The following is a 121,896-nucleotide window of genomic DNA, read 5'->3' as shown; positions in this document are numbered from 1 at the left end:
AATAACTTCCGGATTCCAGGCTGCTCCAAAACCAAAAGAACTCCCAGGCTAACCTGAGATATCTTTTGGGGAGCAACAGAAGGTCATGACAATAGTTTTTATATGGAAATATATCACCAGAAGCAACAGCATCTACCGCCAGACGATCAGCCTTCTCATTTCCGGGAATTCCACAATGACTTGGCACCCATACAAAGTTTACAGTAAGCCCTTTCTTTTCGCATTTTAACAAGACGTCTCGGATATCATATAACAAAGGGTAACTGTTAGTCATTTTGAAAGGAGATTTTAATAGAATTTGAAGGCAACTTTTAGAATCGGAAAAAATTACACATTTATTTAAATTGAACATGCAAACATATTCAACAGCTTTATAAATACCAAATAGTTCTCCGGTAAATACCGAAGATTCTGGAGGGAGTTTAATTTTTTGTACAACATTATACTGGTGATGAAATACACCAACCCCAACACAACTATTTGTAGCAAGTTTTGATGCATCTGTGTATATGTAATGCCAACCAGACCAATATTCGCCCACTAAGTTGTTAAATACAGGTTGAGCAGTTATTATATCCTTAGAAATATTGGAGTCTAGAAAAACTTGTGGAGAAATAATCAAAGAGTCAAAGTCTTTCTCGTATATAGGAAGGTTAATATGTCTGACAGTAGGAGAAGATAGAGCCAAAAATTTAAGGTAACTATTAATTATACAAGGAGGAGTTCTATTACGCCAATATGGAGATGACTGCATATGATCATAAAGAGTCGATAATTTTGTGATAAGAGGATGAACCGAAAATTGCATAGTCCTAAAAATGAATCTGTCGGATAAAAATTGACGTCTCAAATGCGCAGGTGGGTCAACACACTCCACTTGCATGGCATTAGCCGGACTGGTTCGCATAGCACCAAGGATTGTCCTTAGTGACTTATTCTGTATGACATTGAATACTTTAATGGCATCTTCTGTACCCGGAGTTAAAAGAAAAGAACCGTAATCAACAACGCTTCTTATTACTGCATTATAAATAAGCTTCAAATAGAAAGGATGGCTGCCCCACCATACACCAGCCAAGCATCTCAATATGTTTAATGAGCGTTCACATCTACCTTTAACATAATTACAATGACCCTTGGCTGACAAATTGTAGTCCAAAACCATTCCTAAATACTTGACTTCTTGACGAAAGGAGATTGTAGTTCCACCATAGGATAAACTTTCATTAACAGTTTTTTTCCTGGGAGAAAATATAATTGCTGAGGTTTTCGGGACTGAAAGGTCTAACCCATTATTATTTAAATATACATTTAGTTCATTCAAACTAGCATTTATGAGTTCACAGGCCTTTTGTACGGATTTATTTCTTGAGTAGAACACTATGTCATCGGCATATTGTAAAATTGATATATAATCTGGCAAATTGGAACTAAGGTCGTATGTATATACATTAAAAAGTAAAGGGCTAAGAACAGAACCCTGTGGTAGTCCTTTCCAAACTGTCCTGTGAAATACTTTATCATCTAAATCTAACCTAATCGTCCGTTCATAAAACATAGCAGCAATAATATTACACAAGCGTTCAGGAACTCCCAAGAGGAACAACTTATTTACAAGAATTGATATATTTACATTATCATAGGCCGAATTGATGTCTATAAAACAAGCTACGACATATTCCCGTTTCGAGAAGGCTAAAAGGATATCAGAAACTAACAAACCCACACAGTCTAAAGTGCTTCTGCTTTTGCGAAAACCATATTGAATATCGGGTAATAATTTTTTACTCTCAATAAACCACTCTAACCTATTTTTAACTAAATGTTCTAAAATCTTAATTAAAACAGAAGATAACGCAATTGGACGATACGAATTTGGATCATTACGGGGTTTATTCGGTTTGAGAAAGGGTAACACCAACTGTATTTTCCAATTTGGTGGAATGTCACCTGTCATAAAAATCCCGTTGATAATATTAAGAAAGTAACCTATAACGTTGTCACTAGAATGTTTCAAAAATGAATATGGAATACCATCGCATCCTGGTGCAGAATCAATAACATATGATAAGACATTCTTTAGCTCTAAAAACGAAAATGGACTGTTAAAAGGCTGCACGTTATCATTATCAATATTGGGCGAGGAAGCCAGTTCAGGACACACAGGGAATGGGACAAATGAAGGAGCTAATTTATCTAAAAATTTCTCGGCTACTGGAGGATCAAGATTGATGGCGTTATTTTCTACAAAAGCTCCTCTAAACATTCTAACCTTCCTCCAAACTTCTGACGGGTGAGTGCTAGGACTTAAAGATGCACAAAAGGATCTCCAACTGTCAACTTTCTTTTTCTTCAAAAACTGTTTTGTTTCTTTTAAAGTAACTAATAAGGAATTAAAGTTCTCTTCGCTCATATTATTATTATACATTAACTCACACTGTTTTCTCTTTTTAACAGCTTCTGAACATTCAGAATCCCACCATGGAGGGCTGGGAATATTGAATTTAGAGGACTTCTTACGAGGAAATACTTCATCAGCTATATTAATTATAAACTTAGCAAAAGCATCAGAAGTTTTAAACAAATTTTCACGAGATACATCGGGTAATTCTCCCAACCTCTCATCCATATGTTTGCGAAACTTATCCCAATCTGCATTTTGAAGTTTATATGCTAAAAGTGGAGATCTTTTATGTAATGGTCTGTTTTTAATAGGAAAAGAAATGAGAATTGGAAAATGATCACTGCCATAGGAAAGTGGAAGTACCTCCCACAGTAAGGAGTGTGATATGGAAGAGCTACAAATTGATAAATCTAATGCACTAGGATTCTCATTGGGAGCAGACCGACGCGTAGGAACACCAGAATTCAATATACATAAATTATAATAATCAACTATGTCTATTATTTCCTCGCCTAAAGTACTTGAATTGAAACACCCCCAAGCTGGGTGATGGCAATTAAAATCTCCTAATATTAAACATGGAGTAGGAAGAGATGATATAATGTTTCTTACTTCACTAAGTATGGTAAGCGAGGGATGAGGTATGTACACTGAAACTATACAAATGCTATCTACAAGAGCTGAGATTATGGAAAATTCATTATTATGAGGTGCTAATGGAACATGAGAGAAATGATATGATTTTTTTACCAGGATGGCTACACCACCATGCCCATCCGACCTGTCTTCGCGGAGGCATGCATAGCCAGGAATTTTGAAACATGACTCAGACCTGAGCCATGTTTCAGATAGGGTAATAACAAAAGGGTCATACTTCTTAATTAAATGGATTAAATCGCTTTTTTTATTGTTAATGCTGCGACAATTCCATTGAAGAATTTTGGAATTGTTGGCCATTATTGGAGGAAACATGAGGACTAGTAATATGTGCAGCGTTGGACGGTTCTGAATGGTTTTTGTGTAAATTAATACTTAACAGTTGAATAAGTTCTAATATGAGGTCATTGGTAGTTTTATTGTTAAATTGTTGCACAATGGCACAACCATTCCCAGAGGGGGATGGCATGTTATAGTCTTTAGATAAATTGTAATGTGAGGCAGTGTCAAAACCTTTCTGGGATTTTGGCAAGCTGCGAGGTTTCAGAAAGACTGTTTTTTTATATGAGTGAGTAGTTGTACCTAAGTTATTATTATTTCTATTATGCTGAGACGGGAGAGATGTTGGAGTGGACATGACCACATCTGCATATGGTTTTGTTACAGGAGGGTGCAGTTTAGAGGCCTCTGTATAAGATATAGCACTTTGTGCCATAGATAGCTTAATATTTTTCTGGCGCTCATACTCTGGACAGCGAGACTTATTAGTGGCAAAATGAACACCGGAACATAAGCAACAAGATGCACAATCTTCTTCAATAGTGCATGTGGAGCCAGTATGACCCTCTCCACACTTGTAACACCTCGGTTTAGATCTACATTGTCCCTGCGTGTGACCAAAGCGAGAACAAGAGTAACATTGGATCGTTGGATAGATGTATAAGTCTACTGGTAGAGCGTTATAAAACATAAATATGCGTTTTGGAAGAACTTGGCCATCAAACGTTATAACAACTGTTTGTGATGGCTTCCAGACCGGAGAACCATCCACAATCACTTTATAATTAATTCTCCTTACTTTTAAAACTTCACCACAACCTACTGGGACACTGATGTTTTCTTTGACCTCCTCTAAAGACATTTCAGTTGGTATGCCTTTAACAACACCCATTCTGATAACGTTAAAACTTGGAATAAACGCCTTATATTTGTTGTCAGTCAGTCGAGTGTCTTTTAGAAAATGGTTGGCATCCTCATACTTTGAGAATGATAGAGCGACTCTATTGCGGCCTATACGTTTGACACTACCATTAACAATGTTCCTAAAATTGTGCCGTTTCAAAAAGTTGCCAAAAGCAATTGAATGAATAGAAGTGCCATCATTGGGAGATTCTTGTTGTTTCTGGACATGTACTACATACGGCGAAGAATCAGTTTGTATATATTGCTTCCTGGACATGTCTGTGAGCTGAGAGGTGGTATTCACTGAGCCAGCTGGGGCTGCAGCTGGGGCCGCAGCTGGGGCTGCAGCTGGGGCCGCAGCTGGAGCCGGAGCAGGAGCTAGAGCCGGAGTAAAAGCTGAGGCTGAGAGTGGTGCTTGAAATTGTGACTTTGTATCGGAGTTGTTTGAGCAAGTTTGACAATTGCAATCATCTGTAATGGATTCTTTATCCCTATTTTTGTCCTTGTTATGTCGCTTTTTTTTATTACAGTGACGACATATCCTCCTGGATGCGGTCTTTCGTTTTCTCACCTCAGAAGATACAGAACTATCTGTATCCACGCTGTGATACTCTTTCATATCAATTTCATTATCAGAATTTTCATTATTATCGATTGTAACAGTGTGGGAAACCGGAGGACCACCTCCTGGGTCGTGAGGCTCGTCGTCATCACCGCCCATGGCGGTGAAAAATGTATTAAACACTTACCTAGATAATGAATAAATATATACAAAATATAATAAACTAACTACCAATGATATTTACAAACTATTTACACTGCGGTGACCACTATTACTACTAAAAATATTTAAAATTGTATAAAGGAGAAAAAAATACGCGCGCACAGGTCGAAGTTTCCCGCCCTTTTCGATTTCAAACTTGTTTTTATAAAGACTTGAAATCCGCTGCCTGGTGTTGCCAGTAGGTAAAAAGTTGACGTTTTATGGGAAATAATAATAGGGATGACCGCCTCCGGCACGAAAAACGAGCGCTGCTCTCATTATAATGTAAGGTTTTGAATAACGGTACAGGATTTAATATAAATAATAGCAGTAAAAAAATACTAAACTGGCATGAAGTTATATTTATTAACTCTAAATCCGTGTAAACTGGTCGCACATATTTTATGATAAGTATTTTATTTTATTACAATTTACTTGTTTTAATTGGCTGATACGTTACAAATTTTCATTTTTATAATTATGTTAAACAAATGGAGTTCAAAGCGTTTACGAAGTAACAACTAGTAAGTAGTAACAAGCTTTAAAAACGCCATCCGGCATTTTGTCGGTTATGTTTTTTCATTCGAATTTTGGAAATTTTGTCACTTGTGTAATTTACAAAAAAGACTTTCTATCTTACTGTATTTACTAGCTTTCGTGAATTAACTGATATATTTCAACAAATTAGTGTAATAAGATAAGTGCATAAAGTATTTAAAATGCCGAGAACAAAGCGACCAGCTCGCGCACAAGAGAAAACTGGAGTTAAAGACGATGAGTTGAAGAAACTTGACAAAATCGGTAAATAAATAGCAAATTAACTAAGCTTTCTCTATTCTAACATTGTTTATTGCAAAAGAAATGTAGAAAATGCATTTCTACTATGGACCTTAGCCATACAACAAACATGATGTCCGATATTTTGATATAATTTCTGTCTTTTGATTATTTCAGTGGCTGAACAGAAAGCGAATATAGACTCGCGGGTGCACATGGAGTGCAGAAATGTGGACCTCGCATTCAAAATGCTGCTTGGAACCATTAGCAACACTGTTTTGAACAAAACCATTGGACAGCTAGTAAGTTTTCATCTTGTTTTTTATCATATAATATTATTTTCAGTGGTCTGGTTAATTGTTTAGGTGATTTACTAGCCCCTTTGTTAGACTGTTAGTTGCCTTGGCTTGTAAAGTAAATAAAATACTTACAAATATTTATGATTTCAGAAAAATGAACTTCACTTGAAAGAAGTTGGCAACAGCACCAGAAAAACTAGAAACTCGAGCAGAGCAACCTCCCACGATGATGGTATGAATTATAATGTCCTTCACATTTATAGACGGGTCTGTCGCGAATTTATTTTACTACCTTAACACCACCAGCGGAACCTGTGTCGAAGTAAATAAAGGTAATAAAATAAATTCGCGATAGACCTGTCAATAAATGTGAGTTAATATGTGTTCAAAACGCGAAAGACCTTTACATTCTTGGGAAATTTCAATTTATTCACAGTTTGATCATTCTCTACTATTTCTTGTATTAACCCTTTTCCAGGCGGGCTATCTACCCAAAAAATATAATCTATTATCGTTTGTAGTTGATACATTTTAGTCTTGAAAAGGCCAAAGGGTTAAATTATGGTTTGATAAAGGCTCTTGCTGTCAAGGCTGCCATTCTGGCTTGTGATTCTTAATAATCTGGGCTTGACCAAACATTAACTTATGTATTATCTCTACTCTCTGTCTTTTTCTCTGTTGTTAATTAATTTGGGAAGCCTTTTACATTAGAATAATAACATTAATAACTCTAATTAAAGTCAATTTTTTTATTCGGTAGACTAAAATGACATTTCATAGTATGGAATGACAGATGATGTTCATACTTTGAAATGTCATTTTAGTCTACCAAATAAAAAATAGACTTTAGATATAGCACAAAAAGAACTTTGGTACAATTAAGTCCCATATAGTGTTTTAATTATATCTTAAAGTGTGACCCAGGAGAGACGTAACCATCTCATCCAGGTAACCATGCTGACATGCCTAAAGCCCCGTCTCCATATCGCGCGGCAAACCATCGAACATTGGCTCGCGCGGCATCCGCACGCAATGGATACCGGGCGCATCGAGTTGGCTCGCGCGGCAGCCCGGTATCCATTGCGCGCGGCTGCCGCGCGAGCCAATGTTCGATGGTTTGCCGCGCGATATGGAGACGGGGCTTAACAAAAACATAAATAAAATTATGTACATTTCTGGGTTGATAAGTAAGGACTGTACAGTCAGCAGCAGAAGTTAAGCGGGCGAGGTGTTCAAAATTACCTTGACGCGCTCTTATTCTCTTAACAATAAAGTCGCGTCAAGATAATTTTGAACACCTTAGCTTACCCGCTTAGCAACTTCTGCTGCAGACTGTATCTAGCGTCAATGCATATTATATGTACAGTCATTGCATTTATTATAATGTAAAATGACATGTAAAATACTAAATTTTATCAATAAATATCTGAATCTGAGTCACCATCAGATATATCGGAGCGGCTAAGGCGCTCACAAATGTCTGAACACGCCTCTATTGTCAAGGTGCTAAAGTGCGTGTTCAGATATTTTGAGCACTTTGGCCGCTCCGATATATCTGATGGCCCAAAAGTACATAGGGCTAGGTTAAAACATTTTATTTATTTAGACAAGGAATTCCAACAGCTATGAATGATACATTAGACTTTTTAGATAGCATTACAGAGCCAATTATAGGAACTCGCAAATAGAAACTGATTATATGATACGTTACACAGTACACTCTATAATAACAAAGCACAGTATGTGATACAAGATATTAAAGTATGGAATATATCAAGGTTACAATATATATATAAACAAAAAAAAATGCAATGAGCAGCAAATACCGAAAGTGAAACATCTTATTCACATTCTTATTATTATTTCTTATTATCAATTACTTTCATTCACTCTTAGAATTACATATTATCACCAGCTTGGGTGAACCGGTATCTTGTTCACAACTAACCCGACCATGCCATGTCGTTTCCACTAACCGGGTGCTTTTGGGGCAGGCTACCTCACCGAGACCTCGCAGGGCTCCGCCGAGCGCGGCAAGAAGATGGGTAAGTATGGCCTTTATCTTCGCCTTATATACTTGTTCATACGATTTGTTACTATAATATGATACGGAGTTATTCTATTATCTATTAAGCCCTTTTGTTCTGAGTTAGAGTATGTCTCTAAGCTCAGTGTGCCGCTTGGCAAAGGCCTCTAGGTCTTTCCATTGGGGCATAGAGAAATAAGTAAGACAAGAGTGCTCACTCCATACATCAGTTCAGACTATTAATTTCAGTGTCTACATCTAGCATCGAGTAGCGGAACTATCAGTACTGCTACTTGACAATAGATTTCGCACCGACCGGAAAGTCTTATCTCAACAGCATAAGACTTTCCGGTCGGTGCTACATCTATTGTCAAGTAGCAGTACTGATAGTGCCGCTACTCGATGCTAGATGCTAATAGTCTTTTTGGTACTAAAACTGATGTATGGAGTGAGCACTCTATGTATTTTTTTCTCTATGATTGTGGTCTGTCGTGGGCCACTCTTCTCCATTTCGGGCCCGCTGTGAGATTGAGTTCATCCTCCCATCTTGTTCGAGGTTTCTTCTGTCTCCGTGTGTAACCTCTTGGGTATCAGTGATCTCTGGGTACCAATCCGTTACGATCTTACTTCATTTTTCCTGCTTGTCTCTCAACATGTCTATAATACGATACGGAGTTATTATTAATACGATTTATTGGTTTATTCACCAATTCTTGCATATAATATATTTCGGGGATCTCTGTAGTAAGAAATGCTTGGAGTAATTTATTTTCAATATATTTTTGTGGTTATAATAAATAATTTTTAATAGTTATTGTAATATTATCATATATTAAAATATTACATTTCCTTTTCATTCATAATAACTTTAAATCGTATGAATGTCACCTATTTAAGTCGTTAAATCGTGTATTTTATTTAAAAAAAATATTATGTTGTTTGAAAATGTATTTTATTGCGTACTAAGAACTAGTTACACAATTGAATGAGTCTTTTATATACCTATGGGCAATATAGTGAACATAGGCACAGTGGGTATGCTCTTTTCAGAGGCTAACATCATGTTTTTAGATTACTGACAAAATGAGCTGTAAATCCCACAAGGCTTCACAAACTCCACAGGGCTTCCAACAACCAACCGCGCCTCCCGGTCCCGCTCCGCCGACGCGACCGCGCGCAAGATGGCGGCGCCGCGCACCGAGGCTAAGCCCAGACGACGATCGCGGTCCGTGCTGTACAAGACCCCCGCCTACAACAAGACAGCCACCAAACACTACCCCGACATCACTCCCAAGGTAACGTGACATATACAAGACTAGCGACCCGCCCCTAGGCCACACCCAGGCGACGATCGCGGTCCGTGCTGTACAAGACCCCAGCCTACAACAAGACAGCCACCAAACACTACCCCGACATCACTCCCAAGGTAACGTCACATATACAAGACTAGCGACCCGCCCCGGCTTCGGGCGGGTTACATAAACTGTTCACGTTTTATATATAAGTAGTTTAACTTTCGCGCCATCAATATATTCTCGATGCTTTCCGATTGGATAGCGTAGATCGTTGGTCTACGTCTGTGGCCGCTTAGAAAGAGATGCAAGATCTACGCGCAACCTGTGCGCAAGCGAGACAACTCACGCCGAAGTTTTAATCTTCTCTTTGACTCCATTTTGAAATCTCAACGTGTTCGCATCGAAATTGCATATCTCTCACCGTAAATTCTAATGGATAGTCCAAATTGAACTATTCAGTGTTACATAGTGTTTATTCTCGTCGGCCGGCATACGAACTCTCAAAAACCGTGTAAGGAACGTGATAGAAGACGCTGCAGTTCACCTAGATCACGTGGACTCCGAAGATTCCAGCTCCTCATCAGCTCTCAGGTTAGTGGCTGCAGTGTATATCCTTTTCGGTTTAAGCATCGTATCTCTAACGTGTATGTCGCGCTGTTCATTTTTTTGTACATTTTCTCATTACCCAATTTGTAGCAAATCAACCATTAAAACTCGAAAAGGCTACATATTTTATGGTGCCGAAACCAGGGACCTTTAGATACCATCATTAGTAAAGTAACTTTAACAAATTCAAGTATTCCCCACCTATTTACAATATTTTGAGTAAAATTGCAACATTCCAAGGCGTAAAATACCTACCCGCCGGTATTATTACTAGCAGCGCAATTACTGAGTTTTTGTTGAAATTCTATAAATCAAGTGTTAAAACAGGCGTATATGTGTATGAACAACTTATTACTTATAAGATTATATAACAACATTGGCAATTGTTAGCGAAATACTGCAATAACTTGCAAATCATTCTGGTATAAACCGACCAATTTGAGAAGTCCGTGTACTTACACTACATTTTCGAGAAGTTCATATTGCATTATCGTCTTCTGTATTTAGTCGCGTTGCATACCATCGTAAATCGTAATATTCATTTTCTTCGAATAGGTAGGTATAAGGTGTAATACTTGTTTGAATTCTTTGAGTTATTTGTGCATCTCAATACGTATAACCCTATATTCACTTATTCTATCGTATATTCAAGAGAATTCATTTAAGTAGATTTTATTTGTACTTACGTCTACTTTATGCTTACATATTTCGCTGCAAGTGAAATTGAAACCACATTCGTGCATAGGTATTTGTAAGATATATTATAAAAATTATATCGTTACGGATTTGTTTACTTTAGGTATTGTGTACCTACTCTAGGGCGTATTACTAGTATTTCACGTATAACTTTACGATACAATACAATACTTAACTACAAATACTTATTACGTACCTACCTATAGGTACTAACCGGTACAGTCGGAACTATGGCATTATATAAAAAGAAATCAATTAAAGGAACTAAATCGAAGTCGATAGAAATGGAAGGTTTAACAGTCAACGATCTACCGGCGTTACGTCGCATTCGTACACTTGCGTTTAACCGCGTAAAGAAAGCATTAGAGATTGCGCGTCAGGCGAAAAATGACGTAACTTACATGGACCCGTTTCTTGTACATTACTCAGAAGTTAAAAAGCATGCAAGTAAATTTGAAGAGGCTCATGCCGACATTTTGAGCGTTATCGATAGCGACTTGGAGGTTAGGGAGGATGAAATTAGAAGTCAATTTGACGAATGTTACTTTGAAATACTCTCGTTGCATCGGCAACTCGTGGTACCTTCCGATGAACCAAGTCAACCGCCGTATCCTCCAACGAGTAACGTTACACAAGCCCGGCTCCCGAAGATCAATCTTCCGAACTTTAGCGGAAATGTTAAACTGTGGTCCGAATTCTACGATATGTTTAATTCACTTATTCATGAAAACAAGGCGTTATCAGATACGGAACGAATGCATTACTTAGTATCTTGTCTGTCGGGCGACGCGTTGGCACTCATCCGCACTTTTCCCGTGGCGGCCGAGTATTACCGCGCTGCTTACGAAACTTTAATCGGGCGTTACCGTGGTAAGCGTGATTTAGCGTTTACTTGTTGGAAAGAAATGTTAGATGTTACGTTCAAATCGAATTCACCTCAGGAGTTTCGTAGAACCCTCGATACTTTTCAAGAAAATTTAACCATGCTAACGCGCCTCGATTTACCTACTGACAAATGGGACTTTGTTCTAACGTACCTTCTTCTTTCTAAATTGGATTCGAAGACTAGATGTTTGTTTGAGAAACAGCCGACTACTGCCGAGTTACCCACGTATGAGTCGCTTAAGACCTTTCTATATTCACAATGCGAAGCGCTCGTTCGTGATACGCACTTTTCGTCAAATGATAAAACTCGTGATGTTGACAAGTCTCGGGTAGCCGACAAATCTCGTTCTTTCAATTATTCTGGCAAACCTTTTGATAAGCGTTCGGACAAACTAAACAATGTGAAAAAACTAGCGACAACGACTTTGTTAGCAGCAGATGATCAAAACGAAGGTGAAACAACGCTTCATTCCACGTCATCGGTACAGCAAACGGCGACACCTACCCCTATTACCAAGTGCTCGTTTTGTGGAGAAGACCATTCAATACTCCACTGTAAGACGTTTTCCTCTAAACCACCACAAGAACGATTCGATCACGCTAAACAACACCGTTGGTGTTTTAATTGTTTGAAACCTTCCCATGGCCTTAAAGATTGTAAATCCATTTTCAAATGTCAAAAGTGTTACAAACGCCATCATACGCTACTTCATCTTGAAACTACGGAAGCTAACGAAGCGGAAAACGTTTGCAACGTAGTCGAATCTTCAAATACTTGTACCCAAGCGAGCCTAGTTACAAATTCACACATGAATTCGTTTGTATTGCTAGCTACTGCCCAGATTAACGTTCGCGATTCTGCTGGGAGATTTCAATCATGTCGCGCACTAATCGACCCGGGTAGTCAACCCAATTTTATCACTGAGCGTGCGGCTGCTCGTTTGGGATTCAATCGATCATCAACTCCACGAACTATTAACGGTTTAAGTATGTTGCGGGCTCCCGTGTCGGGTGCAATTCAGCTAGAAATAGGCGTGAATAACGAAACGGTATTCAATATTGAAGCTCTCACTTTGACTACTATATGCGGTCCGATGCCTAACGCCAAACTAAATAAGACTCAATTGACTCATGTGCAAAACTTGAAACTAGCCGACCCTAAATGTGACCTGCCTGGAGAAGTCGATGTCCTGTTAGGCGCGGAGGTCTTCCCCCTACTTCTAACCCCAGGAAGTATTGATGGAGGAGAATTCCAGCCACCTGCTCTTAATACAATATTTGGATGGATTTTGATGGGTCGTACTAAGATTGCCGGAGCAGCTGAAATGAACTCATTCTTTGTCACAGAAGGAGATCAGCAGCTCCGTTCACAAGTAGAACGTTTTTGGGAGCTTGACTCCGTTCCTCAAGCGATTCCAAAGCTTACCACCGAAGAAATCCAATGTGAGCAACATTACACTGAAACGTTATCTCGTGATCCCACCGGGAGATATATCGTCACCTTGCCTTTTAAAGAAAATGCCAAGGATCTCTGCTTTCCCGGCTCGAGGGAATCGGCCCTTAGACGATTCTACTCGCTAGAGCGAAAACTCCTAAATAACTTTGAACTTCATGCACAATATTCCGATTTCATGGCGGACTATTTAAAAAGCGGCCACATGAGTCTAGTTCCTATTAGCGAATTGTCCCAAGGTAGGTATTACGTACCACATCATTGTGTTTTACGCCCTGAAAGCGCCACAACAAAGCTGCGGGTCGTTTTTGACGCGTCGGCAAAGGATGCGCGCGGTATTTCTCTTAACGAAAGTTTACTGATAGGTCCGAAACTGCAAACGAACATTCTTGACATATTATGCCGGTTTCGTATCAATCCAATTGTCTTCACCGCTGATATGCGGCAAATGTATCGTCAGCTACTAATAGCTGAACATGATCGTGACTATCAACGAATATTTTGGCGTTTTCACCAGTCCGAACCCATACAAGAATACCGTTTGAATACTGTCACATACGGTGTTAGCTCAGCGCCCTTCCTTGCATGTCGTACAATAAAACAGTTGGCCCAAGACGAAGGAGATGAGTTTCCGTTAGCTAAGTCAGTCCTACAACATAATGTATACGTCGACGACATTGTCAGCGGTTCTCCATCTTTCGAGGAAGCAAAACAAACCATAAGTCAAGTTATAGGCTTATTGAAGAGAGGCCAATTTGAACTTCGAAAATGGGCCAGCAATCATCCTGAATTATTAGCAGAGGTACCAGCTGAACATTGTTTGACAGATTTTGTCTCTATGGACTATGATCAAAGTCATAGTTTTAAAGTACTAGGTTTAAAATGGAACCCTATCAAAGACGTATTCACTTTTGAAGTGAAACCGTTAAACCGTATTTGTACTAAACGCACTATTCTTAGTGAATTAGCTCGTATATTCGACCCTATGGGGTTCTTATGTCCTTTAACTTTCCTCGCCAAGTGCTTTATTCAACGATTGTGGATTGCATGCGTAGGCTGGGATCAAACCCCTCCTGATGAAATTGTTGAACAATGGGAACGATTTTCTGATCAATTATCATCACTGCAACTCGTAGAGATACCTCGTTGTTTATCTATCGCGAATATGACGAATTGTCAGATACACGGGTTTTCAGATAGCTCGGAGGCTGGATACGGAGCTGTGGTCTATCTAAGCGCCACCGATGTCTATAATAAGGTACACACCTACTTACTTTTAGCCAAAAGTCGTGTCTGTCCCATCAAACGCGTTTCTCTCCCACGTCTGGAGCTATGCGCAGCGGTATTACTCGCAGATCTCCTTAAATACGTAAAAGAAATTTACTCGTCAGTATTACCGAACTTCAAAATTTTTGCTTGGTCTGACTCCACCGTTGCTCTTTCATGGATAAAGGCGCCGTCACACCGTTGGAAGACATTTGTCGCCAATAGAGTTAGTCATATTCAGGAATCGATTCCCGACGCCAGTTGGAACCACGTACCATCGGCAGATAATCCCGCTGATATAGCTTCTCGCGGATTGTTTCCAGCAGAGTTGTTGCACAGTTCCCTATGGTGGGCGGGACCGGAGTGGCTTAGGCAGCCACCTGAAACATGGCCTTCACTCGATGCATCCACGAGTGATATTTCCGAACAGGGCAATTCTGACATTATAGCTGAAGAACGCACACACGCATTCATCGTCCAAAACGACACACACTTCCTTGACGATTTACTAGAGAAATTCTCTTCGATAAGAAAGGTACAGAGGATTATAGCTTATTGTCAGCGATTTATAAGAAACCTACGTAACAAGCAAACGCGTTGTCAGACTACTTACTTTAATCTCAATGAACTTCACAACGCCCTGAGGCCTATCGTTAAACACGTACAATCGCAACACTTTCATAATGAAATTATTCGTTTACAAACTAAGAAGCCTCTTCCCAAATCTATGCGCAAATTAAATCCGTTCATAGATAAATATGGTATCCTTAGGGTGGGCGGACGTTTATCAAGGTCTGGGCTCGAATTTGATCATAAACACCCTGCTTTACTTCCGCGTAACGCCATGTTAACTTACCGCATTATTGAGGCTTTCCACCGCGAAAACTGTCATCCAGGCACGAACACGCTGCATTATCTCTTAACACAGCAGTTTTGGATCTTGTCTCCCCTACGCGCGATTAGGCACTGTCTATCGAACTGTATCAGATGTTATCGACTGAATCCGGTGCCCCTTGAACCGTTCATGAGTGATCTACCGGCAACTCGCGTAAATCAAGCCAAGCCTTTCTCAATAGTTGGCGTCGACTTTGGAGGGCCATTTCGCATTCGTTTAGGTTCATATAGAGGTGCTAAAATAGGGAAGGCATACTTGTGTCTGTTCGTTTGCTTCACGACAAAGGCTGTACACCTTGAAGCCGCATCAGACTTATCTTCTGAAGCTTTTATTGCAGCGCTTCGAAGATTCGTGGGTCGCAGAGGTCGAGTGAGTGTTATTCATTCGGATTGTGGAACCAATTTCATAGGCGCAAATAACGTGCTCAATAGTTATATGAGATCAGCTGCCAGCACAGAACACATAGAGTTTCGATTTAACCCACCGTCGAGTCCTCACTTTGGAGGAGTGTGGGAAATTCAAATCAAAGCGGCAAAATCTCTCTTGTATCGTATTGTCGGAGATCAAACGCTTACTTTCGAAGAACTATCCACGTTATTCGTTCAGATTGAGTCTTCGCTTAATTCTCGGCCGCTATGCCCCGTGAGCTCTGATCCGAACGACCCCAACGCACTGACCCCAGGTCATTTTCTAACGCTTGAACCGCTTACTGCAGTACCCGACGAAGATCACACTTCGACAAAACTGAATCGTCTGGGTCGATGGCAATTAATTCAAAGATTTCAACAAGACTTTTGGAAGCGTTGGAAATCTGAATATTTACAATCGCTGACAAAACGTGCAAAATGGACTTCTCATTGCCAACCTTTAGACGTTAATTCGGTTGTAATCATCAAAACTGAGAATACAATGCCGTTACACTGGCCGTTAGCCCGCGTAGTAGAACTGCATCCTGGGCCGGACGGAATTGTACGCTTAGCAACAATCCGAACTGCTAATGGAAATCTTCTTAAACGACCATTAGCTAAATTATGTCCACTACCTAACCAAATCGACTAATTAGTAACTTAATAATAGGTAGGTTAATGGTAGTTATAAAAACTAAATTAATTCTTAAGATTTAGGTTAAGATTGTTCATACACATTTTCGCGCTTAAGGTTAAGGTTTATTAAAATACAAAACATTGTATTTTGGTGGGCGGTATGTTCACGTTTTATATATAAGTAGTTTAACTTTCGCGCCATCAATATATTCTCGATGCTTTCCGATTGGATAGCGTAGATCGTTGGTCTACGTCTGTGGCCGCTTAGAAAGAGATGCAAGATCTACGCGCAACCTGTGCGCAAGCGAGACAACTCACGCCGAAGTTTTAATCTTCTCTTTGACTCCATTTTGAAATCTCAACGTGTTCGCATCGAAATTGCATATCTCTCACCGTAAATTCTAATGGATAGTCCAAATTGAACTATTCAGTGTTACATAGTGTTTATTCTCGTCGGCCGGCATACGAACTCTCAAAAACCGTGTAAGGAACGTGATAGAAGACGCTGCAGTTCACCTAGATCACGTGGACTCCGAAGATTCCAGCTCCTCATCAGCTCTCAGGTTAGTGGCTGCAGTGTATATCCTTTTCGGTTTAAGCATCGTATCTCTAACGTGTATGTCGCGCTGTTCATTTTTTTGTACATTTTCTCATTACCCAATTTGTAGCAAATCAACCATTAAAACTCGAAAAGGCTACATAAACCTTCCTCAAGAATCACTCTATTGATAGGTAAAAACCGCATGAGAATCCGTTCAGTAGTTTTCGAGTTTATTGCCAACATACAGACAGACGCGGCAGGGGACTTTGTTTTATAATATGTATTGATATACGACTCGCATTTGAATATTTGACTAATTGAATAAGACAAAGTCTGATGTTTTTTTTTTATTCAACGCCATTTGTGTATTACCAAAGAGAATATATTTTATAGAGAGTTACTGCCACGCCACAGTAAATTTACCGCCATCTTTTGACAGAAGATTAAAACTGTTAGAACGTTATTTGACTTTGACCCTTATTCTTTAAAGGTATGGTGCTATCTTTTTGAACGATGGCGCCATAACCTTTGGCGGCTTTGGCCTATGCTCGGCTAGATGGCGTTAATTTTAATTTACAAATTAACACATATCAGTGAAGGAATTTTCTTTGATATTACCCTACTCAAGTTGACAGAAAATCTACACCAATCTAAATTATCACTTAATATCACCAAGGGGGGAATGCAGGGGTCATAAACTTTAGTAACCAATCAGTTTGTACGCAGGTGGCCCCACAGACGCCGCTGACGCTGCTGCGGCACGCGCGGCAGGGCGAGATGCTGGTCTCCATGTCCGGGTCGCCCGTCATGCCCTCTGTCGGGGCGTGAGTACCAACATCATTGTAAAAACATCTAACAAAGGGGCATACATGTGTCCAGTCGCCATCAGATATATATCTGGGGGCACGGTAGTGCCCCCGACAAGTCGAGCAAAACAAAGAGGCACCACGGCCGTACCATCCTTTTCTCGAAGCGATTCAGGGCATTTTCGACGTCCTGTAATTTTGTGCTGGCTGAAGCTAGAACCCTGAATTTTCAGTAATATATAGGGCTTAACATGCTTAAGATATATTCTCAAAACCATTCAATTTGAACTAGTAGTTTAAGAATTATTGTACGTCAAAGTTCCTTAGTTTCGACACTGACACACTCACTCATTCAATCACCGATCATCATACTCAATCTCATACTTCTAGTATACGCACAAGCTTCAAATTTTAAACATAAGTAGTTTTCAGCTTATCAAGCCATAGAAAACCTAAAAATATTTCCATATCAGTCACGTTTTAAAGATCTATGGCCAAGTCATTATACGTATTACAAATTAAAGATATATATTTGATACAGTTTTACCACCCCCTGGCACTGATTAAAATAACCGACTTGGTTTCACATTACATCTCAAAACTTTTTTGTAGTAGAAGCGTTGCGAGTCTTGCACCTTTTTACATGTAATGTTTTTGATGGGATATAGTTATCCATGCCGTAATCGGCAACGGCGACCCTAGCTAAGTACGAGCGTGAGCTCTGATATGGCTGGCAAAGCCGAACTTGCTTTTAAAACTCTATCGCAGGTTCACAATATCTGAACACGCACTCTAACGCCCTGACAATAGAGGCGTGTTCAGATATTTGTGAGCGCCCCGGCCGCTCCGATATATCTGATGGCGACTGTACATCAAATGGGGTTGGCAACTATCAAAAGGTTGCCTAGATGGCGCCATCATAACCTGCCCCTTTCTCTAAGAATTTTACAATATCATCCAAAAGCAGCATTCCAAGCACACTAATAGTCTGACAAAACAGAGTAGAAATTAAAAAACCGGCCAAGTGCGAGTCGGACTCGCGCACGGAGGGTTCCGCACCATCAACAAAAAATAGAGCAAAAAAAAGAAAAAAAAAACAAGCTAAAAAACGGTCACCCATCCAAGTACTGACCCCGCCCGACGTTGCTTAACTTTGGTCAAAAATCACGTTTGTTGTATGGGAGCCCCACTTAAATCTTTATTTTATTCTGTTTTTAGTATTTGTTGTTATAGCGGCAACAGAAATACATCATCTGTGAAAATTTCAACTGTCTAGCTATCACAGTTCGTGAGATACAGCCTGGTGACAGACGGACGGACGGACGGACGGACGGACGGACGGACAGCGGAGTCTTAGTAATAGGGACCCGTTTTTACCCTTTAGGTACGGAACCCTAAAAAGTGTCAACACTGTAGTGTTCCGTTTTTCTTAGATTGATTTGAAAAGGACGACACTACAGTACAGATTTTCTACTCTTTTTTGCCAGACAAGTGTTAAGCTTTGGATTCCTCCGAAAGCGGTGCCGTCATATAGCGGCCGTCTCCATACAAATACTACGACATCCATATTTAGCCGTATTAGTTAGTATGGAGACGGCCGCTATATGACGGCACCGCTATCAGAGGAAACCAAAGCTTTAGTCAATAAATTATAGTCTGTGTAATATTTTAAGGATTGAACTACACCCTTTAATCGCAATCGATTATTTAAGCGAAATTGAACTTTACGTCCCGCGTATGTCCCCATTGCATAGGCGGTCAAAGGGCTTAAGATCGGTTTTCCTAGGATAGCGGTGCCGTCATATAGCGGCCGTCTCCATACTAACTAATACGGCTAAATATGGATGTCGTAGTATTTGTATGGAGAAGGCCGCTATATGACGGCACCGCTATCCTAGGAAACCAGAGCATTAGACAAGTTGACAAATTACACAACTTTGGGAACAAATCAAATTATTAAATAATATATTCCAGTTTATAAGTTAACAAATTAATAATTAAAGTCTATGTTATATTTTAGATTAATAAGTTTATTATAATTCCAGCATAGCGACGGACAGCAAGGCGCACTGCAACTTCATGCTGAAAGACGGCACCATGCTGTCCCTGCAGCCCAACCGGCTGCGTCAGTCGCAGGTAACTAATAAATAATAATAAATAAATAAATATTATAGGACATTATTACACAAATTGACTAAGCCCCACGGTAAGCTCAAGAAAGCTTGTGTTGTGGGTACTCAGACAACTATATATATAATATACAAATACTTAAATACATAGAAAACAACCATGACTCAGGAACAAGTATCTGTGCTCATCACACAAATAAATGCCCTTACTGGGATTCGAACCCAGGACCGCGGCTTCAGAGGCAGGGTCACTACCACTAGGACAGACCGGTCGGTCTTAACATAGTCTCATAACAACCAATAACATAGTCTCTATGGGGGTCACCTGATAAGGGTATGACCGGTCTGGCCTAGTGGGTAGTGACCCTGCCTGTGAAGCCAATGGTCCTGGGTTCGAATCCCGGTAAGGGCAATTATTTGTGTGATGAGCACATATATTTGCTCCTGAGTCATGGGTGTTTAGTTGTTTACCACCCACTATAGTTCGTTTTTTTAGCATTAGAAAGAAGGTAAGCGATCTTGACATGTCTTTTAATTGAAAAACGCTTTTTAAAAAACAGTAACTATTACTTACGAAAGCAGAATAATATAAATGATCGTATTATAGTTCGTTTTTTTAGCATTAGAAAGAACTTGCAAGAAAGTAATCGATCTTGACATGTCTTTTAATTGAAAAACGCTTTTTAAAAATCAAAAACTATTACTTATGAAAGCAGAAGAATATAAAAGATCGTATTAGATTCATAATTGTTACATATTTGCCGTAACTTATTTTTAAAATGTGTTTTTCAATTAAAAGACACATCAAGATTGTTTACCTTTGATTGTTTCTTTTTTTTTCGGTTGGCCAGACCGGTTGTAAATTACATTTTCAGGGCTAATAATGTATAGTTGGTCAAACTAATTTGTCAGTAAATACTAACAAAAAAAACTATACTCATCCTTTTCTTTACTAGTGTAAGACAGTGCTTCTTAACCTGTGGTCCGGGGGTCCGCGAGTATAGTACGGGGTCCGCCGCAGTTCACCTATTATCGACCATTTAACAATCACTACATAGTATAAAACAAAGTCGCTTCCCGCTGTCTGTATGCTTAGATCTTTAAAACTACGCAACGGATTTGATGTGGTTTTTTAGGGTTCCGTACCCAAAGGGTAAAAACGGGACCCTATTACTAAGACTCCGCTGTCCGTCCGTCCGTCCGTCTGTCACCAGGCTGTATCTCACGAACCGTGATAGCTAGACAGTTGAAATTTTCACAGATGATGTATTTCTGTTGCCGCTATAACAACAAATACTAAAAACAGAATAAAATAAAGATTTAAGTGGGGCTCCCATACAACAAACGTGATTTTTGACCGAAGTTAAGCAACGTCGGGCGGGGTCAGTACTTGGATGGGTGACCGTTTTTTTGCTTGTTTTGCTCTATTTTTTGTTGATGGTGCGGAACCCTCCGTGCGCGAGTCCGACTCGCACTTGGCCGGTTTTTTAAGTTCTGTTTTTTTTTTTAAATAGATAGAGTGATTCAAGAGGAAGGTTTATGTATTATTTGTTAACCCGCGCGAAGCCGGGGCGGGTCGCTAGTAATAAATAAATGCCACCAAGTCTCGTAATCGCTTCGCTTACTAAGGGTCCGTGGATGGAAAAAGGTTAACCGCTGGTGTAAGACAAATATAGTATTGTCAGGTGACAAGCAAAAGTCACTAAGTACCACCACAAGTTCAAGTCACTAACACATTGAATTGATCCAAGTTGGTCGCAAATAAATGAATTTATTTATAGCCATAGTGAAAAAAAAAAACTAGTGCCTACGTCAAATCATGGGATTAGTTGTCAAGCGGACCCCAGGCTCCCATGAGCCGTGGCAAAAATGCCGGGATAACGCGAGGAAGAAGATTTATAGCCATAGTGAACCATATTAGTACGAAAAGTAGGTTGATTTTTGTTTAAATATTTTATAGTAATTTGTGACTTTTGCTTGTCACCTGACAGTATTATCTCTATGTTTGAAATAAGATAATCCTTTGACAAACTATACTTAATTTCAGGCCTTCATCCCGTTCTCCCTGATGGACGCCAACGTGCTGAACCAGCTGAAAACCCTTCAGGACAACCTCGCCAAGGTCGTCAAGATGGGAGAAAACGTCGTCCACACCTGACCACACACACACACACACACACACACACACACACACACACACACACACACACACACACACACACACAAAATATTAGTTACAAGCATAAAGAAATATAAGTAAAGAAAGAGTGGTAACTCCATGCATCAGGCCCTGCAGACAACATGCCAATCGCTAACGCTACGTAGCGAACGAAACGCAACTGTCACTGTCACACTAATATGGAAGTGATAGAGAGACACAAAGCGATTCGATGGCGAAGCGCAAGCGATTATCACCTTGGCTAGGCCGCCAGTTCTCTTACCAAAACGCGAGTTATTCCGTAGTCGACATCTAACGTCAAGTAGTGGAACTATCAGTGCCGCTACTTGACACCAGATGTCGCAAGTTTAGCTACTGACGAAAAATGTACTGCTAAAACAATTTACAACTAATATTATAAGCGGAGGGAGTTGATAATAGAGTTCCGGTGCATCCGGTTATAATATTAGCTGAAAATTGTTGAGCATTAGAATTGGTTTGCCGCGACATCTATTGTCAACTAGTAGTACTGATAATGTCCGCTACTTGACGCTAGATGTCGACTACGAAATAACTCGCGTTTTGGTAAGAAAACTGATCTATGGAGTTACCACTCTTTTGTTTACTTATATTTCTCTATGGTTACAAGATAGGGCAAAGTAAGAACCCGATTATTCAGTAAGGTCTCATTTAAGGACGATTAACGTGGCCACACTACGCCTCTGCCTACTTCCCATGCCACTCGTCGAGTGTGGCAGGCGCATTAAACCTTCGTATGACCATAGAGAAATAAGTAAGACAAGAGTGCTCACTCCATACATCAGTTCAGACTATTAATTTCAGTGTCTACATCTAGCATCGAGAAGCGGAACTATCAGTACTGCTACTTGACAATAGATGTAGCACCGACCGGAAAGTCTTATCTCAACAGCATAAGACTTTCCGGTTGGTGCTACATCTATTGTCAAGTAGCAGTACTGATAGTTCCGCTACTCGATGCTAGATGCTAATAGTCTTTTTGGTACTAAAACTGATGTATGGAGTGAGCACTCTATGTATTTTTTTCTCTATGGTATGACTTCGTCAAAAGTTTGCTATTAAATAGGGAATATTACGCGAAACTCTGCGTAGGGGGCGCCACTACCACAATTACAATCTGAGGGTCTACCGCAAACGAGTGTCGAAATTGTGTTATCTAACCTCTATCACTCTTGCGTATTCGAGCGATAAAGAGGCAGATAGCAGAGTTTCGATTTTCGCATTTCCCGGTAGGCCCTTTGTAAACAAACCGTCTTGATGTATCAATGTCATATTTTATTGTGTCCGTGAAAACTTGTCAAAAAACAGTTTAAGGCACAGTTCCTATGTATAGTTACTCTATGGTTTACGATGGGTTGGGATGGGCTAGTGCTGTACTCTGGCGGCAGAAAATTACAGTAATACCCGCTATTATGTACTTTTTGGACGAGAGCGCAAAACACGTTCAAACAGTGAATGGGTTAATTGTGTCTATGAGATAATTATAGTTATAGGGTAATTCGCCAGTAACTGGCCACTTGTGGCCACCCTAAAATAAAAATGAATTCTATTCACCTATAAACAGAATTCAATTTCGTATAAGGTGGCTAATAGTCATTGAAGGCTGGCAAGTTAATGAAACCTTATACTAAAATGAATTCTGTTTATAGGTGAATAGAATCCATTTTTAATTTAGGGTGGCCAGTTGCTGGCGAATTGCCATAATTAATGTAACTTTTCTAAGATCACATATTGTGTTAAATAGGAATTATTGTGAATGCTAGATATTGTGTGTTTGTATTGTATTATGAATTTTTATTGATATGGCTGACAATGCTGCGTGCGATTAATGTAATTATTGATATTATAGTTTTAATTTTATATGCTCTGGTTTTTTAACATACTCAAACTTCAACTTCAACTTCAACATTTATTCAGCAAATAGGCCACAAGGGCACTTTTACACGTCAACATTGAATTTACATACAAGCAAAATAATAATAATTATACATCAACAATTATTAAATACAACTACAACTACCAAATCAAACTAACGTAATACAATTACTTAGAGATGTATAAGGTCTCTTAATGTCGAATTACATAAAAAAAACTATAATAATAATATTAAAATAAAAACAAAACAGATACATGGAAAAAAAATCTAAACTTATTTAGAGGTGTAAATGTCTCTAAGTGTCAGAACTAAAAAATAACATAGTTTATCAAATTATCCTTAGAGATGTATAGGGTCTCCAAGAGTCACAATCCTGTATGATTAGCACATTACGAGAAAAAAAAAATATACGAGAACCGAATGAGGCGTCTCACTGCAATTAAATTAAAAAATAAAGTTACTAAATAAATATATTCGTGTTAGCTTAAACAGACCCGTCTCCACAAACAGCACCCGTTCACGAGTACGACTCGTATCTCAGCCATCGCCTCCCTCAACCTTCATTCGGGAAAGTGGCGACCCGATCAACGACGCCACCGTAAGCAAAGACTTTTAAGCGAGCATGACATGTTCAAGCTACCGGCCTATATTAATATTAAAATAGTGATAACACTTAGCTGTGAGACACAGCATTTTGTGCTCGTATGTTACATAAAAGACGGTATAGCTTCACATAATTACTAGCCTAAATTGACTTAGAGATGTAAAGGTCTCTAAGTGTCCGAATCATTAAAAATATAAGTATGTACAATAAAATAAAAATAATAAAATGAATAAATACTTAGGGATGTAAAGGTCTCCAAGTGTCAGAATCATTAAAAATAAAATAAATAATTACTTAGAGATGTATATGGTCTCCAAGTGTCCAAAACTAAAATTAAATTAAACAATATAATCAAGCGAGAACATGATTGTCTCATGTGTCAATTCGACTGGACACTAGCATATTTAATTTACAATGAAAAAACAATATTTATTGAACTCTTATCATACTATCGAAATCAAGCTACAGGCTTAAAGGCATCTCTATCGTGTATAAAATCATTTACAGTGTAGTACGCCTTACTTAACAAGGAGCGCTTAATGTGTGACTTAAATTTGGTAAGTGGTAAATTCGCTATGTCAGTAGGGACTTTGTTATAAAAACGTGTACAGTTCCCGACGAAAGACGTACTAACCTTACGGAGGCGGTGGGCGGGCACAGCAAGTTTATGTTTGTTTCTAGTGTTATAGTTATGGATGTCACTGTTAAGCTTGAATTCGTGGATGTTTTTCCGAACATACATAATATTCTCAAGTATGTATTGAGATGCAATGGTAAGAATGTTAACCTCTTTGAATTTCTCTCTCAGAGATACTCGAGCGCCCAGTCCATAGATGGAACGTACAGCTCGTTTTTGCAGCACAAATATTGTCTGAATGTCTGCCGCTTTTCCCCACAACAGAATTCCATACGACATAACACTATGGAAATAACTAAAGTATACCAGCCTGGCCGTCTCTACGTTTGTTAGCTGTCTGATTCTCCTCACTGCATAGGCTGCTGAACTGAGTTTGCCGGCTAGAGTGGCTATATGTGCATGCCATTGCAGTTTTGAGTCTAAAGTGACTCCCAGGAAAACAGTTCGATCTTCAAATTCCAGCGTATCACCTTTTATTTTAATCTTGCTGTTAGTTACCTGCTTGACGTTAGGTAGCGTAAACTTGATGCATTTGGTTTTCTTGGCATTCAAAAGCAAATTGTTTGCCGTAAACCAGTTTACTACGGTAGATAGCGCTTCATTAATGCTATCGAAGCTATTTTCCTTTCTGTCCACTTTAAATATAAGGGAAGTGTCATCTGCGAATAACACTATATCATGTCTATCTTGCACAACTTTTGGTAAATCATTAATGTATACCAAAAACAGGAAGGGACCAAGAATTGAACCTTGAGGCACTCCGAGGGCTACCGGGGACCCCGCTGATTGAGCTCCATTAATAACTACTCGCTGAGTTCTATCCGAAAGGTACGATGAGACTAGGTCAAGGGCACTAGCCTTTATCCCATAGCGGCTTAATTTTCTCTTTAAATTTTCGTGATCAACGCAATCAAATGCCTTTGACAGATCACAGAAAATTCCCACAGCATCTTGAGCTTTTTCCCAAGCGTCAAAGATGTGTTTTAGAAGTACCGCACCGGCGTCAGTAGTAGATCGACCTCTGGTAAAACCAAATTGATTGCTATCCAGCAGTTTATTTCTGTTGAAATGTGACAATAGTTGATTCAGAATAAGTTTCTCGAACACTTTGCTTAATGCCGGTAGTATTGAAATTGGTTTAAAGTTCGCTGGATCTGTTTTCGTTCCTGATTTAAACAGCGGGATGATTTTACTATGTTTCATAATATCTGGAAAAATACCAGCATCAATGCATCTGTTGAAAATCAATCAAAGAAACCCCTTGAAAAAAAATACTACTGCATAACAACAAAAACTGGTCAAGTGGATGTTGGTATCAATGGAAAAGACAATTATATCGAGAAATAAGTTTTTGGTACAAGCTTAAACCCTGACTGTACTTTTCTTTCCACAGACAACTAATGCTCATCGACACATTTCTAAAAACCCCAAACACAATTAGGTTGCGTTGTTTTAACACAGATTTTCTATGGCCGCCTCCTGTCTCCATCATCAGATCAGCTGATGGTACCATAATATTGCATTATGTCACCCGACTTGCATATGTATGCAAATTTTTAGCTCCATCGGAAACCGGAAAGAGTGCATGACTGCATGGGTCAAAATTAACCATCAAGGTTTGACCCGAAACATAAATATTTAGATAGGTAATTGAAAGTTAAATAAAAGCTTGTAACTAATAAAGAAGGGGACTGTAACATGAACATAAAATAATATGACTAATGAAACATGTTTATTTTTATAAATATAGTTTAAAAAAACAATAATCAATTATTTATTGTCTGTCTGGATATAGTGGCGACGCCGGCTGATCTGCTGAATCTGTAATGAATAATAAAATACGGAAATTTGGAAACTTTTCGAAAGCACATCAGTAATAAAAGCTTGTATGGATAATGATTTTATGACAAAAACTTATACTATTCATTCAAACCCATAGACGTATAATAATATACATATACTCTAGCAAGCCAGCTTTGTCTGTAGAGAAAGACAGCAAATCTGAAAAATGGATGATAATCATAGCTGGTCAACCAAATCTTGTCAATAAAAAAAGGCGCGAAATTCAAATTTTCTATGGGACGATATCCCTTCGCGCCTACATTTTTCAAATTTGCCGCCTTTTTCTACTGTCAAGATCTGGTTGACCAAGTATATGTCCTATATTTTTTTTGAGTTTTGCGCATTATTCTACTGACATGTGTTAACAATCTAAAGCCATACGGAATATATGATCACGCGCCGTGTTGCGGAATTTCACTGGAACCCTATACATGAGAATAACAGCGCCCTCTTATTATCATATTATATCAATTCAATCATATCAATTATCATATTAATATTACTGGTCAGGCTTTAACTTAGTCTGTCTCCTATAAGATTATCGTCTCTCAACACTAACGGCTAAGCCACGACATTGCGCGACCGGCGACGGCAACCATGGGTTCGACAGCGATCGGACGTTAGTTGCCGCCGTCGCCAGTCGCGCAATGTCGTGGCCGAGCCGTAATGATGCTCATCGAGTCGCATAGACACTATTATAATTATGTATATGTATAGTTTCTTACCTTCCTGAGTTTCATGGTCTTGTCTCCTGTATATTAAGATTCTCATCATGTATCGTTTCATGGCTTTTTAGTTGGTACCGATACATACAAGCAAAACTACATTTTTCACATTTGAAACGGTTGACAGCATGTGTCGCTTCATGTTGTATTAGGTTGCTTTTCCTCAATGTAGTATAATCACATGCCCTACATTTGTAAATCTCCGCACCAGTGTGAGTCGCTTCATGTAACAGCAAAGTCTTCTTTTTTTCGGCAGCAAAACTACATACTCGACACTTAAAAGGTTCGTCACTGGTATGTATTGTTACATGATTTAGTAGATCATCTTTTTTGGCACAAGTAAAGTCACATTGGTAACAATTATAAGGTTTTACATTGATATGTGCAGCCATGTGGCGTAGTAAAAAGGCTTTACGTGTACCGGCATAGCTGCATTGCTCGCACTTGAAGGGTTTTTCACCAGTGTGTTTCCCTTCGTGTTCTTGCCAACTGACTTTTTCCGAGAAAGAATCACTGCAATAGCTGCATTTGTATGCCTTTTCTTTAGTATCAAGCAATTGCAAATTCTTTTGAAGACTGACGGTATGTATTTTTTTATGTATTCGCAAATCATCTTTGTTGGTACAAGCAATAAAACTACATTGGTCACATTTATAAAGTTTGACATCATGTTGTAAATTACTTTTGCTTGTACCATCAGAATGTTTTTTCATGTGACTTACTAATGAGACCAGATTTATAGTTTCATATTCACAGTGAGCACATTTGAACATTTTTGGTATTCCACTTGATTCCTTCTTTATAGAGGGCACTGCAACAGAAAAAAATTGTGTTTAAAAATTAAAAGATAGTTACAAGCACAGTTACATGGGGACTAGCTGGTAGGTTATATTCAGTGGCATAGCGTGAACTAATCTAGAAGTCTTGGAAAAGTCGCATCTGCAAGGCCCTTTTCTTTTAATGTGTATTCCCAAGTTCTTCAATCTTACCTGTACTAACATACGGAAGTGAAACATGGGCTCTAACAAAAGATATATCAAGCAAACTTTCCATATGCCTGCATGCGATGGAAAGAAGTATGATAGGAATCAAGAGAACAGACAAAGTAAGAAATAGCAGCATCAGATATAAAACTAAAGTTCAGGATATAACTAGAAAGATAAGAAGACTAAAAAGGGAAATGGGCAGGTCACATGGTTAGAGGAAATGACAAATGGAGCAAACTCGTCACTCAATGGTACCCAAGAGATGGAAACAGAAAGGATACTAAACCAAAGAAATGGTGGGAGGACGACATAAGACAGGTCGCAGGAATAACGTGGGGTAGTGGCCATAGAAAGGCCAGAATGGAGAAGATTGGAGGAGGCCTTTGCCACCTGGCAAATGGACACACAAAAATGGAAAAAAAGTGAAATATATGAATATAAATAAAAGATAATGTATAGTCCGACTAAAGGCTAAATATATATATTTAATATATATATTTAATATATATATATAATATATATATTCCCAAGTTAATAAAGTTTCGGGGGAGACCCCTTAAGTGTGAGGGCAATATATTTATTTATTTTAAACTTTATTGCACAAAAACAAGTAAAAAGTATGAAAGGAAAGGCGGAATTAATGTTATTTCTGAACTGAGCTTGTGATTCAACAAGACACAACAATCAGCAATCGGGAATTACGAATTTATCAGATATGTTAAGATTTTTATCAGTGCCACAATCCTTGGATTTTTAATATCTACAAGATTTTTATAATATCATACTATTTATTTTTGTATGAGGATTTGGTTGTCAGTATTCTTTATTAGACTTTAGTAGACTCTCCTAACTACAGTTTCTTTTCTTACCTTCCTGTGTTGATAAATGGTCGCTTAAACCGTTTTGAACATGAGTATCCTGGCTATGCTTGTCAAGCTTCTCATCAGCATGTATCTTTTCATGGTTTTTTAGTTCAAACTGAAAATGCCCTGCAAAACTACATTTTTCACATTTGAAACGATTAACAGCGTGTCTCGCTTCATGGAGTATCATGTTGTTCTTCCTTAATGTAGTAAAATCGCATGTGCTACATTTGTAAGTCTTCGCACCAGTGTGAGTCGCTTCATGCAATTGTAAATTCCGTTTTGTGTCAGTAGCAAAACTACATTTGTCACACTTATAAGAGTTATAAGGTTGGTCACTGGTATGTATTGCTTTATGGTTTAGTAGATCATCTTTTTTGGCACAAGTAAAGTCACATTGGCTACATTTATAAGGTTTTACATTGATATGTGCAGCTTTGTGGCGTAGTAAAAAGCACATATGTGTACCGGCATAGCTGCATTGATCGCATTTGTAGGGCTTTTCACCAGTGTGTTTCCGTTCATGTATTTGCAAACTGACTTCTTCTACGAAAGCATAACTGCAATAGCTGCATTTGTATATCCTTTCTTTAGTATCTTTCCTTTCAAGCGCTTGCAAATTCTTTTGCGGGTTGCCTGGTTTATTGTGTACTAGTTTATGTTGTAGCAAGTCATCTTGTTCGGTGCAAGCAAAACTACATTGGTTACATTTATATAGTTTGACATCATGTAGTAAACTAGTTTTGCTTGTGCCAGCATAAATACGTCCTGAGCCAGCATAAATACATTTGAATGTCTCCACAGTCTGATTCCTCTTTTGGACCCCTAAACAACTTTTCTTGCTAAATTTCTTATCGCAATGTTTCTTCATGTGACTTACTAATGAGACCAAATTGATAGTTTCATATTCACAGTGAGCACATTTGAAAATTTTTGGTTTTCCACTTGATTCCTTCTTTGGAGTTTGCCCTGCAACAGATAAACTAGTGTTTACTAAAAGATTGTTACAAAGTACAGTTACATGGGGAATAATAAATAAATAAATAAATATTATAGGACATTTTTACACAAACTGACTAAGCCCCACAGTAAACTCAAGAAGGCTTGTGTTGTGGGTACTCAGACAACGATAGATATAATCAGGCATCGGAGTTTTTATCGCATGGTAAGACTAATAGCAAGCTATGGAGTTGACATTTGCCATAAATGTAAACTCTTATTCATACATTTGAACAACTATCGCCCCATCAGCTTGCTATCACACCTGTATAAACTCTTTACGAAGATCATTACTCTACGCCTCACCAAGAAACTTGACTCATATCAGCCAATGGAGCAAGCTGGATTCAAGAGTGGTAACAGCACGTTGGATCATATATTGTCTATGAGAATAATTATAGAAAAGACGACTGAATATCAAATGCCCTTGTGGTTAGCATTTATTGATTACAAAAAAGCATTTGACAGTGTTGAAACATGGTCGGTCATAGAATCACTGCAAAATGCACGTATAGATCACCGATATACTGCCCTAATCGAAAATATGTACAGGAGAGCCACCTTAAAAGTGAACCTACCCCCGCTGACGGAGCCAGTTCGGATTGAGAAGGGCGTACGACAAGGTGATACGCTTTCACCAAAATTGTTTACTCTGGTGCTAGAGGACATCTTAAAAAGCCTGAACTGGGAAAATCGTGGATTGAACATATGGGGTAGTCGCTTAAATAATTTGCGGTTCGCTGATGATATTGTTTTGTTGGCAAGTAACCCCGCTGAACTTCAAAGTATGATTCAAGAACTCAGCGATGCCTCTGTACGGTGTGGCCTGGAAATGAATCTAGACAAGACAAAAGTTATGACAAATACAGATGTCAAGGCGAATATCACAGTTAACCATACTGCCATCGAAACGGTCGATAAATACGTGTATTTGGGACAAGAGATAGTGACTGGAAAGAATAACCAAACCAATGAAATCAACAGACGCGTACGGCTAGCCTGGGCAGCCTATTCCAATCTCGAGTTTGCCTTCAAAATGAAACTTAAGGCCGAACAAAAAGCACGCATATTTGATCAATGTATCCTGCCTGTTCTCACTTATGGAGCTGAAACCTGGGTTTTCACCAAAGGCATATTACGTAAACTAAGCGTTGTCCAGCGGGCGCTAGAGAGAAAACTGGTGGGGATCACATTGAGAGACCGTAAAACGAATGAGTGGCTGAGACAGCAGAGCAAGGTCACGGATGTTGTAAAACGCGTAGCCAGTTTGAAGTGGGAATGGGCTGGTCATATGGCACGAAAGACCGACTCGTGGAGTAAAAGAATACTCGAGTGGCGACCATGGGGAGAAGAACGTCCTCCAAGTAAACCCAATATGCGTTGGGAAGACGACATCAAAAGGGCTGCGGGGATGAGATGGCTCCAGGTTGCACAGAACCGTGACGAATGGAGAAGAATGAAGGAGGCCTACACCCGAAGGGTAGAAAAGGGCTAAAGAGAGAGAGAGAGAGAGAGAGATAGAAAACAACCATGACTCAAAAACAAATATCTGTGCTCAACACACAAATAAAATCCCTTACTGGGATTCAAACCCAGGACCGCGGCTTCACAGGCAGGCTCACTACCCACTAGGCCAGACAGATCTATATCTGAATCCCTAAAGTATTTTGTCCTATCTTTGCATTCCCTAATATTGTTTGTCATAATGATCAGTTTTTTTTTCCTTATTTTCTTTTTTGCGAGGGTCGCAGTTCTAACTAGGGTTGCCAACTATTTTTTGGTAGAATATAGTATTTTCCAGAATAGGGCATCAAAAATATAGTACATTTCAAAAAAATATGGTACTTTTAGATAAAATACTAAACATAAGTGTAACATACGTTTAATCGGAAATATAGTATTATAGCGTACTATATATTTTTCCAAAAGTATATAGTACAGAGAGCCAAAATATAGTACAATACTATATAATATAGTACGGTTGGCAACCCTAGTTCTAACCCTAACCTAACCTACTTTTGTGGCACCAAGTTCTAAAACCTAACCATTTTTTAGAACCTTACATTATGGAAAATAATCGTTATGACAATTGATCGTTAGGGCATGTGCCCATTAGGACAAACCAGTTAGAGCAAGTGACTTTAGGACAAACGTTGTTAGGGATTCAGAATGACACCCGGCCAGACCGGTCGTCAAATGGAATGGGAATGGGTGAGCGCATGTGTTGGTATAGATTCATGCAAGTCTGTGCTGTGATTCACTGCAAAAATAGGCTATGTCAACCGTCTGTCGCTCAATCATCACTCTCACTAGCCAGTACAACCTTCAGTAGCAGATTAGCAGTTTTGGCCGCTCTAGACTCCACGCCCTGTAGAAACTACTAAGAGTAATAAGTAGCCGCCCCTTTCTCCTAATGCCCCTAATATCTTGCCTGCTTTAGGCCTGGGCCTACTGGGAGTACTGGGCCTTTGAGCAAACCCCAGTGAGCGAACCTTGAACTTCTTAATTAAACATTATATAACAAATTGCGAGAACTGACCTTGGCTAGCAACGCGGCACTCCACCTCTGGCTCGGGGCCGCGCACAGGTTCAAGTACCAGCTCGTCATTCACAAGCCGACCCGCGTACAGTCCCGCCGCCGCGCCATCCGTCTCTGAAGGCTCTTGTTTTACACACATATCATCCAAAGACAGCTCGATTTCCATAGGCTCGTCTTTTACACACGAAGGCTCGTCTTTTACATACGAAGACTCGTCTTTTACCCGCGAAGGCTCGTCTTTTACACACGAAGGCTCGTCTTTTACCCGCGAAGGCTCGTCTTTTACACAAGGCTCTATTTTTATAGACACGTCCTCACATGAGGGCTCGTCTTCTACACACACATCCTCAGGACTCTCAGGAGGCTCAGCCTTCACAAAAACAGCGTCTGTGGCTTGCAATGATGATTCCATGGTCAACTATTAAGCGTCCTAAAATATCGGCACGCAAACAAGAGTACACACTTTTAGAACAGTATTTTTATGATTAATATAATATGCTATATTGCTATAAGACTTTTTTTACAGTTTGGTTTATTTTACACAGTATCAACATGATCCCTATGCGACGCGTCGGCGTCGCCGTCCGCCAGCGCCACCGCCATTCCATAGATATGACAGATATAATTGCTAATTTAGACTCTCGTACGCGGATTAGACTCTCGCGCGAGCCACGAGACGAGCCGCGAGCCGCGCCACGAGACGCGAGTCGCCGAGTCCACCGCTTAAAAGCGATTTAGACTCTCGTGCGAGCCACGAGACGAGCCTCGAGCCGAGCCACGAGACGAGAGTGTAAGCGGTGGGCTCGCGGCTCGTCTCGTGGCTCGCAAGCTCGTCGAGCTAATATAATTTAAACACTAACGGCACGGCATAAGGTTTATAACCGAATGACAAGCCGAACGCGAATGTAAGCGGTGGACTCGCGTCTCGTAGACGCGACGCGACGAGACGCGAGTCCACCGCTTACATTCGCGTTCGGCTTGTCATTCGGTTATAAACCTTATGCCGTGCCGTTAGTGTTTAAATTATATTAACTCGACGAGCTTGCGAGCCACGAGACGAGCCGCGACTGCCGCGAGCCCACCGCTTACACTCGCGTCTCGTGGCGCTGCTCGCGCGAGAGTCTAAACAGCTTTTAAAACGGTAACACCTTGATTTGAAGTCCATCTTGTCAATAGCATGGCTAGCATGGCTTGGCATAGCAAGTATGGTTGTCCTTTTTTGACAAACGGCATTTTTACAAGAGCGAGGAGAGACAAATGATACTAGTTGCTGCGCCGTCAAAGAGAACAGATAACGTTGGGGCTTCGTTGGGGCCTTGATTCATGCCATAGAAGGTAGCATATTCATGCCGCCCGCCGTCGACACTCCAGCAGCTCTAGTGACAGTGACACTGACAGCTGACAGTGACAATTACAACTTGTATTCGTTAAGGGCTCTACAGACCGTGAAACAAAAGGCATGCGTTTTTAGATAAACTGTGCACACACTGCAAAGTGCAAACACACTGTGTCAGTAGAAAAAGACAGCAAATTTAAAAAATGTAGGCACGAGAGTTTGACCTAGACAGCACAGATTACGTTAGTTTAAACAAATTGAACGCACGGAAGTTCACATTTTTGGCAGTGTCAGTGCGCATAATCACCGTCCACCACTAGTATTATGGGCGGCAGACAAAACTCTAGAAATGACGTGAAGCAAGCCGCTCATGGCTCATGCCATGTTGTGGGGGCGTGGCCAACGATAATAGAAGCCAATATATTATATCGTATAGAGAGGCCTTAAATTCGCATGACATTTGTTGCAAGGTCTGTAGAGGCCTTAACAAACACAGCTAGTGATTGTTTGTCTCTGTCACTAGTGTCACTGTCATTTGACTGTCATAGGATTGGAATCGCTGAGCCCAGTTGTAAGCAAGAAATCTAAATAATAATATTTTTTTGATGCTGTAAACAGCACATACTAATCATAAATACCTCTTCCTTAAGTTCCAAAAGCGTCGATTTCTATTCGCGTGACGATTACATAGGACAGTTGATAGTTGACGATGGAGTCAACGTTACAAGACACAGAGCCCACAGAGGAAGTTTTCGTGAAAGCTGAACCCTCTGAGGAGTGTGTACAACTTGTACAAGACGAGCCCTCATGCGATGTGTCTATAAAAATCGAGCCGTATGTAAAGGACGAGCCTTTACAGAAAGTGTCTATAGAAATCGAGTTAGCATTGGAAAATGGCTGTGTAAAACAGGAGGCTTCAAAGACGGCTAGTACGGCGGCGGGGAACGAACACGAGAATAATGAGCTGGTACCTGAACCTGTGCGCGGTTCCGAGCCAGCGGTGGAGCGGCGCGTTGCTACCCAAGGGTCCCAAGGTCAGTTAGTTCTCGCAATTTGTTATAATAGAAATGTAAGACATCTATGGTAACTGTGTTTGTACTGGCTAGTGAGAACGACGATTGAGCGACAGGTGGCTGACATAGCCTATTTTTGCAGTGAATGTAGGTCAGCACACCTCCGACAAAATAGTAGTTTATGACAATTTAACTAACCACCCTTTGCGGTTAGTTCCAATTGCGTCTGATTTTCGAAGGCTTGCACTTTAACTAAGATATAATAAATGAATTAAGAATTATATTTGTTTGTGTTGTTTGTTTAAATTGAGATATAGATTACCTATATATGCTTTCAAATAACATTTCTTTGGATAAGGTGAATCTATGTATGGGGGTTGGTTTGCCTATATTTTGTCCTAATTTACAAAGATCTTGATTCAAATACGTCTTAGAGTGCCTCTTAGCAGCTATGGTGACTAGCATGAATCTATACCAACACATGCGCTCACCCATTCCCCATATAACTGTACTTCGTAATTATTCTTTCGTAAACACAAATTTTTCTGTTGCAGGGCAAACTCCAAAGAAGGAATTAAGTGGAAAACCAAAAATTTTCAAATGTGCTCACTGTGAATATGAAACTGTCAATCTACTCGGGTTAATAAGACACACAAAGAAACATTGCGATAATGATAAGAAATCTAACAAGAAAAGTTGTTTAGGAGTCCAAAAAAGAAATCAGACTGTGGAGACATTCAAATGTGGACGTATTTATGCCGGCACAAGCAAAACTAGTTTACTACATGATGTCAAACTATATAAATGTAATCAATGTAGCTTTGCTTGTACCCAACAAGATGACTTACTGAAACATAAAATAGTACACAACAAACCAGGCAACCCTCAAAAGGATTTGCAAGCGCTTGAAAGAGAAGATACTAAAGAAAAGTCATACAAATGCAGCTATTGCAGTGAAGCTTTCTTAGGAGAAGTTAGTTGGCAAGTACACGAACGGAAACACACTGGGGAAAAACCCTTCAAATGCGATCAATGCAGCTATGCCGGTACACAAATAAACCATCTACTAAGCCACAAAGCTATGCATACCAACGTGATTCCTTATAAATGTAGCCAATGTGACTTTGCTTGTGCCAAAAAAGATGATCTATTAAATCATAAAGTAATACATACCAATGACCAACCGTTTAAGTGTGGGGTATGTAGTTTCGCTACCGACAGAAAATGGCATTTGCGATTGCATAAAGCGACACACACTGGTGCGGAGATTTACAATTGTGGCACGTGCAGTTATAGTACTTTGAGGCAAATAGATCTAGCGAACCATGAAGCAAGGCACGCTGTGAAACGTTACAAATGTGAGAAATGTAGTTTTGCTTGTAATCGCCAGTTTAAGTTGAAGCATCATGAACGGATACATGATGAGAAGCTGAATAAGCCTATCCGGGAGCATAGAGAAATATAGTAAGACAAGAGTGCTCACTCCATACATCAGTTTTGATACCAAAAAGACTATTAGCATCTAGCATCGAGTAGCGGAACTATCAGTACTGCTACTTGACAATAGATGTAGCACCAACCGGAAAGTCTTATGTTGTTGGTGGTAGACACTGAAATTAATAGTATTTTGGTCTCAAAACTAATGTATGGAGACTATGGAGTGAGCAATCTATGTATTTTTTTTATTTATGCCGGAAGGCTCATGCTCACAGAGGTGTAAGAAACTATCTATCACTAGAGTGAGGTAAGAAAGTAAACTGTATGGTCATACAACCAGTCATTTGCCCATAAGGAAAGCCAAAAAATATGGAAATTTTTATTGAAAAATTTTGTTTTAAAAAGACATTTTATACTTAAATAGGTAGGTTCTAATTTTTATAATAAACAATGAAAAACGAATTAAAAATCTATTTTTTTTAATATCAATAAAAGTACACAAGTCATTTGCACACAATCTTTTATATCAGCGGTCGGCAACCTTTTAGGAGCCAAGGGCCACATAGTAGTTAACGAATTTGACGCGGGCCGCACTTTGTAATATTTATACTTTATCAGACATTGTCGTTTGTCAATATTATATACAAAATAGCTAGGGAGGCTCACGGGCCGCAAGTGACAGGTTCACGGGCCGCATGCGGCCCGCGGGCCGCGGCTTGCCGACCGCTGTTTTATATGCTAACGGCGCGGCGTTATTCAAAAACGTTTGCTAAGTTAATCAGCTGATGGTCGTCGTTTGTCCCACTCTATGGCATAACGACAGAGAGGGGCAAACGACGATCATCAACTGATTAAGTTAGCAGCCGTTTATGAATAACGCCAGTCTTTAACCTTTTCCACGCCGTGTCAAACACAAAAGCTGTCACTCGGACGCCACATCATTGAAGTGTCATAACTGAAGTTGAACTTTATGCATATGCACGTAGGTCGATGTTGCTCTGTGGTCTGTGACCGATTAATCGGTCTTTGGGGTTGAACCTACGACCTACGGTGCGGAGGGCTTTTTCTAAAATAAATATCGAAAACCCAATTCTTTCAAATCTGGACATTCTTGGGCTCATTCTACTCAGAATCGACAGCACTCTCCATCCTACCATTAAAAAATACGTCCCAAAACGTCCATTCTATTACGTCACGTTTTTAGTATGAGAAAATTTTTCACTTGTATGTAACGTGACGTAGTGGAATGTACAATTTTCATACAAAATTTTGGGACAATTTTTTTTATCACCAGGATTGAATATGCTAGTGATTCTGAATTGAAAGAACCCAAAAACGCCAGGATCTGGGAGAATCGGGTTTTCAATATTTATTTTAGAAAACGCCCGGATATATCGGTCATTGGCGTACAAAAAAATTACAAAAGACGAGGAGACGAAGTTTAAGGTATGGCTTGTATTGAAAATAAACAAAAAACTAGAGATGCAACGGATAGTTGTTTGGCCGGATACCGGATATCCGGCCATGACACTAGCCGAATATCCGGTATCCGGCCGCCGGATATTCGGCCGGCGGAACTATACCTATATTTTGAGTTTTGCAGGTGCGCGTCGTGCAGGTTTCGACCTGTTTCGTAGTGAACGTTCGCGCGGACACATTTCTAGGATCGTAACGAGTTTTATCATGTCATTACGTAGTAAGTTCGTTTATAGTTACAAGTTCGCGCGCGTATTTTTGGTAAACAAATAAGTGTATTGTGTGACATTGGTTACGTAATCATTTCTATCTACTGTGTCGTTAGCATTATGACCGTGACTGTTTTTTAGATTCCATTTTTTACCCCAAAATGTATTAATTTTACTATCCGGTATCCGGCCGGATAGTAGGTCACTATCCGGTATCCGGCCGGATAGGAAAATAACGGCCGGATAGGCCGGATACCGGATAGTAACCGGATATCCGGTGCATCTCTACAAAAAACGTAAATTCTCGTGATATAGTTGGTGTTTTAGCTGAGCTCCTTGTACCCGTAGTGGCTGAGGGTCTGCTCGACTTCCTTCACGTACTTCTCGGCGACCTTTTGCTGTCTCATGGCGGCCAACTGCAAACGGGGTTGTAGAATAGGTTTATAATGAAAAACTTTCAAGTTTATAAACAAAAACAGGACTAGTGCGAGTCACACTCGCCCACCGAGGGTTCTGTGCAAATTTAACTTACTTATTTTTTTACAAATTTTTAGTTTTGAGATTTTTCCCTGTAGGTTCAGTCGCCATCAGATATATCGGAGCGGCCAAGGTTCACAATATCTGAACATGCACTCTAACGCCCTGACAATAGAGGCGTGTTCTGATATTTATGAGCGCGTTGACCGCTCCGATGTAAGTGTGACGAAATTACTTTAAAGTCTTTAAACACACTATCGCACCGTTCAAGGTCACGGTACGTTGCACCCATAACTTAAAGCGAGAGAAAGATATCTCTATCTCGCTCTCACTTATGGTGCGACGCACCAAGGTCGCGGTGCGGTGCGATATTGTGTTACGACTTTTTCTTTGGGATCACGATTAAATTAAAGGCGTGTTCAGACGAGGACGACTTATCGCCAATCTGATGAAATTGTCCGATCAAATCAGGACGTGCGGACGCAAACGCCAATTTGGCTTGCTGATTTCAATGGAGGTGAGGACGCAAGAATACCAATTTGTGCCTCCAGTATTCGCCTTTGGGTGCAGATTTTTAGGGTTCCGTAGCCAAATGGCAAAAAACGGAACCCTTATAGATTCGTCATGTCTGTCTGTCTGTCCGTCTGTCTGTCCGTCCGTATGTCACAGCCACTTTTCTCCGAAACTATAAGAACTATACTGTTGAAACTTGGTAAGTAGATGTATTCTGTAAACCGCATTAAGATTTTCACACAAAAATAGAAAAAAAAACAATAAATTTTTGGGGTTCCCCATACTTCGAACTGAAACTCAAAAATTTTTTTTTCATCAAACCCATACGTGTGGGGTATCTATGGATAGATCTTCAAAAATGATATTGAGGTTTCTAATATCATTTTTTTCTATCCCGTCTGGACTACGCTTGAAGCGTGCAGTTCTCACCTTCTCCTTGATGACCCTGCGCTCGTACTTGTCTTGTTGCTCTTGCTCCATTCTGAGAGCCACGCCCTCGTTGTGGATTTTCTCACGCATCTCGACCCTGGCATAGAGAAATATAGTAAGACAAGAGTGCTCACTCCATACCAGGGATGTAACGGATGTGGTTTTATCGGAAACGAAAGCGGAACCAGATGTTTTAAGAGCCAACAGGAGTGGTCATTTCTCCATACAAACGTACTCGACTGTTTCCTCCGTGGGTTTTGAAGCTAGAGCAATGATTTTTTTAACACAGATTAATATTGTCAATATCTGTGTCGGACCGTTTTGCTTTTTTTGATATTTTTGTTTTTTTAAGGCGCTAGAGCCCTTCAAAAATGGCCAAAATGGCCTAATTGACTATGCCGCAATGAGAGGCGTGGTATTCAAAACTGATATCAATTAGCCAAAAAAGCAAAACGGTCCGACACAGATAATTTCATAATCATTTAGATTTCCAAATTTGGTTACGATTGGTTAAGTTTTGGAGGAGGAAACAGTCGAGTACGAAACCTCGATATTTGAGATTTTTACGCAGGATTTTTCGCCTTGTCCTTATCGCACTAGTTTTAGGAGCCGCTTCCGTTAGCGAGACGGGTATATTTACCTAAAATATTTAAATCTCAGCTCCTGTTGGCTCTTAAATTTAGTTTATCGGAACCAGAAACGGAATCGGAACCGGAACAAGAACCGGAGCCTGAGTCAGTACTATCAGTAGGTATACATTACACAACACAACACATACGAATAGGTACTTATTCAAAAACACGGATAAACCAGAACATCTAATTACTGCAGCACGTGGCAAGCGGGGCTATGAGCGAATGACTGGTATAAACCTGTTTGTTGTTGATGTACACCGCTCATGTCCCGCTGCCGCGCTAAGCATTGACATCCGATATAACTTCCGTTTCAAAAGTAACGGAACCGGAACAGAAACGGATGTGTAATACCAAACGGAAGTTCCGACTTAACGGAAACGGAAACGGAGCTCCGTAACATCCCTGCTCCATACATCAGTTTTGATACCAAAAAGACTATTATTTTCACAGTCGACATCTAGCATCGAGTAGCGGAACTATCAGTAATTCTACTTGACAATAGATGTAGCTCCGACCGGAAAGTCTTATGCTCTTTCTCGCTCGCACTTATGGGTGCGACGCTCCAAGGTCACAGTGCGGTGCGATAGTCATCGTACGTTACGTTGATTGTCAACGTAACGAAAGATGACGGCCGTCATGACGGTGTCGAGTTTCGTGAACGTTTTATTAGATAGCGGTGACGCCATTTTGAATAAATGACACGAGATTTGATTAAATGATTCCGTACTACGATTATTTTCCTCTTCTGATGATATTTCATCCTCCAAGTAAATTATAGATGATCAAGCAAATCTTGTCAGTAGGAAAAGGCGCGAAATTCAAATTTTCTATGGGACGTTATCCCATCGCGCCTACATTTTTCAAATTTGCCGCTTTGACCTTGGTGGATGACGGTGTGTTATGACGCCGTGGTACTTTCCACATGTCGCCACCGTAAAGACGGCCGTCTTTTGCTGCCGCTATATGACGGCCGTCATATGACGGCACCGTTTTCGGAGGAATCCAAAGCTTTAGCCACTAGTACAACTTGTTTGTCTACCTGGCGCGCTCCTTGTCGTTGATCTGCTTCATGATCTCCTGGCGATGCTGCTCGATACGCGCCTTGCGTTTGTTCTCAAGCTGAAACAAGTTTTCATTAAAATTATACCCTATCCTATCCCAGTATCCACAGAAGAAATAATTGACCGAAGCGTAGCGAAGGTCTACGTTTTGACTCGGGCATTTTGCTTTTGTATGTCCGGATGTTCTCCTCTACAGGTCGCAATTCTTAACCGATTTTCGTGAAATTTTGTGACCGAATTCTATGACTAAATAAATTTTTTTTGTCGATCCGGTTTTTGGAAATTTTTCAAAATGGCGGAGTCGTGATAGCTCCCGCCTAAACAAATAGTCGTATCGGTATCATAAGAGTTTTTTCTTTTTGAAACATATTTACATAGTAAATGGCAAAAAATGCAGAAAAATTGTATTGCTGGTTTAGGCGGTATTTAGATATTTAGTTTGTACTCGAGAATCAGTAGCCAAATTTCGGCAGCTTAGCTAGGAACTATCATGGCGCATTTTGTAAACAATTGCTTTTTTTGTTTGCACACAGAAAGTCTGGGTTCGATCCCCAGTAAGACATAGCTTTTTGTATTTTTTTTTTTTCACTTGAACTTCGTATTTTTTTTAAATAAATTAAAATCTTTGTATTTTTGATTGATCAAACCGCTGTGTGGCGCTGTCATCGTGAACGGTCCCAATAAGCTATGCTCGCGAGGTCTACAGCTCACAGAGCCACTAGTAGTACTAGGTACAGAAGACTCACTCTCTAACAAAACGCATCTGTTAATACGATCAGCACAGATATGGCCGCTAGGTGGTGACAGCGCCAGCGCCACGCGCGGCTTATGGCTTTCCCCAAAATTGGGGCCGAACGGATGTACTTTTAGCTACCTGTAGCAAAGCGACGAAATCGCGGAGTGAGACACGCCTGCTGCGGACTCAACATCATACATTGGAGTTTGTTTTGTTGGTTGAAAAGTGTAAAAATGCTAGACAGCATAAGTATAGCGTTGAAGTAGCTTATCCGGGTAGCTTATCCTGTGGGGTGAGAGTGAGTGCACAGACAAGACATCCTCTAGACTGAGCATAGTAACGCTACCCCCTCTGCCACTTATACGGTAGTTTTACTCCATCTTCGAGTCAATCCCGTGCCGTGATTGGTCCGTGTCTTTGAACGGACCAATCACGGCACGGGATTCGCTCGCCTCGTCCCCCCGCACACCCGTATTTTTGGCAGCATCGGTTTCATGAAATAATTGCTCTAAACTCCGTCTAGAGGATTCCTAGTCTATGGGTGAGTGTGACGGTGACATACCTCCTTCTCCCTCCGCAAGAACTCCTCGTTCTGTCGGGCCGCGTTGTTGAAGCTCTGCTCGTCCTTGGCGATCTCCCGCGCGATGAGCCGGTGGATGTCTTGGATCTGAACACATTACACCACGGATTTATACAGAAACCGGATAGTACTGAATAAATAAATAATAATAATAATAAATAATACCTCACGCCGCTCTCCTTGGCAAACGAGAACTGGCGCAAACCTGTGGTACTAAGTACTGCGGATCGCAAGGCGGCATGGGAGAGTAAGGTGCTACACGGGCGGTTCTACAAGGCCCTCACGGGACCCGATGTGGACCTGCTCGCGTCGGTGAACTGGTTACGATTCGGGGACCTCTTCGGAGAAACCGAGGGTTTTGCCTGTGCAATTGCGGACGAAGTAATGATGACGAACAACTATCGGAAATATATCCTGAAGGACGGTACGGTCGACATTTGTCGGGCATGCCGCCGTCCCGGAGAGTCACTCAGGCATATCATTTCCGGTTGCTCTCATCTTGCTAACGGCGAGTACTTGCACAGACATAATCTCGTAGCCAGGATTATTCACCAGCAGCTTGCTCTTCTATACGGCCTTGTGGACCGCGAAGTACCGTACTACAAGTATTCACCTGCGCAAGTTCTCGAGAATGGTCGTGCCACGCTCTATTGGGATCGATCTATCATCACTGACAGGACTATTGTAGCCAATAAGCCTGACATTGTGATAATAGATCGAGCGCAACGCCGGGCCGTGCTCGTTGACATCACCATCCCCCATGATGAGAATCTCGTGAAAGCCGAGAAGGACAAGTCCAGTAAGTACCTAGACTTGGCTCACGAGATAACCGCCATGTGGGATGTTGATTCGACGATCATTTTGTCCCGATAGTTGTTTCAGCGAACGGTCTAATAGCGAAGAGTCTCGACCAACATCTTGAGAGACTCTCGCTAGGTGGTTGGATCAAGGGTCAGATGCAGAAGGCGGTGATCTTGGACACGGCTCCGCATATAGTATGTCGGTTCCTCACTCTGCGGCCCTGACCACCGGCAGCTTGGGCCCTGTCCCGCTGTTGTGCGTCCCTCTCCCTCCGTTCCTCTATCGCGCTCTAACTCTTACATCTCACCTGTTGCTCGCGCGCCTCGTGCAGATGCTTCATCTCCCTGTTCCGCCGTATGGCGTTGTCCCTCTCCTTCCGTCGGTATTCCCTCTCGACGTCTTCTTGTATCTTCAGGTTGCGGATGCGCTCCAGCTCATCTTTCAGCTGTTGTTCAGCCTGTAGGAACAGATAAAGTACAACAGCTGAAGTTGCTAGTAGAGTCCAGACGAGCTGGGCAAATTGACCGATTTGATCAGGAAAATAATTGGCCAATCTCCAATTTAATCACCAATTTAAGATTTATGGTGATATTTGAGCCCTCTAAGTTAAAAAAATGCTCCAAAACGAAAATACTAGTCACAAATTGGTATTCTTGCGTCCGCACCCTATTTTATCAGTAATATCGGTCATAATCGGCGGTCGAATAGTCGAATTAGGCGAGCCAAATTAGCGTTTGGGTCCGCACGTCCGGATTTGGTCAGACAATTTCATCAGATTGGCGAAAAATTGTCTCGTCTGGACACAGCTTTAAATTGTGACTTATGGGAGTGGCGCCGCAGAGTTTCGCGTAAAATTCCCTATTAATGTGTAAAGATCGTGAAAGTTTACCTTCTGCGCATTGGCGATGTGGCTGATGCCCTTCTGCTTGGCCGCCTTAATGGCCTCGGCCTCCGCGCGGTTCCTGGACTCGCGCTCCTGCTTCTGCTTCAGGAAGTTGGTCACGCGGAGGTCGTTGATGCGCTCCTCCTTCATCTGAAGCTGCTTGTTTATATAATATTATACCTTCTGCGCATTGGCGATGTGGGAGATGCCCTTCTGCTTGGCCGCCTTAACGGCCTCGGCCTCCGCGCGGTTCCTGGACTCGCGCTCCTGCTTCTGCTTCAGGAAGTTGGCCACGCGGAGGTCGTTGATGCGTTCCTCTTCCATCTGAAGCTGTTTGTAGTACAGGAGCTCGGCGTTGCCTGCGAAAAAAGCCCTGACAAAACAGTTCAGGAGCATACCACGGGCTGTCCCGTGTACGGTTACCAGATCCAAATTTGGAATTTCCTGACAAAATTACTGATTTTTTACGAAAAAAAATCCTGACGTTCGTATTTCAAATTCTCTTTGGCTGTGCCACCACTTTTGGTTGGACGTAGTTTCAGTTTATGGAAATCCGGGAATTTGGTAAAATAAACCCTTAGTGTAAGGCCTGAGTGGAGCGGGGCGTGGCGTGCGGCGTGCATGTTAAACAAATGCGCACGTATAGGAGCGGCCTTAGTGCACGCTGCTCACATCACGCGTGAGCCCGACGCCACGCTGCACGCCCCGCCGAACGCTCCCCGAGCGTCCACTCAGGCCTTACACTAAGTCCCACCTTGGTCGAGCATCTCCTTCAGATGCCGCTGTTGGTTATGTTTCTCCTTCAGCTTCTGTGCTTCATCGATCTGCATCGCTATGTTGGACTGGTTCACGCGAATACTCTCCTCTTCTATGCGTTCCGCTTCCATTACCTGTCAATATCATAAAAACTAAAAATTGTTTATTTCGGACCAGCATAATCCATAGGAGTGTTAGTAAAATGCATCTTAATAGCCTAAAGGTTAGTTTACACAAAAAGCAATGCAGAAAAAATAATTATAATATATACAACAAAAAACTAAAATTAAGATGACAAACACGGAAACGGAAACATAACACATAAAACTACTTACAAATACCCTGACTATCAGGACTACTTGTCCCTCCCTACCACGACCTCAACCCAATACTTAATTAGCGGGCAGTCTAGACGCTCGGTCATACACCTCAGCATGGAGAAATATAAGTAAAGAAAGAGTGGCACCCATATATCAGTTTTCTTACCAAAACGCGAGTTATTTCGTAGTCGACATCTAACGTCAAGTAGTGGAACTATCAGTGCCGCGACTTGTCACCAGATGTCACACTCACAAGCAGGGCCGGATCTAGGGTAGAGCTAGTGGAGCGGCCGCTCTAGGCGCCTAATGGTAGGGGGGTGCCAAAATGGCAAATACTGTGAAAACAAACGTCTAGAAAAAACGGACGGGTAACTACGGAACCGAATTACTGAGCATGGAGCGCCAAAACTTAATCTCGCTCTACCCTGATCGAGTGCTCGGACCGGCGCTGCTCACAAGTCACAAGTGTCGCTAGTGACGAAAAAAAATTGAATAGAATAGAATCATTTATTGCATATCACAAACCAGTTATACAGGTGGTACATATTATTGGGTTAGTTTAAGTGACGCCCAACATATTATACCTATACTACAGTTAACTTAAAAACTACTAGCTTAACAATTACAAATATTTCCAATTTTCATTAGGTAGGTACATATTATGAGATCATTTTAATCATATTTTCCGTTAAAGTAGTCTTTCACACTATAATAGCACTTATTAATAAGGAATATTTTTAACTTGTTTTGAAATAATTTGGGATTTTCTAAGTTTTTCAGAGAATTCGGAAGATTATCGGATAATAAATTTTTAGGGACTACATAAAATGAGGGCTCCATGTGACAAGATTTAATGAGGAAAAAGGCAATTCTAGTTTGTTTAAATTTCGGTTGTTTCTTCTATTGTCTGTTAGTGGTGAATAAAATTGTTTATGTTTTCTGACAAATTTGCTTGTTTCTAAGATATACATTGAGGCAAGGGTGAGGATCTGGTGCTTAATAAAAGAAGGTCTACAGGAGTCTAGTTGATCAGTATTTACCAGTATTCTAATGCATTTTTTCTGTAATATGAAAATTGTGTCAACATCACAACTATTTTGGTTTGGAGTCTGGAGTTTATACCTGGAGTTTATACCTACTCCACAACCCACGACCCCGACTTATGTCAGTACCTTGGCAAACTCGTGGGAGTGTATCTGTTCCTTGAGCGCGGACAGGTTCTGCAGCCGCAGCCCGAGCCGGCGCTCCTCCTCCGCCTCGGCGCGCGCCACGGCCGCCACCCGGTTCGCCTCCATTATGGCGTCCAGGCTGAACATACAATTTCAGCTTCAGGGAAAAGGATATTTGTTTAAAAATGTTTTTGTTACAAGCTTTTATCGCTACTTTTTTAGGGTTCCGTACCCAAAGGGTAAAAACGGGACCCTATTACTAAGACTCCGCTGTCCGTCCGTCCGTCTGTCACCAGGCTGTATCTCACGAACCGTGATAGCTAGACAGTTGAAATTTTCACAGATGATGTATTTCTGTTGCCGCTATAACAATAAATACTAAAAACAGAATAAAATAAAGATTTAAGTGGGGCTCCCATACAACAAACGTGATTTTTGACCGAAGTTAAGCAACGTCGGGCGGGGTCAGTACTTGGATGGGTGACCGTTTTTTTGCTTGTTTTGCTCTATTTTTTGTTGATTGTGCGGAACCCTCCGTGCGCGAGTCCGACTCGCACTTGGCCGGTTTTTTAATATGAACATCTCCGCTTCACCTATTTACAAATAGCTAAAAACGCTTGAAAAAAGACAGTATCGCAGTGCGTTCTTCAGACAAAGATATTAATATCTGGGTGACCGAGCTTCGCTCGCAAAACATATAAAAACTCGAAAATACGCGTTTTCTCAGAGATAAGACCTAGCCAGATCGATTTTTCGCCCCCGAAAACCCCCGTATAGCAAATTTCATCGAAATCGTTAGAGCCGTTTCCGAGATCCCCGAAATATATGTATATATATATAAATAAATAAATAAACAAGAATTGCTCGTTTAAAGGTATTAGATGTACTTTTACTTCACTTCAGGTGAAAATCTGGTTCCAAGGATCAACAGACTTGACGCGATATATAGTTGCTCTCAGTATATTCAGTAGATGGAAAGGATGTGAAGTGGTACTTTGTCACATGATCTGTACCGCCTGGCGGTCTAGCATGAGTTGCGTTCTCGCGCGACTTCCAGTATGGAGTCACGCGCGAGAACGCAACTCATGCTAGACCGCCAAATCTACTAGAGCAGCGTTCTTAGCTGTGGGGTGTGAATCCGGCTAGAAGAAGAGGGACGATCAGTTCCTTATCTCTCTATCGCCTACCGTCTCTCTTCCTCCATGATTAGGGTTTGCAATCCGGATCCGAAATGTATGAAATTATCCGGATCCGCGGATCGTGCCATACATTTCGGATCCGTCGTGCAAACCCTATCCATGATGATGCCAATGGCATGGCATTTGAACGCCGAGATACTGTTGTTTCTCTCTCTGTCACCTACCGTCTCTCTTCCTCCATGAGTTCCTTCTTGATGAGATCTTTCTCGACGTTCTGCGCGTCGCGTATGGCGTGGCATTTGGACGCCAAGATGCTGTTGTCTCTCTCTGTCACCTACCGTCTCTCTTCCTCCATGAGTTCCTTCTTGATGAGATCTTTCTCGACGATCTGCGCGTCGCGTATGGCGTGGCATTTGGACGCCGAGATACTGTTGTCTCTCTCTGTCACCTACCGTCTCTCTTCCTCCATGAGTTCCTTCTTGATGAGATCTTTCTCGACGATCTGCGCGTCGCGTATGGCGTGGCATTTGGACGCCGAGATACTGTTGTCTCTCTCTGTCACCTACCGTCTCTCTTCCTCCATGAGTTCCTTCTTGATGAGATCTTTCTCGACGATCTGCGCGTCGCGTATGGCGTGGCATTTGGACGCCGAGATACTGTTGTCTCTCTCTGTCACCTACCGTCTCTCTTCCTCCATGAGTTCCTTCTTGATGAGATCTTTCTCGACGATCTGCGCGTCGCGTATGGCGTGGCATTTGGACGCCGAGATACTGTTGTCTCTCTCTATCACCTACCGTCTCTCTTCCTCCATGAGTTCCTTCTTGATGAGATCTTTCTCGACTATCTGCGCGTCGCGTATGGCGTGGCATTTGAACGCCGAGATACTGTTGTCTCTCTCTATCACCTACCGTCTCTCTTCCTCCATGAGTTCCTTCTTGATGAGATCTTTCTCGACTATCTGCGCGTCGCGTATGGCGTGGCATTTGGACGCCGAGATACTGTTGTCTCTCTCTGTCACCTACCGTCTCTCTTCCTCCATGAGTTCCTTCTTGATGAGATCTTTCTCGACTATCTGCGCGTCGCGTATGGCGTGGCATTTGGACGCCAAGATGACGCGGTTGCAGAGACGCGGGCCCTGCATGTTGTCCGCTCTTAGCACTGTAACACGAATTGAAGAATATTGGGGCTTTCCGTTAGAGAATGGTCCTTATACTTCATCGGCAATAAGGCCTTTTTAACCATTGATGTAGAATAAAGAACTGGATACCCAATCAGCCGCAAAAAATGGCCCCGCAAAAGTAACGTGAAAACAGATCACGCGTTACTTTTTCGTTTAGTCTTGTTTGGAACGCTCAAATGTGAAGTTGTCAAAAATGACGAAATGTGCAGTAAAAATATGCAAAAATAACAACGATAAAAAAAGGAAAAAGGATGGAATTTATTTCTTTCGGTTAGTTCTTTTGATAGCATTACAGAATTTATGTAATCTGGTGGTAATTTCACGGTTTTGAATAAATTATTTTGTTAGTACCAAAGAATCCCTGTCAAGGAACAAAAATCCAATGAGTCGATGTGAGGTCTATATTTTTTTAAATTTTTATATAGAATTCATAAGGAATATTATTATGTTTAAATTCAAGATTTCCAAGAAAACCTATGCGACGTGCAGAGTGGACTGCTATTATAGCAAGAGATAGGGGTGATGCACTTTTTAAGCCATTCAAAACGGCACTTGTGTGTTCGGCCCATTTCCCTGTTTCTGACATATACACCACCAATAAGGGCCTACATCGACTAACTGCAAATGCTAAACCTGTCTTAAAGGTAAGTCAGTTCATTTTAAACTGCATTCTTAAATTTATTTTAATGTATAGGTCATATATAGAGTCTGGCTAACCAAAAATTGTTGACAGATATTTCGTTGTTGTATCACTAATTGTCTATGATTTTAAAAAAGAGCTAAAAGTCAGTTGTCAATTTATATCATTCATTCAAATTGTCAACGTATATTTAACTTATATCCTTAGGTATCTTACGTGTGCACAGAAAATCAAAAATATTTTCTAGTATCATAACTATAACTCCTACTACACAAAGTGTGACCAGCCTAAGATTTTTTGAATTTCTTGCCAAACATTTGTGTAATATTTCAGTAGCCAGACTCTAGTTTAGTTAAATACTTTAAATAATCATTACAGATACGCTTTATGAAACTACTAGTGGACAAAAAAACCAAAAATCGCTGTAAAAAAAGTAATTATGAGGAATTATTTGCGGAATGCCGTATGTTGCCGGTCCATGAGGAAGTAGGGATGTTGCTGGCATTAGAGCAGTTCAATAAGGATGAATTTAAAAACTATGTAAATCACCCTAGGTTCACGAGAACAATCAGTAAAAAAATGTTAGAGGTTCCGTCTTGTGGTAAAAATTATTATGGAAAAAGATGTAGGAAGTACTTGATCCCAAAATTGTATAACGAAATACCGTATGATATAAGGGAATGTAAATCATTTAGGGTGTTTAAATTTAAAATGAAAATGTTTCTATTAGACAAAATTAAATTAAAGTTACCATCATAAGCAATAAGATGTACCTACTGTTAACAATTAATTGAGCAATTGCCTAAGTAGCTAAGTTTACCCATCTATGTTTTAAGGGAGTTCCCTCTGCCAACAAACTGTCCTGCAGTTTGGCAGAAGAATAAAATATGTATGTTAGGGTTTATTTCATCTGAATAAACGATTTATTTATTTATTTATTTTTATTTTATTTAAAACCGGCCAAGTGCGAGTCGGACTCGCGTTCCACGGGTTCCGTACATTAAGTCCGACTCACGCTTGACTGCACATTTCTAATAGTTTTTTCCTGTCATCTATAGGTAAAGAACTATTTTGTGTATTTTTTTCATAATTTTAGACCCAGTAGTTTCGGAGATAAGAGGGGGGGGGGGGGTCATTTTTTGCCTATTTTCTTGAATAACTGCTAAACTATATATCCTAAAATAACAAAAAAAATTAGATTCTTACAATGAGCTCTTTCATTTGATATGTAACACGATATAGTTTGAAAAACTTTATTTTTTAATTTTATCATTTACCCCCCAAAAATGGCCTCCATATTTAAAATTCATTTATTTACGTTACACGTCCATCTTTGGGTCACAAACTTACATATGTGTGCCAAATTTCAACTTAATTGGTCCAATAGTTTCGGAGAAAATAGGCTGTGACAGACGGACGGACAGACAGACACACGAGTGATCCTTTAAGGGTTCCCGATAAAATTAAACCATACCAAGAACCTGTGTACGTTAGTTATAATGAGTAATAACCGCGATAGTTTAAGGAAGAATATAAATTTGTTTTATTTCTTATTTTGATTTTTCTGTAAAATTATATTAAAGTATACCAAGCGACTCCATTCGTTCATTATTTTAGTTTGACGTAAATACAATGGTCACGTTACGTTAGTGCCATCGGACTAAATTTTTTAACAGTGTTGGTACCTCTGTTTGCAAATTTGACACTTAACGCTTACGACATTAAGCTCTTTTATGTACGAAACATTTATCTTGACTCAAAATTTACGTAAGCGTTTTTATCATCAATGCAAATGATGCGAAACGTCATTGGGATCCACATTTGTTGACGTTTTTGTTCTGCTTTGTGTGTCTATTTCTTTTATATTAAGTCAGTGTTTTTAACAGAATTTCAGATGGAAAAGACCTTATTGCACTTGTAGCATTATAACCCTCCTATACATTTTGTATGTATTTATATCCTTTATCTTTCTGGTACCTTGTTGTACATTTTGCTGCATTTGTCACCCTCTTTTCACTTTCTCCTCTCATCTACTCAAAGGTTAACTGGAAGAGATCCCTCAAAGGGATAAGTTGGCCTTTGTACTTCTTACTAATTGTATGTTATTTTTAATATGTCTTTTTGTACAATAAAGAGTTTACTACTACTACTACTACTATAACCCTTCTGTGATGGATAGCCACAATTATGTTTCAAAGACAAGGAATTATGGTAGGCTTTATTAGGATTCATCTGGTTTCCTCGCGGTGTTTTCCTACACCAAAGACACCAAAGAGCAACTGGTAAATACCAAATATTTCGAACATATGAGCTGAACTGTAGGTTGACTCGCTGTAAGGCGTGTGGCTATCAAAGCGAAGATAGTGGGTTCGTCGAGTTGCGGAAACCAGGCCCGCGAGAACCGATAACCTCCTTACTCTCATTCCTAGTGAGGGTGTGAGCGGCCTGGTCCGGTCCCTCTAGCTCAGGGTCTGCCTGTCCAGTTGCCGCCTCCGCCCCGGGCTGAGGCTTGAGGTCCTCCTGTGCACCAGAACAGAGGGGCTAGCATGAAATTCGCAAATTGCGGGGATCTTTCTCTTTTACCCCAATAGAGCCAACCCAAGCGTTTCTCTACGTGGAAAACGAGGCCGCGTAGCCAACGTGGCAATCGTTTAGTGTAAGCAGGCGTGTCTCACTCCGCGATTTCGTCGCTTTGCTAAAGGTAGCTAAAAGTACATTCGTTCGGCCCCAATTTTGGGGAAAGCCATAAGCCGCGCGTGGCGCTGTCGCCATCTAGCGGCCATATCTGTGTTGATCGTAACAGACGCGTTTTGTTAGAGAGTGAGTCTTCTGTACTTAGTACTATTATTTATTCTGTGGTGTAAGGCCTGAGTGGACGCTCGAGTTGGGCGTGCAGCGGGGCGGGGCGTGCGGCGTGCATGTTAGACAAATGCAAACGTATAGGAGCGGCCTTAGTGCACGCTGCTCACATCACGCGTGAGCCCGACGCCACGCTGCACGCCCCGCCGAACGCTCCGCTTCGAGCGTCTACTCAGGCCTTACACTTACGCTCCGTAGCGATCGAAACGCCACTGTCACACTAATGTGGAAGAGTGATAGAGAGACACAAAGCTATTCGATGGCCAAGCGATAGCGATTGGCACCTTGGCTAGGCTCCCCAACCCCAAGGTGTAATTAGAGTTACAGAGAAAGATGCCCGCAAATTGCGGAATTCGATTTTTGCGGTTATAACATTACACCTAATAGTGGTAACACACTATCGCACCGCAATGCGATCTTGGTGCGTCGCACCCATAAGTGAGAGCGAGAAACAGATATCTCTTTCTTCACTATAAGATGAAACAGTGACGATTTTCCAACAAAGAGTACCTAGAGTCGTGGAACATATGGGAACCAAATACATTCTACGACTCTTCTCTTTCCGCACGGATTCCGAGTTAGACCAAGATAACTCTGCAGCGATTTTCTATTAGGGGGCCTCGCAAAACCAACCTTTTTATTACCGTGGGAAAACACATTGTTAAAAAAAGCAAAAAAAAAGAGCTTGCTTTCTAGCTCGAAGGTTAGCTGGAAGAGGTCCCTATAGGAATAAGTTCGCCTTTGTACCTTTATTTCTGTAAATTTTATGTAAATCTGTGTTGTGTACAATAAAGTGATTACTACTACTACTACTACGAATTTTTGTTAGACTATAATTAATGGTAACTGCTGTGCACCACAGCATGTATACATATAGTCACAGTCCATTAATGACAAAAAATTGTACGCCTCACGGCACAACTTAGTGATACAACAGTAATATTATAACATCTGTACTTATGTACTATTCATACCTATGTTGGACAAATAAACGATTTTGTATTTGTATTTGTACTACTACTACCAGGGGGGTGTCACTCCGCAGTTTAGGTACATTTGGCCGGCGCGCCCATCAGACAGGCGTATGGCAGTGGGCTGCCGCTCGGCGTGCGCGATAGTCGTGTCACGCGGCGCTCGCGCAGAATTGAAAATACACAATGGCTTCGAAACTTACTTCCGCGAGAATCAGACATACTATCTCCGGATAAAAAATGTATGTTTACATAATCAACGTTTGTAATTCCTACATATTTATCTTAAAAATAATAAATCAGTGGGTATAGGTATAAAAACTTGTCAAGTGATAACCCCGTGCCGACACTTACAGCTCGGTCATAAAACTGCGGCGCGCAAAGGAGATTCACGGTTCATGCGCGGTTATAAGTTTCAATTTTGCTTGCAGGCGGCGATATAGGTGTAATTTTATACTTAAATCTGACTTTTGTGAAGGAGTGAATTTTCTGTACGGTAGTACTATTAGTTATTCTGTGCTACTACATTGAAAAGGGCCTCGCAGATGTGGGTTTCGCCCTCGGCCAGATTGGTTCACCCTAAGCCACTGCTTCCCCGCTCCGTGCTATATATTCTCTGCAGAGTAATCTTGGTCTGACAGGCAGTGAATACCTTTAGTTTCCGTTTGCGCATCTCGGACTCCTTTGCCGCTTTCTTGACGGCCTCTTCCTGGGCGTACATGGCCGCGATAAGCTCCTCCTGGGTCATCACCTGTGGAAACCATATTTTCATTTATCATGCTCTGAAAGAGGGTCATTGTTGTTCTAAAAGGTGTGCAGAAAATGATACGTTTCTGCACTAGAACATTTTACGTTCCAAGTACGATTTTATGAATTGTTTTACGATAAGCAACTGGAATCTGGGTTGAAATGGATTTATTATACAATTTCCATTCTGATATTTAACTCCCCATTCCATAAATACCGATACTTTTGACTAAATTGTTAATTGAAATACCCTCAAGATTTAGGTAGGTACTATAGAATTTTATACTTACTCATATCATATTTAAAAAAAAAACACATGCATTTTACTTAACATCTGACAATAGAGAAGAACTACTATCCTGCTTTAACAGCAGGATAGTAGTTCTTCTCTGTCCTCAGCACTTCTATTAACTCCTTCAAGTTCCTTAATAACTCCGGGTTGAAGAGAGATAGCAATACATACCCTAGCCTGCTCTTTCAGCCGCTCAAACTCGCTCTAAAGCCGGCTTCCCACGGCCCGTTTTTTCAGTTCTGACCGCGCCTCTACAGGCCGACAGATCGTGGGAACGGTCGCATCCGACGAGGCCTGTGGTCGCCTGTCGTCACCCGTCCGATCCGTCGGGAGTCGGTAACTTCAAAAGCGCGTCGCGGCGCGGCGCGACGGTGCTTGTCGCGACCTGTAGGGAGGGGCGCGTCTACGTCGGTTCATTTCACCTGGGACAGCGCGTGCGGGTGGCGACAGGCGACCACAGGCCTCGTCGGATGCAACCGTTCCCACGATCTGCCGGCCTGTAAAGGCGCGGTCAAATCTGTGAAACAACGGGCCGTGGGAAGCCGATGTAATCAACCGCACAGGCATCCACAGGCGTGGCGCGATCCAGCCTGGCCTGTAATAAACACGGGCCGTGGGAAGCCGGCTTTAAGACATAACAGCAGGATAGTAGTTCTTCTCTGTCCTCAGCACTTCTATTAGCTCCTTTAAGTTCCTTAATAACTCCGGGCAGACGAGAGATAAACATAAACATAACATAATTTATTTAAAAACACATTGCCTGAACTAGGATTCCCTGTGTTTCAGGTGTGATAGCAATAGGTACTTACCTTAGCCTGCTCTTTCAGCCGCTCAAACTCGCTCTTAGGCATAACAGCAGGATAGTAGTTCTTCTCTGTCCTCAGCACTTCTATTAGTTTCTTCAAGAGAAGAGAGATAGCAATACATACCCTAGCCTGCTCTTTCAGCCGCTCAAACTCGCTTTTAGGCATAACAGCAAGATAGTAACAGTTATTCTCTATCCTCAGCACTTCTATTAGTTTCTTCAAGAGAAGAGAAATAGCAATACTTAACTTAGCCTGCTCTTTCAGCCGCTCAAACTCGCTTTTAGGCATAACAGCAAGATAGTAACAGTTCTTCTCTATCCTCAGCACTTCTATTAAGCCGGGTGCACATTTGTCTGTCGTGTTGTGTTGTGATGCATCAGAACGGTATCGGTTTCATACACCGTCACAACACACGGCATCAGAGAAATGTGAACGCAACTATATGTATGAAACCGATACCGTTCTGATGCATCGCAACACAACACGACAGACAAATGTGAACCCGGCTTTAGTTTCTTCAAGAGAAGAGAGATAGCAATACATACCCTAGCCTGCTCTTTCAGCCGCTCAAACTCGCTTTTAGGCATAACAGCAAGATAGTAACAGTTATTCTCTATCCTCAGCACTTCTATTAGTTTCTTCAAGAGAAGAGAGATAGCAATACTTAACTTAGCCTGCTCTTTCAGCCGCTCAAACTCGCTTTTAGGCATAACAGCAAGATAGTAACAGTTCTTCTCTATCCTCAGCACTTCTATTAAGCCGGGTTCACATTTGTCTGTCGTGTTGTGTTGTGATGCATCAGAACGGTATCGGTTTCATACACCGTCACAACACACGGCATCAGAGAAATGTGAACGCAACTATATGTATGAAACCGATACCGTTCTGATGCATCGCAACACAACACGACAGACAAATGTGAACCCGGCTTTAGTTTCTTCAAAAGAAGAGAGATAGCAATACATACCCTAGCCTGCTCTTTCAGCCGCTCAAACTCGCTCTTAGGCATAACAGCAGGATAGTAGTTCTTCTCTGTCCTAGGCACTTCTAGCTTCCTAAACATCCCGCCAGCCTCCGGGACATATACGGACTCGCGGCGGGGTAGCTCGCATTTGTGGATGGGACGCTTGGTCACCGGGAACTTGAGACGGCATTGGGACGGTCTGAAATTCGCAAGGATATAAAGTTTCTGAGAAGCATTGCTGTAGGTCACATAACTTAGATATCCATACTATAATATTATAAATGCGAAAGTGTGACTGTCTTTCTGTATGTGTGTTACCTCTTTCACGCTGAAAGGATTTAGTTTAAATTTGGCATATAGAGATAGTTTGAATCCCGGGGAAGGACATAGAATAGTTTTTATAAAGTCATCCTTAAAGAGAGTGAAAAGGGGAATGGAAAATTAATGAATTGCCTATCAATAGGTGTAAGCAATTAAGCATTATTCTCAAAATTATTGCCTTTAGATTTCATCCAGGCGCTATAGTAACTCTAACTGCTGGAACCAACTAATTCCACGCAGACCAAGTCGCGGGCAAAAGCTAGTTAATAATATAATAGGATGTGAATCGGCCTTCGATTTGGTAATGTGACAGGGTAATGGGGTAAGTAAATCGGGGTCCCGTTGTTTCCCATAAAGTTTTAAGTCATAATGTATTGTTTGTCATAATTATTATCATTAGTCATAAAACTGAAACCGTTAAAATTTCAGGATTTTCGTTAAGTTACCCTATAAATAGGTTAGGTTAGGTGTGTTTTATGGCAATCCTGAAAAGTGACGCGTTTCTGAAGCAAATGAATTATAACTAACGAAAATTCGGGCTAACAATACATTATGGCTTGAAACTATTTGGGAAACAATAGAGACCCAAGTAAATCAAACATAGAATTAGAAATACCTATGTAATTGATAGCAGCCTGGTTCACTTCTGTTTGTTGCTCTTCTAATAAGATGGTAAGGAATACTGTCGTGAGGATTTGGCGTAGGAGGCGCCATTGTATATTTATTAGAAAATATAAATAAGTAATATTAGATGTGCGTAGTTTGCCTTTCGAGTAGTAAATAAATCGAAACCAGTTGCCTAGCAACATATATTTGACTACCTCAAAATAAAACGACGTATTCAAATTCAAATGTACCTCCACCCATACCTCCACCGCTATTTAAAAAAAAATTGTCTATGTGTTTACTCGACCTTAGTGTTGCCTAGAAGAAAAAATGAGTAGATAAAATTAATTAAAAATAAAACAATGTGTAGTAAAAGTGATCAAACAATTTGCGAGAAATACATGGAGAATATATGTGAATTTTACATTTCTATTTTATTATATCGCTCATAACTTTTATTTTTAGTTTTATTCAAAGCTATAGCTGGTTAACCAAATCTTGTCAGTAAAAAAAGGCGCGAAATTCAAATTTTCTATGGGACGATATCCATTCGCGCCTACATTTTTCAAATTTGCCGCCTTGTTCTACTGTCAAGATTAGTTGACCAAGTATAATCTTCATTTTTTCTGGCAACATCTTAAGTGTCAGAGACAACAGAGTGTGTATATCCGCTAATATTTTATTTCACTTTCTTTTAAAAGTTTCAAACTCTTCAAAGTATTTATCTCAGCAGTTTACATAATAATGACGAAACATTTACACATTACTCTGAAATATTTACATTGGTATAACCATCATAAAGATTAGGTTATCTTATACTTCAGTAATGATTGTTCTTTCAATTCTCTCAAACGTCAAAAGAGAAGTAGTGAGGTTAGGATTTTGGTCGTATTTACTTCGGTGGCGTCAAGAAAAATCTTTATAAATGGGATCCTTAGAGAAACCTGAATTTGTAGAATCTACATATTTAGCGCCTTTAATTGTAAGTGTTTGTGTAAACTTTCCTTTTACTTCAAACGAAATTGTCTGCTTCATTATTCCTGTTTTTGGGCTTTTTAAATGATTTATTTGTTTTAAATCATACGTAAATGCCATTAATAACATTGAGAAACTATTAAATCAAACGTAATAAAGTAAATCAGTAGTTATTTTCATAAAGATTACGTTTTAAATGTACCAAATGATGAAGATGATGAAATATTTCTAAAAAGTTTTCAATATTAATTAATTTAGGCGGGCGCGTTGGCAGGGATCTCGGTAGATGTGGCGCTATATCCCCTGGATACGCTAAAAACGCGGCTGCAGAGTGAACAGGGCTTCCACAAAGCTGGAGGCTTCAGAGGAGTGTATAAAGGTATTCTTTTAGCTATTTTATTTTGTTCTGAAAAAACAAGATACCTACTTACACGTAAAACGGACATATTATATAGTCTGTCTATTAAAAAAAAATATTTTATATTTTTTGTTTTTCAGCTTATCACATTCACTATAGCACTTCTTGTTTTTAATTTGTATAAAAAAAAAACAACCTGTACCTAGTTTTTTATTTGCCTATTGTTCTTACTAGGTATTTATATGCAAATATATTGGCAATAATGTGATTATTTCATATTTTAAAGTAACCATAATATAAAAAGTTAAACAATGAAACATAATCCTCCATTAATGCATCCATCTCCATAATTTTATTTTCATTAATTCAAGATGTACTCAAGTCAAGTTTTTACAAATGTACTGGCATAATTTGTGGCCCTCTGAATTAAGAAGGAACACCAACCAACTAAATTATCACATATTGATGTTTTGCAAACCTCTGCCATAAACTGAAATAAAAATAAAACCTTTATTTCAGGGCTACTAACAGTGGCAACAACTTCCATGCCAACGACAGCCCTGTTCTTCATGTCATATGAGGCTACGAAGAAGCTGGGCGAGCCCCTGGTGGCCCCGCAGTATGCTCTGCTGGTACACAGCACTGCTGCTTGTGTTGCTGAAGTGGTATGTTCAAGTTACTATATCTTACCTGTTTATACTCTGGCACTGACACACTTTGTCAGTAGAAAAAGGTGGCAAATTTATATAATGTAGGCACTTTTTCTACTGTGTCTTTGAAATAATTATAATTTATTTTATTTAGGTCAATAATATGTCCCCGATAATAAAATCGAAAGATAAAATGAAAAATGGAATGAACATGGCTAAATCTATAAACCTTGTCTAGTAATCATTGCTCAAAGCAATAACTTATCTACAAATATATATTTCGGGGATCTCGGAAACGGCTCTAACGATTTCGTTGAGATTTACTATTGGGGGTTTTAGGGGGCGAAAAATCGATCTAGCTAGGTCTTATCTCTGGGAAAAAGCGCATTTTTGAGTCTTTGATATGTTTTCGGTCTCCCAGATATTAATAAATTATTAGCCAACATCTAGCAGTCAAACCTAGAGTAAGACACAAAACTAAATTATGTGGTGCATTAAAACAAACATTTTTGGTTGCCAGGTTAGGAGTAAAAAAAGTATCAGCTTATATTTCAACATTTTATTTTTACAGTTTCATCCCACACGCCATTCCCAGTAAAATAGTGATTTTTCTCCAACAAATATACAACTAAACTCAGTATTTGTGATTTATTTAATTTTGATACATCTAGCTCCTTATTGTTCAACGATTCTCTAGAATTTTTCTCTTCAAAATTTTTAAGCATATTTTCAATTTTGGTCCAAGGGTATAATAATATTGGACAGTTCTCGTAAATGTCTTGAACATCAAATTTCCTTGATAGCTCTTGACATACAAATTTTACTTGTACAAGGGGCACATTAAACCAAAACGGATGTTTCTTGACCATCTTACATATTTGATTTGGACTGTAAACATTTCCGAGGGATTCGGTGATACAGAATACCAGATCTTTGCCTTTACCGAGTCGGTCTCCCGGAGAATTTTGGAACACTTCATAATGTGCGGAGCTCCCAGATAGCACATTCAGGCTTAGGCATTGTTTTCTATTGTCGTACAAGTTTTTAAGTCTGTTCATTGCTGTATTTTTGTAATGTATAATTTTGAGGAATCTAGGATGGTTCGAAAAGGCTTGAAATTCTGGTATAGATTTAGCCTCTTCAAGTCTTTCTCTTATTGTAGCAGGACTTAGCGTGTATATGTCAAAACATCTTCTCTGAGCCTCGTCGCTTATGCCATATTCTTGCAAAATATTCCTGATTTCTAACATTGCATCATATTTCTTTGTCGCTAGTTTCGGATGCAGTCTTAAAACTTCTTTAACATCTATTCCGCCTATGAAACGGAACTTGTAAATAATTTGCTTCAAGTTCTCCGGATCAACATGAACGAGATATAGATTTGCTTTAATTTTCTTGTCAGGTATCATAACAACAGATTGCAGTAAATTGAGTGTTTCGTTTATAGTTTGTAGCGGTCGATGTTTGATTGTAGGATACGTCTTTATACCACGCTGGAATTCGTCTTCTGACAAATCTAGTACCAATTCTAAATACCGTTGAAGAATTTTCAGTCTTAAACTATATAGTGTTGTCTCACGGTTGTCCCCAAATGTTAAATTGATTAGCGAAGTTGGCCATTGTGTTAAACAACTTGCCAGACGTTTTTCTACGTCTATATTTGGTAGTTCACCAGAACTTTTTAAATATCCAATCGTTTTCTGCTTCATTATTGTTAAATATGTTAATAAAAGCTTTGGTGTTATATTTTTAAACCCGCATTCTTCCAAAACTTTGTGACGAAAGCGCAAAGTGATTGGCATTATACTGAACATCTGAGGATCATTTATTATGACGTCTTTTGTAAATCCCAAATCGGTAACTGTTTCAATAAGGCCTTTTAAAGTAGCTTCGTCTAATTTGTTGACGTAGGGCTGCTTTAAACTTATAAATTCTGCTTTGTTTTGGGTGATATTAAAGTATTTGCATAATTTCTGCGAACTTGCGCCATTTATATGTGAAATACAACGGCGAAAGACCCTCCAACGTGTAGGCCGCATTCTGTACATTTTTTGGATCAGCATTCAAATAATCTCATAATATCAACTTATTGTAATGAATAAAACATAACAAGTAGTTTTTTAGGTTATACCTTGTGTCAATGTCAGTGTGACAGCTCAGTCGTAAGGCTATTCAAGGGGCTATTTTGAACGCTAAAGAAAACCATCAAAAGCAGTAAAGCTGCGTCTACACGATCCAGCATATTTTTCCTGCATGCAATAGTTGAAACGAGATGGGAGAAAAGTTTTTATTTTATTTTTTTATTTCAATATATCTTTTTTTTTCTAGTTAGCGTGTGTAATCCGAGTGCCGACCGAGATTGCCAAGCAGCGCAAGCAGACGTACGTTGGCAGCGAAAAAAAGAGCAGCATCCGAATATTACTTAAGGTATTTTTTTTTACTAATGACAAATACGGTCAAGTTTGATGTGAAATGAGCGATAAAATCACGTTAGCTGCGACATAACTCTGATGAGAAAATATTAGAAACGTTAGAAAAAAGTAATGGGGTTGGCAACTGTCAAAGGTTTGCATAGATGACGCCATCATAACTAGCCCCGTTTTCTATGAGATTTGGCTTAAAGGGCTGGCATCCAGGGCATTAAAAAACAAAAATTTGACACAATTAAGTATAGGGATTGACAGGGCAAGCTATGATGGCGCCGTCTGCTAAATACTTCGGCCAACCCATAGAAGGTAGGATCCTATAGAAGTGGTCTACGCGTGCCTCCGTGAGGGACAAAACATACGCAATGCGACACTATGATTGGTCGAATTTATTTGTTGCCCACCATAATCCATACTAATTTATGGTGGGGAATAAAAAAAAATGTGAGACTGACAAGGACAAACAATAATAGCGCTTTCGCTGCTACAACTACTGAAAGATACATAAGACTATCCCGTTCGGTCATTTCCCCCTCATGCTTGGTCCAGTTAAAAAAGTCATTGTAATGCCCTCACAGGCTAGCATGTACTATTCCTAAGATATATAATTAACACCATGTATTTTTATGCATCACTGTACTGTATATGTATACAATAAATAAATAAAAATAAATAAATACAAATACAAAATACTAGGTTCATGGGCCAACCCCATTGCGTATTATATATTTCAGGCGTACCAAACCGAGGGTATCCGGCGAGGCGTGTACCGCGGGTTCTTCTCAACGGTCGCCCGGGACCTGCCGTTCAGCTTCCTAGAGCTGCCTTTATGGGAGTTCCTCAAGGCGCAGGTGCGGCAACATAACGGCGGGGATATTACGAGCTTTCAAGTGAGTTGGTAGTTCAGGTATTATCCGCTAGATGTCGCTGTACAGGCGGGGTAAAATCTTAAATTGCGCTTTTAAGATTTGTTCTATAATAGTGTGGATTTTGTTGCTTTGAAATAAAACATGTGTTAAAAAAAGCGCTTGAATCCGTCCGCACGCTAAATTCGATTCAACGACCAACGCTAAAAGTTGAAAGTCCAACCACGCTTGAAAAAAACCGTCACCGCCATCGTATAAATATAGCTGGGCAAGAAATATCTTGTCAGCCGCTTGTCAGTAAAAAAAGGCGCGAAATTAAAGATTTACATGGGACGATATGCGCCACTTTGCGCCTTCATTTTTCAAATTTGCCGCCTTTTTCTACTGACAAGATTTGCTTGACCAGCTATAAATACACATGTATCCATTTGTGTCATTCAAACGCGCGTTGAAAAAGCGCTCACGCGAATGAGGCCTAAGTCACGAGGTTAGTTTAGATACTAGCTTTGAAGGTTGCGTGGTCTCATTCAAATCATCTAAGACAGCCATACTCTAAGTGTGTTCCGCGGAACCCTAGGGTTCCGCGACATCCCTGCAGGGGTTCCGCAAGAATTTAGAACACTATGCTTTAGTCGCCTCGAAAAATTTTACTATGCCGCCACCGTATTGTAGGGTTCCATCAAGTATTTCGCTTTCCAAAAGGGTTCCGAAAAAAAAAGATTGAGAACCGCTGATCTAAGAGAAATATAGGTATAGTTTGTAGCTTTCTAATAGAGCCCGAAGGCTAATCCTATTGTCTATTGTTAAGTAAAACCGCTCGTGCCACGTGCCACAACCACCTGCATAAAAAATCGGTACTTCGGTTACTGAGTGCCGGCGAGTCGAACGCTACAGAACCAGTCTAAAATGTGTCATCGAGATGCGTAACAAAGGCGCGTTATCGGAGAGCGCACCTACACTGGTTTTTTGAGCGTTGGACTAGCCCGCGCTCTGGTGCCAAGTAGAATAATTAGGACCCTTTTTTGCAGGTAAGTAGCACGTGCGGTTTTACTGAACAACAGACAATAGGATAAGCCTTCGGGCTCTACTAGAAAGCTACAAACTATACATATATGTTTCCAGAGTGCAGTGTGCGGGTCGGTAGCGGGCGGGCTGGCGGCCGCGGCCACCGCGCCGCTCGACCTGGCCAAGACGCGCATCATGCTGGCGGAAGACTACGCGCACACGCAACTCAGGATCAAGTATGTTTTTTTTTTTTTTTTTTTTTTTATGGGGTCCCGTTGTTTCCCATAAAGTTTTAAGTTATAATGTATTGTTTGTCATATTATCATTAGTCATAAAACTGAAACCGTAAACTTCTCAGGATTTTCGTTAGGTTATCCTATAGATAGGTTAGGTTAGGTTTGTTTTTTGGCGATCCTGAAAAGTGACGCGTTTCTGAACCAAACGAATTATGACTAACGAAAATGCGGGCAAACGATACATTATTGAACTTTATTTAACCTTTTCCACGCCGTGTCAAAAAGCTGTCACTCGGACGCCACATCATTGAAGTGTCAAAACTGAAGTTGAACTTTATGTATATGCACGTGGGTCGATGTCGCTCTGTGGTCTGTGACCGATTGATCGGTCTTTGGCGTTGCTGGCTTAAAGGTCTCGTAACCAGGCCATAAAATCCAAAAAAAAAAAAAATCTTTGGCGTTGAACCTACGGTGCGGATATATCGGTCATTGGCATCCAAAAGGTTAAAACTTTTAACCTTTTAACTTAAAAGCAATTTTGCATAACCCACCTATATGCCTGGCCATATTTTGACGACCGGTCTGGCCTAGTGGGTAGTGACCCTGCCTGTGACGCCGCGGTCCTGGGTTCGAATCCCAGTAAGGGCATTTATTTGTGCGATGAACACAGATATTTGTTCCTGAGTCATGGTTGTTTTCTATGTATTTAAGTATTTGTATATTATATATATCGTTGTCTGAGTACCCACAACACAAGCTTTCTTGAGCTTACCGTGGGGCTTAGTCAATTTGTGTAATAATGTCCTATAATATTTATTTTCTCAAAAATGGACGGCAAAGTCGACGTTGCCGGTTAAAAAATAGGTCGCGAAGTGCGTAGTTTATGGTCATTCAAAAAATTTAAAAGTTAAAAACATTGCAGTCTCGATTTCGGGACTGCAATGTCGCATACAAATTCCATTATTTAACGAGTTCCAAACTTTTTAAAACTTCAAATGGCCATATCAAATGAAGGCATAGGTCCCTTAAACAGCCAAACAGATGATCAGCACTTATTATTATAAAGCCTATAACAGACTATCGCACCGCACCGCGACCTTGGAGCGTCGCACCCATAAGTGAGAGTGAGAGCGAGAAAGAGATATCTGTTTCTCGCTCTCACTTATGGGTGCGACGCTCCAAGGTCGCGGTGCGGTGCGATAGTCTGTTACAGGCTTAATGTTGGTACCGCGACTATTTAGGTGTCTCAAATAGGTTGGCGTATTTTCAGCAGAAAAATACACTTCTTTTTTTTTAAAGGCGGCAAGCTAATTTTTTTAATGGTTGTATTTTTTTCTGTGAAAATTAATGGAAAATTAGAACGTTGCTTCTGTAAGTTCTGTAAAATATTTCTATTTCTTGCACCATTTTTGAGAAAAGCACTATATATGACTCGGCTGGAAGGCTACTTGCTGGCTTCGGATTCAATTAAACGGACTCCCAAGGTCGTCCGTTTAAAACGAATCCTCAGCCTGCAAGTAGCTACTTCCGAACCTCGACAATAATGTACTATTATTTATTTATTTATGCCTTATGAAGGGTAATCGTATTTGTTTAAGGCCCGTGCTGCGCAGCATATACGCCTCGGCTGGTGTGCGCGGCTTGTTCGCCGGCGTGGCGCCGCGGCTCGCGGCCTTCATGGCGGGCGGGTTCGTGTTCTTCGGCGTCTACGACCACACCAAACTTACGATCAACAACTATATGGGCAGCTAACCAAGGAGACCTGTACGGATATGATGGTCGTTCTTGTCTACGTGACAGCGTGATAAAACGGTGTCCGTCACTTTCTTTCCCACGGTGTTAAACAGTGACAGTTATTTTATCACGTGGATAAAGATGGATAAAGCTATCCATAATAGGCTGGCTGAGATGGACAAAAATTCTGACAACATGGAGAGGTCCACTAGCGATGTGACGAGTCCACTTTTTTTCAATTCGAATTGATTCGGCCGCTGATTCGAATTCAAATCGAGTTGACTCGACTCGACGATTCGCGTGGTTCGCGACAAGGTCACAGGCACAGGCGCGGAGCGAGTTGAGACGGCGAGTTACGCGGCAGTTGTTGTAAAAAGAACCTTCATGCCACGGAATTAAGGTTTATTTTTGAATGGCCATTCTAGCAGTGAACTCGAGTTGGGATACTTGGGATGGCGAATCAAGCGGCAGTTGTTGTAAACAGAACCTTCGGGTTACGGAATTAAGGTTTATTTTTGAATGGTCATAGTACCAACTCGAGTTGAGACGGCGAATCGAGCGGCAGTTGTTGTAAAAAGAGCCTTCGGGCTACGGTATTAAGGTTTATTTTTGAATGGCCTTACTAGCGAGTTAGCTAGTGGTCGAGTTGATTCGAATTGCCAATAGTCTTGATTCGAATTAACTCATCTGTAGGCTGATTCGAATTATTCGAATCAGATAACTCGACTCGCCCATCGCTAAGGTCCACTAGGGAAAAGGAAACAGGCGCGACCATATGCTAGATGGGAAGACGGGATCAGAAAAACAGCAGGCCAACACTGGATACAAACAGCACAAACCAGGGAAGATTGGATAACTTTGGAGGCCTTTACCCACAGAGGGGTTCTTGCATAATAAAAAACAAATAATTTAACCTTCATTTGTAAAAATGGATGCAAGAAATAAAAGGCTTTTTTATTATTATTTTGTTTAACGAAGGTGTAGGTACCAGGGATGTTGCGGATGCAGATTTTTTGACATCCGCGGATGCGGATATTTAAAGGCTCACATCCGCGGATGTCAAGATTAGGTACTTAGAAAACGTCAAATATTACATTTTTAGTATTTTTTTATTTTAAAAAAACGGAACGTTTAGTATTTGAGCAAGAATATAGGTGCGTTATACTTAATAAACAGTAACTTGGCCGACTTTACTGGATCTAGACGATTTCGTTATAGGTAATGACGAAATTACCTAGCACTTACGCCGCCGCTAAGACGTTCCTGTACCGACTTGTTCGACATCCACATCCGCATAAGCTTCGCATCGATTTTATGCGGATGCGGATGTTGAAAATAATGCGGAAGTTCGCACCATCCCTGGTAGATACTCTAGTTGGGACTAGCGACCCGCCCCGGCTTCGCACGGGCTATACGAAACCTTAACACATTCAGTGCCGAAAACCCGACTATCGGGTATTTTATGATTTCGTTCCCCGGCCGGACGACCCGGGGCCCGTTTCTCAAAAGCTTGTAACTTGTAATACAAGCGGATGTCACTTGTTGACAGCTTTTGTTAGAAAGGGACTTCTACTTGTATTACAAGTTACAAAGTAACTTTTGAGAAACGGGCCCCCGGTAGTCGGTATCGTGATCGTGGCAAGTTTATATGACGATTTTTTTTGAGGCCTGGCGCGGATGTCTTGTTTGGCTGAGTGGTAATGAATGTGTCACTTAACAAATTATACACCTAAACCTTCCTCAAGAATCACTCTATTGATAGGGGAAGACGCATGAAAATCCGTTCAGTAATTTTCGAGTTTATCGCGAACATACATACACACAAACAGACAGACGAAGGTGTAGGACTAGTACAAGAATCCCAGGCGGTATAAATGTAGTGCATAATTATTTTCCATCGTTTTCTCACGAAAACGTACGAAAGTGTCTTGCTATTTCAGTAAATCTTGGTACAAAATGTACTGAGGTTGACTGAGATGTATGCTTAGAAAATATTAATATATGTATTCCTCTATCGGATAAAATAATAATTTCTAGTCATCTTGTTGAAAAATGTTATAACTTCCGGGACTACTTTGATAACGGTTAAATTGTTTATTGTTATAAATCTGTAACCAATTTGTAAAATTGGAATGTGGTATGTCCCACATTGAAGACAGGATAAATCAATATTTTCTAGTAAAATTTGTTGGTGTATTGCGTTATTTTTTAAGTTTGTATTAAAGGAAAAGTTGTGAATTGTTATTTAGTAAGTAGATAGTTGTTTTTTTACACGAATTACACATAATTGCATATTCATGTGTATCACATCATTGTAGGTATTACCATATTTACCCTAACACAAATCAACCTGGTTTTACCCAGAAAATCCAGCCTGGTCAAAACAATTAAGGAAAACACTGATTTATGCCCGGTTCACATTACTCCAGTCCAGTAACCCAGCGGGCTAATCCAGTCCAGTACTGGACTGGATCATATCGTTTACATTATTCCAGCACTGGACTGGATTAGCCCGCTGGATTACTGGACTGGAGTAATGTGAACCGGGCAATATCCAGTCTTTTAAGAGCCATATTTCCATCCAGCACTGGATTGCATTTGGAATGGCTGTCTACACTATTCCAGTGGCGCTGGATTGGGTTAGCTGGAATAAAAAAGTAGACGGTCTCTCCAGTCACTGGACTGGAATGCTCACTGGAATGGGTACATTCCAGTGTCAGTTCACATTATTCCCGTAGCATTCCAGCACTGGATTGGATTGCTGGACTGGAATACTACTGGAATAATGTGAACCGGGCATTAAACTTTCACGATTGTTACACATTATTAAAACGTTCAAGCTGATAAACAAGACCAAGTGCGGTAGCTCGAAAAACTCGCGCGACTAGATGTTGATGTCAACTTTAGCCAGTCTTCTCCGAGACCTGGCGTGGCACACTCCGCGATTTCGTCGCGTCGCTACAAGTCGCGACCAACACCAATTTTGGTGTCTAGCCATATAGTTGCCGCGCATCGCTACGGAACGGACGCCTGCTCGCGCTTGCGTCCAGTCCGCGGCCTTACTTATTAATTTCAGGTAAAACCATAGACTAGGAATCCTCTAGACTGAGTTTAGAGCAATTATTTCATGAAACCGATGCTGCCAAAAATACGGGGGTGCGGGGGGACGAGTTGAGCGAGTTATCACGGCACGGGATTGACTCGAAGATGGAGTAAAACTACCGTATAAGTGGCAGAGGGGGTAGCGTTACTATGCTCAGTCTAGAGGATTCCTAGTCTATGGGTAAAACTAAAAGAAAAACTCAAAATCCTTAAACCAAAATAGTTTTATTAGGCAGCTGTGCCTACGCGTCGGCGATGGTGACCTCCACTTCCACTCCAGGCTCGATGTTGATGCTGGTGATCTGCTTCACGATCTCGGACGGGGAGTGCAGGTCGATCACCCGCTTGTGGATGCGCATCTGGAAGCGGTCCCAGGTCTTGGAGCCCTCGCCGCAGGGGGTCTTGCGGGTGGTGATGCGCAGGATCTTGGTTGGCATGCGGACGGGGCCCTGGAAGGAAATTATGAAATTATTATAGTCTTTAATAATAATAATAATTATTATTATTATATAATTATAGGCGAGCAGCTATTGAGCTGATGAGCCTATGTCACACAGTGTCCAGTGTTATATAGTTCAAAGTTTGTATAGTCATATCACTTCACTAGTAATCATCAGTCTAACTTATTGCTTAAAAGCCAATTGTCCAATCTGTTTTTAAACACATTGACCGAGGGGGCAGTCACAACACTTATCCGATAAATATCAGATAATTATCCCAGGTATGGATGGTGCTATATTTATTTTCGTTGATTCAATTATTATTGACGACCGGTCTGGTCTAGTGGGTAGTGACCCTGACTGTGAAGCCGCGGTCCTGGATTCGAATCCCAGTAAGGGCATTTATTTGTGTGATGAGCACAGATATTTGTTCCTGAGTCATGGTTGTTTTCTATGTATTTAAGTATTTGTATATTATATATATATCGTTGTCTGAATACCCACAACACAAGCTTTCTTGAGCTTACCGTGGGGCTCAGTCAATTTGTGTCCTATAATATTTATTTATTATTAGGTTCAAATTTCAGTAACAAATTTTGAATGTTTCGTTTGTATGGCTATTGTTAGGAGGATATTGTAAGTTTTAAATTTTAGGTTATTAATGTTATTATCAAATCGATAATTATCAGGTATAATAATTATAATAATCACGATAATTATCAAGATTTCGAACTCGGAAGGTTTCGAACCCTGATTAAGTGATTATTATAAGCCTATACAGTGTCCCACTGATGGTCAAAGGCCAAGATCTGGTAGGCCCAGACGGAGATGGCGGGACGACTTGACGCATATCTCAACGACGGCCAGATAAATGGAAATCGAGGAAAAAAGGATTTAAATTATCAGATCAATGTGGTTGTGGGCAAATCTGTCTGCGGGAAATTCCGTAATAAGGAAATAAATATACTTATTGTCAAAGATACATTCCTGAGCGTAAATTACAAATTAGTTTTATAATATGTATTACAAATTGTTATGTAATGGGGCCTCATCTACTTGCACATCATTAACTTTTTGACCACTAAGACACATAATCAGATGTTGGCGGGGCTGAGATATTTTCCTTATAATATGACGCAAGACTTGTCAAATTATAAGGTAAATAGCTTAGCCCCGCCGACCTCTGCACATAATATGGGTGCATAATTTATAGATGAATTCTTATCTACACCCATATATCTACATTGTACATGTACAGACAAGGTTATCAGACTCTTATCGTTTATTTTCTTGTAAAGCTCAACTTTCTATAATACATCTTTTAGCCGCCCTGAGGGCTATAAAAAGGTTGTCTTTTCAATTATTATGACAAATCAAATAGCATTTCCATTTGTCTTGGCAACTTAATCTGTGGGTGGCTAGGTTATGATAAACAACAATATGAGTCATAAAAAGTACCAACAGAATGAAGCATTTGATCGCTACGCTAATCGTACGCGGCGTGTCATTTTGAACCTTGTCTGAATGCACGAAGGTTGATTTTGGACTGTAGGCGGTCAAAAGGTTAAAAAAGTTTTGTATCTCCCCTATGAGCAGACTGGTGTACGGACACACAATCTGCACTTTGAAGAGAGCTGCTATAGCGCTTGTTTGGTGAACACACCAGTATGGACTTGGTGTGTCTTCATCAAGGCGCAACAGGAAAATTTTATTTTATTTTCAACCGAACATTCTCTTTTACAAGTCAAAAGTCTACATCTCGACATTGGCAGAATTCACCTTGCTGAACCTAGCCAATAACATGGATTTCCCGGTAAGTTTTTTTTAACTCACCTTCACGCGCAGCTTCTGCTTCTTGGCGCCATTGATGAGGTCAGCACACACCTTCTCCAGCGACCTGACGTTGCGTGACGTCAGCGTGATCCTGATGCGGTGGATCGGCGAGACCTCAGCCTGCGGCTTCTCAATATCCTTGCCTGACACTACAGCGGCTGCCTGCAACACAAATATGATGAAACATATGAGACTGAAGGACTTGTATCCATGGACATGAAATAATTAAAAAAAAACCGGCCAAGTGCGAGTCGGACTCGCGCACGGAGGGTTCCACACTATCAACAAAAAATAGAGCAAAACAAGCAAAAAAACGGTCACCCATCCAAGTACTGACCCCGCCCGACGTTGCTTAACTTTGGTCAAAAATCACGTTTGTTGTATAGGAGCCCCACTTAATCTTTATTTTATTCTGTTTTTAGTATTTGTTGTTATAGGCTATAGCAGCAACAGAAATACATCATCTGTGATAATTTCAACTAGCTATCACGGTTCGTGAGATACAGCCTGGTGACAGACGGACGGACGGACGGACAGACAGACGGACAGCGGAGAAAACTCACTAAAAAGTAATGGGGTCCCGTTTTTACCCTTTGTGTACGGAACCCTAAAAAATTAAATTGAAACATTATGACTCACTTCTTTACGATGTTTTAGCAAAATATCGAGTGAAATTTCGCACTTAAAGCATTGGAATATATTATTTATGAGTTAAGAGTGCTTACTTAATAGAAATATGGTCAAATTGTGGGGCTAAATCGGGCACGTGTAGACCTAACCTAAAAATACTATTTGACCGTTCTATGAAGGTGGAGTTTATTTTCTATGGATAAAAAATATTATTTTACGCTGAAATACGTTGTTTAGGAATGACTTACCATGTTCGTGCGATTTCCCGGTCGAGATAAACAATTTTGAAATCAAATTTGCTCAGCGCTGAACCGGAGAACAACTTCTGTCACAAGAAAGAGAGAATTTCCATTTTGTAGCGTTGGTGCTTTACGATTCGTTCGGAATCCATGTTCTATTGCCTAATCATATTGATTTGATTGTTCCGTCAAACTCATCTCCATAGTACATTATTACCAATAACTATTTTTTAATGAAATAAATCATGAAAAAATGTTTTATTGCTTTAATATAATGAATTATTCTTATATATAAACTAATAAATAATTAGTATAAACAATACTTTTAGAAGATAGGTTTATGAACGCAACGTTGACGTTTCAAATGTTGCTACCTTAAAACTTTTATTACCCAAGTTTAATATTTATAGCTGGTCAACCAAATCTTGTCAGTAAAAAAGGCGCGAAATTCAAATTTCTATGGGACGATATCCCTTCGCGCCTTCAATTTTCAAATTTGCCGCCTTCTTCTACTGTCAAGATCTGGTTGACTAAGTATATTATGATTAGTATCATTTCCACAAAAAAGTGTTTCTGGCATTCTCTAATTTTATAACTTCCGTTTAAAAATGGAATGATTAAGAATCGTCAAATAGAACGAGTTTAAATAATACATCCCTAATTCCCTATTATAAACTGCAATGAAAAGGGTGTTAATACATATTAAATTTATTTTGTAACCGTAAAAATAAATTAGATATACATCTTAATTTATATGTAGTAAATATATTAAAAACGGGTCACTCACGTATGACCCGAGCCCGTGAGTGACCCGTTTTTAATATAGGTATTTACTGTCTTTGTCTCACGGAAGTTTTGTTATTAAAATTAATTTATATGGAAGGAAAAGATACATTTATGATGTTGTAATCATCATTAATAATATTAATATACATTATTTATTAGAAGTACAAAGTGTACAAACTAACACAGAAACTCCTATAACCAAATCAAAATGCATTACATTAAACGTAAACACACGAAGTTGGGTGCCTATTAATTTATGTTTTCAATCCTGGAGTAAGCGTTGAGTATTAAACGTTGTTTAGCATTAAACTCTTGACTTGCTTGTCGAATTTCCTGAAAATAACCATATTTTCATTATTATTGGACTGTGTTTAATGAAATTATAAAGTATTAAACAAGACAAAAGTAGATCAGCTTACGGTGAAGTTATTTGATCTCCCGGTAAATGGAATGGGTTGCATATAGCATCAGCGTAAAGTGCGTGCAAGCGGCGCAAAGCCGTCCTCACTTCTGCATCTCTTATATTGCTTCCACTGGGCGACGTAGAGCTCGTCACAAGTACTAATTTAATTCTTGTGTTTGTTACGTAGCCGTATCTAAAACCAAAAGGATAGGTAATGTTACAGTAAAAATTATAAATTAGTCTAACACAATTAACATTTAGGACTGAGTGTTAATAGTAGTTTTTTTCTGATAAGATAGGTACATACTTACATTTTATGCGTATCTGTAGAGTAAAGAAGTCCTAAGTACAAGTCACGGAGGTCTGCTCGAGCAGTATTTGTTCCTGCTGCTGCATTATTGGTATTCGTGGAGGCTAATCGCTCTTCCAATGCATCTAGAGCAGTGTGGACAAGCCATTGGCGAGACAGTTCATTATCAGTTCCAGTATCATTTCCTATTCCGCCTATGTATAACGGCGAATTCTGCAAACAGAAAATAAAATTATTCAAATAAGAAACTAATTACCCTGCTATATGGGTAATTTTTTTTAACCAATTGTCTATGGTAAAATGGCAATGACAGTAATGACACTAATGACAGATTTGTCGATATTGATTTCTGAGATTCTTGAAAACTCGTTTCGTCGTAATTATAGCAACAATGTGAGCATATAGTGATTAAAATTGGTGTCATATACGTTTACGAATTGTGTAAATTACAAAAAATAACGTAGAAAAGCTTGTGAAACTTACATCTTTGCCTATAACTGCCACGCACACAGCCATCCTTCGCGAGTTTTGTTGACAACTGTCTGGTCTGTTGCTAACTTCACAGTCAACTTGACACCCCCTGTTGCTCTTTTGATGCTCGAGCTCTTGCTTGTTATCAAATAAATAACCGGGTTACGTTACTTCTATGACGCACATACTATGGGAATATTTGGAAGAAAACAGGAACACAGTTTATTTAGTGTTTGAAGTAACTAAACATGCATAAGCAAGGAATCTACTGTGTTTCCAATTAACGAATCAATAATGGCGATACTAGAAGAGTTACGGAATGCAGACGAAGGTTTACTATACGAAGTAGATGAACACGGCGAACAGGAGCTGGTCAGGTCACTGGAATCAACTCATCAAGTGTTTATACGTTATACTAATGTCACTTCACGACCTGTGAATGTGTGGTGGAGAGATTTCTCCGGACTTCGGCGTTTCTACGCCTGTCTGGAGCCGACCGAGTTTTGCGATATTAACACTTTCGCTACTCATCCTTGGGAGTTCACGGACGTGGCCACAGGCGAGCGCTACAATGTCTGCGCGCAAGCCATCTTTAGACCACCAATAAGCCCTGATGATGCGCGTTTCAGAAGCAATTGGAATATAAGTGTGAGTCTCCGCTCGCTCCGAGACACTGCCCTGTTGCAAGTAGCGCTATCTGTGCCTAACCTGCAGCAGGTAGACTCATTAGACCTCCCGAGGGCACTTTCCGAGGATGTCAAGCAACTTGTTCAAGTTATTCAAGTGCCCAAAGAGACGCAAGGCCAGGATCCATGACAAAGGGACACTGGTACTGTTACGAAGTCGTACAATTTTGAATATTATTGTAAAGTTTACTGTGCAACTTTTATTGTCTGTCAGTTGATAATTTATATCACGGGATGTTACCCGTCATACAGATATATTTTTTCAGTACCGGTAGAACCAATGCTTCCTGGTAGTATTCTTGGACTAATATTGTGGGCATGTTGTCAGTTACAATGCATCTATCGTTATGTAAACAAAAGTCGCTAGTTAAGTGATATTCAGAGTCAATTTTAATATGGCGGTTTGTGTACATAGTTCGCAAGTTCCATAGAATGATACTTTAGGTATTAGATAATAAACACTTGACATGGTCATTTAGGTCAATGATATTGTTATGATCTGAAATAAATGATTATTTAATTTAATGGTATGATGAAGATGATGAGAAATGCGAAAATAATGTATTTTAACATTAGTATTGTTTAAGATAGTAGATGTTTTAATCCCCTCGGCTGTGGGAAAGCCTGACAGGCTAGATTAACTTTGATATATATTTATGACAAATATAAAATTGCTCGGGCTCACAACGGAGGGTATATCTGAGCTCAGAATTATTGTGACCATTCTGTCAACTCACTATGACAAAGTGCTACAAAAATTACTGGCTTTGGTAATTCTATAGGCCTTCTATTAACACAGTCGGTGCCGCAAACCCGACTATCGGGTATTTTATGATTTCTTTCCCAGGCTGGATGACACGGTAGTATGTACATAGCTTTTATGACTAATCGCGCATGGCAAACTGAGGGGCTACCGCGAAAGAAGTTTTTCGCAAATTGCGGGGATCTTTCTCTTTTACTCCAATGAAGGCGTAATTAGAGTGACAGAGAAAAATGCCCGCAATTTGCGAACTTCGATTTTCACGGTTATAGCCCTGAGCTTGCTGCGGACTCTTAAATGTGTAGGTAAGGTGATATCTAGAGGTATGCAATGCATGGAGTCTATATTTTGTATGCATTTATTTTGACGTGTGTGATACATAATTAAGGTTTAATGAATTATAATTGTGTGTAAATACTGTAAATGTACAGTATATTTTCTGCTACTTTGTTTTAATTTCAATTGGCAAATTGTATTAATTATATAATATATTTTATATATTCTCATTATATCTATCTCTAAGAGAAATTAAGACTAATTTAAGATTTGAAATGTTATATATTTTGGTATGTAACGTATAATAGGGTCTATTCAAACTTGCTTTCACCCATTGATCCAGAGTGGGAACTTTTAAAGTCCCATTTGTTCACTGAGACCTTTCCCAACTGGCCCCAGTGGTATCAGATGGGGCTTTGCCATTTGTTCCCAATGTGGACCAATGGATGAAGACAAATGGGAATAGGCCAATAAAGTACTATAACTTTTTTTTACTTGTTGGTTGGTACAATACCTTCGTTTATATTTTTACTAGCGACCCGCCCTAACTTCGCACGGGTTAACAAATTATACATAAACCTGCCTCTTGAATCACTCTATCTATTAAAAAAACCCTCATTGCGTAGTTTTAAAGATCTAAGCATACAGAAAGACAGACAGGGAAGCAACTTTGTTTTATACTATGTAGTGATAACGATTTGGTTTAATTTTCATGGTGTGTCTTTTAAATTAGTCTTTGATATATTATTATCTATAAAAATATATTGTAGGGTAAAATATGTCATTACTTATATTATTATAGATGTTATGTGTCAAATAGTATAGTTAGGGTAGATATATAACTTATATAGCCATAAAAGTGTATCTATATGCGACGTTTTCAACTAAAATGTACCACATTATCAGTTGTCAATAAGGTTGAGTTCAAATTGAAGCTATATGGAATTTGCACCTTATTGACAACCAACAATAAGTACCATTTTGATTGAAAACTGCACATATAAAGTATAAAGGTATAATCTTAAAGGAAAAATTAATGTACCATGTATTCTATATGTATAATATTGTTTATGTGTATTTGGACTGATTTTTGTTAAGGCCCCAGTACACAATGGGCCATCGCCGGCTACTCCAAGGGACGCATTTATGCGTTAGAGGGAGCAAGTGATATTGCTATCTCATTCTACCGCATGGCTGCGTCCCTTGGAGTGGCCGGCGATGGCCCATTGTGTAATGGGGCATTTATATGTAGTCCTTTTTTTTAATATTAGGTATTTTTAGGGTCCAGACAGTATAAAAAAATATCCAAACATGTTCAGGTTTATCACAATTTAGAATGTAATTTATGTTAGTTTTTAACTAAAATAATATTTTGGAATTTACCCATCTATTGTATGTTAGTTAAGATAAATATTTATGTCATGTTATAAAACTTATAAAATGCATATAATAAAAATATTTGTTTTATTTATTTCTCGTGTTTTTATATATTTATTTAATGTAGATCGTAGGTACAGTCACCATCAGATATAGCGGAGCGGCCGAGGTCCACAAATATCTGGACACGCCTCTATATTTTTGAGCACGTCATCCGCTCCGATGTATCTGATGACTGTATATGTGGTGTATACAATGAAAAGGTAGCCCAGGTTAGATTAACACAAAAACTTCAGGTATAAAAAAATATTTATTGTATAAACTCCATCACAACGTATATCATTCACTCATTCTTTCTTTCCTTATGCATGTGAGCGACGGCTGCTAGCGCGCCACCGGGAATGAAACGAACGAAGTTATCCGCTGTCAACGGCCCGAGCGCATACAGCCCGGGGCTGTATAACATCTCATGTGTACCTTTATCGATAGCCACAGGATTCCCCCTACAATCCACCCCCACTTTAGGATCTATACCGAAACCTATGCCGCTCGAGTACGGATTAGCAGGCAAACATTGGCACTTTATCTTATTCTCTAACCGATCAGAATACGGCACCACCTCACACTTACACTCTACACGTTTGTTGCAATCGGGCACGATACATTTAGTGTCGTTGCCGTTGATTTCTGAATTTAAATATCTCGATTTGCAGCTTCGAATGCTCTGTCCGAGGACAGTTTTGAAATAATGCCAGTGGTTTTTGAAAAAGCATCTGTTGTCTTCGATTTTTCGCTTGGCGGCGTGCTTGGATTCGTCGGTACATTTGACGCAATTATTTAAGTCGATACAGTTTAAATTGAAGTTGGTTTGTAAGAAAAATAAGTCGGGTTTTGAGCCGATAAGCACAGCAATGATTGAGACGGTTAGTTCTTTCATTTCGTTTGTGACGATGTCGAGAAGTTTGACGGATTTGGGGAAGTCGTCTTCGTCGGCCATTTTGGGGGGTTTCTGGAGGGGGGCGGCATCGGCGATGACGTGATGGGGGTAGGGGGTGTAGTTCGGGTGGTTGCCTGACGGCCCGTCGCACATCATTTTGTAGACCTGCGGAAGAATAATTTTATAAGTAATGTCATTTGTTATAATCGACTTCTGGCAGTGGTATGATGGCTAGAGCACAGAATAAATAATAGTACTAGGTACAGAAGATTCACTCTCTAATAGAACGCGTCTATTACGACGGATATGACCGCTAGGTGGCGCAAGCGCGAGCAGGCGTCCGTTCCGTAGCGATGCGCACAACTATGGCTAGACACCAAAATTGGTGTACTTATAGCGACGCAACGAAATCGCGGAGTGAGCCAGGCCTGGCTAGAGTATATTCTTTATTCTCCTAAGGCCCAGCCATACAAATTAAACATCCCACACTTGCCACTGAAATTTGAACCTAAACTGTAGGAAATAGAGTAGATTTTTCGTTGTGTGAAAATTGAACGAAACAAAGCAAAAGCAATTTCCAATTGAACATGGTTTAAATGACATCGAACTGAATAGGTACTATAGGTAGGTTATATTTTACCTGTGTATAATCGGGGTAGGCCTCAGGGTCCAGTTTGGACATGCTAAGTTATATTTTACCTGTGTATAATCGGGGTAGGCCTCAGGGTCCAGTATGGACATGCTACGTTATATTTTACCTGTGTATAATCGGGGTAGGCCTCTGAGTCCAGTTTGGACATGCTACGTTATATTTTACCTGTGTATAATCGGGGTAGGCCTCAGGGTCCAGTTTGGACATGCTACGTCATATTTTACCTGTGTATAATCGGGGTAGGCCTCAGGGTCCAGTTTGGACATGCTACGTCATATTTTACCTGTGTATAATCGGGGTAGGCCTCAGGGTCCAGTATGGACATGCTACGTTATATTTTGCCTGTGTATAATCGGGGTAGGCCTCTGAGTCCAGTTTGGACATGCTACGTTATATTTTACCTGTGTATAATCGGGGTAGGCCTCAGGGTCCAGTTTGGACACGCTACGTTATATTTTACCTGTGTATAATCGGGGTAGGCCTCAGGGTACAGTTTGGACACGCTACGTTATATTTTACCTGTGTATAATCGGGGTAGGCCTCAGGGTCCAGTTTGGACACGCTACGTTATATTTTACCTGTGTATAATCGGGGTAGGCCTCAGGGTCCAGCTTGGCTAGCGCAGGGGCCGGGGTTCGATGCACGTGGCAGACTCGGCAACCAGCCTTCAGGGACAACCACACCGCGTCAGCCGCGCTCACGCCGGACCCTACCACTAGCACTGTCGGTGGGTCTGGGAAACGAAATAATACTAAATTAGTTACTGAAAAACACTGACAATCCAACCTCTAGACTGAGCTTAGGCCAATTATTTCATGAAACCGATGCTGCCAAAAATACGGGGGTGCGGGGGGACGAGGTGAGCGAATCCCGTGCCGTGATTGGTCCGTTCAAAGACACGGACCAATCACGGCACGGGATTGACTCGAAGATGGAGTAACGCTACCGTATGTGTGGCAGAGGGGGTAGCGCGACTATGCTATGTCTAGAGGTTGGATTGTCTGTGCTGAAAAACAACTGAGACTTGTAAAAAAGGAAAAAGAAAATACTGGTCAAATGCGAGTAGGACTCGCGCAAGTGTTCCGTACCATTACGCACAAAACGGCAAAAAAATCACGTTTGTTGTATGGGAGCCCCACTTAAATCTTTATTTTATTCTGTTTTTAGTATTTGTTGTTATAGCGACAACAGGAATACATCATCTCTAAAAATTTCAACTGCCTATTAATTAGCTATCACGGTTCATGAGATACAGCCCGGTGACAGACAGACGGACAACGGAGTCTTAGTAATAGGGTCCCGTTTTTACCCTTTAGGTACGGAACTCTAACAACTTTTGAGAACCTAAAGTTATCAAATAATGCCCGGAGCCATATAAATTAAGAATTTTAGATTATCGATCAAATCGAATTTGACACTTAAGACTTCGTCACACAGGCGCGTTTTCCGGGCGCGGCGTGGGCGGGGCGCGCCGCTTTTAGTTACAAAACGCTCACGCCCCGCCCGGAAAACGCGCCTGTATGCCGAAGCCTTTAATATTGGCCATTGGTAGTTTTTTATTAACCATAGACCATGGTACTTATCTAATGCATTAGGAATGTTCTGAGGTAGCGCCCTCTGTAGTGCAGCGTCTTGGGCCGGTCGCCGCCGCCGCACGAGACCACTACGCGCTTGCAGAGGATGCGGAACGGACGGGACTTGTCATAACTGGAAGAAAAGTTTGCCATAGACCATGGTACTTACCTAATGCATTAGGAATGTTCTGAGGCAGCGCCCTCTGCAGGGCAGCGAGTGAATGCAGCGCGTACGGCGCTATAGCCGGGTCCAGCGTGTTAGGCCGGTCGCTGCCGCCGCATGCGACCACTACGCGCTTGCAAAGGATGCGGAAAGGGCGGCCGTAAGACTTATCGTAACTGCAAGAAAAAGGGTTTATTGTAGTTAGTTTTTTTTAGCATTAGAAATAAGGTAAACAATCTTGATGTGTCTTTTAATTGAAAAACACATTTTAAAAATAAGTTACGGTAAATATGTAACAATTATGAATCTAATACGATCTTTTATAGTCTTCTGCTTTCATAAGTAATAGTTATTGATTTAAAAAAAGTGTTTTTCAATTAAAAGACATGTCAAAATCGCTTACCCTCTTTCAAGTTCTTTCTAATGTTAAAAAAAAACGAACTATAGGTTTTGTAGTAGTTTTAAATAGTAGTTTGTGTCACAAGGGATCAAAATGATATATTTCCGTCAAGGGCGTACATTGAATCCTTTACATCCACGACGTTAACGCCCAAGACGAAATAATTTTGATGCCGTGTGACACATACCTACTGCTTTTCACATCAACTATGAGGAAAATAAAAAAATCTTAGTGTTGACACAATCTGATGCTTAAACAGATTATTTAAGCTAAAAAAATATTGTGCAAAAAATTTAAAAATAGTGTGCTAGAACAGAAAAGCGTCATCAAAGTAGATCCCTCCTAGCAGGGAGGAAAAGTGCCACTTTGATCCCTCCTAGCAGGGAAAAACTCTTTTCTGAATAAGGAGGTTTTCTATTTAAAAACAGTTTTAAATAGAAAACCCCGTGAGATTTCGGGTTATTAGAATAGAATAGAATAGTTTTTTATTCGTAAACACACAGACAAAAGGCATACATAGAAATAACATAGTGAAAAATAAAGTATCACGAAATGGCCCCATCTCAGCATGTTGCTGGCGACTTCCAGCGCTGATCTTCCGATGAAACCATCAAGTGAGACATAATCACGGAAGGTAACAGACAAAAAAAAGAAACAAAGGAAAGAACATAAAGTAAGTCGAAAAATAAAATTACACACAGTTTACACAACTAATCCAAAAAAGAGATACAACATGACGACATTCAACATGATGATATTTGCGGACGGTCTAGAACGCAAAATTACTAGTGTAATATTTTGCCTATACCTATCGCTTTTAGTCTACATTGCGAACGGTCCAACCGGCGTAGCCATCATGACAATCGCTTACGCTCCGTAGCGAACGAAACGCAACTGTCACTGTTGCACTAATATGGAAGAGTGAGACACAAAGCGTTTAGTTGTCGCAGCGGAAGCGATTGTCACCTTGGCTAGGCCGGCAGAACGCAAAATGCCTACATAATTTTCATCTTTACGTTAGCGATGTCGACCTATTCTGTGTGGTTTAGCCTTCGGCCATTTGAAGATAACTGTGACTAACTTAACCTACCTACTGATATAAAAACCGGCCAAGTGCGAGTCGGACTCGCGCGCGGAGGGTTACGCACCATCAACAAAAAATAGAGCAAAAATATCGTGTTTGTTGTATGCGAGCCCCCCTTAAATATTTATTTTATTTTTAGTATTTGTTGTTATAGCGGCAACAGAGATACATCATTTGTGTCAAAATTTCAACTGTCTAGCTATCGCGGTTCATGAGATACAGCCTGGTGATAAACGGACGGACGGACAGCGAAGTCTTAGTAATAGGGTCCCGTTTTTTACCCTTTGGGTACGGAACCCTAAAAAAGTGGTCATTTTGCGTTCTAGACCGTTCGCAATGTAGCCTAAGAGCGATATAGGCAAAATACAGCTAGTTAGAGTTCCGTACCCAAAGGGTAAAAACGGGACCCTATTACTAAGACTCCGCTGTCCGTCCGTCCGTCCGTCTGTCACCAGGCTGTATCTCACGAACCGTAATAGCTAGACAGTTGAAATTTTCACAGATGATGTATTTCTGTTGCCGTATACTAAAAACAGAATAAAATAAAGATTTAAGTGGGGCTCCCATACAACAAACGTGATTTTTGACCGAAGTTAAGCAACGTCGGGCGGGGTCAGTACTTGGATGGGTGACCGTTTTTTTTGCTTGTTTTGCTCTATTTTTTGTTGATGGTGCGGAACCCTCCGTGCGCGAGTCCGACTCGCACTTGGCCGGTTTTTTTTCCACACATTTACTAATTGTATGTTATTTTTAATATGTCTTTGTACAATAAAGAGTTTACTACTACTACTTACCCAGAGACAACGTAGCGCGCGTTGTGCGGACATGCGCCGGCGCACGGCGCGCCCGCGCGCGGGGCGGCGCGCACGCTCGACACGATCACGCCTGACCGGAAGTAGCGCTGCAAACAATACGTATAAATAATAAATAAATAAATATTATAGGACATTATTACACAAATTGACTAAGCCCCACGGTAAGCTCAAGAAAGCTTGTGTTGTGGGTACTCAGACAACGATATATATAATATACAAATACTTAAATACATAGAAAACAACCATGACTCAGGAACAAATATCTGTGCTCATCGCACAAATAAATGCCCTTACTGGGATTCGAACCCAGGACCGCGGCTTCACAGGCAGGGTCACTACCCCCTAGGCCAGACCGGTCGTCTAACGTATATGTAACATGTAAACAAATGTCGATTGTAAACTTGTCAAAAAAACAAGTGCGAGTCGGACTCGCGTTCCCAGGGTTCGGTACATTAAGTCCGACTCGCGCTTGACTGCACATTTCTAATAGGTTTTCCTGTCATCTATTGGTAAAGAACTATTATGTGTATTTTTTGCAAAATTTTAGACCCAGTAGTTTCGGAGACAAAGGGAGGGGGAGGATGGTCCTATAAGGGTACCGTTTTTTTCTTTTTGAGGTACGGAACCCTAATAGTAGAAACAACCCCGCGTGATTTGTGCACATGCCCTTACCTGCAGTTTACACTTCTGAACATATCTCCTGCAGTAGTTAGCTACAGCGCGCGCTGGCAGTCTCCCCTCTCCCTCTGCCGGGTGTGGTGGGAGCGAGAGCCACGCCGCGGGGGAGAGGGTGAGCACCGAGGGGGGGAAGGTGTGCCACGCGCCCCCGGGCGGGCCCCGGCCTAGGACTATGTGGTCTATCTGAAAAAAAAAAAAAAAAAAGTTTTTTGTCAATAATTTCAGATAACCCTATTACTAAGACTCCGCTGTCCGTCTGTCTGTCACCAGGCTGTATCTCATGAACCGTGATAGCTATAGCTAGACAGTTGAAATTTTCACAGATGATATATTTCTGTTGCCGCTATGTAATAACAAATACTAAAAACAAAATAAAATGGGATTCCCATACGTTTTTTGCGTAATGGTACCTACGGAACCCTACGTGCGCGGGTCCGACTCGCACTTGGCCGGTTTTTTTTCAACAGGTAACTGATACTCATCGAGACAATTCTAACAAACCCAAACACAATTAAATTGCGTTGTTTTATCACAGAGTTCCTATGGCCACCTTCCGTATCCATCATCAAATCAGTTCGATATTGTACTTACCATAATTGTTTTTTTTTTCATTAATAACATTGCATTGACACCGACGTTGTTTAAATAAATCAGTGATTGTTGGAGGACATTGAATAAGAATTGATTTTAAACCACAGTAGAAAAGATGAAAACATACCATTGTTTTTTAAACAGTTATGGACTGGATATAGTGGTAGGACTGGGGTAGGGTAGGTATACAAAACACTTATTGAATCAGGACTAACGTTTTAGGTGTTTTATAAATAAGAATCGTTAGCTCTACTGTCCTAATCATTATGTAAATTTAAGGCATTAAATGAGTAAAAAAATCCACAAAATAAGCAGTCTATCTTTTCAAAATAATACAATTTTAAAAAGAGAAACTTTTTAGGTATGCGGCTTGCCATATCATACCAGCTACTGCTACTAGCATAACTTTCGCTTTCTTCATCCCAACTCCACACTTTTAGCTAGTTTCTAGTGGTCAGTAGAGGTTTCTAAAAAAAACCTGACGTATGGCAACCCTCACTGTAATAAGTACAATGTACTCACTTGTTTTTCTACGTCATATTTCCACTCTATGAGCGAGTCTGCCGGGATGCCCAGGTCTGCGCACGGCCTTAGCAAATTGTCCATCTGTAACAAAAGACACCCATTTAAAGAGCTAGCTCGTGATTAGTCCGGCTTAGATTTTGCTTAGAGTGGCTTAGACCCACTTGCACCATCCCACTAACCTGAGGTTAAGCGGTTAAACCATTAACCTAGTGTCAAATTGTACTGGTAACCATGGTAACTCCATGTTTAACCGGTTGACCCCGGGTTAGTGGAATGGTGGGCCTTAGATGGATTCTATCACATTTGAGAAACACCCCGCACTAGCGTCGGCGTCTAGTCAACTCTATGGCTGCTGCTCGACGCAACGTTGGCGCAACTCTGCGACACCAATTTCCATAGCGCTCACTAGACGCCGACGCTCAAAAGACGCTAGTGTGGGGTGGCCTAAGGGCCTAATTTTACGTTAAGACGTAAAATTGTAAAATCGGGATATGCAATCAGCATCAATAAGTAGTAAGCGTAAAACAACGCGCCGAAAGTATCTACCGGGATGCAATACTTTTACAAATAGAGATGTTTTTATATAATTCGTTCAAAAGTATTTGCTGTACTTATTCTACATACTCGTACATATCTCTATCGTGTATCTTTATACGAGCTATTCTTGTATATATATATTGATTTATATATTTCGGGGATCTCGGAAAGTCATAACATAGTGATTAAATCAAGATCCCATATCAAATGAGTTATGTTTGTTTTATAAGTGCGTAACATTAAATACCTATCTAACATTATTTATTTAATTGGCGGCCGAGACTCTAAGGTCGTTCATCTTAATGCGGGCTGGTTTTTTCACATTGCCCAGTTTAATTAATAATGGTTCAGTAGGTAATCACAATTAAGGTTTCCAAAACTCAGATTTGAGGTCACAATCCTGACATAGGACCAATAATCCTGAAATGTCAGTTGGAACAAATGCGTGTGGCTCACTCCGCGATTCCGTCGCGTCGCTACAAGTACATGCGACCCACACCAATTTTAGTGTCTAGCCATAGTGCGCTACGGAACGGACGCCTGCTCGCGCTTGCGCTTATATCTCTCGTAATAGACGCGTTTTGTTAGAGAGTGAACCTTCTGCACCTAGTACTATTATTCATTCTGTGACATATGACAACCCTATCTGTATTAGTTACATAAATTTATAAAAGTTCAGAGGCCATTAGAAGTAGGTTAAAATCAATTAGCATCATTGTATTACATTGTAAGTTTGTTAGTTAGGTACTTATCTAGCCACAAGTAAAATCAATTAGCATCATTGTATTACATTGTAAGTTTGTTAGTTAGGTACTTATCTAGCCATAAGTAAAGTTAATTCACAGTACATGTGGTGCTACTTTACCGCTCTAGTGCGGTAATTAACACTTTACGTATACGTTGAAAATTTAAAGTGCCATTGTACAGACGCCATCAAATATATCGGAGCAGCCATGGTGGTCACAAATATCTGAACACGCGCTGTAACGCCTTGACAATCGAGGTCTGTTCAGATATTTGTGACCACCTTGGCCGCTCCCATATATCTGATGGCGACTGTACGTAAAGATATTTTTGCGGATTACCTAATTTGCAACTAGTGTTGAATTAAAACACTCTTCGGTCGTGTTGTAATTTCGCACTTGTATCGGAATTTACTAATACCTAAGTGTATCAAAAAGGTTTATTTATTTCGCTAAGTGAACCCTATTTATTACAAGTGGCGTTCAAGGCCGCTCATTGTGCCATACTAAGTTTTTTATGCTTTTTTGCCTCCAAGCGAGACCTTAGTCAGGTTTCATTTTTTTTAAGCTTTATTTACTTATTGCTATACGCAGTACAGTCGCCATCATATATATCGGAGCGGTTTCGGTTTCGGTTATGGCCGAAAAATAACCGATAATCGGTTATGATCGATTACGGTTATTTTCGACAAAAAATTGTGACTTTACAATCAAGTAATTAAAAAATAAACCGGTCAGGTGCGAGCCGTACTCGCGTTCTAAGGGTTCCGTACATTAAGTGCCGACTCACCCTTTTTGTGTCATTTATTGGTAAAAAAATTTTGTGTATTTTTTTCAAAATTTTAGGCCCAGTCGTTTCGGAGATAAAGGGGGAATGGTCAGACAAACAGACAGACAGACGCACGAGTGATCCTATGAGGGTTCCGTTTTTTCCTTTTGAGGTCCGTAGCCCGTACCCTCAAAATTACGAAAATAAGGGTACCATCGCCCACACTATTAACTGACAATTCGTGTGTAAAGCCTGAGTGGACGCTCGAGTTGGGCGTGCAGCGGGGCGGGGCGTGCGGCGTGCATGTTAAACAAATGCAAGCGTATAGCAGCGGCCTTAGTGCACGCTGCTCAAATTACTTGTGAGCCCGACGCCACGCTGCACGCCCCGCCGAACGCTCCGCTTCGAGCGTCCACTCAGGCCTTACACTAAGTCTTATTACAAAAGGCATAAGGTCCATCGAGTTATGATTATGAATATTGCTGTTTGTACGATGAGTAGCCAACTGCCAATGTTACTTAGAAACGACGAGTGATGTTTTTATAGTGTAAAAAACTAACAGGAAGGAAAAGAGGCAGTTTAATAACACAATAAAACAAGTGCGAGTCGGACTCGCCCACCGAGGGCTCCATACTTTTTACACGACTGCCCAAAAAAGGAGTGTATTGTAGTATTTTTTGTTATAGCAGCAACAGAAATACATTTGAAAATTTCTACTGTCTAGCTATCACGGTTCATGAGATACAGCCTGGTGACAGACAGACGGAGAGTGGAGTCTTAGTAATAGGGTTCCGTTTTTACCATTTGGGTACGGAACCCGCAAAACTAGACAGGTTTGCATGCTGCGCTATGGTTATTACTAAGATAGGAACTTCGCTAACGCTTAGGTCAATTAATTCAAAAATAACTAAAAACTAGTACATGTGTACCCAACATCGTATATCCAATTACTTGCGGTAAACAACCTCGTTGGAGGCCAGTGATTGTAAATTTAAATGACTATGCACTATTCAGTGATACATACTGATTATATTCTATAAAAAACGTTCATTATGTTAATAATAGCTACTATATCGAGTCCACAGAACATATTAAAGAGGTTAGAATGGCTATCGCGCACAGTTAGTATCGGAGCCGGTGTCGCCGCTCGTTCCTCTCCACATTTACTAACACTCGCGCAACGGTAGTAAAAACTTGTGTGCGTGGTGAATGGATACGCCTCCTTTAGACAGATTTGACGTCTGGCTTCTTAATCTGAACGTTATTGTGGCGCAAAAAGGCATGTTTATTTCATTTTCGGTCAGCGCGGGCGAGTAGCATGCGAGCGTTTGCTCAAAACCCCGCGGCGACACGTACACTGCTCGCATCGCCATTCTACTTGTTCTGTGATCGAGTCGATAAAAAGGTTACAAGTTGTAGATGTCAAGTAACTTAATTATTATTTTAGGTGCAACAAAGTGGTATGTTTAAATAAACATTTAATTTAATGTTTAAAAACGTTTTTTGTGTTGTTTGTATATGATTACATATACAGAGTGCTTCCTGTAACAGGAGCAATAAATTAAACTGTAGGCTGTACTCCTCAAACTGACCAGCATTTGTTCAGCAACTTTTGAAAATAACTCAGGTTTTGATTTTTATTACACTTTAAAGTTTATTCTAAGACGCAATGTATTGCAAATTTTGTTATGTTTAAAGCGTGACAAGCAACGTCAAACACACTGATGTAAGCGTACATTGAAGGCAATATTTATTTTGTATGAAAAAGAGGAAGTCTAAAGGATTCATGATTTTTAAAAGTTGCTGAACAAATGTTGGTCAGTTTGAGGAGCACAGCCTACAGTTTAATTTATTGCTCCTGTTACAGGAAGCACCCTGTATGTACGGTGTTTTATTAAACTCCGTTAACTTCAGGGTATGGCTAAGAACATTTAATGAAACTGAATGGCATAGATAATTTTTGTTACTATTATTTTATTTATTCATAAAAAGTAATTAATTGCGGTGTTCTAAAACGGACATATAATATTTAAATCCACGAAACAATTGAAGACTATGACATAGATTAGATAAGATACATTTATTTCTCATTGAATTGCTTATTCGATAAATAACTTTGTTTTTGATAAAGGTCAACTTGGTGGCTACGTGAGAAATTCTAAAATATCTTATTTTAATTGGTAAAGAAACGCAAGACTTATAGGATAGCCCGCCGTTCGTTTGCCTTAGGTACATACAACAAATGAAATAGATAAAGATCCACGAATACATTATGTAGAATATCACGCGCAGATAGCGGTCGCTGATAGGGATACCATGGTGGTTGACCTTTGATACTGGACACCCAAGCCAGTATCAGATATGCCACAGCTTGACGTAACGATTGATACGGATTCGCATTATTACATTTTTGCAAGGATCGTCACCATGTGCTCATTTACTTGTGAACTACTGTTTATACAGTGGAAATGGAATATTGCTGTTATCTTTGGGCGGGAGCACCTGTATACCAACAGGCAGCTGTAATTTTTTTTAATAAATAAAAATCCTGTAGATGGGCAGGTGGTGTGACACGTCTGGACAGGGTCCGCAACGAACACGTGACGGGATCGTTTAAAGTAGCCCCAATAGCGGAAAAAATCAAGGAAAGCCGACTGCGCTGGTTCGGACACATTTCCAGGCGAGAGGATGACTATGTAGTTAAAAAAGGTCCTGAACATACCAAACCGATCCAGAGGAAGGACGAGGTAGGCCCCCCGCTACTCGGTGGACCATAGTACAAAAAAAAGAGATGAACCAGGACAGCCTAGATACGCAGACAACCCAGAACAGAGCTCTCTGGCGCAAACGTACAAGGAGACCCGACTCCAGATGAGCTGGGAAGAGGGTTGGCCAAAGAAGAAGAATGAAAATCCTGTATTTATTGGTTGGGAAAATCACGTCTATCAAATCTACGCGTTCTGTAAAACTAATAAAATTAGCATCGACTGTCTAATTATAATCCCTATAGTTCGTTTTTTTAGCATTAGAAAAAAGGTAAACGATCTTGATGTGTCTTTTAATTGAAAAACATGTTTTAAAAATAAGTCACGGCAAATATGTAACAATTATGAATCTAATAGGATAATTTATATTCTTCTGCTTTCATAAGTATAAGTTACTGATTTTTAAAAAGCGTTTTTCAATTAAAATACATGTCAAGATCGCTTATCTTCTATCTAATGCTAAAAAAACGAACTATAGCTTACATGCTAACTGCTTCAAGATTTAGCTGTCACAGACTTAATTCTACATACAGAAGGCTCACAGTATCAGGGCAAGTCACCGCCTGCCTCGATAACTTGTGAAATTATTGTTATGGCAGTTAAACTGGCCGGTAAACTGTTCACTTTTCTACAGTCCCAATGTCTGCTGAGACCGGTTCATGCGCGCCAGTGAACGGGTTCCAGCAGGCGTTCTACATGACATAAAAGCTCTCCAAGGGGCCCCTACGTGTTGGATCTATATCCCCACGCAAGCCTATCAAACCGGGAGTATAGGCCCGTGAAATCCAAGGAAAAACAAAGAAAAAGGTGAAAATAAAGATTAACTGTTCGTCAATTTATTCGAATACTCACCAGTAGTGGAATGGGGTTCTGGCTTCGCCCCTCCAGGCCTTCGGCGAGCTCTGAGAGGTCTGCTTCGTAAAGGCTCTGACCGGACGGTATATTTTCCAATCTGTGGACAAAGAACAATACAAGTCGGATTAGTTATAAAAACATAATAAGTAGTTTGAAAAACTTGTCTCCATGATTATTTTATCTGCCGTAATGACACAATCCCTAAATCAAATAATGTAGACAATAGTCAGAGTGTTTATTTGTACAACATAGGTAAAACTGTTACAGTGGTGTATAAAATTATGGTATCACTAATGCTTTGCCTTTTGGCGTACAAAAACCTGTCACTAAAATAATTTATATAATAACTTCTGTAACTAAAATAAAGACTAAAAAAGCTTACTGCAACACAATTTTGCCGTCTTGGACTGTACTTCGACAGCTCAGTTGTTCTCGCTTGAAAATAATTGTAATAACAAAAAGTTTGATCTTGTTCAAGGTATTTTATTTAAATTTAATTAGATAAAACAACTATACATATCTGAGAACGTACCTGGCCCTAAGCATGTCGTCAATAGGTAGGTCTGCAGGCACTTCTTTAAGATATGGCACGTTACCGGCTAGCATGAATGACGTCACCATCCCACTGGGGCCGTTGCCTGAAACAACATTGTAATAAGTAAACACTAGTGGTCAAACTAGAGTTTGCGAACGCCCATGGCTCCGCCATTTTGAAAAAGTACAAAAAAAGAATCGACGACAAAAACCATACCTATCGAACATGCTCACAAATATTCACGAGAATAAGTTAACAACTATCCCTGCCTGCCTGCTGTAAACGAGGATTTTATAATGTACATAGGATCCAACTCAGAGCCACCAGTCACTACCAATTGGGCTTAGTGGTGTGTAACAACACTAACAACTGACGGCTTTAAAGTAGGGAAATTACTACGAGTATATAACGTAGCCACAAGTAACCCCTATATAACCCAGACACTAAGACAAATATATCATGATCTACTCATCATTCAGTTGTTATATGTATTTGTTCTCGTATCGCCTCTTTACAAGGCGACCACGAGAATTCCCCTTTACTACGTCCTAACTCCGCTACAATAAATATTAAGGTCCTAGAACAGTTCCCTGTGGCAAACCGAAATAATCATCAGGCACTTCACAATCTTACTACATTTAACGTAACTTAAACAATTATCTCGAGCACGAGACGTGATAATGATAAATAATGGCCAGAAAGCGAAAAGATTAACTGTTCGTCAAGGTCAGAAACGATGTATTATATAAAGTTCGTCTTGTGTTATAAATGCAACACGTGTCAAACTCTTGCGACAGGTCATAAATATTACGGAACGGCTCAATTACAATTGAACGTTATCGGGACCCCCAATTTAGTAGCAAACCAGACCAATTGACCTCCTGACTCACGAGAAACTTCCACGGAGTAATGCATACAAATAGAACTGATAGCCAATAATGTACAGTGCCTCAAAAGCCATTGTAGAAACTATCATCAACGCAACGAATTTTTAATCTTATGACAATGGATTAAAGTTCATTGTATACTCACAGACGATTGAGAAAAACCAGTCTGTTATATTGCAATTGTAAATGGAATCGATCTTTTGCGTATGCATGATCATCGACCGTGAACTTCTTAGGTCAGGTTGTTATATAAATAAGATGCAGATCAGAATGATTATATAACTGACTTTATAACATTGTTCTTTACGGCAAATAAATCTGGAAACCAATTCGTGAGTAGAAAAAGGTTACATACTTTTTCATCGCTTGCAAAATGTCCTTGCAAAACTCATAGCAATTAACAAAGCAATCTTCATAAAATATAAATAGACACACGTGATACCAAATCCACTTTAGCACGTTTTCGTAGTAACCACAAAGAGTTATACATTGTATTTGACAACATATTCTAATTCTGAAACAAACTCTTGCTCTATCTCTTTTTCTCTCCCATTGTTAATGTATAGAGGGAAAAGAATGGCATGACTGCAATCCCGAATTATGTTCGCTATGTCTAGGATATTTGGCCCGCGTTCGACTCGATGCTAAATGGTTATCTGATAAAACATACGTTTTAAGCGCAACGATTGTTTTGAAGGATTAAGAACTTTAGGGGAAACTCTTTAGGGTTGAAATTATAACAACCAATTATGTTATTTGGAACTTTTGGTAATTGATGTGAGAAAGGATTTAAGTGCAATAATAGTTACTAAAGAAGACCAACTTTATGCGAAAGCTGAAAAGTTCAAATAAGGAAATAGGGAGAATGTTGTTTTAGATGTTTTGCTGTAAAAAGTATCATATGTCATTGGCCTGACGGGAGGGATAAAAATAAAATAGTGCTTGCAGAGGATTAGTTTATGGATGTTCGTGTTGACGGTCAATTAGTTAATTCGTTATGAAGTGGTGTTATATGTCAAAGCGAGTATTGGGAATTCACCAAATGCAAATATTGCAGAGGAGAGAATATAATTAAATGGGAACCCATGGTCTCTGTTTACTTTTACTGTAAACAGGTGTTATAATATTATACATAATTATCTAACTGATATTATCCCTTATAGAATATGAAAAAAAAACTCACCGATAACAACTACTTCTTTGTACACTGCGTCGTCTGTCAAGGTGTGCTGGCAAGGTTTCTGGCTGTCCTTCATTCTGTATTCTGCTATCCTCTGTGTATCTTCTTTATTATTTACAATTAATTCTTGTTCTATATTTAATTCTTCTAATTTAAGCGTGTCTTCTTATTATTTAATTTAATTATCTTCTTCTTTATTTCTGAGTATAGATTAAATATTTCTCCTTTATTACGAGCTTCTAATTCTATTTTCTCTACGTATTTAAGATTAGGAGTATGTCTATGTTTCTCATTAGTCGTCGTTATAGCTAGAATAAATTATATCACATGCAGATTATAGTCCTGCTGACTAGGTTAATTATGTTATGTTGCTCGGTGTGCGCCCACAGCAAATGGCACGGTTGAGCGGTTGCATCGGACTTCACTGGGTCTATCCTGGAACAATATGAGAAAATGGTTACTTAAGAACCTTAACATAGGGTTTGTGACGTCTTTATACTTATTGAATTGTTAGTCAAATATATTAATTCGGAAATTGCTCGACAGACTCTACGACAATCAGCCAACGAGCGTGGCTCCAGCCAGATCAAACTCGAGATCAAACATGTCGATCAATTTTCGACTTGCAAAACGCGAGTGATGCGCTTTGATACAATCAATACGTCGGAAGTTCTGTTATTAAATTGTTTGATAATACATTTGCAACTAGGCTTCCTATCCTATCTAACGACGTGTGTGTTATCATATCATATGCCATAACAAAAATAAATTACTGATATAAAAGAAACGACCACTTCACTACATAGTATAAAACAAAGTCGCTTCCCGCTGTCTGTCTGTCTGAATGACTGCTTAGATCTTTAAAACTATGCAACGAATTTTGATGCGGTTTTTTTTAAATAAATAGAGTGATTCACGAGGAAGGTTATGTATAATTTGTTAACCCGTGCGAAGCCGGGGCGGGCCGCTAGTATTCTATAAATCAATATGACCGCCAACGACGAGCGGCTTCTAGTCTTAGTAGTATTTCTTACCTATTTATACTTAGCTCAGGTATGTTTTATTACCTCATTAATACTTATAGGTATTAGGAAAAACCACTTAGCTTTTATTATCAATTATGCATTGCGGTCCATTGGCAACTGGCAAGAAAACAATATATTATCCATCATGAAGGAAAAACAATGAATGAAATATTGAATGACTATACGTTTAGTAATAACTGTAATAAGTTACATTTTTATGACAGCTTTAATGTTTATTTAAGAATATGGGGCATTATCTATGATAAGGGACCTTGTTGTCGATGGCGCTTACGCCGCACAGCGTCGCGCGGCATTGTATTTATATCGGAGCATCTTTAATAATGGGGTAAGCGCCATCGACAATAAGGTCCCTTTTCATAGATAACGTCACATATTTTCTGTGTGACTGATATTGCTGGCACGAGGCATCATCATAACTTATGCACAAAGTAAATGACTGATTAAAACTGACATGTTAAAACGATTTTATGCCAGAACCCCTAGTGTAAATTTCATTCAATAGCGTAACGAGCGATCGCGTTGGCGTTATGTCTATTTTTGTGTGGGATTTTGAACATCGCGCGAAGCGGGACGTTTTGGAAACTCAAAATCCCATCTGTTTTTATTGCTATTAAGTGTATTTTAAGTACAAAAACTCCAAAATAACAATAATTGCACCATAATTTAATTTTAAAAAAGTTTTATTTTATAATGACATGCTATGTTTAGTACACGAGCGAATTCGTACGTAGAAGCTAGTGTAAATAGGTATAAATGTTTAAATTATCAAATGAACTTTGCGGACTGTTATAACTCATAGTAATGTCTGTAGATAATATTAATGAATGGAGAATTGATTAAATATAATTGCTATTAATGTTATATGAGGTAAAATTACTGTGTAAAGTAGGTCTACCTACAGCGAGTGATAGTAGGTAGCAGGGATGTTAGTGATAGGGCTTAGCAAAATGAAACTGCATTTTATGCAGAAAGCAAGCCGCTTTGCTCAGTGATACTAGGGACCAATCTGAATGATTTCATCCGAAGAAACACAAGATTCATCCACCAGAATTCAAGATGGCGGACCTTTTCCAAAATGGCGGCTGCAAAATTTAAAAAAATTGTAGACACAGAACGGCTGCACCGATTTTAGTGATTGATATATCAATCAATTCGTATTAACACCTGTAATTTAAAAAAAAATATACCATTTAAGAAATTAAAAATGGCGGCCAAATATTAAGAAAATTGTGATTTTTTATTTTCATTTTTTTCCTTTTAATGAAAATAACAACTAAATATTGTATGATATGGTCACATATTCTTTTATTTAAATGAAACCTGATAATATTATCTACAAAATAAAATAAAATGCTTGACAATCCGTCGAGTAGTTTTTGAACTATATGCATTACAATAAGCGCGTAACAGCCGCCCGAAACGGCCCGCTCGCGCCAAAACTGACAAATTTGACGATATTTCTTTATTTTTAAAGGTAAAAAAACAACAGAAAATATATTTACTTTATTTAATGGGCTATAAATAAATATTTTTTGATATTTCCGCTTGATAAATTAAAGATGGCGGCCGAATATTAAGAAAATTGTGATTTTTTTTCCTTCTAATGAAAATAACTAAATATTCTATGATATGGTCACATATTATTTTATTTAAATGAAACCTGATAATATTATTGACAAAATAAAAAAATGCTTGACAATTCGTTGAATAGTTTTTGAACTATATGCATTACAAAAAACGTCCGAAACGGCCCGCTCGCGCCAAAACTGACAACTTTGATAATTTTCTTTATTTTCAAAGTTAAAAAAGGACAAAATATATTTACTTACTTTAATTAATGAGCTAGAAATAAATAAAAAATATATTTCCGCTAATTATTTACTCCTTTTTATCATTTTCGTCTTTTACTAGTTCTTTTTCTTCGGTTGAACTTACAGAAAAGCGGTGACCGAAGAGCTGACGGCTTCCTCGCACAACGTATCAGCATTGCGATACAACGAGGATATGCCGCCAGCATCTTTGGTACAATGCCTCAAGAGCCTATTTTAGATTTAAGCTAGTTATGAATTTATTTCAGTAGTACCACTGTATATATATTTTATGTAAATACAGTCTGTAAAAAGAAAAGAAAATTCATATAAAATCTGAACAAAATATACCTAATACATATAATTAAATTAAATATATAGAGACGAACTACGTCAAACTGTCCCGCCCAGTGTGGCGTAGATCATCTATGTTTATGCAGCTGCCTTTGCATGTGCTGCATTGAACTGTGCAGGGTAGACCCATCCTCTGACACGTGCAGCTCATTGTTTCGCAGCCATTTTTATTTACTGCGATATTTCTTTTAAAGCTGGTGTAACTTCAGGGTGTGACAACCTTGACAACCACGTTTTGAAGCAAGACTTCTTTCCTTTTGTATGGAAATAAGAAGTAGGTAGTGTAAACCCAGGTAGTGTACACACCATGTAAAGGCTTGAAAGCCACGAAGAGGTCGATCTGTCAGGACTCAAAGTATTAGATATTTTAGGAACTTCGGCATAACGGCGTTTATTTGCAGTCCCGGTCAAGAGCAGGCCACTCTTGCAGGCCAGCCCGGTCAGCGGCTCGTCGAATGCCTGCCCGTCTTCCTTCTCGTTCTTGTCTAACTCGGCTATTTGGCAGATAAAGATCCCATACAAGGTCTATTCTCTTCGCATTTACTTTTTGTACCAGTTGTAGATGAGGACTGAGATCTGCTGGTACTCTTGAAAAAATATGGCTGTTGATCGGGATTGCAAATAAACGCCGTTATGTTGAAGTTCATAAAATAGCTAATACTTTGGGTCCTGCTCTTCGTGGCGTTCACACCTTTACAGGTTGTGACACTACTCCTTATTTCCGTACAAAAGGAAAGAAGTCTTGCTTCAAAACATGGTTATCACACCCTGAAGTTACGCCAGCTTTGAAAGAAATATCGCAGTCATTAGAAAGTCTTCCTGAATAATTCATGGCTATACTGGAAAATGACACCTGCTATCTATCTGACACACAAACAGCACATTTGTAGGTCAACCTGGTACGCAACTATTTGCTACTCAAAATAAATTGGTAACCAGCATCCCACTAACATCGGCAGCATTACACAAACACGCGCTTTGTGTCACATCAAGTGGGCCACTTATGGGGCAATGCCCTTATTTTTGATTATGCTTCTGTGCCATTGCCATTTTCTTGGGGTTGGAAGTCAGCCAATGACAATTGGACACCGCAATGGTCTGAAGCCAGGGATATATGGCGTAAATAATCATACCTGGACCATTGCGGCTGTAAATAAAAAATGCTGCGAAACAATGGCCGCGCGTGTCGGAGGATGGGTCTACCCTGCACAGTGCAATGCAGCATAATTATGCAAAGGCAGCTGCAAAAACGAAAGGTATAATAAATAGATAGATATACAGAATACCTACTCTTTATTGGCACACCTCAGTAAAAAATATATAAATCAAGTATTAAGTAGATGAACTACGCCAAACTGTCTCGCCCATCCATTACTATTTTAATACTACACACATTGAAATAGTAATGGAGGGCGGGACAGTTTGGCGTATTTCATCTCTATATTTCATATATATTTAATTTAATTAAGTATATATGAATATATGGAATATTTTGTTCTGATTTCATACGAATTTTCTTTTCTGTAAGTTCAACAACATAGGATGAAAATGATAAAGAGGAGTAAATAATTAGCGGAAATACATTTTTATTTATCTCTCTCATCTCATTTATTAAGTAAGTAAATAAATTTTCTGTCCTTTTTTACGTTTGAAAATGAAGAAAATGATCAAAGTAGTCAGTTTTGGTGCGAGCGGGTCTTTTCGGACGGTTTTTGTAATGCGTATAGTTCAAAAACTACTCGACGGATGGTCAAGCATATTTTTTATTTTGTAGATAATATTAATCAGGTTTCTTTTAAAGTAGAATAATGTGACCATATTATAGAATGTGACCATATTTTTAATAGAAGGAAAAAATAACTAGAAAATGTCATAATTTTCTTAATATTCGGCCGCCATCTTTAATTTATCAAGCGGAAATATAAAAAAATATTTATTTATAGCCCATTAAATAAAGTAAATATATTTTCTGTTGTTTTTTTACCTTCGAAAATGAAGAAATATCATCAAATTTCTCAGTTTTGGCGCGAGCGGGCCGTTTTGGGCGGCTCGTACGCGCTTTTTGTAATGCGTATAGTTCAAAAACTACTCCACGGATTGTCAAGCATTTTATTTTATTTTGTAGATAATATTATCAGGTTTCATTTAAAGAAAAGAATATGTGACCATATCATAGAATATTTAGTTGTTATTCTCATTAAAAGGAAAAAAATAAAAATAAAAAATCACAATTTTCTTAATATTTGGCCGCCATCTTTAATTTCTTAAATGGTATATTTTTTTTACAATTGAAGGTGTTAATACGAATTGATTGATATATCAATCACTAAAATCGGTGCAGCCGTTCTGTGTCTACAATTTTTTTAAATCTTGCAGCCGCCATTTTGGAAAAGATCCGCCATCTTGAATTCTGGTGGATGAAATTTGTGTTTCCTCGGATGAAATCATTCAGATTAGTCCCTAGTATCACTGATCAAAGCGGCTTGCTTTCTGCATTAAGTGCAGCTTTCGACCCAAATATCGCCGTAAGCACTATCACTATGTAACGGTCAGTAACGGATGTGGTTTTATCGGAACCGAAAGCGGAACCAGATGTTTTAAATTTAGTTTATCGGAACCAGAAACGGAATCGGAACCGAAAACGGAACCGGAACCAGAACCGGAGCCTGAGTCAGTACTATCAGTAGGTATACATTACACAACACAACACATACGAATACGTACTTTGAATTCAAAGACACGGATAAACCAGAACATCTAATTACTGCAACACGTGGCAAGCGGGGCTATGAGCGAATGACTGGTATAAACCTCTTTGTTTTTGATGTACACCGCTCATGTCCCGCTGCCGCGCTAATCATTGACATCCGATATAACTTCCGTTTCAAAAGTAACGGAACCGGAACAGAAACGGATGTGTAATACCAAACGGAAGTTCCAACTTAACGGAAACGGAGCTCCGTAACATCCCTGGTAGGTAGGTACTAGGTACTATCTAAGAAAATGTGTATTATGTTCGATTTTGTCAACAACTAATTAAGAGATATTTTTAATAGTTGTTTGCACTTAGAGCCCGATTTGAACCCGGACCTGCAGTTATATAAAAACCGGACAAGTGCGAGTCTGACTCGTCCACCGAGGGTTCCGTACTTTTTAGTATTTGTTGTTATAGCGGCAACAGAAATACATCATCTGTGAAAATTTCAACTGTCTAGCTATCACGGTTCATGAGATACAGCCTGGTGACAGAGAGACAGGGAGGACAGACGGACAGTGGAGTCTTAGTAATAGGGTCCCGTTTTTACCCTTTGGGTACGGAACCCTAAAAATATTATGGGGCAACCTTACACAAATCGAGCTAGCCCGCTCGGGACCACTAATAGAAGACGATATATAAGGTACGTAAATAAATAGATATACTTAGATTAATACCTACTTAAAAACACATTGAAAACATCTGTGATGAATACACAAACGAATGCCCTTACCTTACCACAGAATAAATAATAGTACTAGATACAGAAGGTTCACTCTCTAACAAAACGCGTCAATTACGACAGATTTGACCGCTAGGTGGCGCAAGCGCGAGCAGGCGTCCGTTCCGTAGCGGTGCGCGACAACTACTATGGCTAGATTGGCTAGACACCAAAATTAGTGTGGGCCGCATGTACTTGTAGCGAGGCGACGAAATCGCGGAGTGAGCCACGCCTGCCCTTACCAGGATTTGAATCCTCTTCGAACGGCGCGATTCGGGAAATGAATGAGTGATTCACTAGATATGAAATAGTGAAGATATGTGACGTGCCACGGAAAAGGTACCTTATGGCGGCTGGGGCTATTATTAAATTAACGCCGCTCCAATATTCAGCCGGGGAAATGGTACCTTTTGCCGTGGAACGTCACATATCTTTACTATTTCATATCTAGTGAATCTCTTATTCATTTTCCGAAACTTAATAAAGATTCCCGTTATAATACGACACAGCATACACCATGACTTTCACTCTTGTAAAACATGGTGCAATAGCTCATACATACAATCAATACAGGGGGCCTACCCCGACAAAAGGAAATAAAATTCGTTATCGATTTCGATTTTCGCGGTAGGCCCCACAGGTGTAGAGTGTAGACTACCTACGTAGGTCACGGTTAAATTCTCTTTTGTTTATCGCCGTAGATAAAATACGTGTTTACGCAGCTGTTTTATCATTGACGATGAGAGGACCTGTCGTGAAAATCGTAATTGGGTGAATCAACTTTTAGAACACTTGATTTCGTGTACCAAAACAAAAATATTTTTCTATATAAGGTGGGTTGGGGTAAGATTGAAAGGGTTTTTCATGAAGGATAATACAAAAAATCGTCCGTCTGCCGAAGCATAACGGGCGACGTTTCATCTTACCCGTCGTGAAAAACCCAGTCAAACTTACCCCAACGCACCTTATTGATTATTTATACTTTTTTGTTTACACGTGCACAGAATAAAGTAATAGTATTATCATCACGGGCAACATTAGATCCATAAGTATTTAACACATTCATTGCCACCCAGCCAAACAAGACATCCGCGCCAGGCCACAAAAATTTCGTCATATCACAGAATAAATAATAGTACTAAGTACAGAAGACTCACTCTCTAACAAAACGCGTCTGTTACGATCAGCACAGATATGGCCGCTAGGTGACCACAGCGCCACGCGCGGCTTATGGCTTTCTCCAAAATTGGGGCCGAACGGATGTACTTTTAGCTACCTGTAGCAAAACGACGAAATCGCGGAGTGAGACACGCCTGGTCATATAAAGCTGTAGTACCACGATCCCGACTATCGGGTCGTCCGGCCTGGGAACGAAATCATAAAATACCCAAGTCGGGTTTTCGGCACTGAATGTGTTAATTAACACAATAAATTAACAAGTTCATCAGACAAAAGTTACATTTTATACGGTAACGCAGGAACTGTCATACATAGGGGACCATCATTCGACGCATTCGACGCGAGAGGTAAATAAGAGCTAGAATCGCTTGAACCCAAGTTATGAGAGTTGCGATTTTTTGACGCCAATTGCAACTTGCATGTTTGAATGTGACGTGATATTGTGGTGATATCTCTTCCAACATTTCGAAAAGTATCATTAAACGCGGGCTCAGCACGGTTCCATTTTTATCGACTATCACTGTGCCCGTCACTTTCGCACTTACATACTTGTTAGAACGTGACAGGCATGGTGATAAACGATAAAAATGCGACCGTGCTACTAGGGCAGAACTAGGTAAATAAACAGTAGATGACTCAAGATTGTGAAATGACGACGATAGTCACTATCATAAAGTAAATACAGATAACGTCATTTGATGTAACTTGGCACTTGTCCAAACATGTCATTCCGATGTGACATTAATGTGAAACGAATTAATTTTTACACAGAAAAAGCTTATGTTAATGAATCTGTAGTATATTGTTATTATAACTCGTATAAGTATTCGATTTATGCTTCAGCTATTAACATTATGTTTAGGGATTGCAATCTGGTCTGGTTTTGGATCCGGCCGGATCCGGCCGGATTTTGGCCTGAATCCGGCGGATCCGGCCGGATTGGTATTGCGGATAAAAAAAATCATCAAGTCACGTATTTTATTATTTTTTTAGCGATATATGCGATGCGGCTTCAGAGGCAGGATCACTACCCAGTACCCACTAGGCCAGACCGGCCGTCAAAAGTCAACATATATTTATCTAATTACTTTTAATTCGACAAAACATTTAACTTAACTGCTGAAGTGCTGAATGAAGTTTTATAAATACCTATTCATTATGTTTTAAATGCAGGTCACACTTATTATAAATGGGCTATAATGGTTTGTACAAAACAACATGTACATTAAATTTTAAATTACAATGTAACACCACAATTAACTGAATATAAAACAATTCAGTAACTACCTACTTACGGTGCACGGGAATCTCAACACAACGACGACACATATTTCGTCGGCTAGAAGACTGGCGTCAACTAACAAACAAGTTGTTGTGTTGCTGTTTGCAAGCGAGAAAATAGAACGGCAATGTCGCACCCGCACCGCATATATCGCGCGCGTCGAGCGACGTTCGAAAATTGGCGAGATCTTTTAAATTTTAGCACTGTTTTAAGCAGCTATTTTATATTTTAGAGCTTTGATTCGATCCGGAATCGGATCCGGTGAATTTTTCCGGATCCGGTAGTTTGAAAAATGTGCCAGATCCGGTCGGATGACAATCCCTAATTATGTTTAACATCAAAGCTTCGAGGAAAAAGTACGTAGGTACAGTCGTAGAATTTAATTTCCGACCCATTTTGTACCTGTCACAGTGACAATAGTATGAGGTCTCTAGCGACTTTCATATTGATTGTCACTGTGACAAGGCACGAAATGGGTCAGAAATTTAATTCTTTGTCCCTACTATGTCGTATACGTACTGTCTTTTAGATGGGACGTTCGTGTTAATTTCTGATTATTTTACCCCACGTGGGATGCTTCTAAAAGATAAATAATATTTCAACCTGTCCCCACTTACTCTAAATCCCAAAATTGATAAACTTATCTCCGTTGGCTGTAGATAACGCTTATATTTAATAATAAAAGATAAGATACTCGTAATTTTCGAGGGCATGACGGAATAAATAGATAAAATTATCATTCAATGGGTCAACCTTTAATGCGAATCGCTAGTAAATATAAATATGTAGTACGAGACATTTTCTTCCGCGGAAATTTACGCGAAAACAATACGGATTTGTGTCAACAGATAAATAATGGAATATGGCATGATATGCAAAGAACAGAGGCTTGATAAAATTACACAATTGTTATGTTTTGATAGCCAATTGACATTTAGAATATGTTCACCATTTCATGATCAATAGTTGAGAAGTATGTAAGGAATAAGGAATATAATATAGGAATACTTACAATTCGAAGTTACGAATCGAGACGTCGTAGTCGAGTCGACTCTTTTACAAGATACCTAAGTAAAATCCACGTTAGTAATCTAATACCTTTAAACGAGCAATTCTTGTATATTTATATATATATATATATATATATATATATATATTTCAGGGATCTCGGAATCGGCTCTAACGATTTCGGTGAAACTTGCTTAATATGAGGGTTTTCGGGGGTGAAAAATCGATCTAGCTAGGTCTTATCTCTAGGAAAATGCGCATTTTCGAGTTTTGTATACGTTTTCCGAGCAAAGCACGGTCACCCAGATATTTAATTGTTTATTTCGTTATTGTGTGGTCTACTTACATATTTTCATGTTGTCGTATTTAGTTTATCGCAGATCCTAAAATAAATCTATTTTCTATTCGAAATTTTGTTGAACTAAAAAATGTTCTAGACTAGTTTATAAATATACTGTAGTCGTCTCGCAAATGTGGGTCGGTGAGTTTCGTCAAAGTATTTACTGCAGTTGTTTACTCTGTTGTTCAGTCATAATAGATTAGCGTCGGCCTGTGCTTTGTACTTTTTTTTAATGGTTTCGTAGAAAAAAATAGGAAGAAGTTTGTTTCAGTTATCTGAGTTATCGTAATGTTTAATATTTAGAAATATAATTTAACTAGCGACCCGCCCCGGCTTCGCACGGGTTAACAATACAATACAAAATACTCTATTGCACACCTCATTACAGAAAACAATACAAAGAATACAGAAAAGAAGAGGGTAAACAACAGGCGGTCTATACAAATTATACATAAACCTTCTTCTGGAATCACTCTATCTACCTATAATAAAACGCATCAAACCCCGTTGCGTAGTTTTAAAGATCTAAGCATACATAGGGACAGACAGCGGGAAGCGACTTTGTTTTATACTATGTAGTGATTTGAAATCGTTTTCCATTTTTGAAATTGAAACTCATTTCCAGTATGTAAATGCTATTTAGGACTAGGACACATTTAATGTAAAAAAGATAAGGTCTGTTCATATTTAATACTTTATATCACGAGAAATATAAAGTATGAGATTTTTCTTCTGTTTAAGTTATTATGTAACTTGAGGATATTTACCTCATATGAAAACAATTAATTACAAAATCAATAACAAATCTTTGTAGTATTAATGAAATATACAGTTTTGTACATTAATGACTGTGCGTGAACTGCGTGATACATTTTCAAGGGTAGCCCTTCATTAGATCCAGCATTGGCGCCTAGCCAGGGCGCAAGCCACAGCATCCAGCGTCAGGTTTAAAAAAAATATTACAGCGTAATCTGGTGGCTTAAAACCTATTTAAAAATTAGGCTTGAGCTAGTCTTAAGTTGTTATATTCTTGTGTACTTTTATTGTTGTATTGACTTTTATTGACGGTAATTTAATTGTGGTATTTAAAAATCACTGCTTGCTTATGTAAATAGCATAGATGGTTCTCAAAAAGTGGCAGTGGCAGCTAAATCGGTTGATCTGTTTATGAATCCAGCCTCCTTAAACAATAAACATGGGTCACTATTGTTTCCCAAAAAGTTTTATTTTCGTTAGTCATAATTCATTTGGTTCAGAAACGCGTCACTTTTCAGGATTGCCATAGAACAAACCTAAGGTAACCCAACCTAACTATAGGATAGCGTTACGAAAATCCGGAAAAATTAACGGTTTCAGTTTTAGAACTAATGATAATATAACAATACATTATGACTTAACACTTTATGGGAATCAAAGGGACCCCCAATAAATATGGGTACACTCTTCGTTGCATAGGGGTTATATCTACGTGTAGTCGTAATTGTACTATATTATGAAGTTTTGAAGAAATCCAGTACCTTTAATAAAGTTTTCAATGTAATGTAGCCAAAAAAAGTCTTGAACGCAGCCCTAAGCAAACAATGCAAAAATATTGTTCTAATTTATTTATTTTGAAAACTACCAGCGAGAATTTTTTCGCTCGTCGCTTATTAATTGTGTCGATTTCTTAAAGTGCGTGTTAAGTTCCAGACAACTACGACCGACTTAGGCCCACTTGCACCATCCCACTAACCCGGGGTTAAGCGGTTAAACTGTTAACTCAGTGTCATATTGTACTGGTAACCATGGTAATTCCAGGTTTAACCGGTTAACCCCGGGTTAGTGAATGGTGCAAGTGGCCCTTAGACGGTGAGTACAGTCACCAGCAAAAATATATGACTGTGGGCAGCCGTGCAAAAATATCTGATGCTCCATTGGAGGCATAAGTATATGACGACACTACCTCGGTAAAAATATGTGATGCTTTGTGGTCGGCAAAAATATCGTTACTCTGTATCCGCATAAATATCGGATCGGATCGCTTAAAAATATTTGATTACTCATAAAAATCAAAATTATGTGATTACTCTCATCTGGCATAAATATCTCTCCAATGTGAATGCAAATACATCGGATGGCAGACGGACCGCCTATATATCTGACACGAAATTATGAAATATGTCATCAATCGGCAAAAACGAACCATACCTGGATAGCATAGAGCCTTACATTGTTTGAAGTGATTTGACAATTCACGAAAAGAGTGCAGACTTGTCATTGCATATGTCTGTCTCACATATTTCAGATGCAATTTTAAATTGTGACATAATTCAGGTAGACTTTTAATAGACAATGTGTAATAAACCTCCTTCTTACATAAAAAAGAATGATGAAGAGGTCAACCTGTGAGACTGACAAGGACAAACAATAATAGCGCTTTCGCTGCTACTCCTACTGAAAGATACATAAGACTATCCCGTTTTGTCATTTCCCCCACCCCTCATGCCAGATCTAGTTATATACTAGATTCATGATTGCAATACGTTACAATTCAAAATTATATCCAGTTTATTCCGTCAAATCGATGATAGAATATAATGTGAGACAGACATATACAATGACAAGTCGGCACTCTTTTTGTGAATTGTCAAATCACTTTATACAATTTACGGCTCTATACCAAACATGTATGGTTCGTTTTTAAAGGTCGATAACATATTTGTGATTTTCCAACGTGTCAGATAAATAGGCGGTCTCTCGTCCATCCGATGTATTTGCTTTTACAGTGGAGAGATATTTATTCCAGATGAGAGTAATCACATAATTTTGAATTTTATGAGTAATCAAATATTTTTAAGCGACCCGATCCGATATTTATGCGGATACGGACTAACGATATTTTTGCTGGTCACAAAGCATCACATATTTTTACCGAGGTAGTGTCGTCATATACTTATGCCTCCAATGGAGCATCAGATATTTTTGCACGGCTGCCCATAGTCATTTATTTATGCTGGTGACTGTACATCAGAGTTTCAAGGATTACAGTGGGAGCGTTCCAAAATTATTGGCATTTGGCCAGACTGGATAAGTTAGAAGAGGTAGCGACAAGGGTAGCGCCAGGAGTAAGATATTAATTGAAATATAAATGATATATGTACATAATACAGTAAAATTCTGTACGGGGCGCGATCATTGTGTATGAAACTATTACTATGATATATTATATTACTATTCTGCCAAATAAGGCTACGATAGAATTTAAATAAATATGATTTTAGCATGGTGCTACGATTGACAGGTATAACATGGATGCACCATTACTCAAACACTGGAATGGTCTACATGTGGCAGAAACAGCTGTCGAGAAAAGGTGCATCTAGATTGCCTAGGTTTTATTTATTGTACCATTTGTGTTACCTATCTTACAATCAATCGTTTATTGATAACAAGCGTTACAGTTACACGTCATTTAATATTTTCTGTTTAGCACACTTTACATAGGTACCTACATCATCTTTGTGTCATGTTTTGTTGTACTACTAGCTAACACTACCTACCTATATGGATCTCTCGGATTCGAAATAAATAAATATTTAGTGATCAAAATATTGACACGAAAAACGCTACCGCTTGATCTCTTGCGCCACAAATATGAAATAATATCGCGTTGATCATTCGTTTAGACTGCAGACGTCGGAGACGATATGTTTTGTAAACTCCGCACCTGTTTCCAGCACCACGATGCTTATGCTCTCGCCGTGATCCTTAATACATCCAGATAAGGACTATTTTAGGTCGTTAAGTACACGTAGTTATTACGGTTTTTAGGGTTCCGTAGCCAAATGGCAAAAAACGGAACCCTTATAGATTCGTCATGTCTGTCTGTCTGTCTGTCCGTCTGTCCGTCTGTCTGTCCGTCCGTATGTCACAGCCACTTTTCTCCGAAACTATAAGAACTATACTGTTGAAACTTGGTAAGTAGATGTATTCTGTGAACCGCATTAAGATTTTCACACAAAAATAGAAAAAAAACAATAAATTTTTGGGGTTCCCCATACTTCGAACTGAAACTCAAAAATTTTTTTTCATCAAACCCATACGTGTGGGGTATCTATGGATAGGTCTTCAAAAATGATATTGAGGTTTCTAATATCATTTTTTTCTAAACTGAATAGTTTGCGCGAGAGACACTTCCAAAGTGGTAAAATGTGTCCCCCCCCCCTGTAACTTCTAAAATAAGAGAATGATAAAACTAAAAAAAATATATGATGTACATTACCATGTAAACTTCCACCGAAAATTGGTTTGAACGAGATCTAGTAAGTAGTTTTTTTTTATACGTCTTAAATCGCCTAAATACGGAACCCTTCATGGGCGAGTCCGACTCGCACTTGGCCGCTTTTTAAGTATATAGGTAATAATATGGCCAATGTTATAAAGCATGAGTCGAGAGCTTTATGAAGCAGGAACATGGGTGATTTTTGCGTAAATTTAATATGCTGTTATATTTGTTCTATAACTGTTATAAAACATATATAATAAAGCGTTATGACACGGCTTTAAAGGTTATTATTGCTTGATTGTTTTTATTTCAACTTCAAAAGCGTCTCGGCAGTCTCAGACATTTGTATGATTGAAAAAAAAAACTGTCTAGGGGAAATGACCGAACGGGATAGGGACTTATGTATCTTTCAGTAGGAGTAGCAGCGAAAGCGCTATTATTGTTTGTCCTTGTCACAGTCTCGCATTTTTTTTATTCCCCTCCATAAATTAGTATGTATTATGGCGGGCAACAAATAAATTCGACCAATCATAGTGTCGCATTGCGTATGTTTTGTCCCTCACGGAGGCACGCGTATAGCACTTCTATAGGATCCTACCTTCTATGTTTTTAACCTACAGCTGTCCCACTGTAGAAGAAATGGTAGAGGTAGCGTAGAGAGGTTATAGGAGAACATAGAAATATTCGATACAGATGATTGTGTGGGAGCCGGGAGCGGCTTTTTGACTCTCAAGAGTTAAAATTGGTTGGAAAGTCTATGAATAACCGCTGAGCCTACCCTGTATAATCTAAACGGCTTAGTTTTGAATATAAGACCACATGTAGAGTATCGATTATATGCCTTTAAGTGGAGTCCAGACGAGACAATTTTTCGCCAATCTGATGAAATTGTCCGATCGAATCAGGCCGTGCGGACGCAAACGCCAATTTGATTCCCCGATCAAATCAGCAGGTGCGTACACAAAAATGCCAATTTTCGAAGTATATCTATGGAATGCAAGTTGGTGATTAAATTTGTGTACGAGTGGACGCTAGATGAGATTGGCGCCAATTATTTTCCTGATCAAATCGGTCGATTTGCCCAGCTCGTCTGAACTCTACTTGAATGTCATACGACTGGTTGTACGTTGTTTCATATTAGGGCTTCCAATACCGGGATCCCGGTATTTCGGGATCCCGGGATCCCGTCTATTTAAACGCATTTTTCAATACCGGTATTTTTAAAGGCAATACCGGGATCCCGGTATTTTAATAAAATGAGGGAAATGCGCAGTATAAACCCTTTAAATCCATTATATTCGGCTGTATCAAAAAGGTTACTAAACGTCAGACGCATCTAGAGTTAGACCAAGAAGTCTGCAACGATTTTGATAGCACGCGCAGTGCAAATGTTATATTAAAGGTCAAACTTCTATGAAATTATGACGTACAAATAACACTTGCACTGCGTACTGCGTATGCTACTAAAATCGTTGCAGCCTTTACTTGGTCTAACTCTAACTGGTCTCTAGCCCGCATTATATTATTGAAACAAGATCGTTGCCTAATGCGTCAAATAAATATTTGGTGGTTGGTGGTGGATGAATCCTGAAGTTATGTGAGTGATGAATATGATGATAGTGACATTAACATTAACATAATTAGTTCTTATAATTTTATCAAAAAATAAAAAGAAAGAGCCCTTGATAACTGTAATAATGGCAAACCAATTTTGACGGAAATTTAAAAAAATGTAGTCTGGTTGGTTAAGTTGGACTACAAATGTGACCGGTGAGGTGAAGTCAACAAATTGGATAAAATTATTGCCAACCTGGAGTGTGAAATAAAATTATTGCAGATGGCGGCATTGATTGTTTATTGTTGTAATAGCTTTTAGGACATATCTGGTATTCCAATGAGCCTTTCTAATTCCCCTTTTTAATAAAACTATATATTTTTAAGCGATTCATATCCAATACCGGGATCCCGGTATTGGTGAAGACAGTTTCGGTATTAATACCGGTATTGTGAGAAGTCCGGTATTTGGAAGCCCTATTTCATATACTACATTTTCGTAGAATTGCGCTTCATAGAAAATGTTTCTCATATTATCATTTCATAGAATGATCAACTTCCAGTGCACATACATTGTAGAAGATCTATTTGTATATTTTTTATAGTTCAGAAAATTAATGTTTCGAAATTCATTTTATGAAATTTCAGGTCATATATTATTATTCCTTATAATATTAAGTTTATATAAAACTTGTTTCCAAGCCTGCATATTCATAGAATTGTGTTTCTCATTTTATTAAACTTAATATTTTAATTTTCTAACCTAACCTACTTTTCTGGCAACAGTTTGTTTCTGCGGTGATCGCAGTTCTAACCTAACCTAACCTACTTTTCTGGCAACAGTTTGTTTCCGCAGGGGTCGCAGTTCTAACCTAACCTAACCTACTTTTCTAGCAACAGTTTGTTTCTGCGGGGGTCGCAGTTCTAACCTAACCTAACCTACTTTCCTGGCAACAGTTTGTTTCCGCAGGGGTCGCAGTTCTAACCTAACCTAACCTACTTTTCTAGCAACAGTTTGTTTCTGCGGGGCTCGCAGTTCTAACCTAACCTAACCTACTTTTCTGGCAACAGTTTGTTTCCGCAGGGGTCGCAATTCTAACCTAACCTAACCTACTTTTCTAGCAACAGTTTGTTTCTGCGGGGGTCGCAGTTCTAACCTAACCTTACCTACTTTTCTGGCAACAGTTTGTTTCCGCAGGGGTCGCAATTCTAACCTAACCTACTTTTCTAGCAACAGTTTGTTTCTGTGGGGGTCGCAGTTCTAACCTAACCTAACCTACTTTTCTGGCAACAGTTTGTTTCCGCAGGGGTCGCAGTTCTAACCTAACCTACTTTTCTGGCAGCAATTTGTTTCCGCAGGGCGCGCAGTTCTAACCTATCCTACTTTTCTAGCAACATTTTGTTTTTGCGGGGGTCGCAGTTCTAACCTAACCTAACCTACTTTTCTGGCAACAGTTTGTTTCCGCAGGGGTCGCAGTTCTAACCTAACCTACTTTTCTAGCAACAATTTGTTTCTACGGGGGTCGCAGTTCTAATATTACAATTCTTTGCATTGAGTTTCTTTTCAATAAATTTGAATGAAGTGAATAAGTTCTGAAATAATAATATTTGAAAAGAAAATACTCGAACTAAATGTTATATTTTATATTAAACAGTTCCTATGAAATAACAATCTATGAAATCTGTGTCTACGGAACAAGAATACACGAAACATAATTCTACTGTTTGATAAGTTTCTAAATTTAAAAAGTTTGATAGTAATATTCATTCAACTGAATTTCTGTGAAATATGTTTCAACCAAGTAAATAGTCTATGAAACAATAATATTGAAACTGAAAGTATATGAACCAAATAATATATGAAATAATTTATGAGAAACGATATTCTATGAAATTTCTGTCTGTGAAATAGGGTGACACCCATACGACTATTAGATTAGCTAAACCACCAGCCCTAGTAGCACGGTCGCATTTTTATCATTTATCACCGTGCCTGTCACGTTCTAACAAGTATGTAAGTGCGAAAGTGACGGACTTAGTGATAGTGGATAAAAATGGAACCGTGCTGAGCCCGCAGTATAGCATGATTAGTCAATATAATAACATATCCATTAGAAATCGATATAATGTCAGTGAAAACTAGATTACGTGGGCCGTTTTAATGAAAGTTGCCCACACAACTTTTTTAATTTGGAAAATTCTATGTCATTTCTACTCAGAATCCCGAGAATCCACTCTTGATGCTTTCTGTGATCTGTCCCATCAACCAGGGGCCAATAATTCCCGTAAGTTGTTAGTGTAAAAATAATATAACATTTATTTTGTTAAACAATTTTTAGATAAATTATATAAATACTTTCCTACTTACTCTTTAGGTATACCTAAGATGTGCAATTACCTACCTAATATTATAACTAAGAATAGCTGTAAAAAAGTAATGAAATAAATGCATTTGTATTTGACTTTTAATCAAGTAATTCATTGACTGGACTATAAGCGCATGAAGTTGCTGCAAGTAGGTAAGTACATTTCTTCGAAACCAGTTTACAAGGTAACCGGTTTCCGCACTGGTTTTCCCAGAAGAAAAAAAGTTTTACCTGCATATAAATCTACTTCCTTGACATCTGAGGCACCATTTATGTTTTTAGGGTTCGGTAACTCAAAAGGAAAAAAGGGAACCCTTTCTTATAGGATCACTTTGTTGTCTGTCCGTCCGTCCGTCTGTCTGTCAGTCAAGGAAGTACCTTTATCTCTGGAATGCGTGGAGGTATAGAGTTGAAATTAAAACCATATATGTACTCAGATATACAGCCCCTTGAAGCTCTGAAAAATTTAACTTCTCTTCTAAGTAATCTAAGTTAATGTTAAAAAAAATACGGCCGTTTATGCCGCAAAATACGACATTTCGACACTCCCAAGGGAATCAAAATTTATGGTGTACCTTAAATTTGGCAAGTATACACTACAAGTATAGGGAAAAATCTAAAAACTACAAATTTGTAAAAAATAAATATAATAAAAATAAGTTTTTGTAGGGAACCCTCGGTGGACGAGTCCGGCTCGCACTTCGCAGGTTTTTATTACAGAAATAGGCCCTTTTACAGTCACGTGAGATCCGGGATAACTAATGAGTTAATATTATTCATTTTAATGAGTTTTATTGATACTTTCATTATCAATATTTTATTTATGATAATTACCATTTGAAAAGACATTTTTTTTTACTCTTTAGTCCTTTCCTTTTTTTTTCAATCCGATCAACTAAATTAACACTAAATTGAATTAAAACTAATTTTAATATTTATATTTTGTTTAACCAGCAATACCAGCATCATTATCTTTAGTGGTACAACTATTATTAAATTATTTAAACTAATAGAAAAAGAAGTAGTAATGTAATGTTATTGATAATTTTCTGTTTAGTGTTTTTATGGTGTAGCATGAGGTGCATTACATAAACCTATATATACAAATAATTACAACTACCTATATGTAAACATACAAAACGAATATTACCAGCTTAAGAGGTTACAATTTTTTCGCAATAAGAAAATATATATTTTTCTAATTTGTATATTTGTGAAAATTGTGAATAAGTTTTATGTATTACGTAAATATAAACAAGACATTATAATAACGCAATTTTTTTTTATGAAAGAATCATTTTTTATTTGTAAACAAACTTTTAAATTTATAACCTTTCATTAAAATGTCATCAGCAAATAAAAACATGGCTATAGTTTCCTATTGGAGCTTCATAATAATTTAAAAGCAAATTAAAAAAAAACTATTTAAGAATCAATATAAACCTACTAAAACCCAACCTACCTTAAACACCACAGACCACAGTACATACGTATAACAATGCTAACACAAGTTAACATCGAACACACCGAATCGAACAAAATCGGGCGTGCGCTCCGTACGGCGGTCGCAAGTCAACTGATGATGACTAAAATAAAATATACACACGGCTTCGTATGTAGGTAAATGTGATACTATATACTCGTGCCATAGATTACCATAAACAGACTCCGTGTTAGGCCGCGACCCGTTTCTCAAATGCTTGTAACTTGTAATACAAGCGGATGTCACTTTTTGCACAGAATAAATAATAGTACTAGGTACAGATAAGATTCACTCTCTATCAAAACGCGTCTATTACGACAGATATGACCGCTAGGTGGCGCAAGCGCGATCAGGCGTCCGTTCCGTACTCCGTAGCGGTGTGGTACACAAGTACATGCGGCTCACACCAAAATTGGTGTGGGCCGCATGTACTTGTAGCGACGCGACGATATCGCGGAGTGAGGTTCGCTTGCTTTTTGACAGCTTTTGTTAGAAAGGGACTTCCACTTGTATTACAAGTTACAAGCTTTTGAGAAACGGGCCCCTGAACGCACGCGCCCGGTCCCGCCGGCAAATGAACATCTGTCATACTCATACATTGCACTCGACCAAATGTATGGCCTTGCATAGTCCGTCTAAGCTAACTTTACAGTCTCTAATGTCGTTGGCGGCTTTACATGATATGCCTAAGAATTTCATGATCGGCGGCCGACATCTACACCGACTTGGAAAGACTGTTCGCCATCGCTGGGCTATCGAAATCGCTGCCAAATTAGCTTGGTCTAACTCTACGCTCTTTTCTTCAAGGTTTGTCTAGCATTTAAGTGATCTGTGACACGCTTATGACCGTACAATTATTTTGTCGATTGGTGATTAGAGCAAGTTCATACATCATACATTGCTACGATGCCGAGATGCCACGAATATTCGGCAACTATTCGGTATTCGGCCGAATGTTACCTACTATTCGGCCGAATACCGAATACCTGTTGCACCTACACAAAAGAAAAATTACAAACTAAAAATAACCAATAACTAGGTATATTTAATATTTAAAATGTATTCCATAATCCATTATATTCTGTAAATGAATATATGGAAATGGCATCTAATACAATAAATTGAATGTAATTAATTTTTTTATTGACCTGTATTTCATTTTTATTTTAATTTGACGATTATTATGAGATATTCATGCTTACTGTATTGACATTGTTTTTTCATTTTATATTATTTGACATTGTTAAAAAAAATTACATAATTAATTGATTGCTTATAATGGTTTCTAAGTTGTTATTGTTAAATGTCAAGCATTTGTATAATTATAATCAATTGTTATTTTCCTACTTGACGATCATAATATAAATTCGTATAGATTAGTGTAAAATAATTTATATTGTAATTTCATATTATGAAATAAATAAATCTAAAAATAAAATCTAAATCTAATCTATTCTTGGAAAGTTGTTAATTACGAAGACTCTTTTTTGAGCATTTGTTGATTTCATAATATTTTATTTTTACCATGGGTCTTACTTGATTGACCCTAACTACATATATTCAATATCTATCTAATAATAGTAATAATAATAATAATGCAGAAGGCGGTGATCTTGGACACGGCGCGGATAGTCCGCCGGTTCCTCTCTCTGCGGCCCTGACCACCGGCAGCTTGGGCCTTGCCCCGCTGCTGGCGGCACCCTAGGTTAGGTTTTTAGGGTTCCGTAGCCAAATGGCAAAAAACGGAACCCTTATAGATTCGTCATGTCTGTCTGTCTGTCCGTCTGTCCGTCTGTCTGTCCGTCCGTATGTCACAGCCACTTTTCTCCGAAACTATAAGAACTATACTGTTGAAACTTGGTAAGTAGATGTATTCTGTGAACCGCATTAAGATTTTCACACAAAAATAGAAAAAAAACAATAAATTTTTGGGGTTCCCCATACTTCGAACTGAAACTCAAAAAATTTTTTTTCATCAAACCCATACGTGTGGGATATCTATGGATAGGTCTTCAAAAATGATATTGAGGTTTCTAATATCATTTTTTTCTAAACTGAATAGTTTGCGCGAGAGACACTTCCAAAGTGGTAAAATGTGTGTCCCCCCCCTGTAACTTCTAAAATAAGAGAATGATAAAACTAAAAAAAATATATGATGTACATCACCATGTAAACTTCCACCGAAAATTGGTTTGAACGTGATCTAGTAAGTAGTTTTTTTTTATACGTCATAAATCGCCTAAATACGGAACCCTTCATGGGCGAGTCCGACTCGCACTTGGCCGCTTTTTTATAATATGTTTATAAGTATTTTGTAATGTTTTTGTAAGTGTTTTTGTATTTTATTTTTATATCCATATAATAAATTAACCTAACTTAAGATGATAAATAAATAAAGAGAATAATAATAATACCTTTAAACGAGCAATTCTTGTTTATTTATTTATATATATATATATATTTTGGCGATCTCGGAAACGGCTCTAACGATTTCGATGAAATTTGCTATATAGGGGTTTTCGGGGGCGAAAAATCGATCTAGCTGGGTCTTATCTCTGGGAAAACGCGCATTTTCGAGTTTTTATTTTTATAAATGTTTTCCGAGCGAAGCTCGGTCACCCAGATATTATTCATTAATTCTGTTCAACAAAAAATACATCTTAGCAAACGTTGTGCTTTGTTGGCGAACAGTTTTCATAATAATTGTGACCCAAAATGTTCGCATGTCACGGCGACCGATTCGGCGCTTCGGCCGAGAGCTGGGCCGAATATTCGGTATTCGGCCAAAACCACTATTCGGGGCATCCCTAATATTTAGTGCCGTAAAACGGGGTGACTTTGAAATTAATAATAATATAATTGTTTATCGACAAACGTCAAAACATTTCGAGTATACATCATTGTAACTTTTTAGGGTTCCGTACCCAAAGGGTAAAACCGGGACCCTATTACTAAGACTCCTCTGTCCGTCTGTCTGTCTGCTACCAGGCTGTATCTCATGAACCGTGATAGCTACACAGTTGAAATTTTCAGATGACGTATTTCTGTTACCGCTATAAAAACAAATACTAAAAAGTACGGAACCCTCGGTGGGCGAGTCCGACTCGCACTTGTCTAGTTTTTTTAAATAAATATATTGTTTTAAAAGGCGCTACTGGCACTTATCCGTAGATAGATATATACTTACTGATAATATTAGGTATCTGTATAATATACTATCTCTGATATAACAGTAAGTACTACATATATGCTTACGAAGCGCTGGTGGCCTAGCGGTAAGAGCGTGCGACTTGCAATCCGGAGGTCGCGGGTTCGAACCCGGGCTCGTACCAATGAGTTTTTCGGAATTTATGTACAAAATATCATTTGATATTTACCAGTCGCTTTTCGGTGAAGGAAAACATCGTGAGGAAACCGGACTAATCCCGATACGGGCCTAGTTTACCCTCTGGGTTGGAAGGTCAGATGGCAGTCGCTTTCGTAAAAACTAGTGCCCACGTCAATTACTGGGATTAGTTGCCAAGCGGACCCCAGGCTCCCATGAGCCGTGGCAAAATGCCGGGACAACGCGAGGAAGATGACGACTACATATATGCTTACATTGCTCACTTCAGTGAATGTAGTGACGTATTAATTAAGTAGGGGTGTGTGAAGATGTTTACATTACACTTAACCCGTGGAGCGCCCTAACAAGACACGTGTGCCAGTAACTAGTATAGGAGTTCCATACTACGGTAATTTTGGGGCGCTCCAGGGGTCAAAACATTCCGAGCACATTAGCATGATTGACGTAAAAGGCGACAATTACATATGTACCTAAAGTGTCATTCTATGGAACTTGCTAACTATGTAAACAAGGGTGATGTCTGGAGTCCGGAGTTCTGACAGGAATACCAGCATTATATACGAGGGGTGTTCAAAATATTCTCGGTATGAGAATGAAAACAAACAAGTACGAAAAGTTTGATATTTTTATTTTTCAATATACTCCCCCCCTATGTTCATACACTTAAAAGATCGATCAATTATTTTTTTTAATCCTGCATAAAAATATTTTTTATCTTTGGTGTAAAAATGCTCCTCCACTGCCGCCTTCAATGCTTCATCATCGGAAAATTTATTTCCACGCAGATCCTTTTTAAGATTGGGGAACAAAAAGAAGTCGCTGGGGGCTAAGTCCGGACTATACGGTGGGTGAGTAACAGTTTCAAACCCACATTCAACAATAGCTGCCTTGGCAATATGAGCAGTATGGACGGGGGCGTTGTCATGCAAAAGCATAACACCTTTGGTTAACTTTCCTCGCCTCTTTTCTTTGATTGCATCCTTTAATTGACGTAGAATGTTAGCGTAGTACTGTCCTGTGATATTTACACCTTTTTCTTTATAATCGATCAGTAATACTCCTTCACAATCCCAAAATATCGTGGCCATGACCTTGCCAGCTGAAGGGATGACCTTGAACTTCTTGGGATGAGCTGAACCCTTAATGTGCCACTGCATAGACTCTTGTTTACTCTCTGGGTCATAATGATGAACCCAGGTTTCATCTCCAGTAACTATTATTTGCAGCACCTCATCAGGATTTTCACCGCACAGGTCAATAAAATCGAAACAACAAGCTACACGCATGTCTTTTTGAAGCCGAGTCAGCATTCGCGGAACCCATCTTGCACTTACTTTTGACATACATATTAAGATGGTCATGGATAATATCATGTACGGTACCAATAGAGAGATTGGTTACTTGTGCTATAGATTTTACCTTCACTCGACCATCTTCCAATATAAGTTTTTCCACTTTATCAATATTTTCTTGTGAAGTAGCTACTACAGGCCGGCCAGGTCTAGGGTCGTCTTCAACACTCTCCCTTCCACGTTTAAACTCGCTTGACCACTTTTGAATGGTAGATAAAGAAGGAGCAGACTCACGGTAAACACAATCCATTTCCTCTTTTATGGTTTTTTGATTTTTACCCTGTTTTGTCAAGAATTTTATCACGCATCGATGTTCTAATTTAGTTAACATTGTCAATTCCCACATGATGTTCATGTTTGTTCAGCAATTGCAGAAAAACAAAAGAACATCTCGGTTCGAATTATACTTCTTTTTAATGTCAATGAATAAACCTTAGCGGCCAGTAACGAAAGAAATTTTAGAAGAGGTTGTAAGATATCAATACCGAGAATATTTTGAACGCCCCTCGTACGACCTCCCTGATAGACCCGTCTACATATAAGTGTAACATGTTGTTATCTAATCTCTTTATCACTCTTGCATATTCGAACGATAAAGAGGCAGATAGCTGAGTTTCGATTTCGCGTTTCCCGGTAGGCCCTTTGGAAACAAACCGCCTTGATGTATCAATGTCATATTTTATTGTCTGTGAAAACATGTCAAAAACAGTTTAAGGTACAGTATGTATAAGTTGCTCTATGGTTTACGATGGGGGCTAGTGCTGCACTCTGGTGGAAAAACATTGCAGTAATACTCCCTATTGAGGAAGCGACTGAATTGTGTGGCTAGCTGCACTTAATCTGTGCTATTAAGGGCAACCACCCGCAAGGAATGCATTTAGGCTTCATCCACTTATCTTTAATGATAATGAGTGACGCGTTTGAGTCGATAATAGGGGAGATAATTGCTTAATTGGACAACATGACTAATATTTTAAGCGCCACTTGCATCCCACAAACCCGGATTTAAGCGGTTAAACCGTTAACCCAGTGTCAGATTGTACTAACCTTGGTAACTCCAGGTTTAACCGGTTTACGCCGGGTTAGTGAATGGTGCAAAGGGCCTAAGAGTCACACGAACCAGGTGGTCTGCCGCGAAAAGCGATATTCGGAAATTGCGGGGATCTTTCTCTTTTACTCTCATTAACAAGTAATTAGAGTGACAGACAAATATGCCCGCAATTGACGAACTTCTATTTTAGCGGTTATAGCCCAGACTGTTTGAGCCCGGGACCATTACATTCACAACCCTTTATTTACAACTTCGCACGGGTTACACAAAACCTTAACAAATTATACACCTAAACCTTCCTCAAGAATCACTCTATTGACAGGTGAAAACCGCATAAAAAGTCGTTCAGTAGTTTTCGAGTTTATCGCGGACAAACATACACACGAACAGACAGACGCGGCGGGGGACGTTGTTTTATAAGGTGTGTTGATAACTGGATTTGGTCATGAAACGCGTATTTAAATTTAGCTCAATAGAAAGAAGTAGTCCCTATTATTAGACATGTGACTAGTACACCCACTATCAATGAACCACTCCTTCTTCGACTGTTGCTGCACCATCAGGGAAGCCACCATGGCTTGTTGCTCCCCACGTGGTCGGGTCTTCTTGAGCTTGAAACATTGTGCTTTTGTGTGACCTGGCCGCTTGCAGAAATGACATTTCCCTTTAAAGGGCCTATTCTTTGATAAAAATGCGGTGTTGTTCTCAACGTCGGATTTTCTCGACTCTTTCTTGTAATAGACGAGCCCTGACGATTTCACTTGAGAGTTCCTCGGTCATGCCTACCGTTTCTAAGTTGGACACAAGCGAGTCATATTCCGCTGGCAGGCCGCTGAGAAGCATCTGTGCAACTTCAGTGTCTTCTATTACTTTTCCAATATCTGCTAGCTGCTGCACTATTGTCATCACATTTTCTATGTACTCTGACATGGAGCTAAATTGACTGTTTATTATTAATTGATAGATACAATTAACCCATAACTTTTGTGTCTATAATGAATATAATGATGTTTATATTTACGTAGGTACGTAATTATTTTACAAACGTGTTTTCATTATCTGTTACTACGCATTGGACATAGCGCCGTATTACATTACGAGTAGATGTAGATACTCTGTAAGCCACGATTAGACGAGGCAAGTGATTAACCGATCACTGGACTAGTGTGTGTCTTTGTAAAGGTAGCTTTACACTGTGCGAGTAACTCTCCTGAGTCTCCTGACAACGGACATAAATCGTCAGGTGATAACTAAAACTAAGTAATTATTATCATGGCAGTTTCGAACCGAAGTCATTTATTTAATTCTGTTTTTAGTATTTGTTGTTAAAGCGGCAACAGAAATACATCATCTGTGAAAATTTTAACTGTCTAGCTATCACGGTTCATGAGATACAGCCTGGTGACAGATAGACGGACAGTGGAATCTTACTATAGGGTCCTTTTTATAAGCTTTGGGTACGGAACACTAAATATGATTTTTGAAAAAAGGGGATGAAAATTTGGTTGATTTTTTTTAACCACGTCTATGCGGTTAAAGTCGCGGACAGAGTATCCTCTATCTGTGTTTATACTAACGTAAATACCCATATAATAATCTAACCAAGGGATAACGGTTTAATAATAAACAAAGTAACATATAAAACCCCCGCAGCCGATAAGCCGATAGCGATAATACATTATAACATAATAATGCAATACGATATTGTATAACTTTTGTTTGTTATATGACTGTTGGTAAACACATAATACGATAGTCGCAATCTTACTTGCAATTTTTAACGTTTGTTGGAGTTAGCTGTATCTCATGAACCGTGATAGCTAAACAGTTGAAAATTTCACAGATGAATTTCTGTTGCCGCTATAACAACAAATACTAAAAAGTACGGAACCCTCGGCGGGCAATTCCGACTCGCACTTGGCCGGTTTTTTTTATTAACATAGGTAAACACCATGACCTTTACGTACGATGATTCCTCACTTAAACGGTCAAACACAGACAAATGATTCATTACTTAATTTAAAAAAAATCGTAACACACATTTTAATATTTAGAAATATATACCTTATGAAATTCAACACAAGATTGATTTTCTTTTATCTGACGCCGTTACGATATTTTGTAGTGTGGTGACAAATGTCGACAGTTGAAAGAAAAAGGTGCCAACGTACTTTTTTTGGACGGTAGCAATTTCGACTTTACGATTTTTAATATAAGGTTGAGATTCTTTTAAGTTTTCGTTGGTTGACAATGTTGTTAGTATAGTATCCATGGTGCTGGCTGTGTCTGGTAATGATGACTTGCATTATTGCGATCGATTGTAATTTAAAATCTAGGCATAGACTAATTATGATGACTGGATAACTACCTATATAACCTTCAATTGTTTAAGTAATTTTATGTTTTCGTTTGAATTTTTGCTGAGTTTTGTTTGTCATGCTCAAATATTTCATGTATCAGCACATACTTGTATTTGCATGGATAGAAGTTATATAAATGATAAATATCTGGGAGACCGAGCTTCGCTCGGAAAACATACTTACCTATAAAAACTCGAAAATGCGCGTTTTCCCAGAGATAGATCAATTTTTCGATCGAGTAAAATAGGTTCGTTAGGTTGCTTCAGATGCCCGAAGGGCAAACTGTCCGGAAATAGGAGCCCCGCGTGCGGGGCTTCGTCGACTCAGGGAACGAGACAAAGATTTTCACGTTTCACGATATGCCTACGAGTTTTACGACCTGCCTGATCATACGATCGGCCGCCGACATAGATACTGGCGGTTAAAGCACGGCCTGGGGCCCGTTTCTCAAAAGCTTGTAACTTGTAATACAAGTGGGAGTCCCTTTCTAACAAAAGCTGTCAAAAAGTGACATCCGCTTGTATTACAAGTTACATGCTTTTCAGAAACGGGCCCCTGGTCTTTTAAACTCCTGAGATTTGAAAAATATGTTGTAAAGTTCAACCCATAAAACGGGGTGAAAATGGACTAGAAAATTTTTACTAGTCAAAGTCGCGGGCAGTAGAGTAGCTCTAGCTAATCTATATTAAATAAAGCATTTGTATAATGTTAATCTGTGTTTAAAAAAATCAAGTATTACTTATACATAATAGCCAGTGAATAAGAATTCACAAAACATTTCTTGTTTAATCATATCACTTGCACGGTAGCACAATCCCATAATAAAATTCAGTTAAAACAAAATGTTTAATAATTATTGAATATACACATTTAGTTTGTATTAACTTTGTAAATAAGCTCAAGACTTACCTTTTAACTAAATGCCCATACACTCTGCAAGCGTTTATGGACAATTAAATAGATAAGTCATGTGTAATAAAATGGAACATAGCATATTGTGACATATTAATTAGTTTAATTACCCTTA

At 39.4% G+C, this 121,896-nt stretch overlaps 9 protein-coding genes and 2 long non-coding RNA genes across 11 annotated transcripts in view; 5 read left to right on the top strand and 6 right to left on the bottom strand.

The window, feature by feature from the left end:
* The first annotated feature begins 5,585 nt into the window (after positions 1–5,585).
* Positions 5,586–21,890, top strand: LOC134657954 (uncharacterized). The gene is made up of 8 exons (XM_063513556.1): positions 5,586–5,807; positions 5,961–6,085; positions 6,233–6,314; positions 8,077–8,127; positions 9,231–9,403; positions 17,515–17,612; positions 19,640–19,730; positions 21,771–21,890. The coding sequence occupies exons 1-8, from the start codon at positions 5,726–5,728 to the stop codon at positions 21,879–21,881; spliced, it is 813 nt and encodes a 270-aa protein (XP_063369626.1). The 5' UTR covers positions 5,586–5,725; the 3' UTR covers positions 21,882–21,890.
* Positions 21,891–31,273: 9,383 nt separating this feature from the next.
* Positions 31,274–31,685, top strand: LOC134657790 (uncharacterized). Its single transcript, XR_010097647.1, has 2 exons — positions 31,274–31,591; positions 31,624–31,685. It is a non-coding gene; the product is annotated as an uncharacterized LOC134657790 (long non-coding RNA).
* A 3,351-nt stretch (positions 31,686–35,036) lies between these two features.
* LOC134658222 (paternally-expressed gene 3 protein-like) lies at positions 35,037–36,805 on the top strand. Its single transcript, XM_063513832.1, has 4 exons — positions 35,037–35,361; positions 35,895–36,089; positions 36,180–36,313; positions 36,731–36,805. The coding sequence occupies exons 1-4, from the start codon at positions 35,037–35,039 to the stop codon at positions 36,803–36,805; spliced, it is 729 nt and encodes a 242-aa protein (XP_063369902.1).
* Positions 36,806–38,778: 1,973 nt separating this feature from the next.
* On the bottom strand, positions 38,779–57,517 carry LOC134657971 (cilia- and flagella-associated protein 45-like). The gene is made up of 13 exons (XM_063513577.1): positions 57,358–57,517; positions 56,424–56,619; positions 54,264–54,362; positions 52,199–52,301; positions 48,984–49,119; positions 46,826–46,961; positions 45,332–45,467; positions 44,758–44,936; positions 44,002–44,151; positions 42,876–42,980; positions 41,556–41,635; positions 39,882–39,978; positions 38,779–38,878 (listed from the first exon to the last, which is right to left on the bottom strand). Exons 1-13 carry the CDS (start codon positions 57,453–57,455, stop codon positions 38,786–38,788), a joined length of 1,608 nt encoding a protein of 535 aa, XP_063369647.1. The 5' UTR covers positions 57,456–57,517; the 3' UTR covers positions 38,779–38,785.
* Positions 57,518–58,211: 694 nt separating this feature from the next.
* LOC134658221 (S-adenosylmethionine mitochondrial carrier protein homolog) lies at positions 58,212–65,615 on the top strand. The gene is made up of 7 exons (XM_063513831.1): positions 58,212–58,329; positions 58,581–58,701; positions 59,200–59,345; positions 61,659–61,757; positions 62,491–62,646; positions 63,745–63,863; positions 65,462–65,615. Exons 1-7 carry the CDS (start codon positions 58,273–58,275, stop codon positions 65,613–65,615), a joined length of 852 nt encoding a protein of 283 aa, XP_063369901.1. The 5' UTR covers positions 58,212–58,272.
* On the bottom strand, positions 59,880–61,433 carry LOC134657943 (transcription termination factor 5, mitochondrial-like). The gene has a single exon (XM_063513542.1). It carries the CDS (start codon positions 61,391–61,393, stop codon positions 59,882–59,884), a length of 1,512 nt encoding a protein of 503 aa, XP_063369612.1. The 5' UTR covers positions 61,394–61,433; the 3' UTR covers positions 59,880–59,881.
* A 3,290-nt stretch (positions 65,616–68,905) lies between the features above and the next one.
* Positions 68,906–71,964, bottom strand: LOC134658116 (small ribosomal subunit protein uS10). The gene is made up of 3 exons (XM_063513722.1): positions 71,851–71,964; positions 70,973–71,134; positions 68,906–69,148 (listed from the first exon to the last, which is right to left on the bottom strand). Exons 1-3 carry the CDS (start codon positions 71,851–71,853, stop codon positions 68,942–68,944), a joined length of 372 nt encoding a protein of 123 aa, XP_063369792.1. The 5' UTR covers positions 71,854–71,964; the 3' UTR covers positions 68,906–68,941.
* An 880-nt stretch (positions 71,965–72,844) lies between these two features.
* On the bottom strand, positions 72,845–73,896 carry LOC134658113 (trafficking protein particle complex subunit 2-like protein). The gene is made up of 4 exons (XM_063513719.1): positions 73,824–73,896; positions 73,342–73,553; positions 73,047–73,223; positions 72,845–72,960 (listed from the first exon to the last, which is right to left on the bottom strand). The coding sequence occupies exons 1-4, from the start codon at positions 73,854–73,856 to the stop codon at positions 72,915–72,917; spliced, it is 468 nt and encodes a 155-aa protein (XP_063369789.1). The 5' UTR covers positions 73,857–73,896; the 3' UTR covers positions 72,845–72,914.
* A 169-nt stretch (positions 73,897–74,065) lies between these two features.
* LOC134658262 (protein Vhl) lies at positions 74,066–74,629 on the top strand. The gene has a single exon (XM_063513877.1). The coding sequence runs from the start codon at positions 74,106–74,108 to the stop codon at positions 74,625–74,627; it is 522 nt and encodes a 173-aa protein (XP_063369947.1). The 5' UTR covers positions 74,066–74,105; the 3' UTR covers positions 74,628–74,629.
* A 2,572-nt stretch (positions 74,630–77,201) lies between these two features.
* Positions 77,202–92,762, bottom strand: LOC134657972 (oxidative stress-induced growth inhibitor 1-like). The gene is made up of 9 exons (XM_063513578.1): positions 92,604–92,762; positions 90,531–90,636; positions 89,996–90,095; positions 84,327–84,410; positions 83,208–83,396; positions 82,515–82,621; positions 80,267–80,412; positions 79,078–79,256; positions 77,202–78,012 (listed from the first exon to the last, which is right to left on the bottom strand). Exons 1-9 carry the CDS (start codon positions 92,674–92,676, stop codon positions 77,254–77,256), a joined length of 1,743 nt encoding a protein of 580 aa, XP_063369648.1. The 5' UTR covers positions 92,677–92,762; the 3' UTR covers positions 77,202–77,253.
* A 73-nt stretch (positions 92,763–92,835) lies between these two features.
* Positions 92,836–121,896, bottom strand: part of LOC134657979 (uncharacterized) — a 44,080-nt gene continuing 15,019 nt past the window's right edge. Inside the window, exon 2 of the long non-coding RNA XR_010097658.1 lies at positions 92,836–93,035. This is a non-coding gene — a long non-coding RNA (uncharacterized LOC134657979). The remainder of the gene's footprint in view (positions 93,036–121,896) is intronic.

This window comes from Cydia amplana, chromosome 21 (genome assembly GCF_948474715.1).
Source record: "Cydia amplana chromosome 21, ilCydAmpl1.1, whole genome shotgun sequence".
Lineage (NCBI taxonomy): Eukaryota > Metazoa > Arthropoda > Insecta > Lepidoptera > Tortricidae > Cydia > Cydia amplana.
This window is presented reverse-complemented; position numbering and strand designations above follow the sequence as displayed.

What these genes read in the sequence shown, in the direction of transcription:
- LOC134657954 (XM_063513556.1), top strand. Translation starts at nt 5,726, where the DNA reads ATGCCGAGAACAAAGCGACCAGCTCGCGCACAAGAGAAAACTGGAGTT. An exon ending in GAAGAAACTTGACAAAATCG is followed by an intron (nt 5,808 to 5,960) that starts GTAAATAAATAG and finishes TGATTATTTCAG; the next exon opens with TGGCTGAACAGAAAGCGAAT. An exon ending in ACAAAACCATTGGACAGCTA is followed by an intron (nt 6,086 to 6,232) that starts GTAAGTTTTCAT and finishes TTATGATTTCAG; the next exon opens with AAAAATGAACTTCACTTGAA.
- LOC134658222 (XM_063513832.1), top strand. Translation starts at nt 35,037, where the DNA reads ATGGAGTCAACGTTACAAGACACAGAGCCCACAGAGGAAGTTTTCGTG. An exon ending in GGAGACATTCAAATGTGGAC is followed by an intron (nt 36,090 to 36,179) that starts GTATTTATGCCG and finishes GTACCCAACAAG; the next exon opens with ATGACTTACTGAAACATAAA. An exon ending in GTGAAGCTTTCTTAGGAGAA is followed by an intron (nt 36,314 to 36,730) that starts GTTAGTTGGCAA and finishes TGTAATCGCCAG; the next exon opens with TTTAAGTTGAAGCATCATGA.
- LOC134657971 (XM_063513577.1), bottom strand. Translation starts at nt 57,455, where the DNA reads ATGGCGCCTCCTACGCCAAATCCTCACGACAGTATTCCTTACCATCTT. An exon ending in ACATCGCCAATGCGCAGAAG is followed by an intron (nt 44,152 to 44,757) that starts GTATAATATTAT and finishes CTGTTCCTACAG; the next exon opens with GCTGAACAACAGCTGAAAGA. An exon ending in AACGACAAGGAGCGCGCCAG is followed by an intron (nt 39,979 to 41,555) that starts GTAGACAAACAA and finishes TCTCTATGCCAG; the next exon opens with GGTCGAGATGCGTGAGAAAA.
- LOC134658221 (XM_063513831.1), top strand. Translation starts at nt 58,273, where the DNA reads ATGGGATCCTTAGAGAAACCTGAATTTGTAGAATCTACATATTTAGCG. An exon ending in GGGATATTACGAGCTTTCAA is followed by an intron (nt 62,647 to 63,744) that starts GTGAGTTGGTAG and finishes ATATGTTTCCAG; the next exon opens with AGTGCAGTGTGCGGGTCGGT. An exon ending in CACACGCAACTCAGGATCAA is followed by an intron (nt 63,864 to 65,461) that starts GTATGTTTTTTT and finishes TATTTGTTTAAG; the next exon opens with GCCCGTGCTGCGCAGCATAT.
- LOC134657943 (XM_063513542.1), bottom strand. Translation starts at nt 61,393, where the DNA reads ATGCTGATCCAAAAAATGTACAGAATGCGGCCTACACGTTGGAGGGTC.
- LOC134658116 (XM_063513722.1), bottom strand. An exon ending in AGCAGAAGCTGCGCGTGAAG is followed by an intron (nt 69,149 to 70,972) that starts GTGAGTTAAAAA and finishes ATTTCCTTCCAG; the next exon opens with GGCCCCGTCCGCATGCCAAC.
- LOC134658113 (XM_063513719.1), bottom strand. Translation starts at nt 73,856, where the DNA reads ATGGCTGTGTGCGTGGCAGTTATAGGCAAAGAT. An exon ending in TCTACAGATACGCATAAAAT is followed by an intron (nt 73,224 to 73,341) that starts GTAAGTATGTAC and finishes TTTTGGTTTTAG; the next exon opens with ATACGGCTACGTAACAAACA. An exon ending in GGAGATCAAATAACTTCACC is followed by an intron (nt 72,961 to 73,046) that starts GTAAGCTGATCT and finishes GGTTATTTTCAG; the next exon opens with GAAATTCGACAAGCAAGTCA.
- LOC134658262 (XM_063513877.1), top strand. Translation starts at nt 74,106, where the DNA reads ATGGCGATACTAGAAGAGTTACGGAATGCAGACGAAGGTTTACTATAC.
- LOC134657972 (XM_063513578.1), bottom strand. Translation starts at nt 92,676, where the DNA reads ATGAAGGACAGCCAGAAACCTTGCCAGCACACCTTGACAGACGACGCA. An exon ending in CAAAGAAGTAGTTGTTATCG is followed by an intron (nt 90,637 to 92,603) that starts GTGAGTTTTTTT and finishes ATGTTGTTTCAG; the next exon opens with GCAACGGCCCCAGTGGGATG. An exon ending in CCTACCCCGATTATACACAG is followed by an intron (nt 78,013 to 79,077) that starts GTAAAATATAAC and finishes ATTCTTCCGCAG; the next exon opens with GTCTACAAAATGATGTGCGA.